A 144,179-nucleotide genomic window follows, 5' to 3' on the forward strand; every position below is an offset into this window, starting at 1 on the left:
TCCTCACTCTCCTTCTCCTCCCCCTCTCCCTCCTTCTCACTCTCTCTCCTTCCCCCCTCTCTCTCCTCCCTCTCTCTCCTTTTCCTCCCTTCTCATCTCCTCCCTCTCTCTCTCCTTCTCCCCCCTATCTCTCTCCCCCTCTCTCCCTATCCCCTCTCTCTCCTTCTCCCTCTCCCCCCCTCTCCTCCTCCCCCTCTCTCTCTCCTCTCCCTTTCTCTCTCCCTTCTCCCCCCCCTCTCTTTCTCCCCTTCTCCCCCTCTCTCCTCTCTCCTTCTCAACCTCTCTCTCCTTCTCCCCCCTCTCTCTTTCATCCTCCCTCTCTCTCTCCTTCTCTCCCTCTCCTTCTCCCCCCTCTCTTTCTCTCCTTCTGCCCCATATCCCCCCTCCTTCCCCCCTGTCTCTCTCTCCTTCTCCTCCCTTCTCTCCTCCTCCCTCTCTCTCTCCTTCTCCCCCTCTCTCTCTCCTCCCCCTCTCTCTCTCTTCTTAATTCAATTCAATTAAAATTCAAATCAAATAAGCTTTATTGGCAGGACCACATACATCTCTCTCCTTTTCCTCCCTATCTCTCTCCTCCACCTCTCCCTCCTCCCCCTCTCTCACTCTCCTTCTCCCTCTCTCACTCTCCTTCTCCCCCCTCTCTCTCTCCCCCGACCTCCTCCCCATATCTCTCTCTACCCCCCTCTCCCTTCTCCTCCCTTCTCTCCTTCTCCCCCTCTCTCACTCTCTCTCTCACCTCCACCCTCACTCACCACCCCCTCACTCTCTTTCACCCCCACACTCTCTCATTCTCCCCGTCTCTTCTTCTCCCCCTCTCCTCCCATATCTCCCCCCTCTTTCTCTTCTTCTCCTTCTCTCTCTCCTTCTCCCCCTCTCTCTCTCCCTCTCTCTCTATTTCTCCCCCTCTCTCCCTTTCCTTCTCCCCCTCTCTCTCTCCCTTCTCCCCCCTCACACCTTCACCTCCCTCTCTCTCATCTCCCCCCCTCTCTCTCCCTCTCTCTCTCTCCTTCTCCTCCCTCTATCTCTCCTTCTCCCCCCTCTCTCTCCCTCTCCTCTCTCCTTCTCCCCCTCTCTCCCTTTCCTTCTCCCCCTCTCTCTCTCCTTCTCCTCATTCTATCTCTCCTTCTCCTCCCCTCGCTCTCCTTCTTCTCCCATCTCTCACTCTCCTTCTCCTCCCTATCTCTCTCCTTCTCCCTCTATCTCACTCTCCTCTCTCTCTCCTTCTCCCCCTCTCTCTCTTTCCTTCTCACTCTCCTTCTCCTCCCCCTCTCTCTCCTTCTCCACCCCCTCTCTCTCCTCCCGCCCCTCTCTCTCCTTCTCCTCCCTCTCTCCCCCCCTGTCTCCTCTCACTCTCCTCTCCGCTCTCTCTCTCCTCTCCCCTCTCTCTCCTCTCACACTCCTTCTTCCCCTCTCTCACCCCTCACCTCCAACTCCCTCACACTCTCCTCTCCCACTCTCTCCTTCTCCTCCTTCTCCCTCTCCCCCCTCACTCACACTCCTCCCCCTCTCTCTCTCCTTCTCCCCCTCTCTCTCCATCTCCCTCTCTCTCTCCTTCACCCTCTCTCTCCTCCCTCTCCCCCCACACTCCCCCCCTCTCTCTCCTCACTCTCCTTCTCCTCCCCCTCTTTCTCCTTCTCACTCTCTCTCCTTCTCCCCCTCTCTCTCCTCCCTCTCTCTCCTTTTCCTCCCTTCTCATCTCCTCCCTCTCTCTCCTTCTCCCCCCTATCTCTCTCCCCCTCTCCCCTCTCTCTCCTTCTCCCTCTCCCCCCCTCTCCTCCTCCCCTCTCTCTCTCCTCTCCCTCTCTCCTCTCCTTCTCCCCTCTCTCTTTCTCCCCTTCTCCCCCTCTCTCTCTCTCCTTCTCAACCTCTCTCTCCTTCTCCCCCCTCTCTCTTTCCTCCTCCCTCTCTCTCTCCTTCTCTTCCTCTCTCTCTCCTTCTCCCCCCCTCTCTTTCTCTCCTTCTCCCCCCTCTCTCTCCTTCTGCCCCATATCCCCCCTCCCCCCCTGTCTCTCTCTCCTTCTCCCTCTCTCTTCTTCTCCTCCCTTCTCTCCTCCTCCCTCTCTCTCTCCTTCTCCCCCTCTCTCTCTCCTCCCCCTCTCTCTCTCCTTCTCAATTCAATTCAATTAAAATTCAAATCAAATAAGCTTTATTGGCAGGACCACATACATCTCTCTCCTTTTCCTCCCTATCTCTCTCCTCCACCTCTCTCTCCTCCCCCTCTCTCACTCTCCTTCTCCCTCTCACTCACCTCCATCTCCCCCTCTCTTCTCTCCCCCCACCTCTCCTCCCCATATCTCTCTCTACCCCCTCTCTCCTTCTCCTCCCTTCTCTCCTCCCCCTCTCTCACTCTCTCTCCTCCACCCTCACCTCTCCTCTCCCTCTCCTCTCTTCTCTCCCCCCCTCTCTCTCCTTCTCCCTCTCTCATTCTCCCCGTCTCTTCTTCTCCCCCCTCTCCTCCCATATCTCCCCCCCTCTTTCTCCCTTCTCCTCCCTTCTCTTCTTCTCCTTCTCTCTCTCCTTCTCCCCCCCTCTCTCTCTCCCTCTCTCTCTATTTCTCCCCCCTCTCTCCCTTTCTTCTCCCCCTCTCTCTCTCCTTCTCCCCCCTCTCTCCTTCTCCTCCCTCTCTCTCTCCTTCTCCCCCCTCTCTCTCCCCCTCTCTCTCTCCTCCCCCTCTCTCACTTTTCTTCTCCCCTCACTCCCTCTCCTCCCTCTATCTCTCCTTCTCCCCCCTCTCTCTCTCCCTCTCTCTCTCCATCTCCTCCCTCTATCTCTCCTTCTCCTCCCCTCGCTCTCCTTCTTCTCCCTATCTCTCACTCTCCTTCTCCTCCCTATCTCTCTCCTTCTCCCTCTATCTCACTCTCCTTCTCCTCTCATCTCCCTTCTCCCCTCTCTCTCCTTCCTTCTCACTCTCCTTCTCCTCCCCCTCTCTCTCCTTCTCCACCCTCTCTCTCCTTCTCCACCCCTCTCTCTCCTCCCACCCCTCTCTCTCCTTCTCCCCCCTCTCTCTTCTTCTCCCCTTCTCTCTATCCTCCTCCCACTATCTCTCTTCTCCCCCTCTCTCTTTCTCCTTCTCTCTCCTTCTCCCTCTCTCTCCTCTCTCCCTCTCTCTCTCTCTCTCTCTCCTTCTCCTCCCTCTCCGCTCCTTCTCCCCCCCTCACCTCCTCCCTCTATCTCCTCCTCCTCCCTTTCTCTCTCCTTCACCCCCTCTCCCCCCCTCTCTCTCCTTCCTCTCTCCTTCTCTCCCCTCTCCCCATCTCCCCATCTCTACTCTCTTCTTCCCCTCCCTCTCTCTCTTCCTTCTCCTCTATCACCTTCCCCCCTCTCTCCTTCTCCTCCTCTCTCTCTCCTTCTCCCTCTCACTCTCCTTCTCCCCCTTCTCCCTCTCTCTCCTTCTCCTCCTTCTCTCTCTCCCCCCTCTCTCACTCTCCTCCCCCCTCTCTCTTTCCTTCTCCCCCTTTCTCTCCTTCTCCCTCTCTCTCCACCCTCCCCCCCACACTTTCCTCCCCTCTCTCTCTCCTCACTCTCCTTCTCCTCCCCCACTCCCTCCTTCTCCCTCTCCTTTCTCTCTCCTTCTCCCCCTCTCTCCTTCCCCCCCTCTCTCTCCTCCCTCTCTCTCCTTTTCCTCCCTTCTCATCTCCTCCCTCTCTCTCTCCTTCTCCCCCCTATCTCTCTCCCCCTCTCTCCCTCTCCCCTCTCTCTCCTTCTCCCTCTCCCCCCTCTCCTCCTCCCTCTCTCTCCCCTCTGCCTCTCTCTCTTCTTCTCCCCCCTCTCTCTCCTTCTCCCTCTCTCTCTCCTTCTCCCTCTCTCTTTCCTTCTTCCCCCTCTCTCTTTCCTCTCCCTCTCTCTCTTCTTCTCTCCCTCTCTCTCTCCTTCTCTCCCTCTCTCTCTCCTTCTCCCTCTCTCTCTCCTTCTCCCCCCTCTCTTTCTCTCCTTCTCCCCCCTCTCTCTCCTTCTGCCCCATATCCCCCCTCCTTCTCCCCCTGTCTCTCTTTCCTTCTCCCTCTCTCTCCTTCTCCTCCCTTCTCTCCTCCTCCCTCTCTCTCCTTCTCCCCCTCTCTCTCCCCCTCTCTCTCCCCCTCTCTCTCTCCCCTCTCTCTCTCCTCCCCCTCTCTCCCTTTCCTTCTCCCCCTCTCTCTCTCCTTCTCCTCCCTCTCTCTCTCCTTCTCCTCCCTCTATCTCTCCTTCTCCCCCCCTCGCTCTCCTTCTTCTCCCTATCTCTCACTCTCCTTCTCCTCCCTATCTCCCTCCTTCTCCCTCTATCTCACTTTCCTTCTCCTCTCTCTCTCCTTCTCCCCCCCTCTCTCACTCTTCTTCTCCCCCTCTCTCTCCTTCTCCACCCTCTCTCTCTCCTTCTCACTCTCCTTCTCCCCCTCTCTCTCCTTCTCCCGCCCCTCTCTCTCCTTCTCCCCCTCTCTCTTTTTCTCCCCTTCTCTCTCTCCTCCTCCCTCTATCTCTCTTCTCCCCCTCTTTCTTTCTCCTTCTCTCTCCTTCTCCCTCTCTCCTTCTCCCTCTCTCTCCTCTCTCTCTCTCTCTCTCTCCTTCTCCTCCCTCTCTCTCTCCTTCTGCCTCTCTCTCCTTCTCCCCTCTCTCTCTCTCTCCTTCTCCCTCTCTCTCCTCTCTCTCTCTCTCTCTCTCTCTCTCTCTCTCTCTCTCCTTCTCCTCTCTCTCCTTCTCCCCCCTCTCCTCCTCCCTCTATCTCTCTCCTCCTCCCTTTCTCTCTCCTTCACCCCCTCTCCCCCCCCTCTCTCTCCTTCCTCTCTCCTTCTCCCCCTCTCCCCTTCTCCCCTATCTCTCTCTCCTTCTTCCCCTCCCTCTCTCTCTTTCCTTCTCCTTCTATCTCCTTCCCCCCTCTCTCTCTCAAATTAAAATTAAAATAATCTTTATTGGCAGGACCAAATACATATTAGCATTGCCAAAGCAGTTGAGTTTCTATAAGAAAAAGGATGGGGGTAATGGGTAATATACAGGGGGATGGGCATAAGTCTGTGTAAAGTATTTTTAAGTCCCCAGTCTTTCATGTCCCTCTCAGTCGGTGACACGCTGTCACATATTGGGCAGATATTTTTACCATTGGCTCCTCTTCTCCCAGTAGAAATTGGAGTTTCCTCTTCTCTTCTATAGAATTGAAGTCCGGGATGAGAGTGGAGAGTCTCTGGAAGTGAGTGTCCCTCACTGATGAGTACTTTGGGCAATGTAGCAGGAAGTGGTCCTCATCCTCCAGGACCCCCTGGTCACATAGCTGGCACAGTCTACTCTCCCTGGGCTTGTAGGTCTGTCTGTGCCATCTTAGTTCGATTTCCAGGCTGTGGGCACTCAGTCTGTACAGGCTCAGGGTCTGTCTGTGGGTCTCTCTCCTTCTCCCCCTCTCTCTCTCTCCTCCTCACCCCTCTCTCTCTCCTCCTCCCCCTCTCCCCGTTTCTCACTTCTCTCTCCCTTTCTCACACTCCCCTCCCTCATTCTCCCCCCTCTCTCTTTCCCTCTCTCTCTGTCTCCTTCTGTCTCTTTCTCACCATCTCTCTCTCTCCCCCCCTCTCCCCCATCTCTCTCTCTCCCCCTTCTCTCTTTCCCTCTTTTTCTCCACCCTCTCTGTCTCTCTCCCCCCTGTCTCTCCCTTTGTCTCTCCCCCTCTTTCTCTTCCCCCCTCTCTCTCCCCCTCTGTGTGTCTCTCTCCCCCTCTCTGTCTCTCCTCTCTCTCTCCCCCCTCTGTCTCTGTCCCTGTGTGTGTCTCTCTCTCCCCCTCTCTGTCCCTCTCCCCCTCTCTCTTTCTCCCTCCTCTCTCATTCTCCCCCTCTGTCTCTCTCTCCCTCCCTTTCTTTCTCCCCTCTGTCTGTCCTTCCCCTTCTTTCTCCCCCCCCTCCCCCCTCTGTCTCTCTCCCCCCTGTCGCTTCTCTTTCTCTCCCCCTCTCTCTCACCCCCCTTCTGTTTGTCTCTCTCCCCCTCTCCTCTCTCTCTCCCTGTCTCTCTGCCTCTCTCCCCCCTCTGTCTCTCACTCCCCTGTCTCTCCTCTCTCTCTCTCCTTCTGTCTTTCTCTCCCCCCCCTCTCTCTATCCCTCCCCCTCTCTGTCTCTCTCTCCCCCTGTCTCTCCTCTCTCTCTCCCTGTCTCCCCCCCTCTTTCATTCTCCCCCCTCTCTCCCCTTTGTCTCTCTCTCCCCCCTCTACCCCTCCCATCTCTCTCTCCTCCTCTGTCTCTCTCTCTATTTTTCTCTCTGTCTCTTTGTGTGTCTCTCTTTCTTTCTCCCCTTCTCTTTCCCCCTCTCTCTTCCGCTTTCTCTCCCCCTCTGTCTCTCCCTCCCTCCCCTCTCTCCCCCCTTCACTTCCTCCCTCCCCCTCTCTCTCTTCCCCTCTGTCTCCCCCCTCTCTCTCTCTCTATTTCTCTCCCTCTCCCTCTCCCTCTCCCTCTCTCTCTCTCTCTCTCTCTCTGTCTCTCTCTCTCTCTCCCCCTCCCTCTCTCTCTCTCTCTCCACCTCTGTCTCTCTCCGTCCCCCGTCCCCCTCTATCTCTCCCCCCCCTCACTCCCTCCCTCTCTCTTTTTCTCCCTCTCATCCTGACCGCTGCACTTTATATGCTGTGTTTTACATTACCTAAACTGGTACTGCTCAACAGAATTTGTAGGTCGGCTTATTAACTGCAAGGTTGTGCCACATCCTAAAATTAAACATTCAAGCAAGAAGGAAATTCCCCTAATAGTGGACTTTAAAGGCACGTATGAAAAAACATAAGAAAAATTGTATAGTATATAAACAATAATTTATTCATTTCGAAAACATCATAAAAGCATCAATAGCAGTATAACATACAATGAAAGGAATGCAATTCATGCATTTGTACATATATGGGATATTGATGGGTATTGATACTTGTACATTGGTATCAATATCCCATATATGTACAAATGCATGAATTGCATTCCTTTCATTGTATGTTATACTGCTATTGATGCTTTTATGATGTTTTCGAAATGAATAAATTATTGTTTATATACTATACAATTTTTCTTATGTTTTTCCATACGTGCCTTTAAAGTCCACTATTAGGGGAATTTCCTTCTTGCTTGAATGCTCAACAGAAGTTGGTCTAACGATCAACGAGAATGTTGGAAAAAAAATTAGCAGTCATCATCTGCAGCTACTGATCAGTGTATTCTGATAGTGGAGGAGTCCCAGCTGTCAGAATACAAGGGCACAGCAGGGGGGATTCCTCCATCCACCTCATTCCGGTCCAGTGGGTTTTAGAAAAAAAGATTACTCTGTGGGCATCATTACTGTTGACCACTGCACTATATAAATATATGTATATATTGTCCGTGACATAGTCCTGACCAAGCTGTTCATTATATCAACATTTGCTGGTTTTAACTAAGTTCTTTAAAGTGGCTGTAAACACTTTACAACCACTTTTGCCTACAAGTAAGACTATAATGAGGCTTACCTGTAGCTACCTGTAGCTTGCATAGTTTAGGAGATATTCACTGTATACGCATTTGCTGACATCATCAGTACCTGCACACTGAAGAGACGGCTCGTATGTGCTATTTCTTCAGCTGGTGTACCAGGAGTGACGTCTACGTGGCTCCGGCCAGTCACAGCGCCGGAGCCCACGAAACCTGGAAGTAACTCCAAAAGACATGTCGCCGGCCAAAGCGGTATGCTGGGACTGCTGCGGGGGCTTCGATCTAAGGTAAATATATGATAATAAGCTAGTATGCTATGCATACTAGCTCATTATGCCCTTGTCTTGCAGGTTGTTGTTTTTTTTTCTCCCCGTGGGTTTACAACCACTTTAAGGTAGACTCAGTGAAGCAAATTATATCTTTTTGTATGCAGAAAAGCAAATGTGAATGAAAGTTTATTTTTTTAAATAATCTATTGTCCTGAGGTTTATGTGTGTCTGTGGCATAGAAATTAGAAGTATTTTGTGGGTACAAGGTCTGTGGCATATGCTAATCTACTGCGGGTCCCCGCATCGCACCTGACTCGCAAGGCAGTTCACGCTGCCATATACGAATTGCTGGGAGTGTCAATACAATGTTAATGACACCCCCATTTCAGCTCGCATATCGCACTGCGAACTGACAGTTCAGATATGAATCGGATCGCATGGGTGTTCAAACCCATGCGATCCGATTCTGGTGCGGACCAATAAAAAGGAGTGCCGTGCGAGTTTGGCCTGAATGCGATGCGAATTCAGCCATACAATCTGTATGGCTGAAATCGCACGGACATTGCATGTGATTTGCAGTGCGGTGCGAATCACATGCGATCTGTGAGTGTGAACTGAGCCTAAGAAAGGACACCGGAGGATGGACGTGACAGCACTTGGATGGCAAACTGGGACTAGTCAGGCTACTTATCCAGTCTGGAGACCACAAAAAAAATCCCAGCATGCCCTATAAACTGAGTGTCATGGATGCACCATTTACATTTTTTTAAATAAAGTTTTTATACAAATGAAAACAAATACATGGATCAGATGAAAACTTTTTAAAAATGTTTTTATTATAAAACCATAAACCATTGTACTTTCTTTTAAATCACGAAAGCACCCCTGGGGATATGGTGGGGGGATCTTTGGGCTCATCCAACTCAAATATGTACCAATTTTTTTTTTTTTTTAAAAAGCAGTAGCTACACACAGACTTCCAGTCTGGCAATCAACTTTTTTGATACAACACCATCTACAAAAATTCTGGAAGGGTTCCCAGTGTCACTCACTGTGATAACTTCCAGTTTCAAAAATTAGAGGAAAACGAATGATAGATAGATAGATAGATAGATAGATAGATAGATAGATAGATAGATAGATAGATAGATAGATAGATAGATAGATAGATAGATAGATAGATAGATAGATAGATAGATAGATAGATAAAAACGTTCTTGTCCTAATGACTGATCAATAGCAGTAGCAATAGCAGTGACTCCTGTAGTTGTATAATTATTGCAACCAATCACAGTGATCTGCGAGGGAGGAAAAATCCAATTAAAAACCATACTAAACCCAAAACCAAAAAATGTAATATATTGCAGCTTAAAAATATTTTAGGTTCCCCCCTCCGTTTTCACCTCTTGATCTGGCCGGTAACACAACTCTTTTATCCGAGCGCCTCCACTCTGGATGAAGGAGCAATAAAGACCTCAGTAGGGTGGGTGTCACCTGGTACGGTAAAACATTTTTTTTCCCTATATAATACTGCATATAATGGCAATAGCAGTGCCGTTAACAACTATCAAGCAGCTAGCAAATTTGAATAACAATATCATATAAAAAAAAAATATAGAACTCAAATCTAAAATAAACATCGTTCTTTAAAAGTTTAAACGTTAAACTTTACTGAAATAATAAATAATTAAATAACACAAAACTAAAGAGGAACAAATACATAAGCATTTAGTTAAAATCTCCACTAAATCCTGGAACTGTAAGATGGCCTGAAACTTTAGGGTCACCTGGACCTGTGGGGGGTCATCTGAACCAGTGGGAACACTTGGGACTATGGGGCCACCTGGAACTGTGGATCACCTGGTTCATCGGAATTTGTGGGATCGCATGGGACTAAAGGACCACCTGCAAACTGCACGATCTCCTGAGACTGAGGAGTCATTTGGGGCTATGGGACCACCTGTAATTGTGCATCACTTTGGACTATGACATTATCTGAAACTTCGGGATCACCTGAGGCTAGAGAGCCACATTTAACTGTGGGATGCCCTGGATCTATGGGGTCTCCTGAAACTGTGGGGCCACCTTGGGCTATGGGTCCACCTAGAACAGTGGATCACTTGAGACAATGGGATCATCTGAAACTGTGAGATCTCGGGGTTGGTTGGGAATCACCAGGAACTATAGGACCACCTGGGACTGTGGCATCTCCAGGTACTAAAAAGTCTTCTAGGACTACAGGGTCACCTGGGACTGTGGGGCCACCTAGGTCTATGGGGGTCTGCAGGGACTGGGGAAAAGCAGCGACTGGACACGAGAAGTTGCTCCCCACCCCTGATCCTTCCTGGCAAGAGGAAGCTGGCCCGGTGCTTCTCTAATTTAAAGAGCCGTGGTCACATGTCACTTCCAATCTACTTAATGGTGTCACCACTCTGGCTGGTGTCTCCCAGGTGCAGTCTGCACCCTCCGCACCTCCATATTGACGTCACTGACTAACAAATTGAAGCCAAGCTCAAGCTCACACTTTATAATCAATTACAGCAAACAGTTGCGTAAGCACAACTGTCAGTGGTAAATGGTTTGTCTCAAGAGAGCTTGTTCTTTTGAAAAGAAACAGACTTACTAGCCAGATCACCAGATTAAAGTAGAAGAAATAAAGTCCAAAAAAGAAAACAAATTAATCTAAGAATTGGTAAGCTGCAAAATATTAAATTTTTGCTTTTGGGATTAATACCGCTTTTAGGTGTCCCCAATAATTTATCTTTCCCCGTTTCTCTGTGATGTCACCAGTCTCTGGGCGGAGTCCTCACATCTTTGGATTACCCCCACAGACCTTTAGAAAATCTTCCCATACACCTAACCCAACATGGAGGGGCTCAGTGAAGGTGGTGGTGAAGGTGTGGAGATGTTGGATCGGGTCACACAGATCATAAAAGGAGATCTGCCCGGCCTCATAATCCAGATATATCCTGACTCTGTAATTGGGGACATTGGCAGGTAAAAGGACCCCTTTATTGTCATTCATCGCCAAATACTGATTACCATTCCTGTACAAACCCCAGGACTTGTTACTATGTCCAAACTTTGCCATCTCTCCTCTCCTCTCTATACTGGGGTAAGACATCCCAACTACCCATCCATCTGATCCCCCAAAATCCACTTCCCAGTAATGTCTCCCTGAGGAGAAACTCTGACTACTCAACACCTGGGGACAACGATGAAATCTCTCTGGTGTTTCTGGACGTTCCTGGTCTATAGATGATATGGATATAGTTTTTTTGTCATCTGACAACTTTAGAGAATTATCAGTTGTGTTCACATCTAGTAATATGCCTGTAGGTTCCTTTATATAGAAGTATACATTTACGTCTCTTATTATATCCATTAAACTTGAGTGTAAGAGGTCAGCCACATCCAGACAACCTCCATCATGGAGGAATCTCTCATGTCTCTCTCTGTCCTGATTATCTCTATCCTTAGTATCATACAAGTCACCTGTGTCTGATTCCTGTAGGACAGTCAGTGGATCCGTCATTTTACACAGCTCCTCAATGTGACATATCTTCCTGTACAAATCGTCCTTTTTTATTTGCAGATCCCAGATGCAGAGAGAGGCATACTCTGCCTGCCTGGAGATCTTCCTCAGGATTCCCCTCTCCAGGTTATCCAGACGTTTCCTGAGATCTCTAAACAGGGCAGTGACACTCTCGGTGTCATCAGTTACTTTTTCTTCTACTTTGCTCCTGTATTCCTGCAGACTCTTCACTCTTTCCTCCGTCTCCACTTTCTTTGTCTGAAGTTTCTGCAGAACATTCCTCAGTTTCTCCTTCTTCTTCTTTGAAGCCTCATCCAACCTCTCCACCTGGTGTCCTCGATGTTCTTCAGTCAAAGTACAGGACACACAGATACAGGTCTCATCCTCAGTGCAGTAATACTCCAGGATCTTCTTATGGACAGAGCATTTCCTGCTCTCCATGGACAAGGTGGGCTCACATAAGACGTGTCCTGGGGACTTTTTGTGGACTCTCAGGTGTTTATCACACAGAGAAACCTCACAGAGCAGACAGGATCTAACAGCAGGTACAGAAGAGTCCACACAGTAAGTACAGAAGACCCCGGACTCCTCCTGATTTGATTGAGCAGACAGGAAATTCTGCACCATGTTACGTAGTTTCTTGTTCCTGTGCAGTGCAGGACGCCTCTTAAATATCTCTCCACATTCGGGACAGGAATATCCTCCAGTGCCCTCATGTGTATTCAGCACACAATCAATACAGACCCGGCAGAAGTTGTGTCCACATCTCAGGTTTACGGGATCTGTATAAATCTTCAGACAGATGGGACATTCCAGCTCGGTTCTCAGAGCAGCAGACGCCATGGCTGACAGCAGAGAAGAATGCAGTTGGGAGGGGTTACTTCCTCCTACACAGGGTGAAGCTGGGCTGTGGCTTTTACTGTAGTCATGTGATTAGTTATATGAAGAGACAAGGATAATACAAAGATATAATAAGGAACAATGTACCTATTTTAGAAAAATATTTGTTCTATATTGCATACCTGCTGTGTCCATAGCCAGGAGCATAACTAGAGTCAGGCACACAAGACACCTGGCTCGTATCTAGTACTGGGTGTTTCAGATCCCAGTAATGCCCCTGACTGCCCACCATTTCTTCCATTCTGCCTGCAGGCAGGTTGCCTACTGTGTGTAGTTAGCACCCGGCTGCCCAGGTCAGGGGGAAGGGGTTAATGTTTTGCCGCTTGCTTCCTCGGTGTGTGTGTGGGCTTTCGCTGGGGTCCAGCCTCCCTTCCGTGTTCCATAAAAGGAAGAGGTCCAGATCCTAAGGGGCTCCAGGGAACACTTGGGAAAATGCATGGGAGACCTACGCTAAATACTTGCTGGGTTCTATGGTCCATTCTGGAATGCCGATTCGCGGGAAGAACCCTGGAACATGGACATCTCTGCTAGAGCACTACCGAGCATGGACTTATCTCCAAGAGACTCTACCTGTGCAGGTAACCTGAGGGCAGCCACAGTTAGGTTCAGTTAAAAACAGAATGTTATTGCATATTATATCTGTTTGTCAAGTTACAGTAAACATTGATTCAACTGCTCAGAGCCTGGTCTAAAGTTATTCAAGGGATGCATGTGAGGATCTGGTATATCATCAAACAACTTGGTCCTTAACCATAGTATGAGGTACACGTAACATCACTACGGTAGAGGTTCATGAGTAGATGCAAAACAGCCACCAGTTATTGGCATGGTACCTGCTAGGCTCTGAGGAAGAGGGTTCTCTCTCAAAACGCGTAAGCCGGTTTGTGATGCCGTCTGGTCCTCCGTAACATCCGGTCCAGGTTGAAGATTTTAGAGACATGGTTCTACTTGCTGTTGCACTGACAAGCTTTTTCATAACGTCTGTATGTGAGTATGATCTTTGCTGTTGCCCTTAATAAATTTTATCTTTGGTAATGCACAAGGTCGGTGCGCCCTCCTTTCTTTTCTATAGGTACCTGATAGGTGACAGGTTCTCCAGTAGTGCGGGGGTCAGTGCCCTGAAGCCCTCCCTAGCTGTCCATCTTCATCAGTCACCAGGAGTGGACTAGCGTTACGGAGATCTATGGCCTGGTCACTTGGTACAAAAAGAGAAGAGTTAAGGTCCGAGCTATGTGCTCGGCAGGACTCCATTCTGTTACTGGTAGTGAGGTAACAGAGGTACGCTTACTGGTGGAGTGGGCAGTGGCTGAGCCTGTCCCTCTGAATGCAATACAAATATCAGTATAAGTATATAGGACACGGGACAAGGGAGCTTGAGGAGGAACTCAGTACCTTGCGTACTGCACACATTTGGTATGAGTTAGGAGACCACCTTAATGTTTGACTTTTCACATGATGACAGCGGCTCCTGCCTGTTCCCCGGGCATTGGTAAGTACATCTTTGGACAAAGTATATCCCCACGCACAAGGGTTAGTGACCCCCTTTAATGCCTGGCATAGTCCAAAAATCCACCCTGTGTGTGGAACCTCTTATGTGGCCTAATGAGAAAGGGAAACATGGAGGAAGTGACAGACAATCTGTCTACGCCCTCTTACATGCCCCCTGTCAGACCTTCATTATAGAGCCAATGAGACTGCACTGAAACCCCTCCTCAGCTTTGTGCTGCAGGTCTGACAGGCAGGTGGAGAAAGGAGCTGGCATCTGAGTGCTTCCACCCACACTCCACCCCCCCCCCCCCGGTGAGATCTTGCACAGCTGCACTCTGAGCCTGTGGAGGGGGTTGTGAGGGTGGCAGATTTAAAATGGCTGCTTGCTGACGGACTCTGGAGGGGAAATGTGGGCTATGGGCACCAGCAACGTTTTTTTTTTAAAAAGGCAGCCTGCAGTTGTCTAAGTCAAGCGTGTACATTATCTGACCATGGTGAAGACCAAGCTTGGTGACTGGGCCTGAGCCCCGGGTTGAGTGAGCTGTAAACACATTCTGTACTCTGATATCCTTTATTTTTCTCCTTCTCCCCTCCCTCTCTCACCCTTCTTCTCTCTTTCTCCCGCTTCTCCTTTTCTCTCTCTCTCTCCACTCAAATTCAAACAAGCTTTATTGGCAGGACCAAATACATTTTAGCAGTGCCAAAGCAGTTGAGTTTGTATGGGAAGGGGGGTTGGTAATGGGTAATATAAAGGGAGATGGGGGGTTCCATGTAACAGATTTTTAAGCCCATCGTTTTTCATGCCCCTCTCAGTCTGTGACACGCTGTCAAATGTTGTGCAGGTATTTTCGCCATTGGAGGAAAACAAGTGTATAGGTGCTGCAACCTTCCCACATAAAAGCTCCGCCCGGTGCTCAGACCTTGACGCTGCTGACACCTCCAACGTACCAGAATAAGGAAAGGGATGGTCGGCACTCAGGATGACATCCAAAATAGTATTCCTTTATTAAATACATGTACAGAGCTGTAAAACAGCCTACGCGTTTTGGACGTTAGTCCTTAGTCAGGGTGGTGATTAGGGTGCAGTGCTCTGCACCTCGAGCCCACCCTGTTTTGAAGCCTATTAAAGCCTCTGGCTCTAATCACATGCTTCAAAAAAATACACCCCCCGCCATTGTAATCCATAGCTCGGCGCCCTGCATGTATGTATGTAGATCAGGGGGCCGGACGCATGGATGAGGGGACAGCTGCCAGTGGTGATGACACTATCAAGGATTCTAAGCCAAACTGGTGATTTTAGGTGGTACATCTGTCTCCTGATGGCATAGAAGGCTCTGCATGCCTTGTCTTTTAGTGCCTATAAGGCTGGCTTGAAACTTCCTGATTGAAACTTCCTGATTGGTTCATTTCTAGGCCGAGGTCTGTATAGCTGTTAATTTCTTCAAGAGTGCAGTTGTTTTATGTAAAGAAAGGACTCTTTGTTTTGTGTTCTTCCTTTGGAAGACCATGATTTATGTTTTCTCTGAGATAGGTAGAGCCCAGGTGGCACTTTATTTCTCCAGCACTTCCAGGCTGTTTTGCAGGTCTTTCTTGGTTGGTGACAGTAGTAGGAGATCATCCACATACAGCAGGAACTTCACCTCGGTGTCATGTAGAGTCAGTCCCGGTGCTGGGGAGGATTCTAGAGCCACAGCCATTTCACTCTCTCCCCCATCTCTCTCGCTCTCCATTCCCACTCGCTCACTCCCCCTTCCCCTACTTAGTCTTGGCCAAAGTGTTTGTTGTCTCAAGAACCCTCCCACTTTTAGTGTAATTTGGCCACACTCACCATTAAACGCAGCATTTCGTTACTCTCCTAATGGTTTCCAAGGGTGCCCCCGGCCTTTCGCAACCCTGGTTATGTCCCTATCCATAGTGGTCATGAAATTCAATGTGTGACAGCACTAGATCTGCATTTTATTTTCTCTTTCTCCTATTTTCACCACAGCAGAGAATGCTGTATGGGTCCAAGAATGGAATACTGCCCCCCCCCCAAAAAAAATCACGTGTGAAAGGGGCCTTAGGCTGCTTTCACAATGATGCATTGCAGTTTACCTGCACCTCAACTGACCTCAATCCTCGCTTCTTCCTCAGGATTCCTGCTGCTGTCCCCCAGGTGGGTATGACTGGTAGCTGCTGCTGGCTGTCCTTCAGGGCTGGTACTGCTGGTGGGTACTAATGGCTGGTACTGCTGGTGGGTACTGCTGGTGGGTACTAATGGCTGGTACTGCTGGCTGGTACTGCTGGTGGGTACTGATAGCTGGTATTGCTGGTGGGTACTAATGGCTGGTACTGCTTGTGGGTCCTGCTGGCTGGTACTGCTGGTGGGTACTAATGGCTGGTACTGCTGGTGGGTACTAATGGCTGGTATTGCTGACGGGTACAGCTGGCTGGTACTTCTGGTGGGTACTGCTTGTTGGTACTGCTGGCTGGTACCTCTGGCGGCTACTGCTGGCTGGTACTGCAGTTTATCTGCACCTCAACTGACCTCAATCCTCGCTTCTTCCTCAGGATTCCTGCTGCTGGTGGGTCCTGCTGGCTGGTACTGATGGCGGGTACTGCTGGTGGTCACTGTTGGCTGGTACTGCTGGTGGGTACTGCTGGCGGGTACAGCTCGCTGGTACTTCTGGTGGGTACTGCTGGCTGGTAATGCTGGTGGGTACTAATGGCTGGTACTGCTGGTGGGTACTGCTGGCTGGTACTGCTGGTGGGTACTGCTAGCTGGTATTGCTGGTAGGTACTAATGGCTGGTACTGCTGGCTGGTACTGCTGGTGGGTACTAATGGCTGGTACTGCTGGCTGGTACTGCAGGTGGGTACTAATGGCTGGTACTGCTGGTGGGTACTGCTGGCTGGTACTGCTGGTGGGTACTGCTAGTTGGTATTGCTGGTGGGTACTAATGGCTGGTACTGCTGGCTGGTACTGCTGGTGGGTACTAATGGCTGGTACTGCTGGCTGGTACTGCTGGTGGGTACTAATGGCTGGTACTGCTGGCTGGTACTGCGGGTGGGTACTAATGGCTGGTACTGCTGGTGGGTCCTGCTGGCTGGTACTGATGGTGGGTACTGCTGGTGGGTACTGCTAGCTGGTATTGCTGGCGGGTACAGCTGGCTGGTACTTCTGGTGGGTACTGCTGGTGGGTACTGCTTGTTGGTACTGCTGGCTGGTACCGCTGGCGGATACTGCTGGCTGGTACTGTTGGTGGGTACTGTTAGTGGGTATTGCTTGCTGGCTCCTGACCCACTATCCTCGAGCATTAGTGGGACAGGAGCCGGCACTAGAAGAAGCATGTGGCTGCAGTAGAGAGCAGAGCCGATGCTTCCTGTTTCGCTCCTGTCACAGGCAGAGTACACTTGTTATCACTCCGTCTGTGACAGGAGCCAGGGCTATACAGGAAGCATCGGCTCAGCTTCCTCTGGTGCCGGCTCTGTCCTTCGCATTGTTGTTCGGGGATGGCGGGTCCGGAAGCCGTGATCTGGGCTTGCCGACCCGCCATCCCAGAGCAGGAGGTGGCGGGCCACATCAGAGAGTACCACGGGCCACATGTGGCCTACTGGCCAATGGTTGGGCACCCCTTCTTTATTACCTTGAGTGCTATTATTAATTTTTTCTTGTACTTAACAGTTTGCCAAGAGTTAATTCAACCGAGTTTAGGGCTGCCTTTCCCAGGATTCAGCTGACTGACGCTCACATACGCTCTCCTCGTTGAGTAAATAAAACAGTGAAGGTTGAATTCAGTTTGAAACTTTGTCTCTGTGCCATTCATTGTGGCTTTCCACTAACATTATCGCCAGGTGTCCCACGGGGGTTGAGACGGTTCTCGGGGGTTGAGGCGGAGCAGAGTACCGGACCAAACAAACTCAATCGGCTCCTACGGGGGTAGTGCTACATTTGTATTTTTTATATAAAAAAAAAAAAAGAAGAAAAAAAAGCCGGTGGCTTATTGCCACCACAGCACCAACAGCTGTAAGCCGAAGAGAGCAGAGTTCTGAATTCAATAAATAGGTGCTATGAAACGCTTCTTCGCGGCGCCTATTCAATCAGGGACAATATCAGGCCAGCATAGCCCAGGAATTTGTGTCAGCGGCAAGCCGGCGTGACGTCACGAGGCGCGAGAGTGCGTGCGTCAGCGCTGTGTGTGCAGTGCTCCAGCCTAGCACAGTGGACAGCAGAGGAGTGGAGCAGGGCCAGAGCACAGGACAGGAGGAGCGGGGCATCCCTTTTAGAGGTGACTTGAGTAGTGAGTTTTCATACCCCTGCAAAGGACAAGGTGGACTGACATCATTTTACAGCTGGACATAGCAAACTTACTGACATGTATGTGGTTTAATAAAGTTTTTTTTTGTAGGGGATTTTTAATTATTACGTACATTTCATCTATAGACTTAAATTAGCATTATGAAGGGCCAAAACCTTCTTGGTAGTTTCTCATGGAAGTAGAGCTAAATCAGCTCTTCTTACAGGACATGCTAGCTCATTAGAGTTGGCCGTTTATAATGCAAACTTACGTCAAAGGGACTCTCCAGCTTCCTTCTCGAAAATACCCCTAGGGACTTTTCAGCATCTTGCTAAAAAGTCCCTAGTCAAACTGAAACATTGACACTCAGGTGTATTGTATATTGCACAAATAAAACAAAGTTGAATTTGTAACAAGACCTCTGGAGTGCATTCCATTCTTGAAACATACACTATATTGTCAAAGGTATTGGGACACCTGCCTTTACACGCACATGAACTTTAATGGCGTCTTAGTCCGTAGGGTTCCATATTGGGTTGGCCCACCCTTTGCAGCTATAACAGCTTCAACTCTTCTGGGAAGGCCGTCCACAAGGTTTAGGAGTGTGTCTATGGGAATTTTTGACCATTCCTACAGAAGCACATTTGTGAGGTCAGGGCAGTGATGTTGGACGAGAAGGCCTGGCTTACAGTCTCTGCTCTAATTCATCCCAAAGGTGTTCTATCGGGTTGAGCTCAGGACTCTGTGCAGGCCAGTCAAGTTCCTGCACCCCCAAACTCGCTCATCCATGTCTTTATGGACCTTGCTTTGTGCACTGGTCCAAATCATTTGATGGAGGGGGGGATTATGATGTGGGGTTGTCTTTTGGAGTTGGGCTTGGCCCCTTAGTTCCAGTGAAGGGAACTCCTAAGGTGTTAGTATACCAAGACATTTTGGACAATTTCATGTTCCCAACATTGTGGGAAAAGTTTGGAGATGGCCCCTTCCTGTTCCAACATGACTGCGCACCAGTGCACAAAGCAAGGTCCATAAAGACATGGATGAGCGAGTTTGGGGTGGAGGAACTTGACTGGCCTGCACAGACTCCTGACCTCAACCTGATAGAACACTTTTGGGATAAATTAGAGTGGAGACTGCAAGCCAGGCCATCTTGTCCACATCAGTGCCTGACCTCACAAATGCTCTTCTGGAAGAATGGTCAAACATTCCCATAGACACACTCCTAAACCTTGCGAAGGAAAGGGGCACACAGGGGGGGACCCGGAGAGCAGATGGAAGAAGCGCATGTGCTAGTACCAATCCCCTTGCAGTTCAGCCAGAGGGAGGGAGAGGAGGAGAAGCTGGCATCACTGCAGTGGGAGACAGAAGTGGATCGGTGTCTGCAATCTATGTATATAAATGGTATTGATAGTCCCAGTATATGAGAAATGCACCTCTTCATAATTTTAACTCTTCCTAGAAGAGTTGAAGCTTTTATAGCTGCAAAGGGCGGGCCAACTCAATATTGAACCCTACGGACTAAGACTGGGGTGCCAATAAAGTTCATGTGCGTGTAAAGGCAGACGCCCCAATGCTTTTCGGAATATAAAGTATCATCGAGTGTTATAAACAATATTGGTAATTTTTGTGTAGTGTTTATGTCATCTACTAATCAAACTATTTATGGTGAATATTTGACTCATGAAATAAATATTGATTTATTTCAATAGTCAGTCTGTAGTCACTACGACCGTTGTGTTATTTCAAAGAAATTCCACATTGGTTTAAAATTACTCAAAATAATTAATCGTTCAAGGAATTCCTGACACAAACACATAACAGGATGAAGTGGGGGACGGACTGACGGTAGTACCCAACGACGCCCAGGAATGCTTGGATCTGTTTCTTTGTGATTATTATTATTTTTATATAGGATTTATATAGCAGCAACAGTTTACGCAGAGCTTTACAATATAAAAAGGAGACAAAACAGTTACAATACAATAAAATACAATAGGATTAAGAGGGCCCTGCTCAGAAGAGCTTACAATCTAATAGGGTGGGGCAGGTGGTACAAAGGGTTGTAACTGTGGGGAATGAGCTGATGGAAGTGGTAGAAGATTAGTTGGAGACGTGATATGGTTTCCTGAAGAGATGAGTTTTCAGGGATCGCTTGAAGGTAGTAAGAGTAGGGGATAGCCGGACCGGTGGAGGTAGCGAGTTCCAGAGATTGGAAGAGGCTCTGGAGAAATCCTGGAAACGAGCATGGGAGGAGGAGATGAGAGAGCTTGAAAGTAGGGAGGTCCTCGAGAAGAGTGGAGAGGACAATTTGGGTGATGGAGCAGAACCAATCCCGAACAGTCTCTACCTTGTACATCTGAGGTTTCACCAGACCCCCACTCACAATGTACCCCAGGTACTTGGTCTCCTCCATCGCAATGGCACATTTGTCTGGATTAATGTCAAACCGCTCCTTCTTTACAGAGTCTAATGCAGCCTGAACCCGAGGAAGATGTCCCGGTCTGTGTTAAAGATAACAAATGTCCAAATAGTACAGTTAATTAACCAGATTAAGAAATCCATGTTTTCTTTCTTCCTATTTGTAAGTTTTAATTTTGCTTCTTAGCAAAGCACATAGTATATTTAACAAGGAAATAATCTCCAAGACAACAATATAAAAAAAAACATACAAGTCTCATGGCGTTGGAATCCAGGAAAAAGTAAGTCACGAATAACAATATTGTCTGAACAAACTCACAAAGCTCACAAATTCCAACCACAGACAAGGCTACAGTTTGAACACCCTCATAAGTTCTAGAGTTGCCACCTCATCCCTTTAAACCCGAATAATAATTACACAGGTTCTGAGGCTAATTTAATGCAGATAAAGTAACAAGTGAGTTTAGATACCACCTTAATCAGCCACAGAACCTGTGTAATTAATTTGTGTTCGGTTTTAAAGAGATGAGGTGGCAACCTTACTCATAAACAGGCTACCTGAACACTCGCAACTTGAAGGTGGCCGAGGTAATGCCTAAGCCAAAAGAGCTTGTTTTCAAAGTTTTGTTTTTTAAGAAAACCAAGTTAATTCAAAACTACCAATCTGAATACTTGTTCTGGGTCAATTACCTAGAGAGTACAGAAGCCATTGGGTCAGCATGACAGCCAGGGAACTAGTATTCTTTAGAAGTAGTTATTAATGGCGGCCACCATACTTCCTCCATACAGATTCCTAGAATACAATTGTGTAGGATGCAGACAGGTTAGTGTGTGATGATATATTAGCAGTATGTGTCTCCTATGTCCTGTACATCCTGGGGAAGGTGAGAGCTCTATGCTGCTCGTTACACACACACTGGGTTATACCGCTCCTCTTCCTCTGCCCCTCCCCCAACCTGCTCTATTGTCACCCTTCACCCCTCCCCCAATCTCCATGAGTCCTCCCAGAACAGACGGAACTCATCACCCCCCACCATCTACCAGACCTCACTTTTGTCCTTCCCAGTGCCCTCCCCCCACATGGGGTCACGTGACCTCTCCTAGATGTACAGCTACAGTAGGTGACCGCGAGATTGTGTCAATCTCACTGCATTTCTCGGCAACAAGACAGCAGCAGCAGACCAGGCCCCTCGCTAGCAATAGAGCTGGAAGAAGATAGCGGCGGGGCCCAGAGAAGAGGCCGAACACTGGGAGAAGTCGGAAGGAGACCCCCCGAAGTTGGAAGAAGACCCCGGAGCTGACTAATAAATTACTCTTAAAACCTGTGTACTGTGTACTGTGTTTTTTTTATATTGACACTTTTCCCTAGGTGAATGGGTAGGGGTACCATGTACCCCAAACTCATTCACACAGGGTGGGGGGCCAGGATCTGGGGGCCCCCTTATTAAAGGGGGCTCCCGGATTCCGATAAGCCCGCAGACCCCGACAACCAACGGCCAGGGTTGTCGGGAAGAGGCCCTTGTCCTCATCAACATGAGGACAAGGTGCTTTGGGGTGGGGGGGCCCTGCAGGGCGCCCCCCTCCCCCAAGGCACCCACCCCCCATGTTGAAGGCATGCGGCCTGGTACGGCTCAGGAGGGGGGGGGCGCTCGCTCGTCCCCTCCCCCTTTCCTGGCCGGCCGGGCTGCGTGCTCGGATAAGGGTCTGGTATGGATTTTGGGGGGACCCCAACGCCAATTTTTCGGCGTAGGGGGTTCCCCTTGCAATCCATGCCAGACCTAAGGGCCTGGCATGCCCCTAGGAGGGGAACCCACGCCGTTTTTTTCATTTAAAATTTGGCGCGGTGTTCCCGCCTCAGGGTTCATACCAGACAGCTGTCAGCACTGCCTGTCACTCATCGGGGAAGGAAAACAAAGTTTTCCTTTCCCGATGAGTGAGCCAGCGCGACATGCACAGTACCCTGTCGTCGAGAACCAGCGCGATGCTATCGCGCTGGAAACACAATCTCGCGGTCAGGTACTGTAGGGTTTCCACCTTTTCTTCAAATCAAACCCAAACACTTTAGCAGAGCACAGCAATTTTTCTTTTTCTTACAGTATAAACTATACATATATTTTGCATTTACATAACATTTCTAATCATAAGACGTTAATAACAAGAGTCCCCCTTTACATCTGAACCAACAGAGTTCCTTTCACTGTAAGGGGGAAATGTAAATATCCAAATGTCTCAAAAAATCTAGGAGGTTTTCATTTTTCCCTTACAGCTTTCAGAGTTTGTAAAAGACCCCCCACCCAAACCAAATATTTTCTGAAAGCACATGACCTGTAGAATAAAAAGAAAGTGCTAATAATTTTAACTCCCTGCGAATATATTCGCTAAAATCATTTTTAGCAGATATAAACACAGCAAATTTTACAAAATGCCTGCTAAATTGCTACTAAATATAAAAGCTTAACCTGTATTGAGTTAATAAATAACAAGTATTTGTAAATTATAAATTGCACCGTTTTGTGGAATGGTGAAGATTGAATGTGCACAAAACTATAAATAACCAAAATTACGCAAAAAAATCAGGGTTTTCATTTGTCACTTTCAGCTTTCAGAGTTTGCAAAAGACTCCCCACCGAAACCATATATTTTCTGAAAACACATGGCCAGTAGAATAAAAAGAAGGTGCTACTGATTTTTAAGGCACTGTGATATTTGCGCAAATGTTTATCAAAACAGTATTTTCGCTAAAAATACACTAAAAGCATTATTAGCGGATAGAAGCATAGCAAATTTACAAAATTCCTGCTAAGTTCCTTCTGAATATAAAAGCTTAACCTGTATTGAGTTAATAAATAACACATATTTGTAAATTTTTAATTACACTTTTTTGAGAAATAGTGAAAATCGGACCTGCGCAAAAATGTCTCTAAAAATCTGGAGGTTTTCCTTTTTCCACTTACAGTTTTCAGAGTTTGTAAAAGACCCCCCAAACCATATATTTTCTGAAAGCACATGGCCAGTAGAATAAAATAAAGGTGCTACTGATTGTTAAGACACCGCAATATTTGCGCAAATGTTTATCAAAACAATATTTTTGCTAAAAAATACACTAAATTCATTAATAGTGGATTCAAACATGGCAAAATGTACAAAATTCCTGCTAAATTCCTAGTAAATATCAAAGTTAAATCTGTATTGAGTTAAAGCGGAGTTCTGCCGAAAAAAAAAAAAAAATTAAAAGTCAGCAGCTACAAATATTGCAGCTGCGGACTTTTAAAATAAGGACACTTACCTGTCCAGGGCGCGATGTCCTCACCCGAAGCCGACCCGTCCCTCGGCTCCCGGGTTGAGGCACTGGCATCTTCAGTAAAGGAATCAGGAAGTGAAGCCTTGCGGCTTCACAGCCTGGTTCCCTACTGCGCATACGCGAGTCGCACTGTGCGTTCTGAGTGTTTCCTGCTGTCTTCTAGGACCTGTGTGTCTCCCAGAAGACAGCGGAGGGGGGGGGAACCGGACATGGCGTAGATCGCTGCGGAGCCTGTGGCGATCTATGCCCAGAAGTGGGAGCAAATACCTGGATTACACAGGTATCTACTCCCCCCCCTCCCCCCTGAAAAGTGCCAAATGTGACACTGGAGGGGGGGGGGAATCCGGACAACGGAAGTTCAATTTTTGGGTGGAACTCCGCTTTAATAAATAACAAATATTTGTACATTTTAAATTGCACCTTTTTGTGAAATAGTGAAAACTGAAGGTACGCAAATCTGTAAATAAAAACAATTTACTCTAAAAATCCAGAGGTTTTCACTTACAGGTTTCAGAATTTGAAAAGATCCCCAGAATTTGAAAAGATTTTTGGGCCCTGCAATAATTGCGCAAATGTTCATCATATTACTATTTTCACAAAAAATACACAATAATCATTAGTGCACATAAACACAACATAACTTACAAAATTCCTGCTAAATTGCTACTAAAGCATCGTTCACATGTTGCATACTAAAGTGTACGCCCATGGGGGGCCATGTTTACCCGCACAGGGATGCACAGGTGTTCTGTGCATCCCCATACAGGCAGTCCCTGTCAATTGGGATGCAACGGCTGCACAGGCATAGCTGCTGTTCCCAATCTGACATCAGTGTGGGTGTGGGTACATGACTCCGAACGCAGACAGTCTGAGCCCAGGGACATGCACCCGGACCTACATGGATGTAAAATTGGGAGCAATGGCTCTGTTTGTGCAGGTCCTACATCCCAAATGACCATCCGGTGGCTTTTATTAGCCATAAGCTTTTACCTCGGTTGTCTACGCCACGGTAGAAAAAGATAGTTTGGCTTTAGTATGGGCTTTACGGAAGTTTCAACCCTACCTCCAAGGCAGATCCTTTACCATCCTTACGGATCACAATCTGTTGGTTTAGCTAAACCGAGTATCAGGAGATAATGGCCGGCTGCTGCGGTGGAGCTTGGCACTGCAGCTGTTCAGGTTTACAGTTCAATATCATCCAGAAAAACAGAATATCAATGCAGGTGGCTTGTCTCGGCAAATGGAGACAGAACCCTGAACATACCTATGTGGACATCCCCAAGCGGATCCATTAGGATCACCCAGGGTCTGCCTACTGTGGGACATGGGGGAGCATTGTGACAGTACCAGTCCCATTTAGCATCTGTCCCAACTCCCTTTTCTTCACTGGGATAACAGCCCCTGAACCAGCCAGGTTGTCAATGTTTAGAACACTGACATTGGACATAACATCGCTGTCACTGGTCTATGGGGTTAATGCTGGTCACTAACGCTACCCCACCCTCTTTACAGTTTGTATTACGCATGTTTCAAGCATGGAAACCAGAGGTAGAGTACAAAAAGAGGAACCTTCCCTCAAGTGTCCTTCCCACTGACAAAGTTGGCTGTGTGCCCAGTTTTTGTTTATAAGATTTGTTGAAATGATTTGAATGCTTCTTTGCCCCATGTTATTGGATGTACAGTTTACCCCGCCCTGTGCCTCTATGCAAACAAGGAAGGGGGAATGTCCCCAGGGGTATATATACTTGTGTCTGTTCTTTAATAAAAGTCTTATGCTTTTATCCACCCTACATTGAGTTCTGACTAGTGACTGGGTGGGCTGCGGGATCGGGTTTTGTCCTGGCACCGGGCAAGGGAGCTCATACAGCAGACATACTCAGGAGTACGGGGGTCCATCACAACGAGCACCTGAAGAACTCAATATTGGCCTTGAAAAACCAGAAAAGCTTTGTTCCATTGCTTTGGAGATCGAGAAGTGCTGCGTCCTGGAGGGTTTGCAAGCAAGTAGCTGCTGGGGCACAGTGTGCCGAACGCTGGACATTTCTTTAATGAGGCACAGGAGCTTGTGGGCATTCCTTGTTATCCTAAAGAGTTTAAGGCTGATCCAGTATCCACACGACTGGACAGTCTGGAGGGCATTACACTGCAGCTATTAGAGGTGTCTGCCTCTAAATTCTCCTGGTCCCGACTGGGAAATATTAGTTGAGGTGCATGCTGATCCCCCCAAGTTGCAGGGTGTCAAGTCGGTGCATAGGAATCCCTTGGAGAGAATGCCTTGCTGGAGCCCCCTGAGCATCCCAAGATCAACCTCACTGAGCTGAGACCCACACCCATTTCAGTTCCAGTACACATTGGAACTGGAGTTCGCATGGAGGGAGATGTTGTGGCTTTTTCTGCCATCATTAGCTTGATGCAGGTGCCATCAACCTGGGGTGTGGGACTGGATCCTCTACTTGTTTTGTCCATTTCACCACTACTGCTGTTTACACCAGGGGAGTGGGGGAAACAACTGACAACCATGACGTGTAGTGATGAGGCACTGGAGTTGCTGGAGGACTCCCCACAGAAAGTACCTTGTAGTAAGTTGGGGGACTATTGGGACCAGAACAGAGACTTGAAATTTGGGATTGCATCCTCTCATGACTGGCACGTATTTCCAATTATGGCAGAATGGAAAAGTTGTGCAGAGCCTCTTATCTGCCCCTGGGAGGAGTTTGTGACAAGAATTTAACCCTCTTGGTTGGTCAAGAATTGGTACAGAGTACATTATCCCGTATGTGCCGAAATCCCTTTTGTGGCACCTGAGATGGAATGGTTGGACTTCTACAACGAGCTATGTGAGAGTACCTGGCTGTCCTGCAGTCTTTCAGGACACTCTGGGACACTACTACCACCAGAGACTTTTGGAGGGTATACCACATTTATGTGGAACGCATAGAGCTGGTGCACCCCAAAGCGAGTCCCATCATTCTTCAGGTTGGGGGAAAGCTTCCTGATACTGGGGGGTGGGTTAATCTTCCCGATCCAGCATATTACACTTAATGTATTTAGTATCTTTTATAATCATTGCCTGTTTACAGTTGTCTTGTGCGATTGATGCTAGGTCGCCATACACCAACTACTAGATGTGGGCCTACACGGAGATCCATTTATACACACGGTGTCCCTGTGTTATGCTCACACAGGTACTCATTGAGGAACAAAACCAAAGAAAATTCCCAGCTCAACTCACCAACCAGTCTGCCTACCAACTGAATTAAACTCACTAACAGTCTGCGTTAAAAAACAGAGCTTTAGTTCGCACACATTTGCAGACCCATGCATAAGCTGCAGGTTCCCTTTACGGCACCCTGTATTACCAGCAGTCCCAATCCTTGTATATTTATGAGAGTCTACAATAGCGGAAGCACATTCATTCTAATAGATAGATAGGGGGCGTGTGGGCCTGGAGGTAGCCCAATCCTCCTTAAAGGCACAGGGGGCGCACTGGACACCCAGCACACAGCACAATGGCAGCAAAGGTGCCCGGTGCCTCCCCTCACCAATATTACTTCAGTAACAAATGACAGGGCCATTTGTTTGTTATGCCGCTTACATGCGGTCGGAATTTCGGCCCGCAAAAGACCGATTAGATTTTTTCGTCGGAAAATGCGAACGTGTGTATGCTCCATCGGTCTTTTGCTGGCGGAATTCCAGCCAGCAATAGATTGAGAGCATGCTCTCAATTTTTTGGTCGGGAAAAGTTCCTACCAGAAAATGCGATCGTCTGTGGCAATTCCGATGCGCAAAATCCCTACGCATGTTCGGAAACAATTCGACGCATGCTCGGAAGCATTGAACTTCATTTTCTCGGCTCGTCGTAGTGTTGTACTTCACCGCCTTCTTGACAGTCATAATTTCAGCGAACTTTTGCGTGACTGTGTGTATGCAAGGCAAACTTGAGCGGAATCCCGTCGGAAAAGCCGTCATATCTTTTTCCGATGAGAAAACGGATCGTGTGTACATGGCATTACTGTTGAGCTGGGAATTTTCTTTGGTTTTGTCTTTCATGTGTTGCCCTTCCATGTGCTCCTTGCTTTGAAGACCAGTTATAGATGGGGGAGGGGCCATTTGTTACTCATTGATGGACCTTTGCTCTATGTCTCCATGTACAGCCATGGCAGCATTGTTGTGTTACACTATGTGATTTATTACCATTTCTCTGTGTCAATAACTTGGTTATCATTGCTCTGTGTCTTTAATAAGGTGGACCTTTAGTTAGTTTTTCATCTTCCCATCTATTAAATCTTCTGCCCTTGTTGTTGTTTTAACTTAAATCCCTTATACAGCCCACTTCCTGTTTCCTGTCTGGTCATTAGCCTAGGCTTATGACATCATGCACAGCTCATACTTGCCAATAGTCCCGAATTTCCCGGGACATGCACGAATTCGGGAGCCTCGTCCCGATTTTTTTTATTTCCCGGGATTTGTCCCGAATTTCCTTGCTTGTCCCGGAGGATCGTAAATTTTTTGGGGCAATAAAAGGGTTAATTAGCATCGCCGCAGCCTCGGTATCCTCCCCCCTGCCTCATTTTGTCCTCCTTGTCCTCTATTGGACAAGGAGGACACCTGCTCCTTCTGCCTGCCTTGATTTGCCAAGTATGGCAAGCAGGGGCGTGGCTACTTCGCAGTCGGAGCACATGGATGGATGGGGGAGGAGGTGCGCACCGCTGCTGACTGCTGCTGTGTCAGTGCCAGGACTCTCACTCGGAGGAGGAAGAAGTTTGCCTCCTCCTGTTTACACAGCACCAAGGAGGAGAACGTGAAAGTCCGGGGGAGCCCGAAGGCCGGGACCACCAGGGAACAGTCGGCGCCACGTGGGGGGAGCTAGTGTGTCACTCGGTAAGTCAAAGTGTTCCCAGCTTCTGTTTGAGGGGGGAAAAAAAAATTCTCCCTCCCCTCCGCTGCAATGTCTGATGTAAGGGGGGACTCCGCTGCAATGTCTGATGTAAGGGGGGACTCTGCTGCAATGTCTGATGTAAGGGGGGACTCCTCTGCAATGTCTGATGTAAGGGGGGACTCCGCTGCAATGTCTGATGTAAGGGGGGACTCTGCTGCAATGTCTGATGTAAGGGGGGACTCTGCTGCAATGTCTGATGTAAGGGGGGACTCCGCTGCAATGTGTGATGTAAGGGGGCTTTGCTGGCAATGTCTGATGTAAGGGGGGGACTCCGCTGCAATGTCTGATGTAAGGGGGGACTCCGCTGCAATGTCTGATGTAAGGGGGGACTCTGCTGCAATGTCTGATGTAAGGGGGGACTCTGCTGCAATGTCTGATGTAAGGGGGGACTCCGCTGCAATGTCTGATGTAAGGGGGGACTCCGCTGGCAATGTCTGATGTAAGGGGGGACTCTGCTGCAATGTCTGATGTAAGGGGGGACTCCGCTGGCAATGTCTGATGTAAGGGGGGACTCCGCTGGCAATGTCTGATGTAAGGGGGGACTCCGCTGGCAATGTCTGATGTAAGGGGGGACTCCGCTGGCAATGTATGATGTAAGGGGGGACTCCGCTGGCAATGTCTGATGTAAGGGGGGACTCCGCTGGCAATGTCTGATGTAAGGGGGGACTCCGCTGGCAATGTCTGATGTAAGGGGGGACTCTGCTGGCAATGCCTGATGTAAGGGGGGACTCTGCTGGCAATGCCTGATGTAAGGGAGGACTCCCCTGGGGACACCATGATGGCATCTGGTGGCAGGTGACACGCTCAGGGTTCCCACTGATTTCTGCATTATGGTGAGTTAAATAATTTCATTTTATATTACAATGTAATAATAGAAATAATGCGCTTCAATCATCCTGACACCATAACAACCATGGTGCCGGGATGATTGAAGTGCTAACACCAGGTGTTTGGAGTATCTTTATCTGTTGATTGTTAAACTTTCTAGAATACACATATTTTTATTGTGAAGGATCTGGGGCTGCTGTCCCGTCATTCCCCTCTCCCCCTCTCCCTCTCCATCCCTCATTCATCTCAGACTCTAACCACACCCTCTTGAGCCACGTCCATTTAAGCCACACCCACCATTGCGCGTAAACCACGCCCGTTTTTGCCGTGGCGCGCTTCACGCGCCGCACTTGTGTTTTTTATTAAACCACGCCTACAAATGAATACCCCGCCCCCTAATTATTGTACGGCTCCGCCTACAGCCAAAAAAGTGTCCCACATTTTTTTTTTGCAATGTTGGCAACTATGACAGCTCTCTCTCTCTCTGGTGATAGTTTTCCAGGAAGGGAGGTGAAATGAGTCTTAAGAGGGCCAATGAGAGCTGCAGAGCTGGAGGTGTGCCTCGGTGTGTCTGTGTAAATCCAGGAAATGAACAGGCAGCAGCTGAAGCTGCCCACAGTTAAAATGGATGCAGCCAGACTCAGTGAAGGGAGATTTCTGCAGCAGATTTGGCAAAGTACAGAATCACAGTATAAATAAAATAATATGCAAAGTGGTTGGAGGGAAGCTTCAGGTAAAGATGTTTTTATTACAAATTATGTGAGCAGTTCCTCTGAAAGCGGTTCTCTCCTGTCTAAGTTTAACTTTTTCTCTCACGTACTTGTGTCTACTCCTCCTCCTTCCTGTCTCTCTCTGAGTCATTCTCCAGTATCCTGTCATGGTGTATACATCTTTTCATGTGGCTTACAACATTTTTTTGTTATGTTTTTCTACCTTACATGGTTACATAGTAGGTGAGGTTGAAAAAAGACACAAGTCCATCAAGTCCAACCCATCCTCCATTAAACTGAATATTCAAAAGGCTTTCTTCATTTGGCTTCCTCAACGTGTGAGTTTATTCATCGAGGTTAAACTGTCTGAATTGACGCAAGGGATAAATAGAACACCAGGTTGTATGTCACTGGAGATAAAGTTCGTGGTCTTGTAGTTGACTCAGAACAAGCACGGCCAAAGTCAAATTCCACCTGGTGGGCATGTTACAGATCAGGCAGTTTGCAGGGAGATGGATTTCAAGCTGAATTTCACCTAACCGAACACTGTCTGGATAGGACGGCATGAAATTGCTACAAGCTCTTCTGGGTCTGCCTCAGAAGATCTTGCAACCCAGGGGGTAGCACTGGGTGGCATCTTGAATACTTGCCGTGCAACGCATGGCCTCTCGAATACTTAAACGGGACTAGTGGTTCAGAGAATGGCTCAGTGGAAGAGGGCATTGAGGAAGAGCAGTAGAAGGAAAAGGAGGTGGAGGAGACAGCTCTGGCACAGTCACCACCAACTGTAAGGACACAGGGCAGCAGAACAACCTCCAGTGGTAGTAGTAAATAGGTGATATTGCGCTAAGTGCATATAGAGTAAATTAAATTATGTAAGTGACACGGATGAGCCGTGACCGACAGCGGCTCTCACAACAATATACACTTCATAACAAAAATTAAATTCAAAAACGTGTAGCGCTGTCAAACCATGACCTTAAAGTGGAGTTCCACCCACTTTTACAACTCTTCAGCATCCCTCACTAAACTGTGCACTGTAAACGAATTGGATATTTTTTTATTTTTTTTTTCTCAGCACCTACTGTATATCTGCTGTATTCATTTTTCCACTTCCTCCTCCCTGGCCGTGGCCCATCGCATCATTTCCTGTTTGCAATGCCTTCTGGGAAGGGGCGGCAACTTCCTCTGACACTGCCGTTGCTATGGAAACCTGACCTGAAACCTATTACACTGCTTGTGCTGCACTGAGCATGTGCGAGATCTGCGAGGATGAGATCCAGGAAGAAATACAGTCTGGCTTCAGATGCCCACACTTAAGATGGCCACGGCCTGCTGTAAGTTTATAAAATAACAAACTACTGCTATAAACTAACAAAACAGACCTTAGTTTACAGACTAACTTTACTAGAATACATTAAGCTTGTGTATTATAGAGGTATTTGTATTTAAAAAGTATCATTTCGGCCGGAACACCACTTTAATAATCAAAGTGCAAAAAAACATCTAATATAATGCAATAAAGATGAAAAAATGTGAAAAATGGAAAAAAAATATTACTAATAATAGTCCAAATGTCCCAATTCCACATCCATAAAGTGAACTCAAAATGTGTGCTGCTCCAATGTTCAATTGGTGGAGACACCCGGTGCTCCCCACAGAATAGACAGGGTAAGTATATCTGCTTACCAGATTTTTAGACCCTCCAGGGTCTATCTGCGCATTAGTGAGCTTTCACCCCTCACTATGGGCTCAACCACATCCACCACCCGGTCTGCTTAATTGGATTCCACAGCTATCATCAGTTAAGGAAACGCCAGAGTCTGGTCACACATTCAGCATATGAAAGAGGAAGATAAACTCATTGCGCAACATTCTTTTAAAAGCACACAGGAGTTTATTAAAAGTTTTACTTGCAGTAAAAAAACGATAAAATTAGGCTCAAAATGGAAACATTCGTTTGTCCAGCACCCTCCACGAGTGTTCGGACTAAGGCTAGGCACAGAGCAGCGGTGACGTCCGAACACTCGTGGAGGGTGCTGGACAAACGAGTGTTTCCATTTTGAGCCTAATTTTATAGTTTTTTTACTGCAAGTAAAACTTTTAATCAACTCCTGTGTGCTTTTAAAAGAATGTTGCGCAATGAGTTTATCTTCATCTTTCATATGCTGAATGTGTGACCAGACTCTGGCGTTTCCTTAACTGATGATAGCGGTGGAATCCAATTAAGCAGACCGGGTGGTGGATGTGGTTGAGCCCATAGTGAGGGGTGAAAGCTCACTAATGGGCAGATAGACCCTGGAGGGTCTAAAAATCTGGTAAGCAGATATACTTACCCTGTCTATCCTGTGGGGAGCACCGGGTGTCTCCACCAATTGAACATTGGAGCAGCACACATTTTGAGTTCACTTTATGGATGTGGAATTGGGACATTTTGGACTATTATTAATATTTTTTTTTTTGTTTCCATTTTTCATTTTTATTGCATTATTTTAGATGTTTTTTTGCACTTTGATTATTAAGGTCATGGTTTGACAGTGGTACACGTTTTTAAATTTAACCTCCAGTGGTAATTCTTGCCATGAATCCTGCCCAGCTGCCAGCAGAATCATCCAGTGGGCTGTTAATGGTATATAGCAAGGATATGCAATTAGCGAACCTCCAGCGGTTCCAAAACTACAAGTCCCATCATGCCTCTGCCTCTGGGTGTCATGCTTGTGGCTGTCAAAGTCTTGCTATGCCTCATGGGACTTGTAGTTCTGCAACAGCTGGAGGTCCGCTAATTGCATATCCCCGGTATATAGCATCCAAGCCTTTCCTGGACCATATGCCAGTGGTCATGTGGACTTTGCTGCTGACCACCTGGTCCAATGATGTTGAAACATTACCTTTCATGTGATGGAGAAGAGCAGGGATGGCCTTACGTTTTAAGAAATTATGGCCATTAGACTGTCACGTTCCACAATTTCCCACCAGCTGACAAGGCAGGAGTTATAAAGCCAGCGATTAGGCCAAGATGGCATATAGTCGCTGGGCATGGGGGTGGTTGGTGAGTATTTTCTTTTTCACTGCAGCAGCTTGGCCAGCAAAATCTGCATGGCCAGTGCTATAGCTGGTGGGGTGCTATTGTCAGAGTCAGAGCAAGGTTCCTGCCTATGCTTTCCCCTACTCTGTGTTGCCCCATGCAGACAATCTAAACCACTGGAAGAGCCATAGGGAAGCCCTCTGACACCCATTGCGATACTTTCCCTATTGCTGGAGGCTGCAGAAAGAACACTGTGATGGTGTATAGTGGCAGTAGAGGTGGAATGGGAGGAGCTAGGAGTAGGAAGAGTGAGGCCCTTTCCCTGGTGTGTAGCTTTTGGGTGCTGTTCCCAATGACCCGCGTGGTGGGTCAGATGTCTTTTCATGCATGTGGTATCCAAATGGCCGATGCTATTGCCATGTTTGATTCACTTGAGGCAGAGACTACAAATAAGAATGTTGTGGTCAGCTGCACACATGCTGAAAAAGGCCCACAAGGCAAAACCTTGGGGAGTGAAATGGAGTAAAACTGTGCCCTGCACCCATGGAGCTCTGCTATCTGGTGAAATGGGACAGCTGCTTCATCCACTATGCCCGCTACCCTGGATGAAATCCTGTCTCATTGGGATTGTGCCCTTTCCTCCTCTGCTCTATCAAGCACCCAGGTACAGTCAGAGACTTCATCATTACCTCCCTCCTTTGTGACGGACCGCCTGGCACCCAGCCTGGGTGCCTTCATCAAGACATGGCTTCCTGCACTCTGGAACCAGGAACCAGGTATTATAGCTGAGAAATGCACCCTAGAACTAGACTACACTAGCTTAGGTGCAAACCGGAACTCTTTATCGAAAACTCACCCAGAATTTATATCACATAAAATCAGGTAAGAGCTTGATCACATTATCCTAAACAGTGCAAACTTTAAACACTAATATCATCAGGACATCTTAACAATACATCTAATGCACAGCTAACATAAACATAAACACATAAACATCCCAGTTCGGTAACAAGGTGAAGTGGACACAATACTAATCACATCTCCAGAAGGATTAGCAGACAGACAGAAACAGTAGGTGACTCAATTAACAATAGAAATTCACACCTAGGAGGCACACAATGGGTAACTATACAATTGGCAAAAGACACCTTAATAAACAGGTTTACGAATAACAGCAGGAGACCTCAGCATCGGGTTGTTTTAAGCTGATTATAATCTTCTGCTTAGAGTATCTGAGTCTAGGAGGGGGTGAAGCAGTCATTGCTGGTATGGGCACAGAGGTCCCAAATCTGTATCCAGGTCCTAGGTTCCAAGAGTCTGTGTGTTTCGGGGAGACATGGACTTGAATCCAAAGTAAGCTTACTCCAAAAGTCCCCCAGGCACACACCTCCCAAAGAATAGGGCCCCCTCAACAGCCAAGGCCCATAGTCAGTAGGCAAGAGGCTACCCTGCAGTCCCATTCAAAAGCCCCTGTCCCAGTTGGGTCTGTCACACCCCTCTCTTTGTCACTGCAGTAACCGTGGCATTATGCTACAGCTGCGGGAACATCGGTGCTAATTGGGTGTCCTGCCTAGTATCCACTCTCTCTAGGTTCCTGTTACTCTCCTCCTCAACCTCAGAACCAACATCAGAGCCAATTAATTGCTGCACATTCTTTTGCAGAATGTGGCTGTTGCTATGCTCAAATAAAATCAGCCACCTCTCTGTTAGTTGGCGGGGGAATGGCCTGTGTAGCTCTGGATGAGGAGTGAGAATATGCTGCTTTGGCAGCTGTGGTGGACTGCAAGCTAGTCTGAGCCTGGGTGACGGAAGAATATATATATATATATATATATATATATAAAATATATATAAAACCTTAAGAAAAGTAAAAAAAAAAAACTGATAAAAAATAAAACCAAAACAAAAATAAAGCTAAATTCTACAAGAAAGCCAAATAAAAACACCACCCACCTGAAAACATTAAAACCCAACTACAACCCTTTCTTTTTGGCTTAATGAAAAAAAAAATGGAAACCAGAACAACCTGCCATTAACAAAAAGCTATAAAACACCCCCAAAAAACAGAACCTGCCACTGACACTAAAAAAAAGAAAAAAAAAAAGCATTCTAAAATGACTTGCATCTCTTTAAATTGCAGTAAATGCCTGTGCTCCTGTGTAAGACTGACTTCAGGTGTGATTTTAACCGCACTTTCTGTCTCCGTCTGGTTGTTATAGTTTCTGAGGAGAGGAGGAAGAAAAAAAATAAATAAAAAAAAACACATACACACCACCAACCCAACATACTTACAAAAACAATACACTCATGGGGATAGATCATAAAAAATAAAGACGCTGGGCTGCCGGCTGAATGGAACCCTGCCATAGCTGATCACAATCCAGTGAGAGCTCAGAGAAGCAAAGAGACTGCTCATCATGAAGGACCTTGCCTCAGAGACTGGGAACTTTCTCCCTGGAAGGGTGTGTGGTGTGATTTGGAAGCCTGGTGAGGTACGACTGCTGCTGGGATGCTAATGCGGGTTTTTGGATACAGCATTAGGGTGATGATGTCGGTGGTGGAAGTTGGCACAATTTACAGCAAGTTTTGTATGACCTAGTTTTGTAAAATATAAAGTGTTGAATATTTTACATATAGAAGGTGATGGATTATTGCAACCACTACTATTAAATACAATACCAGTGGAGCCAGTACACAGCACAGTGACAGGCTGGGGTTCAGTACACAGAATTGTCCTCTAGATGGAACCAGTGTACAGCGCAGAAACAGGCAGGATGTGCGGTACAAGGAGTCTCCTCTAGGTGGAGCCGCTGTACAGCACAGTGACAGGCAGGAGGTGCAGTACAGGAGTCTCCTCTAGTAGGAGCCGGTGTACAGCGCAGTGACTGGCAGGAGGTGCAGTACAAGGAGTCTCCTCTAGGTGGAGCCAGCGTACAGCGCAGTGACAGGCAGGAGGTGAAGTACACGGAGTCTCCTCTAGGTGGAGCCGGAGTACAGCGCAGTGACTGGCAGGAGGTGCAGTACAAGGAGTCTCCTCTAGGTGGAGCCGGTGTACAGCGCAGTGACTGGCAGGAGGTGGAGTACACGGAGTCTCCTCTAGGTGGAGCCGGTGTACAGCGCAGTGACAGGCTGGAGGTGTGGTACATGGAGTCTCCTCTAGGTGGAGTCGGTGTACAGCGCAGTGACAGGCAGGAGGTGCAGTACACGGTGTCTCCTCTAGGTGGAGCCGGTGTACAGCGCAGTGACAGGCAGGAGGTGCGGTACACGGAGTCTCCTCTAGGTGGAGTCGGTGTACAGCGCAGTAACAGGCAGGAGGTGCAGTACAAGGAGTCTCCTCTAGGTGGAGCCGGTGTACAGTGCAGTGACTGGCAGGAGATGAAGTACAGGGAGTCTCCTCTAGGTGGAGTCGGTGTACAGCGCAGTGACAGGCAGGAGGTGAAGTACACGGAGTCTCCTCTAGGTGGAGCCGGTGTACAGTGCAGTGACTGGCAGGAGGTGAAGTACACGGAGTCTCCTCTAGGTGGAGCCGGTGTACAGCGCAGTAACTGGCAGGAGGGGAAGTACACAGAGTCTCCTCTAGGTGGAGCCAGCTTATAGCGCGGTGACTGGCAGGAGGTGCAATACATGGAGTCCCCTCTAGGTGGAGTTGATGTACAGCGCAGTGACTGGCAGGAGGTGAAGTACACGGAGTTTCCTCTAGGTGGAGCCGGTGTACAGCGCAGTGACAGGCAGGAGGTGAAGTACACGGAGTCTCCTCTAGGTGGAGCCGGTGTACAGTGCAGTGACAGGCAGGAGGTGAAGTACACGGAGTCTCCTCTAGGTGGAGTCGGTGTACAGCGCAGTGACAGGCAGGAGGTGCGGTACACGGAGTCTCCTCTAGGTGGAGTCGGTGTAAAGCACAGTGACAGGCAGGAGGTGAAGTACACGGAGTCACCTCTAGGTGGAGTCGGTGTACAGCACAGTGACAGGCAGGAGGTGGAGTACACGGAGTCTCCTCTAGGTGGAGTCGGTGTACAGCGCAGTGACAGGCAGGAGGTGCTGTACACGGAGTCTCCTCTAGGTGGAGTCGGTGTACAGCGCAGTGACAGGCAGGAGGTGCGGTACACGGAGTCTCCTCTAGGTGGAGTCGGTGTACAGCGCAGTGACAGGCAGGAGGTGGAGTACACGGAGTCTCCTCTAGGTGGAGTCGGTGTACAGCGCAGTGACTGGCAGGAGGTGAAGTACATGGAGTCTCCTCTAGGTGGAGCCGGTGTACAGCGCAGTGACAGGCAGGAGGTGCGGTACACGGAGTCTCCTCTAGGTGGAGTCGGTGTACAGCGCAGTGACAGGCAGGAGGTGGAGTACATGGAGTCTCCTCTAGGTGGAGTCGGTGTACAGCGCAGTGACTGGCAGGAGGTGAAGTACACGGAGTCACCTCTAGGTGGAGTCAGTGTACAGCGTAGTGACAGGCAGGAGGTGGAGTACACGGAGTCTCCTCTAGGTGGAGTCGGTGTACAGCGTAGTGACAGGCAGGAGGTGAGGTACACGGAGTCTCCTCTAGGTGGAGTCGGTGTACAGCGCAGTGACTGGCAGGAGGTGAAGTACACGGAGTCACCTCTAGGTGGAGCCGGTGTACAGCACAGTGACAGGTAGGAGGTGCTGTACACGGAGTCTCCTCTAAGTGGAGTCGGTGTACAGCGCAGTGACAGGCGAGAGGTGCAGTACACGGAGTCTCCTCTAGGTGGAGCCGGTGTACAGCGCAGTGACTGGCAGGAGGTGGAGTACACGGAGTCTCCTCTAGGTGGAGCCGGTGTACAGCGCAGTGACAGGCAGGAGGTGCGGTACACGGAGTCTCCTCTAGGTGGAGCCGGTGTACAGCGCAGTGACAGGCGAGAGGTGCAGTACACGGAGTCTCCTCTAGGTGGAGTCAGTGTACAGCGCAGTGACTGGCAGGAGGTGGAGTACACGGAGTCTCCTCTAGGTGGAGCCGGTGTACAGCGCAGTGACAGGCAGGAGGTGCGGTACACGGAGTCTCCTCTAGGTGGAGTCGGTGTACAGCGCAGTGACAGGCAGGAGGTGCGGTACACGGAGTCACCTCTAGGTGGAGCCGGTGTACAGCGCAGTGACTGGCAGGAGGTGAGGTACACGGAGTCACCTCTAGGTGGAGTCGGTGTACAGCACAGTGACTGGCAGGAGGTGCAGTACACGGAGTCTCCTCTAGGTGGAGTCGGTGTACAGCGCAGTGACTGGCAGGAGGTGCAGTACACGGAGTCTCCTCTAGGTGGAGTCGGTGTACAGCACAGTGACTGGCAGGAGGTGGAGTACACGGAGTCTCCTCTAGGTGGAGCCGGTGTACAGCGCAGTGACTGGCAGGAGGTGGAGTACACGGAGTCTCCTCTAGGTGGAGCCGGTGTACAGCGCAGTGACAGGTAGGAGGTGGAGTACACGGAGTCTCCTCTAGGTGGAGTTGATGTACAGCGCAGTGACTGGCAGGAGGTGAAGTACACGGAGTCTCCTCTAGGTGGAGTCGGTGTACAGCGCAGTGACAGGTAGGAGGTGGAGTACACGGAGTCTCCTCTAGGTGGAGCCGGTGTACAGCGCAGTGACTGGCAGGAGGGGAAGTACACAGAGTCTCCTCTAGGTGGAGCCAGCTTATAGCGCGGGGACTGGCAGGAGGTGCAATACATGGAGTCCCCTCTAGGTGGAGCCGGTGTACAGCGCAGTGACAGGTAGGAGGTGGAGTACACGGAGTCTCCTCTAGGTGGAGTTGATGTACAGCGCAGTGACTGGCAGGAGGTGAAGTACACGGAGTCTCCTCTAGGTGGAGTCGGTGTACAGCGCAGTGACAGGTAGGAGGTGGAGTACACGGAGTCTCCTCTAGGTGGAGCCGGTGTACAGCGCAGTGACTGGCAGGAGGGGAAGTACACAGAGTCTCCTCTAGGTGGAGCCAGCTTATAGCGCGGGGACTGGCAGGAGGTGCAATACATGGAGTCCCCTCTAGGTGGAGTTGATGTAGAGCGCAGTGACAGGCAGGAGGTGAAGTACACGGAGTCTCCTCTAGGTGGAGTCGGTGTACAGCGCAGTGACAGGTAGGAGGTGGAGTACACGGAGTCTCCTCTAGGTGGAGCCGGTGTACAGCGCAGTGACTGGCAGGAGGGGAAGTACACAGAGTCTCCTCTAGGTGGAGCCAGCTTATAGCGCGGGGACTGGCAGGAGGTGCAATACATGGAGTCCCCTCTAGGTGGAGTTGATGTAGAGCGCAGTGACAGGCAGGAGGTGAAGTACACGGAGTCTCCTCTAGGTGGAGCCGGTGTACAGCGCAGTGACTGGCAGGAGGTGAAGTACACGGAGTCTCCTCTAGGTGGAGCCGGTGTACAGCGCAGTGACTGGCAGGAGGTGAAGTACACGGAGTCTCCTCTAGGTGGAGTCGGTGTACAGCGCAGTGACAGGCAGGAGGTGGAGTACACGGAGTCTCCTCTAGGTGGAGCCGGTGTACAGCGCAGTGACTGGCAGGAGGTGCGGTACACGGAGTCACCTCTAGGTGGAGCCGGTGTACAGCGCAGTGACTGGCAGGAGGTGAAGTACACGGAGTCTCCTCTAGGTGGAGCCGGTGTACAGCGCAGTGACTGGCAGGAGGTGAAGTACACGGAGTCTCCTCTAGGTGGAGCCGGTGTACAGCGCAGTGACTGGCAGGAGGTGAAGTACACGGAGTCTCCTCTAGGTGGAGTCGGTGTACAGCGCAGTGACAGGCAGGAGGTGGAGTACACGGAGTCTCCTCTAGGTGGAGCCGGTGTACAGCGCAGTGACTGGCAGGAGGTGAAGTACACGGAGTCTCCTCTAGGTGGAGCCGGTGTACAGCGCAGTGACTGGCAGGAGGTGCGGTACACGGAGTCACCTCTAGGTGGAGCCGGTGTACAGCGCAGTGACTGGCAGGAGGTGAAGTACACGGAGTCTCCTCTAGGTGGAGCCGGTGTACAGCGCAGTGACTGGCAGGAGGTGAAATACACGGAGTCTCCTCTAGGTGGCGCAGAGTGTTTCTATGATTAACCCTCCTTTACCCCATTAACAAAGACGGTGTTTCGTCAGATTAGGCAACCCGTCAGAATGTGTAACGGAAGTGACGTTACGTCGTCGCCACCTTGCTACACTCCGAACTCCTCAACAGTAAGGATACAGCGAGAAGGGGGCTAGCGGACATCTTGTTACACCCACCGAAGTTTTGCATTTCCCAGTTATTTTTAACAGTAAACAAAGCTTATAGGGTGAAATACAGTATATTGAAATCTGTCTGACTGGTTTGATGTTGAATTTTAAAAGAAGCGGCAAAACTGCTGATCTCACAGGTTTGCTAATCTGACAGTACACCTCTGATTTTATAATTTAACATGTAAACAGTCTGATGTATTTCTAAATACTGTATTTCACTATATAAGCTCAGATTACTGTTAAAAATAAGTGTGAAATTCAAAAAATCCGGTGGGTGTAACAAGATGTCCGCTTGCCCCCTCCTCACTGTATCCTTGCTGTGGAGGAGTGTGGGGTGTAGCAAGATGGCCACGACAAAACATCAGTTCTGTTACAAATTATGACGGTTCGCCTAATCTGATGAAACACCGTCAGAATTTGTAACAGAAGTGACGTTTTGTCGTGAACATCTTGCTACACCTCGCACTTCTCCACAGTAAGGATACAGTGAGAATTGGGCAAGCGGACATCTTGTTACACCCACCAGAGTTTTGCATTTCACACTTATTTTTACCACTAAACGGAGCTTATATGGTAACATTCAGCATACCTCCTACATTAAGGTGACCAGATTTTTAAAATTAAATCCGGGGACATATAAATATTTTTTTTTACTAGTAATGGCAGCAATAAGTGACTGATAGCGGGACTGCGATATTGCGGTGGACAAATCAGGACACTAAGTGACACTTTGTGGGAACCAGTGACACTAATACAGTGATCAGTGCTAAAATTATGCACTGTCACTGTAGTAATGACAATGGGAAGGGGATAATATCCAGGGCAATCAAAGGGTTAAATGTGTGCCTAACAAGTGTTTTCTCACTGTGGGGGAGGTGCTTTTACTAAGGGAAGGCATAGATCCCTGTACCTGCTTTGCAGGAACACAGGATCAATGTCTTCCATACTGACAGAACGGCGAACTGCCTTGTTTACATAGGCAGACCGCTGTTCTGCCTGTGTACATGATGACCACCACCGGTACCCACTGATCGTTGAGTCCGCTGTACCCACTGATTGGCTCCAATACCCAGAAATGCAGGATCACGTATATAAATGATCCTGCGCAGCGCCACCGCCCTGTAGCAGTAAATCTGCTATGGGGCATTTGGCAACTGGTTAAGGTCATCAGCATTATGATAACTCACAGGCAGCAGGCACTCTATCATGACTCTGTCACAGAGTGTCACATAGCATGGCTGCTGGGTGCTGATTTTGTTAATTCATGACCAAGAAGTGCCTGCTGCCTGTGAGTTCTGATACCATAAGGGCTTTTTTTCAGCAGGAACTAGGGGGGAACTCAGTTCCACCACCTCTGGCTCAGGTCTTCTGCTCCCTTCTCACCACTATCACTTGGTAACACTGAAGTCCAGCTTCTGCATTTACAAGTTATAGCTTATCTCCCAGTAGCTCCCACAGGTCAGATCTCCTACGCAGATCCCACTGAGTGCCGGACAGGGACCAGGGAGATACAGAACGGGTGCCCAGGGTTCAGTGCAGTCATAGGCAGGAGAGGGTGCGTGGTAGGCTGCACCCTCTGTGGTCTCCATTTTTCCCTGGTGACCAGTTGTTGATGCTCCCACTGCATGATCTCCCTTGCAAGTGACTGTAGTATAGTATAGTATGCTGGGAGGTACTACAAGATAGGTGCTTCAGCTTAATATTGCAACAAAGGTAAGAAATATGACAGATGGTGGAACTTTTAAGGAGGGGGGAGAAGATGAGGGCAATGGAGGGAGGGGGTTGTATGCACTATTTAATGCCATTTGTCAGGTATGTGTGTGTGGCGGGCATGGTTGAGTTCCTGCACCTATTCTCTGAGAAAAAAAGGCCCTGGATACCATCCATTATGCCAGAGAGACAGACAAAGTGCAATGTAGTCTATTCACAGACAACCCCAAAGTACAACTGTGGTGAAGTCCTGAAGGCACTGGCAGCCCCACAATTGGGTCCGCTTCCCCTCTGTTCCTGCTGCTGGACATCGTCAGCTGAGCTCAGCTGCCTCTCTCTGCCCATTGCCGCCGCCTGCTTCACAGCCTCTCAAGTCTCACTCTCTGGGCACTGGCTACTACTGGGTGGGGAGCGGAGGAAGATCTCTCTCCCGAGGGGGGGGGGCAAGGAAATAAGCAGGCAGGCGGCTGGCCGGGATTTGAGCCAAGGCAGAAAGAAGAACATGCACGCGGAGCTGAATGGGCATGCACCCGAAACTGAAAAAAAAAGTCCCTCTGCTCCGACCAGCACATCAGAAAGGGGCACAGATATTGGAAAAAAATACACCCCCCTAAGCTAGTAGGAGCGGCAGAGCGGGGGTGTGCAATTCAGATTTTTTTTTTTTTAATTCTGCACTGGCTGTCTTTGAAATTGCCCCAGCTCCTGTTGAAATCCAATACGGGGACAAAACCGGGGACAGACTTGGTCCGGGGACAGTATTCTCAATCCGGGGACTGTCCCCGGAAGCCGGGGACATCTGGTCACCCTAACCTACATTTTGAGATGGGAATGAGGGACACCTACTAACAAACATATGTAGGCATAGGACACACTCCCTACCACACTACCTTAAAGGAGAATTAACCCAGATATCTCAAGGTTTCCGCGAGTCGTGGGAGTCTCCTGAATTTGGTTGCAGGCTCCCGGGCAGGCATTGTTGCCCTCAGTAACAATGGCGGACCGGCACTGTGTTCTGTATGTGTGTGGAGGTGTTTGCCCTCAGTAACAATGGCGGACCGGCCCTGTGTTCTGTGTGTGTGTGTGTGTGTGTGTGTGTGTGTGTGTGTGTGTGTGTGTGTGTGTGTGTGGGGTGGGGGGGGGGGCGTGCCCTCAGTAACAATGGCGGATCGTTCCTGTGTTCTGTATGTTTGTGGAGGTGGTTGCCCTCAGTAACAATGGCGGACCGGCACTGTGTTCTGTATGTGTGTGGAGGACCAGCAGCCAGACTCCAGCACCAGCAGCCAGATTCCAGCACCAGCAGCCAGATTCCAGCACCAGCAGCCAGACTCCAGCACCAGCAGCCAGACTCCAGCACCAGCAGCCAGACTCCAGCACCAGCAGCCAGACTCCAGCACCAGCAGCCAGACTCCAACACCAGCAGCCAGACCCCACGACCAGCAACCAGACCCCACGACCAGCAGCCAGACCCCACGACCAGCAGCCAGACCCCACGACCAGAAAGAAAGAGGAATCCCTGCGCAATGGAATATATACTATGGAGATAAAAATTGTGTGTGTATTGGAACTGCAGCCTCTACCTATTACTTCCACTAGGTGGAGTATGACGTTTGAAAAAGAAAGAAGGAGTAGATATGGCGCCATTCCAGACCTGATTGAGTTCAGATGTGTGCTGTTCCCTGACTCAAACAAACAATAATATATAGTGAATGGGTGTCTTCTAGCCCAAAACAGATACAACTGTGAATCCAATATAAACTGAAGTGATGCAAGAATGTATGCTGACTCCGCCCTACGTGTTTCGTCACTCCAGATGATGTCAGAGTGACGGAAACGTGTAGGGCGGAGTCAGCATACGTTCTTGCATCACTTCCTGTCACAGAAGCTGTCAGCAATATATGCTTTTTTTTTATCCTAACCGAATGTGAGTACCCTTTTAGCGTTTTTCATCAAAAAAACAAGTTTTTATTCAGTATCACGCAATGTGGGCTCCCTCTTTCTCTTTTCATAATGAAACCTCCCCATAATCAACATTAAGGACAGAGGTATCCTGTATCGCTACACAGTGGCATATACTGTGGATGTATGAGACCCCAAAAGGGGGTGAAGGATCTGGTGAGTGCAGACACTTTAGGAGCACGGATAAGGCACACACTGAACGTTTATTCATTGAAAAGCCCACCAGAACGGATCTCTTCACTGGCACTACAGCACCTTATAACAGTCACATGTTCACCTGTTTATTCACATTAGCACTTTATATTTGTATATTGATTTAACTTTGTATATATGGGATTGCATATGCTTATTAATTACTAGATATATTGCACTTTATTCACAGATTTATTATAATACAAGTGGTATTGAGTCGGGTATATTGCCTGACACTCATCCACACTCAGAAGTTTATATATTAAGTTTATATTGGATTCACAGTTGTATCTGTTTTGGGCTAGAAGACACCCATTCACTATATATTATTGTTTGTTTGAGTCAGGGAACAGCACACACCTGAACTTAATCAGGTCTGGAACGGCGCCATATCTACTCCTTCTTTCTCAGACCCCACGACCAGCAACCAGACCCCAGCCCCAGCAGACAGACCCCACGACCAGCAAGACAGACCCCAGCACCAGCAAGACAGACACCAGCACCAGCAAGACAGACACCAGCAAGACAGACCCCAGCACCAGCAGGACAGACCCCAGCACCAGCAAGACAGACCCCAGCACCAGCAGACCAGACCCGACCCCAGCACCAGAAGACCAGACCCCAGGACCAGCAGACAGACACCAGCAGCCAGACCCCAGCACCAGCAAACAGAGCACAGCACAAGCAAGCCAGACCCCACGACCGGCAAGCCAGACCACAGCACAAGCAAACCAGACCCCAGCACCAGCTGCGAAGCGTCACCTTCCTGAAATGAGTTTTTGCAGGTTGGGATGTCTGTTAATAAAAAAAAAAGGTTAATTAAATCCACAAGTGTTTTTTTTACTATTATTCCTTTATATTGGCTTTTACAATTTACAAATGCAGCAATTTAGGATTTAGATAAAAGGTTTAGCATTGCTAAATACTTTTTGAAAGATAAAAAGTGCATTTTATATACAACTATATAGATCAGACCAAAATGAGGGACAAATGAGGAGGAATGAGGGACAGAGGGACATTGCTCCAAATCAGGGACAGTCCCTCGAAATCAGGGACAGTTGGGAGCTATGGATTTGGCGTTTGGAAATCTTTATGACTGTTCTGATGTTGAATAGATCAGCAAACCTGTGAGATCAAAAGGCTTGCTGCTGCCTTTACAATTCAACATCAAAACAGTCATAGGATTTAAAAATACTGTATGTCACTATATAAGCTCCGTTTAGTGGTTAAAATAAGTGTGAAATGCAAGACTTCGGGGTGTAACAAGATGTCCGCTTGCCACCTTCTCACTGTATCCTTACTGTGGAGGAGTGCGGGGTGTAGCAAGATGGCGGCGACAGAGTGTCGCTTCCATTACAAATTCTGACGGGTCGCCTAATCTGACGAAACACCTGAATGACACGTTATGTAGATATAAATGAAGCTGTTAACCCTGAGCAATATTAGGGAAAGAGGAGACTTGTGTTACGAGATGGAAACGTTGTACCCTCGGTACTAACAAGGGGACGAGACTGTTTTGTATTCAAGTGAGGTGTTTGCCCTCAGTAACAATGGCGGACCGGCACTGTGTTCTTTATGTGTGTGGAGGTGTTTGCCCTCAGTAACAATGGCGGACCGGCCGCGTGTGTGTGTGTGTGTGTGTGTGCCCTCAATAACAATGGCGGATCGTTCCTGTGTTCTGTATGTTTGTGGAGGTGATTGCCCTCAGTAACAATGGCGGACCGGCCCTGTGTTCTGTATGTGTGTGGAGGGGGGTGCCCTCAGTAACAATGGCGGATCGGTCCTGTGTTCTGTATGTATGTGGAGGTGGTTGCCCCCAGTAACAGAAGCAAATGTTATAAAGTGAAGCTCCTTCCCTCAGTCACAATGGCGCGGGGGGGGGGGGGGGGGGGGGTGACGTGTCCTATGTGTGTGTGTGAGTGAAGCTCTTTCTCCTCAGTAATAATGGCGGACTGGCCTCGTGTTCTGTATGTGGAGGCCGCTCTATGCCCTCACTAACAATGGCGGCAGTAGCGGCGCCCCTCAGTGACGTAGTTCCGGCCCCGGGGGATGATGGGAGAAATGGATCGCGCGGAGTTTGAGCGGCAGCGAGCGAGGTTGGCGGAGCGCATCCAGGGGGTGAGTCACGTGACCTGCGCCGAGACACTGGCGGGCCAATCGCAGGGCCGCTGAGTTTCCTCCTTATCCAATTGCTTAATGCACGCTGCTTCCTGATTGACTGAGGATGAGCCCCCTCCCCCTGTGCGATATGAACCATGCAGATTGTAATGCTGCCCCCCACACATATGGATAGGCAGTATTATCGGGGGTACTAGGGGGCGGAGCAGTGGGAGGTTCTCATTCTCTGATTGGTTGAAGCTGAAAATTAATCTGTTTATATCTCAGCCGGTGTTCAGATGTCATGCTGACTGCACTGCCTATATCCAGACAGTAGGGGGAGGCGGGACTGTAGATATATATTTTACTGGATGGGGGGGGTCACACAATGAATCATCTCACCGTACGGGAATTACGGGGAACACGGCACATCGCCCGCTGTGATCAGGACCTGGAAAGCGTTCTGATTGGTTCCTCCTGTATATTATCACCGTGTAACAGTATATGATGGATACCCGGGAGGATGATCCTTACCTGCACTGCATTCATTCATTGGACATGCCAGGCAGAGGGGTGGTGGGCGGGACTAGCAGCTGGAGGGACCTGTGACATCACACTGCAATGTTCAGCCACAGATCACTCCGCCCTTACTGGCTGCTGCTCTGGTGAAGTTTGGACCCCCCTGATCCCCCTCCTTATCTACTCCCCCTGGGAGGAGGCCTGAAATACATCCAGTGCAGTGTGTCATCAAACACAAGAGGGGCGTGTCAGACCAGAGAGGGGGGCGTGTCAGATCAGGAATGGGGTGTGTCAGGAAGGAGGCGTGTCAGACCAGAGAGGGGGTGTGCCAGGCCAGAAAGGGGCATGTCAGACAAAAGAGAGGGGGCATGTCAGACAAAAGGAGGTATGTCTGACCATAAAGTGGCGTGTCAGATCAGGAATGGGGTGTGTTAGGAAGGGGGCATGCCAGACCAAAGGGGGCGTGTCAGACCAGAGAGGGGGCGTGCCAGGCCAGAAAGGGGCGTGTCAGACAAAAAAAGAGGGGCGTGTCAGACCAGAAAGTGGTGTGTCAGCTCAGGAATGGGAGTGTTGGGAAGACCAGACCAGAGAGGAGGGATGTGTCAGACCAGGAATAGGGTGTGTTTGGAAAGGGGTGTGGCAGACCAGGGATGGGGTGTGTTAGGAAAGGGGTGTGGCAGACCAGGGATGGGGTGTGGCAGACCAGGAATGGGGTGTGTTAGGAAAGGGGTGTGGCAGACCAGGGATGGGGCGTGGCAGACCAGGGATGGGGTGTGTTAGGAAAGGGGTGTGGCAGACCAGGGATGGGGTGTGGCAGACCAGGAATGGGGTGTGTTAGGAAAGGGGTGTGGCAGACCAGGGATGGGGCGTGGCAGACCAGGGATGGGGTGTACCACACCAGAAAGGGGCGTGGCAGACCAGGGATGGGGTGTACCACACCAGAAAGAGGTGTGTCAGACCATAAAGGGCATATCTGAACAGAGGTGGGGGTGTGTCAGACCACTGCACTCCACACCTTTGTGGTGTAGATCTGAGAACCAGTGTTCTGGCTCATTAAAACCAGTTCCCAGACACACCCACAGGACTCAAAGTACATACCCCCTGCCCCAGTGAGGTAAGCTCTGGATCCTGGCTGCAGTGTATCAGATAGGAGGGTGTGGTGGGTGGTATCTATCCCTTCACAGCAGTAGGAGAGGAGTACAGAGGGTTCCTTCACTGAGTGATGCATACCCACTCCACCTGGAGGATCTATTACCCCCCACCAGACACACAACCTGAGACCCCCCCAACCCCGTCTAATGATTCCTCTGTCTTCTCCCAGGATCTGCAGGAGGCCACCCAACTACTCAGCCAACTTAACCACAACCTGGAGACCTGGGGAGAGAGGACCGGGGAGACCCAGCAACTAGAACAGGTGACACTCATAACACAAACCTGTCCTCTTCCTGTAGGGTGACACCGATCGGGAGGTTCTCAGTGACTTGATGGATGTTGTGTCTTGCAGGTTTGGTCGCACTTCCAGCAGCAGATTGTCTCCCTCTCCGACGCTCTGGGGGCCTCCGGTCATTGATCCGTCCTGCCTGCACCTCCATTGGATGAATCCCCCCGACTCTCTTTTGTACATATGTAACATGTGATATCTCTTTATAATAAACTGCTGGCCCCTCCTACACACCAGCTGATTGGTCAGATCAGGCTGACAGGTGGGGGGGGGGGGTCCAGCACAGCTCAGAGCACGGAGGTGTCTGTGTTTTTTGTTTTTCCTGTCAATCACAGAATCTCCGGTAATGTCGTTCGTGTGTGTGTGTGTGGGGGGGGGGGTAGTCACATGCTTCGGGCACGACGAGAGACACAGAATTATTGTCAGATCAGAAAAGAGAAGTCTCCTTGCATTCTAGTATAGGTGAGTGAAGGAAGAAAATGTTGTCTTCTGACTTGACATTCTAAGTTACATTAACCACTTGCTGACCCCGCCTTTTCTGGCACTTTTTGTTTATAGTAATAATCTGTATTTTTTTGCTAGAAAATTAGAACCGACCCCCCAAACATATATATATATATATATATATATATATATATATATATATATATATTTTTTTTTTTTTTTCCTAACAGAGGCCCTAGAGAATTAAATGGCGATTGTTGCAATTTTTTTATGTGATACGGTATTTGCGCAGAGGTTTTTCAAAAGCGATTTGTTTGGGAAAATAACTTTTAATGAATTTAAAAAAAAAACAAAACAATATTTACCCAAAATTTCTTATGTATAATATGAAAGATGATGTTATGCCGAGTAAATAGATACCTGACATGTCACGCTTTAAAATTGCGCACACTCGTGGATCGGAGACAGATTACAGTACTTAAAAATTTCCATAGGCGATGCTTTAAAAAAAACATTTTTTACAGGTTACTAGTACTAATAGGGGATTTTTTTTTGAAAATCACGGAGCTCTGCTTTTTAAAAAAAAAAACAAAAAACAACCCCTCCTGCTGCTCCCAAAAGCGATCCAGTGGCTAATCAGTCACTCGGATCACTTTTATGAGAAAGAGAATTGCCGGCTGACAGTTTCAAAGCCACGTGTATATATATATACACACACACACACACACGTATTGCAGTCTTGAAGTTATATAGCGGTCCTTAATAAAAACAACCAGTTCTAAGAAATTTCCCTGATGAAGGCCTGTTGGCCGTAGCGCGTAGGGGCGGAGCCAGCACTGGGGGGGGGGGGGGAGTTGTAGGATCTGGAGGTGTTCTTTTGATTTTGGCTCTCCAAATACATTTAGAACACTTTACACCAGGGATAGGCAACCTGGGGCCCTCCAGCTGTTGCAGAACTACAAGTCCCATCATGCCCCTGGGATTAATTGTAACTGCCAGCCTTGCAATACCTCATGGGAAATGTAGTTTCATAACAGCTGGAGGGGCTACTGGTTGCCTACCCCTGCTTTGCACCTATCGGTGCAATCTTTTTTTTTTCTGTGAATGCAAAGCATTCTCTGATTGGACAAGGTGGAAAGATGCATCACTGATGTCATAATCTCCACCCCATCCACTTCTATTCACAGCTTTAAATCTGCAACTTTCATTAAAAATTAAACCCTGGCGATCCTGCCAAGAAGGCCCATGTTCAGGCACTTCCTGTGAAGCGTGACTACCGCCTTTCAAAAGGTGCTCCTGCGTTGTCACCCTGTTGCATGCACCCCCCCACTGCAACTGCAGCTCACAGCTACAGGACGGCCCCCATTGATCTCAAGACCCCCTACCACAAAGCAATGCATCGCAGCATATGTACCACAGTGGCAGGCTGGAATGTTAATATTCAGGCGGCTGGGTGGTAGTAAAACTACGGCTCAACCACCAGTTTTTAGAAAGAAAAAAATAAAACACCTTTTGGCTGGAGCTCAATGAGCCGCTCTAGGATCCTTCTGTGACCGTTATAGAAGAACAACTCCAGCCAAAACAATAGGAGACTCCTATTGCTCATCCAGAAGAAACAATATATCTAATAACTGTTACCCAATAATAAAGTCACGCGTTTCGTCAAATGGAAAAAATGGGTGTTAACATGACGCACGGTCATACCCCCCCCCCCCCCCCTTCTTTTTTTTACCTGGATCACAGGCGCCATCTTGCTGTTGCTCATTCTTTTAAAAAAAAAAAAAATTCCTTGGGACGTCATTGCTCCGCCCCCACACCGTTGCGACATCCATTCATGGAGATCGCTCAGCAGAAAAATACTATCCACCTGATTTCTGATAATCACTGCCGCCTTCTCTCCTGGAAACCGGGGGGCGACCGGCCAAAGGCGTGCCCCCTTTTCTCCAATACCATGGCGGAAGATGATGAGTGCCAGTGATCCCCTCACTACTGGTAATCTAGCCACACCCCCTCCAACATAACTCTGTACAGGTAAACACTGATAGAGCCATTACATTGCACCTGGAAGGCACTACTCAGGCGTGCAGTGCAAATCAGTAGTAAATTCTCATTGGTCATGTGATCAATGTTGCTGCATTTACTATATATATAATATAACAGGGATTATTCCTTTAGGTGTTATGTACGTCTTTTAACTGTTGTTCTGGAGTGTATACAAGCAGGGGGGGGGGGTAATCCAGTCAGTATCCTCACTTTACTCCAAAGACCTCCTAAATTTAAAGTTTTACTAAACCCAGGAGCCTGCAGTCACTAGATCTGGTCCCCCACTGTCACCAATGATGGGGCACTATTCCTCCCACTGACACCAATGACGGGGCGATATTCCTCTCACTGATACCAATGATGGGGCACTATTCCTCCCATTGACACCAATGATGGGGCACCATTCCTCTCAGTGATACCAATGATGGGGCACTATTCCTCTCACTGATACCAATGATGGGACACTATTCCTCCCACTGATACCAATGATGGGACACTATTCCTCCCAATGATGGGACACTATTCCTCCCACTGACACCAATGATGGGGCACAATTCCTCCCACTGACACTAATAATGGGACACTATTCCTCCCACTGACACTAATAATGGGACACTATTCCTCCCACTGATACCAATGATGGGACACTATTCCTCCCACTGACACTAATAATGGGACACTATTCCTCCCACTGACACCAATGATGGGACACTATTCCTCCCACTGATACCAATGATGGGACACTATTCCTCCCACTGATACCAATGATGGGACACTATTCCTCCCACTGACACCAATGATGGGACACTATTCCTCCCACTGACACCAATGATGGGACACTATTCCTCCCACTGACACTAATAATGGGACACTATTCCTCCCACTGACACCAATGATGGGACACTATTCCTCCCACTGATACCAATGATGGGACACTATTCCTCCCACTGACACCAATGATGGGACACTATTCCTCCCACTGACACCAATGATGGGACACTATTCCTCCCACTGACACCAATGATGGGACACTATTCCTCCCACTGACACTAATAATGGGACACTATTCCTCCCACTGATACCAATGATGGGACACTATTCCTCCCACTGATACCAATGATGGGACACTATTCCTCCCACTGACACCAATGATGGGACACTATTCCTCCCACTGACACCAATGATGGGACACTATTCCTCCCACTGACACCAACAATGGGACACTATTCCTCCCACTGACACTAATAATGGGACACCATTCCTCCCACTGACACCAATAATGGGGGAACTATTCTTCTCCCTACTGATCACAGGCACTTTGCAATGTTTACTCCCACTGACCACCAAGCCTTTGGCAATTTGCACTCCCAGTGGGCCTTAGTCAGGCCCCCTTAACCTTTTGCTTACTGGGCACCTAAACCCCCCTCCTGCCCAGACCAATTTTCAGCTTTTAGCGCTGTCACTCTTTGAATGACAATTACGCGGTCATACAACACTGTACCCTAATGACATTTTTATCATTTTTTTTTCCCCACAAATAGGATTTCTTTTGGTGGTATTTGATCACCTCTGGGTTTATTTTATGTTAAAAAAAAAAAAAAAATGGATAAAAAAAAAAATTACAAAAGCGTTTTATATTTTGTTAATACATTTTTGGAAACAGGTCATTTGTACGCCGATGAGGCTGCATTGATGGGCACTAATAGGCGGCACCACTGGTGGGCATTGATTGCTGGCACATATGCACTAGGGCTGCAACTAACGATTATTTTCATAATCGATTCGTTGGCCGATTATTGTTTCGATTAATCGGCTAATAACCTTAAGGGTGGTGTATAATTTAGTTAATATGTAAAATTAAAAAAAAAAAAAAAAGGCAATTCTTAAATATCCCTATGCAGTGGTAAATATAAATAACCAACTATATGGTTAAAGAGCAAAATCTCTAAGGCCCCTTTCACACTGGGGCGGTGGGTGCGTTGGCAGTAAAGCGCCGCTATTCTTAGCGGCGCTTTACAGTGAATTTCGCAGCGTTATTCGGCCGCTTTTACCCCCCGCTAGTGGCCGAGAAAGGGTTAAAATCACCTGCTAAGCGCTGTAGCCGCGCTGCCCATTGATTTCAATGGGGAGGAGAGGTGTATACACACCGCTCCAAAGATGCTGCTTGCAGGACATTTTTTTAGGGTCCTGCCAGCACCCAGCTCCAGTGTGAAAGGGGTCTAATCAATTCCGAGAACAACAGACAGAAGAGGTTTATATCATTAGAAGAGATATATACTGTATATACCATTAGAAGAGAGCGATACTATTAGAAGAGATATATACTATATACACTATTAGAGGAGAGATACTGTATATACTATTAGAAGTTAAATCTGGTAAATATCACTCAGATTTTTTTTTTTAAAGAAAAAAAAAAATAAAAGTTAAATTTTCAAACAGAACTGTAATATTAGTAGTATGTAGTATACAAGTCATTTTAAGAATGTTCGTTCGATTTTCCAATCGTTAGTGGGGTCAAAACAACGTTCGTTTTCAACCACAGTGACGGGAAAATTTAAAAATAGAAAACTTCTCGGTGAAAGGAATTTTCAGACAGTCTATGTGGTTTTCGTTCAGAAATGACATTCATTTTAAAACAGAATGTTAAAAGCAAAGTGAACATTTCAAACAACATTCTTTCATTCAGCGAATGTGCAAAGATTTTTCATATGAATAATCTCGTCTGAAAATTGATCGGTGTGGCCAGCATAAGGCTCGGTACACACCTATGCAGCTTGCTTTAGATCTGTTTCTATACTGCTTTTTTGCTGTGCGTTAAGTACAGTATAGAGCCCCCCCCCCCAATAGCAAGGTAAAGAAAACTTCTGCCCTTAGAACCACATGTCCCATGAGGCATCGCTCCTCACACATTCACAAGTTCTCAGGCACTTTATTGACATGTATGGACGATGTACTGAGCTGTATGTGTGCTGCACTGTTTTTTCTGATAGGTTAACAAATAATGCATTCTGTATGCAGGCCAACTAATCGGCTGGCCGATTAAATCAATCATGAAAATAGTAATCAATTTCATAAATCGATTAGTTGTTTCAGCCCTAAGATGCACTGATTCATGGCACTGTGTGGGCACCGGCACTGAAAGGCGGTATTGGTGGGCACAGATGAGGCGGCTTCGCCTCTCTTCGGGACCGATGTCCCTTGCACAAAAGCCGGTGATCGGCTTTTTTTTTCCTCCTCACGCTGTCAGTGTGAGGAGAAAAAAAAAAAAAAAGCGATTACCGATCCTCTGTTTACATCACGTGATCGGCTGTCATTGGCTGACAGCTGATCACGTGGTAAGGGGCCGGGATCACGAGTCTCATTGACTCAATGATTACAGGGCGCGCGCAAAAGGGGACGACCTCTATTGACGGCCTCCCAGGCAAAGTAGATCTGCGCTGTAGCTAGGGCTGCAACTAACGATTATTTTCACAATCGATTAGTTGGCCGATTATTGTTTCGATTAATAACCTTAAAAAAAAAAAAAAAAAAAAATGTGTGGTGTATAATTTAGTTAATATGTAAAGTTTTAAAAAAAGGCAATTTATTCTTAAATATCTCTATGCAGTGATAAATAAAAATAGCCAACTATATGGTTAGGGAGCAAAATATCTAATCCACTCTGAGAACAGACAGAAGAGAGATACTGTATATACTATAAGAGGAGATATACTGTATAAACTGTTAGAGAAGAGATATACTGTATATACTATTAGAGAAGATATACTGTATATACTATTAGAGGAGATATACTGTATATACTATTAGAGGAGAGATAAGAACGTTCGTTCGATTTTCTAATTGTTAGTGGGGTCAAATCGACGTTCATTTTCAACCACAGCGACGGGAAAATGTGGAAATAAAAAACTTCTTGGTGAAAGGAATTAGACAGTCTATGTGGTTTTCGTTCAAATTACAATTATTTTAAAAACCGTGTTAAAAACAAGTGAAAATTTCAAACATTCTTTCATCGAATGTACAAAGATTTTTCGTCTGAATAATCTCATCTGAAAATTGATCGGTGTGGCCAGCATAAAGCTTGGTGCACACCTATGCAGTTTGCTTATAATCTGTTTCTGCAGTGCTCTTTTCTGTGTGTTTTGATTTTTGCGCACGTGATTTTGCTGTGATTTGCGTTTTTGCATGTTTTTTTTGCCAATTTGATGTTGGGCAGATTAAAAAACACAAATTGCTGCAAAAACGCATTACATGCTTTTCTGCAGCTTCTCCATTGAAGTATATTGAACCAAAAAAGCACTGTTTTGCGTTTAAAAAAGTGACTGACGCTTTCCAAATACGCAGCGGCTGAAAAAGCATAGATGTGAACGTGTCCCATAGGAAACCATGTAAATGAACTGTAGTCCGTTTCTGCAAAAAGCACCAAAAAACACACAGATGTGAACCAGGTGTAAGACGTTTAGTAACATAATGGGTTTAAAAAAAAAAAAAAAAAACGAATATTAGCCCTTTATAGTACAAAGAAAGCAGATAATCACTACTGTAAGGGGTTCATTTTTTTTACTGTAGAACTGTGAAAGAAACAGTTACAGTAGCGATTATTTGCTCTTTTTGTACTATAAAGGGCTCATTTTAGTTTTTTTTTTAACCACATTATGTTACTGGCCGATTAATCGATTATGAAAATAGTAATCGATTATTTTCATAATCGATTAGTTGTTTCAGCCCTAGCCGTCATTCGGCTATAGCGCGGATCTGAAGGAGTTAAAAGTCTGAAGGACGGTAAACTGGCCCTTTGTTTAGAAAGTTTGGAGACCCCTGAGCTAGAGGAATCCTACAGATTATGGTACATACAGTTACATTGTTCCAAGCTGAAACAAAAAATAAAATACCGATTCCTGGAATTCTTTAAATATTTGATAACACTTTAGTCTCATAACAGTTATTGGATACATTGTAATCTTTTCCAGGAAGCGCAGGAATTTGGTTTCTATTATGGTTGTTGCTACTTATTTGCAAACAGCAATACTTTGCTTTGAACTCCACCAGCTGCCACTAGAGGTCCTCACAGGCGATCTTTGAACTACAAACACACATAGAAAGCTTCCCCGGGGTGTCAGGACACAGTCCACCCCTCCACAACATCCCCCCCCATAACAGAAGACACGACACCGATGTGAAATACCAGATTATATTTTTGCAAATATTCCTAAAACAGGCAACTTTTTAAACCCCCCCCCCCCTTCTCTCCTCCCCAAGAAAAAATGCAAACTTTTCTTAAAAAATAAATTTTGTCCCCACCCACCAGAAAAAACAAAAAAAAACAAAACAAAACAAAAACAAAAAACCAGGAAGCTTATTACAAAAAGCAAAAAACGGAAAAAAAAAAAAAAAAATTGAATCCCGCCCGCTCCTAGGCCTGAACAGGAAGCGGCGCGCTGCGTGGTGAAGATGGCGGAGGAAGATCCTCTCGGGCACCCGATTTGTGGAAAGCATAGATTGGACGCTGGAACCCTGCAATGAGAGAGGAGGGTGGAGATACATTATTGAAGAGTCAGCAAAATATTCTCACAATCATCATAGTCCTGAAATCAGAGGATCAACAGGGTGACCAGGTACAACTGGGGGCTGGTAAAGGGCCAATCCGGCCAACCGGATACAACTCGGGGCAGGTAAAGGGCCAATCGGATACAACTGGGGGCAGGTAAAGGGACAATCCAGCCAACCGGATACAACTGGGGGCAGGTAAAGGGTCAATCTGGCCAACCGGATACAACTGGGGGCAGGTAAAGGGTCAATCTGGCCAACCGGATACAACTGGGGGCAGGTAAAGGGTCAATCTGGCCAACCGGATACAACTGGGGGCAGGTAAAGGGCCAACCGGATACAACTGGGGGCAGGTAAAGGGCCAATCCGGCCAACCGGATACAACTGGGGGCAGGTAAAGGGCCAACCGGATACAACTGGGGGCAGGTAAAGGAACAATCCGGCCAACCGGATACAACTGGGGGCAGGTAAAGGGTCAATCTGGCCAACCGGATACAACTGGGGGCAGGTAAAGGGTCAATCTGGCCAACCGGATACAACTGGGGGCAGGTAAAGGGTCAATCTGGCCAACCGGATACAACTGGGGGCAGGTAAAGGGTCAATCTGGCCAACCGGATACAACTGGGGGCAGGTAAAGGGCCAATCCGGCCAACCGGATACAACTGGGGGCAGGTAAAGGGCCAACCGGATACAACTGGGGGCAGGTAAAGGGACAATCCGGCCAACCGGATACAACTGGGGGCAGGTAAAGGGCCAATCCGGCCAACCGGATACAACTGGGGGCAGGTAAAGGGCCAACCGGATACAACTGGGGGCAGGTAAAGGGACAATCCGGCCAACCGGATACAACTGGGGGCAGGTAAAGGGTCAATCTGGCCAACCGGATACAATTGGGGGCAGGTAAAGGGTCAATCTGGCCAACCGGATACAACTGGGGGCAGGTAAAGGGCCAATCCGGCCAACGGGGTGTTTCTGCCAGTCTTGGGGGGTGTTCCCACTCCATTTAAAGGCCAAGTTCACTTTTTTTTTCTAAATCCCAGCTCCCCTATGTACCATTATACCATTAATGTACCTCAGGTTGCAGAAAAATTAAAGCTTTCTTTGATTTTTTTTTTTTTTAGAAGGCCTTACCTTAGCCCTTGCTGGTGTTCTAGAGAAAGTTCATGACTTCCTGGTATGTAGATTTGAGACAGAGAAACCAATGAACACAGGGAGCATTTCACCGGCTGACCTCATACACCCATCGACTAGGTTTGCAAGGCATCCCTCCAGACGTGCATTTGCCTGGCTTGTCAATGTAAGCTGCTATGGTTTGCAAAGCATCCCCAGTGTCCTGCCAGACAGGACCGGGCCATGGGTTGGACACCCCTGATGTAGTACAAGGGCCTGTCTGATTGGATAGATAGGTGGGCCCTCCTATTCCATAGTTTTGCCAAATCATTCTCTGTATCCAGTCAGGCAGACCCTTGCACTACATCAGGGGGTGTCATACCCACCAGCCCCAGAGAGTTTAGCATGCGGCCTGGGTCCACCTGGAGTGATGCTAGCAACTGTGACAGCTTACATTGACAAGCCAGGAAAATGCACACCTGGGAGGGGTGTGCGCTAATGCGGTCACCCGGTGAACGGCTTCCAGTTTCTTACTGGTTTTTACGTTCCAAATCTACATACCAGGAAGTCATGAAGTTTTCTATTAACACAGCAGGGACCAAGGTAAGGCCTTGTTCTAAAAAATCAAAGAAAGCTTTTATTTTTCTGCAACAGAGGTACATTAATGGTATATTGGTACATAGAGGAGCTGGGATCTAAATTAAAAAAAAAAAAAAGGACAAACTTATCATTTAATGTGGCGTTATGGAAAATTCAACAGGTGGAGAGGAAACACCCCCATGGTGGGCAGGACCTGTCACTAGGTGGCCAGGAACAGAGTGGAGGACAATGGCGGGGAGCACCTGGAGTCACTACTACAACTACGGACAGGTAAAAAAGGTTGCTTCGGCCAACAAGGTGTTCCTGTCATCCTTGGGATGTTCCCACTCATTAGGTGTGGTGTTGCAAAAAAATCCAACAGGAGGAGAAGAAACACCCCATGGTAGGCAGGACCTCTCAAAGTGGCCAGGAGCAGAGTGAAGGACAATGGTAGGGAACATCTGGAGTCCCAGCTACAACTATGGACAGGTAAAGGGTCACTTCGGCCAACAAAGAGTTCCTATCAATCTTGGGGTGTTCCCACTCGTTAGGTGTGATATTGCAGAAGCTCCAACAGAAGAGGAAACACCCTCATATGGTGGGCAGGACCTCTTCACAAGGTGGCAAAGAGCAGGGTGGAGGACAACGGCAGGAAGCATTTGGAGTCAAAGTTAAAACTATGGACAAGTAAAGAGTTGCTTCAGCCAACAAGGTGTTCCTATTGATCTTGGGGTGTTCCCACTCATTAGATGTGGTATTGCAGAAGATCCAACAGGAGGAGAAGAAACACCCCACGGTAGGCAGGACCTCTAACAAGGTGGCCAGGAGCAGAGTGGAGGACAACTGATGGGAGCATCTGGAATCCCAGCTACAACTATGGACATGTAGAGTCGCTTCAGCCAACAAGGTGTTCCTACTGATCTTGGGGTGTTCCCACGCAGATGTGAAACTGCAGAAGATCAAACAGGAGAAGAGGAAACACTCCATGGCGGGAAGGACCTTTCACAAGCTGGCCAGGAACAGGGTGGAGGACTACAGCAGGGAGCATCTGAAGTGAGGTCCAAGGAGTCCTCATGAAGTACATTGGGCATACTGACCCTTTAAATTTGAAGTCCAGCCAATTTTTGGTTTTAAAGAGACCCTGTCACCACCTTGCCCATTCAGGAGAACCTGACAGCGAGTGTAAAGTCCACCTCCCCCCACCCACTTTATACTCCTCTCTCCAGTGCTCCCTCATAAAGTACCTGGTGTTGGATCCTGCTAGGATCATCAAGTGAGCGTGCTTAGGCCTAGCGCAGTGGTTCTCAACTCCTGTCCTCAGGACCCAATAACAGGCCAGGTTTGCAAGATAACTGAAATACATCACAGGTGATATCATTTGCTGCTCAGTGATTGTAGTATTCTAGTCTACATCTCCCCCAAAAGGTAATACTTAAAATCTGGCCTGTTAGTGAGTCCTGAGGACAGGAGTTGAGAACCACTGGCCTAGCGAATGGCCACTAGGCCTGAGGAGTGCACAATGCCTGGTTTTCCATTGCATAGTTTGCTGGGAAGGGTGTATAGCAGTGTGCAGGCGCCCTAACCTCACCCCCACCCCACCATGCAAAGGTGTGGGGGCATCTTTGCTCGTTTCCAGTTTGGCACACCGAACAGAATATCGGATTACCTTTTGATGAAGCACACGGTGCAGCCAGCAGTTCATAACTGGAGAAGCCCACTTCGGAAGACAAGAGGTAGGAGGTGAACTGATCCGGCTTCAGGGAGATCCTACAGAAATTCTTATAGATGGATTCCTGAGGAGACAAAATACATTACATGACATACCGCTGGGAGGAGACCTACCCGGGAATACAGGGTGAAGCTGAACTCCAGGCATATGTGGTTGGATTTGGAATTCTGTTCGGCCGTTCTAGTGATCTAATACAGGCATGCCGGTGACCTTTTCTCTACTGTACCTATACAGCTCGGTCACCAACCCTCCCCTTATTGTGCTGCACCCTTCACTGTCCAATCACATGAGGTCATCTTTGGTCTTTCCTCCTGCTAACAGTTGGCTGACCACACTGTGCGAGGCTATAGACCAGTGTGGCTCCATATTGAATTAATGTGGCTGGCATTGAAGTCAACAGGACGCGTTTTTTTGCATTGCAGTCAATAGGGGGTGTTTTTTTTACATGGCAGTCAATAGGGGTTTTTTTTTGCATTGCAGTCAACGGGGACCCAGCATGCCATTATCTGCACTTTTTTTATATTGGCAAAACGCTGATAACCTTATCTTTAGGCGATAATTTTTAACGGAGCGATAGATCGGTGCATCCTTAAATTTTAACTGCAACACATCCAACTACAGGACCATCACACCATTGACTCCAGTATACCTAATGAACTGGGAAAACCTGTCCTCACTGGTGAGACTTCCAGTATCCCGCCTGAATCTACCAGAAGCTGTTAATAAACGGACACATCCTTCGCTTATATATTATTGGCTCAAATTGGAAGATTGTTCTCCCCCCCTCCCCCATTTCCCTTGAGGACACCAAGCAAAAAACGGAGCAGGATTGGTGTGGGAGGAGCTACAGCTTCAAGGGGGCTGGGCCTTCAGTATTCTATTTCCTTGAGGACACTGAGCAAAAACGGAGCAGGATTGGTGTGGGAGGAGCTACAGTCTGAAAAGGGCTGGCCATCAATATTCTATTTCCTCGAGGACACTAAGCAAAAACGGAGCAGGATTGGTATGGGAGGAGCTACAGCCTCAAGGGGGCTGGGCCTTCAGTATTCTATTTCCTTGAGGACACTGAGCAAAAACGGAGCAAGATTGGTGTGGGAGGAGCTACAGCCTCAAGGGGGCTGGCCATCAATATTCTATTTCCTCGAGGACACTAAGCAAAACGGAACAGGATTGGTGTGGGAGGAGCTACAGCCTCAAGGGGGCTGGGCCTTCAGTATTCTATTTCCTTCAGGACACTATGCAAAAACGGAGCAGGATTGGTGTGGGAGGAGCTACAGCCTCAAGGGGGCTGGCCATCAATATTCTATTTCCTCGAGGACACTAAGCAAAACGGAACAGGATTGGTGTGGGAGGAGCTACAGCCTCAAGGGGGCTGGGCCTTCAGTATTCTATTTCCTTCAGGACACTATGCAAAAACGGAGCAGGATTGGTGTGGGAGGAGCTACAGCCTCAAGGGGGCTGGGCCTTCAGCATACTATTCCCTTGAGGACACCAAGCAAAAACGGAGCAGGATTGGTGTGGGAGGAGCTACAGTCTGAAGAAGGCTGGCCTTCAATATTCTATTTCCTTGAGGACACTAAGCAAAACGGAACAGGATTGGTGTGGGAGGAGCTACAGCCTCAAGGGGGCTGGGCCTTCAGTTTTCTATGTTTATGTACTGAGTGTGCTCTCATTGCACACTCAAAGCACAGATAGATCTGGACTAAAGATCGGAAGAGTGGCGGAACTGGCTTCCGATCACGTGACAGTGGTCAAACGATTGCCTGATCCTTCCTTCCTGCCCCATGAGCATTTTACAGTGATGCCAGCGTGGGCGGGAAGGGGTTAATCTGCCTGGAATTCAGCTTTACCAATAGTGTTCAATGTCAAGCAGCCGCTGCAAAAGCACCTCATATCCTGGGATGTATATAGAAAGAAATAGGAACATAACACTATCACAGCACTGCCCCCCCTATGTAGAGAATTTTTTTATCACTGCAATCAGTACAAATTGGAGACCCGAGGGTTTCATATACACTCACCGGCCACTTCATTATTAGGTACACCTTGTTCAATAGCTTGGTAACACAAATTGCTCATCAGCCAATCACATGGCAGCAACTCAAAAGCATTTAGGCATCCAGACGTGGTGAAGACGACTTGCTGAAGTTGGGGAAGAAAGCGGAGGTCCGCCCACCGCTGCAAAAATTAAAAAGCTGCACATACTGCAGCTGCTGACTTTAAATAAATCGGACACTTACCTGTCCTGGAGTCCAGCGATGGCGGCACCGCAGCCGATGTTTCCATCAGCTGTCGGGTGCATGCCGCCGCCATTGCGAGTAAGGGAACCAGGCAGTGAAGCCTTACGGCTTCACGCCGGGAACCCAATTGCGCATGCGCGAGGCTATGCTCCTCTCCTACTGGCCCTGGTGGCCGAAGAGGGAATCCGCGCGGTGACGTCAATACCCGCGGCTGAGGTTCCCACAAGTTGGAACAGGATACCTGTGAAAGACAAGTATCCTGCACCCCCCGAAAGGTGCCAGAAGGGGGAGGAGTACGAGTGGAAGTTCCACTTTTGGGCGGAACTCCGCTTTCAGTGACTTTGAACGTGGCATGTTTGTTGGTGGCAGACGGGCCGGTCTGAGTATTTCTGGGATTTTCACACACAACCATCACTCGGGATTACAAAGAATGGTGGGAAAAAGAAAAAATATCCAGCGAGCGGCAGTTGTGTGGAGGAAAATGCCTTGTTGAGGTCAGAGGAGAATGGGCAGACTGGTTCCAGATGATAGAAAGGCAACAGTAATTCAAATAACCACTCGTTACAGCAAAGCTATGCAGAATTCCATCTCTGAACACACAACACATCCAACCTTGAAGCAGATGGGCTACAGCAGCAGAAAACCACACCAGGTGCCACTCCTGTCAGCTAAGAACAGGAAACTGAGGCTACAATTGGCACAGGATCACCAACATTGGACAATAGAAGATTGGAAACAACGTTGCCTGGTCTGATGAGTCTGGATTTCAGCTGCAACATTCAGCTGGTGGGGTCAGAATTTGGCGTATGGATCCATCCTGCCTTGTATCACCGGTTCAGGCTGGTGGTGGGGGTGTAATGGTGTGGGGGGTATTTTCTTGCCACACTTTGGGCCCCTTAGTACCAATTGAGCATCATTTAAGCACCACGGCCTACCTGAGTATTGTTGCTGACCATGTCCATCCCTTTATGACTACAGTGTCCCCATCTTCTGATGGCTCCTTCCAGCAGGATAATGCACCATGTCACAAAGCTCCAATCATCTCACCTCTGGACAATGAGGTCCCTGTACTCCAATGGTCTCCACACTCACCACATCTCATCCAATAGTAAGTAAAAAAAGGCACCAACCAAGATACCTCATTTAACAGTGCCTATGAATGCAGGGGCAGGATCCACACAGACATATATAAACCATATATATGGGTGGAAAGTGAGTCCATCAAGGCAGCCACCAAAAAAGGACCAAAAGCCAAGTCCAATGTACTAGAATAAAAAACAAGGAGAAGGGGCACCACTAAGTATATATATAAAAAAAAAAAAATGTATTAATAAAAAACAATATCCACTCACATGTAGGACTGAAGTGTAGAGTTCAGGTACATCTCCCACAGGAGAAAGAGCGGAGGACTACAGGTGACAGCAAGTCTGGATACACCAACATCACATCCAATAGGCTGAAGATGAGCTGCAGTAGGCCAACATGGTAGTCCAATGGCACACCAAATAAAAGATAGCTGGGGAGCCCTCAGAGATGGTTGTGGGTTCCAGGAGGAGGGAGATGGGGGGCATCAGAGCCGGTCTTCACCTGTGTAGCAGTATGCAGCAGAGCCTCGTCCGGCGTCCGTGATGGGAAATTGACACGGCCGTGTAAATCGGAGCTGAAGCGAGGCTTGGATCGCAAACACAGTGGCGCCGAGCTGTGACGTCACTCCCGTGCGACGCGTTTCCGAGTCAGCTCGCTACCGATGGAAGAGATAGCGGTGCTCCTTTGTCAAGCATAGGGGAGCGATGCTGGGTGGTAGCATTATATAATCAGTCAGGGGGTGGGGCCAGAGGAAAGACTATTAGACACACAGGTAAAAATATTAGCACTCAGATGAACAGGACGCTATAGAAACATAGGATAGAAAATTTCAAAGGAGCCAATCTAAATGCATTGGTTCTATAAATAGATTCTTGTTGTTTTTTTAGCTATCAATATAAAAAGGGAAAAAAATAATAAATTTACAATTGAATCAAAGCTAAAATGTGCATTAACCATAGATATAAATATACATAGGTTTCAGATAAACAATGTTGGATGAGAAGGCAAAAAGGCTCACATGGAATGTGTATATGTATGTAGTAGAATACTTAAGAAGTATGATGATATTGAACTGAAAGTGTCAATAACTTAGGAATGGATAAGTGAGAATAGAAAATAGTAAAACATAATAATGTGATATAATATAAAAACGAAAAACAAATATATGGCATATTATAATAAGGGGCAGTATATTGGGGATGGAAACTCAGGTCAAAACCCATGTAAGGATGGGAGAGTACGAACCACATGCGCAAAAAGCCACCAGAAAGAGCTCAGCACATGTGGGGGGAGGGGGAAATATAAAACCATCCGCACATACACACTTGAGGAACCTATGATAAAAACAATACTAAAATGATTACCAAGTTACTGGAGAGAGAGACAGAGAGAGAGACAGAGAGAGAGACAGAGAGAGAGACAGAGACAGAGACAGAGACAGAGAGAGAGACAGAGAGAGAGACAGAGAGAGAGACAGAGAGAGAGACAGAGAGAGAGACAGAGAGAGAGACAGAGACAGAGAGAGAGACAGAGAGAGAGACAGAGAGACAGAGAGACAGAGACAGAGACAGACAGAGACAGACAGAGACAGAGACAGAGACAGACAGAGACAGACAGAGACAGACAGAGACAGACAGAGACAGACAGAGACAGACAGAGACAGACAGAGACAGACAGACAGAGAGACAGAGAGAGAGAGAGAGAGAGAGAGAGAGAGAGAGAGAGAGAGAGAGAGACAGAGACAGAGACAGAGAGACAGAGACAGAGACAGACAGAGACAGAGACACAGAGAGAGAGACAGAGAGAGAGAGAGAGAGAGAGAGAGAGAGAGAGAGAGAGAGAGAGAGAGAGAGAGAGAGAGAGAGATCTATAATATGGAGGATTAGGGAAAAGCATCTGGTCCATAATAACATATAAGACAGTAGAAGTCTCTATACTCTCGTTGAGGCCTACAGGCGAAAGAGCATCGAGAGTATAGATCCAAAACGTCTCCCTAGCGCAAAGTGTTTTTGAAGCGTTCCGCTGCAGTAAAAGATTTGGGGAATTTGTTCAATAACCCAAACTCGGAGGCCCATGGTGGATTTTTTTTTTTTTATGGAATTCCACAAAATGTCACGAAACGCTGTGCATGTCCTTATAAGACCGCAGGGGCAGGCAAGGCCATACACCACAAAATCAGAGGAGCAATTGTAAAATTGGTCCAACTGATAAGTTTTACCCTTAGAATAGAAAGATTTTTGTCCATGTGTGATATAGGAACAGGTTTTACACAATGTCTTTTTGCATTGAAACATGCCAACTAGAGGTATAAGAGTGGTAGGGTGGTCTGTGGTATGACTGGATGATGTGGTAGATAATTTACTGGGGGCAATTTTGTTTTCAAGATTCGGAGCTTTGCGATAAGTGACTCTAGGTTTAGTAGGGAGGATGGTTTTGAGAAGAGGATCCTGTAGTAAGATATTCCAATGTTTACTCATTATATTTTCCATCTTTCTGTATTTGGAAATGGAAGGTAGTGATAAATCGAGTAGAATGGTCCATCTCACTCTTTTTAGTTCTCTACAGGTTTGCCTTTGGAATAAAGGGTACACGCTTGATCTACTAGATCTTTAGGATATTGTTTGTCTGCAAATTTCTTTTTCAATGGGATGCTAGACGCAGCATAATCAATATCCAGGGTACAGTTCTGTCTTAAGCAACAGAACTGCCCTTTGGGTATGTTTTTAATCCACTTAGGATAGTGGCAACTGTGAAAATGCAGATAGGAATTGCCAGCCGTCGGCTTGGTGTAACTGCGGGCAATATTATTTCCATCTGCATGACTTGGTTCTAAGTCTAGAAAAGTCAGGCTGGTGGAATCAAAAACATGAGTGAAGGCCAGTCCATATGGATTACAATTGCAGTGTTCTACAAATGAGGTGATCAGGTCGACAGGGCCATCCCAGATCACAATAATATCGTCGATGTACCGCCCAAAAAATACAATATTGGCTAAGTGGGGATTGTTATACCAGATGTCATATTTTTTTCCCCAATAACCCATGGCCAAATTTGCGTAAGAGGGAGCAAAATTAGCTCCCATGGCGGTTCCCTGTAATGCCCCGTACACACGGTCGGATTTTCCGACGGAAAATGTGTGATAGGACCTTGTTGTTGGAAATTCCGACCGTGTGTAGGCTCCATCACACATTTTCCATCGGATTTTCCGACACACAAAGTTTGAGAGCAGGCTATAAAATTTTCCGACAACAAAATCCGTTGTCGGAAATTCCGATCGTGTGTACTCAAATCCGACGGACAAAGTGCCACGCATGCTCAGAATAAATAAAGAGATGAAAGCTATTGGCCACTGCCCCGTTTATAGTCCCGACGTGCGTGTTTTACGTCACCGCGTTTAGAATGATCGGATTTTCCGACAACTTTGTGTGACCGTGTGTATGCAAGACAAGTTTGAGCCAACATCCGTTGGAAAAAATCCTAGGATTTTGTTGTCGGAATGTCCGAACAAAGTCCGACCGTGTGTACGGGGCATAACTGTAAAAAGAAGTCGCCATCGAAATCAAAATAATTGTGGCGCAAACAAAAAATCGGTGGCCTCCAAAATGAATGAAGCTTGTCTGGAATTTAACATCGGGTCCTGGGCGAGGAAGAACTCCAGAGCTTGTAGGCCAAAATTGGTGTGGGATGTTGGTCGAACGATCTGCCCTTTGAGACAGCGTTTTGGCCAACACCGCCAACTAATAGAGGGCGGGAAGGACATGCACAGCGTTCCGCGACATTTTGCGGAATTCCATAAAAAAATCCACCACGGGCCTCCGAGTTTGGGTTATTGAACAAATCCCCAAATCTTTTATTGCAGCGTAACGCTTCAAAAAAAAACTTTGCGCTAGGGAGACGTTTTGGATCTATACTCTTGATGTTCTTTCGCCTGGTGGCCTCAACGAGAGTATAGAGATTTCTACTGTCTTATAAGTTATTACGGACCAGATGCTTTTCCCTAATCCTCTCTCTATATCTATCTATCTTTTTTTTTCTCTACAATACTTAATCCTGACTACATCTCTGCAGTAACTTGGTAATCATTTTAGTATTGTTTTTATCATAGGTTCCTCACATATATGTGTGTATGTGCGGATAGTTTTATATTTCCCCTCCCTCACATGTGCTGAGCTCTTTCTGGTTGCTTTTTTTGCGCATGTGGTTCGTACTCTCCCATCCTTACATGGGTTTTGACCTGAGTTTCCATCCCCAATTTACTGCCCCTTATTATAATATGCCATATATTTGTTTTTCGTTTTATATTATATCACATTATTATGTTTTACTATTATTTTCTATTCTCACTTATCCATTCCTAAGTTATTGACACTTTCAGTTCAATATCATCATACTTCTTAAGTATTCTACTACATACATATACACACTCCATGTGAGCCTTTTTGCCTTCTCATCCAACATCGTTTATCTGAAACCTATGTATATTTATATCTATGGTTAATGCACATTTTAGCTTCGATTCAATTGTAAATTTATTATTTTTTTCCCCTTTATATTTAATGATAGATTCTTGTCGTTTTTAGCTATTTATTTATAGAACCAATGCATTTAGATTGGCTCCTTTGAATTTTCCATCCTATATTTCTATAGTGTTCTGTTCATCTGAGTGCTAATATTTTTACCTGTGTTTCTAATAATCTTTCCTCTGGCCCCACCCCCTGACTGATTATATAATGCTACCGCCCAGCATCACTCCCCCTATGCTTGACAAAGGAGCGCCGCCATCTCTTCCATCGGTAGCGAGCTGACTCGGAAACGCGTCGCACGGGAGTGACGTCACAGCTCGGCGCCACTGTGTTTGCGATCCAAGCCTCGCTTCAGCTCCGATTTACACGGCCGTGTCAATTTTCCATCACGGACGCCGGACGAGGCTCTGCTGCATACCGCTCCTATACCGCCCCCATCTCCCTCCTCCTGGAACCCACAACCATCTCTGACGGCTCCCCTGCTATCTTTTATTTGGTGTGCCATTGGACTACCATGTTGGCCTACTGCAGCTCATCTCCAGCCTATTGGATGTGATGTTAGTGTATCCGGACTTGCTGCCACCTGTAGTCCTCCGCTCTTTCTCCTGTGGGAGATGTACCTGAACTCTACACTTCAGTCCTACATGTGAGTGGATATTGTTTTTATTATTACATTTGATATATACACAGTGGCGCCCCTTCTCCTTGTTTTTACATCTCATCCAATAGAGCACCTTTAGTGGAACGGTAGATTGGCATCATGGATGTGCAGCCCACAAATCTGCAGCAACTGCATGATGCCATCATGTCACCGAGGACCAAAATCTGAGGAACACCTTGTTGTATCTATGCCACCAAGAATGAAGGCAAAAGGGGGGTCCAACCCGCTACTAGCAAGGTGTACCTAATAAAGTATCCGGCGAGTGTATAGGACCCTATAGAGCAGTGATGGCGAACCTTGGCACCTTAGAAGTATTTTGGAACTACATTTCCCATGATGCTCCTGCATTCTGCAGTGTAGTTGAGCATCATGGGAAACGTAGTTCCAAAACATCTGGGGTGCCAAGGTTCGCCCCAAAATTCCATCCTGACCCCACAAAGGAAGGTCAGTTCCCTGGCTCATAGCAGTGATGGTGCACCTTGGCACCCCAGATGTTTTGGAACTAGATTTCCCATGATGCTCCACTACACTGCAGAGTGCATGAGCATCATGGGAAATGTAGTTCCAAAATACTTCTAAGGTGCCAAGGTTCACCATCACTGCTATGAGCCAGAGAACTGACCTTCCTTTGTGGGGTCAGGATGGAATTTTGGTGCCCCGTGCGAGGCTAGGCAGTTGCTTGCGTCTCCTTTTTTCAGAACCCAGATTGCTCAGGCTTCCATAAGACTTCACCCCAACAAAACCATCCCCCCTCCCTCCCCCCCACCCTCTACTCACTGTCAGCTTCTTCCTCTTGCCGTAGGAGGACCAGGGTTGGGGTTCCAGGATGAGGATCCCCCCCGGGGACAGGTGCCTGTAGATTCTCCGAAACATGCGTTTCAGTCCCTCGTCTCCCCAGTTCAGGTGGACCCACTTGGTGATGCTGAGGCACAGGATGACGTCGTATTCTGGCTGCTGCACCTCCACCAGCTCGTCCCGCTCCACCACGTAATTACCCTGCCAGGGGGGAAAGAAAAACAAAAGGGGGGGGGGGGGTTAGTCATAGAAAACAAAAGTAGTTACAAGATTTCCCAGAAGTCACATTTCACCATTATCTGTGATCCGGGGAAGAGCAAAGAGACCTCCCTACCAAAGCTCTTGGCTTTACCTCCATCCAACCTGGGGTCCCCATGCTACAAAAAAAAAAAAAAAAAAAAAAAAAAAAAAAAAAAGGGGGGGGGGTGTGTCTCACTCCTCCTGCATCCCCCCCTCATTTTTATTTCTTTTTTAGCCATCGTATCAAGGTCCATAAAGACATGGATGAGCGAGTCTGGGGTGGAGGGACATGACTGGCCTGCACAGAGTCCTGACCTCAAGCCCAATAAAACACCTTTGGGATGAATTAGAGTGGAGACTGAGCCAGGCCTTCTCGTCCAACATCAGTACCTGATCTCACAAATGCTCTTCTGGAAGAATGGTCAAACATTCCCATAGACACACTCCTAAACCTTGTGTACGGCCTTCCCAGAAGATTTGAAGCGGTTATAGCTGCGAAGGGCGGGGCCAACTCAATATTGAACACACGCAGTAAAGATTTTTTTTAAAAAGCGTCGCCTATGGAGAATTTTGGATAACGTAATAGGTTACATAGTAGGGGAGGTTGAAAAAAAACAAAAAAAACAAAAAAAAAAAAAACAAAAAAATACACAAGTCCATCAAGTCTTGTAGTCATTTGCAATTTCACAGGGTGCCCAATTTTAAGGCTGGACGTGTTTGGTATCCATTTACTTGATGCCTTCTCTAGGGTCTCTTTTTTGCTCGAAATGACAATAAAATAAAGAAGAAAAGATCAAAATTGCCCCAGTAGGCAGGAAAAAAAAAAAAAACAGAGACCCTGGAGAATAAAATGGAGGCATTTGCAATTTTTATTTTGCAGGGAAAAAAAAAAATAAAAAAATAAAGACTTTCAGTGAAGCTACCTGGGTCTGTATTAGCCCCTGTAATCTGCTCAGACTTTGGAGGAGGAGGAGGAAGAACAGCGCTAGGAACCAATCAGGCTCTATCACACAGCACATGTTGCCAGAAGGAGAGAGCAGAGTGATGCCCCCAGTTCTATATGCTGCTGCTCCCTTAGGCTGGGGCTCACACAGACATCGCGTTCCTGTGCACATCACATGCGATGTTTGTGAAGAACCTCTTCCCCCCCTCTCCCGCACCTGAATCGCATCGCATGGGTGTGAACACCTATGCCATGCGATTCTAGCAACCGCACTGTGTTTTGCGATCTGTTTTAGGGCTGTCCTTAACCACTTCAGCCCCGGAAGGATTTACCCCCTTCCTGACCAGAGCACTTTTTACAATTTGGCACTGCGTCGCTTTAACTGCTAATTGCGCGGTCATGCAATGCTCTACCCAAACGAAATTTGCGTCCTTTTCTTCCCACAAATAGAGCTTTCTTTTGATGGTATTTGATCACCTCTGCCGTTTTTATTTTTTGCGCTATAAACGGAAAAAGACTGAAAATTTTGAAAAAAAATGATATTTTCTACTTTTTGTTATAAAAAAAATCCAATAAACTAAATTTTAGTCATACATTTAGGCCAAAATGTATTCGGCCACATGTCTTTGGTAAAAAAAATGTCAATAAGCGTATATTTATTGGTTTGCGCAAAAGTTATAGCGCCTACAAACTAGGGTACATTTTCTGGAATTTACACAGCTTTTAGTTTATGACTGCCTATGTCATTTCTTGAGGTACTAAAATGGCAGGGCAGTACAAAACCCCCACAAATGACCCCATTTTGGAAAGTAGACACCCCAAGGAAATTGCTGAGAGGCATGTTGAGCCCATTGAATATTTATTTTTTTTGTCCCAAGTGATTGAATAATGACAAAAAAAAAAAAAAAAAAAAAATTTACAAAAAGTTGTCACTAAATGATATATTGCTCACATAGGCCATGGGCATATGTGGAATTGCACCCCAAAATACATTCAGCTGCTTCTCCTGAGTATGGGGATACCACATGTGTGGCACTTTTTGGGAGCCTAGCCGCGTACGGGGCCCAGAAAACCCAGCACCACCTTCAGGATTTCTAAGGGCATACATTTTTGATTTCACTCCTCACTACCTATCACAGTTTTGAAGGCCATAAAATGCCAAGATGGCACAAACCCCCCCAAATGACCCCATTTTGGAAAGTAGACACCCCAAGCTATTTGCTGAGAGGCATGGTGAGTATTTTGCAGCTCTCATTTGTTTTTGAAAATGAAGAAAGACCAGAAAAAAAAATTTTTTTTTTTCTTTTTTCAATTTTCAAAACCTTGTGACAAAAAGTGAGGTCTGCAAAATACTCACTATACCTCTCATCAAATAGCTTGGGGTGTCTACTTTCCAAAATGGGGTCATTTGGGGGGGGTTTGTGCCACCTGGGCATTCCATGGCCTCCGAAACTGTGATAGGCAGTGAAGAGTGAAATCAAAAATTTACGGCCTTAGAAAGCCTGAAGGCGGTGATTGGTTTTCGGGGTCCCGTACGCGGCTAGGCTCCCAAAAAGTCCCACACATGTGGTATCCCCATACTCAGGAGAAGCAACAGAATTTATTTTGGGGTGTAATTTCACAAATCCCCATGGCATGTTTGAGCAATATAACATTTAGTGACAACTTTGTGCAAAAAAAAAAAAAAAAAAAAAAAAATTTGTCTTTCCCGCAACTTGTGTCACAATATAAAATATTCCATGGACTCGACATGCCTCTCAGCAAATAGCTTGGGGTGTCTACTTTCCAAAATGGGGTCATTTGGGGGGGTTTGAACTGTCCTGGCATTTTATGCACAACATTTAGAAGCTTATGTCACACATCACTCACTCTTCTAACCACTTGAAGACAAAGCCCTTTCTGACACTTTTTGATTACATAAAAAAAAATTTTTTTTTTGCAAGAAAATTACTTTGAACCCCCAAACATTATATATTTTTTTAAAGCAAATGCCCTACAGATTAAAATGGTGGGTGTTTCATTTTTTTTTTTCACACAGTAATTGCGCAGCGATTTTTCAAACGCATTTTTTGTGGAAAAAACACACTTTTTTAAATTTTAATGCACTAAAACACACTATATTGCCCAAATGTTTGATGAAATAAAAAAGATGATCTTAGGCCGAGTACATGGATACCAAACATGACATGCTTTACAATTGCGCACAAACGTGCAGTGGCAACAAAATTAATACATTTTTAAAAGCCTTTACAGGTTACCACTTTAGATTTACAGAGGAGGTCTACTGCTAAAATTACTGCCCTCGATCTGACCTTCGCGGTGATACCTCACATGCATGGTGCAATTGCTGTTTACATTTGACGCCAGACCGACGCTTGCGTTCGCCTTAGCGCGAGAGCAGGGGGGACAGGGGTGCTTTTTTTTTTTTTTTTTTTTTTTTTCTTTATTATTTTTTTGCTTTTTTATCTTATTTTTAAACTGTTCCTTTCATATTTTTTTTTAAATCATTTTTATTGTTATCTCAGGGAATGTAAATATCCCCTATGATAGCAATAGGTAGTGACAGGTACTCTTTTTTGAAAAAATTGGGGTCTATTAGACCCTAGATTTCTCCTCTGCCCTCAAAGCATCTGACCACACCAAGATCGGCGTGATAAAATGCTTTCCCAATTTCCCAATGGCGCTGTTTACATCCGGCGAAATCTAAGTCCTAAAATGCTCGTAGCTTCCGGTTTCTTAGGCCATAGAGATGTTTGGAGCCACTCTGGTCTCTGATCAGCTCTATGGTCAGCTGGCTGAATCACCGGCTGCATTCTCAGGTTCCCTGTTGAGACAGGAGAGCCAGAGAAAAACACGGAAGACGGTGGGGGGGGGGGCATTCCCTCCCACTGCTTGTAAAAGCAGTCTAGAGGCTAATTAGCCACTAGGATTGCTTTTACATGAAAGCCGACCACTGGCTGAAAAGAATGATACCAAGATGATACCTAAACCTGCAGGCATCATTCTGGTATAACCACTCAAAGTCGTGAATGGCGTACCTGAAGACAAAAAAATGGTTAACAATAAAGCACAGTAAACGGTAAAGTATAAAAAATTGCATACCTGAAAAGCAAACATGATAAAACATAACAATAAAACATTGCAGAATAGAATACAGTAAAAAAGAGCAGAACACCAGAGAGAGAATAGAGAGAGAGAGAACAATAAAACGACAACTATTTTTTTTTTATTTTTGTGTTTTTTTTTTTTTTTTTACACTTTTTTTTTTGTAACTGTAACTTTTATAACTGTAACCGGTTCCAGGTTCGGGTCTCTCAAAATGCGATGGCATCTTGGGAGACCCTGTGAAAGTGTGCCTAGTCTGTGCAATGCTGTACCCTACGCTAATACTCAACTAGTGAATGGTAGCGTTCAAAACATTCACCAATGCAAAGACCAGGATTGTCAGGACAGGAGGGACAATAATAGCGGGTGTCACGTCTATATACGCGCTTGCTGCAGACACAACATCTTTTTTGGGGGGGTTCGTTGGGTAGGGGTACTCGGGAGGACATATAAATGCCTCTCATGCAGCCGACTGCATTTGGTTGGGGATGTGAATGGGGGAAATACGGGCGCTGCAGAAGTGGTGGGTTCCCAATTAGGATTGGCGAATGCAGCAGGAAGGGCATTATGGGCACGACGGGCCTGTGTTTGTCTTCTTGGTGGCAGCGGGACACTACTTGTGCTTGCCACCTCACCAGCTTGAACTGCACTTATGGGACTCGCCACGTCACCAAGTGTTACTGCAGTGCTGGTATGACTACGACTGGGGTGTACTAGGCCGCTGGCGCTTGCCAGTTCACCAAAACGCTACAAAAAAAAGTGACAGTGATCGATCGATACTGCACTTGGGTGGGCTGGGCCGGGCGGAGGGGCAAAACACAGGTGCTAGCAGGTATCTGGGCTTATCCCACTAACACTGCGTTTTTGGGAACCCTAAACTGCTGGGGACGCTAGTATAGATCTGATCGGATCAGATATTGATCCGATCAGATACTATACCACTAAGGGAGGTGTACGGTGCGTGCGTGGGTGTTAGTGGTACTGGCGCTAATCTGACGCTGCCTGGGGCTGGTGCTTGCCAGTTCACCAAAATGCTACCAAAAAAACTGTTAGCGATCGCAGGGATCAGGCCTGACTCTGCGAACGCTGCAGTTATGCGTTTAGTGTTTTGTAAGTGACAGTGATCGATCGATACTGCACTTGGGTGGGCTGGGCGGAGGGGCAAAACGCAGGTGCTAGCAGGTATCTGGGCTGATCCCGCTAACACTGCGTTTTTGGGAACCCTAAACTGCTGGGGACGCTAGTATAGATCTGATCGGATCAGATATTGATGCGTTCAGATACTATACCACTAAGGGAGGTGTACGGTGCGTGCGTGGGTGTTCGCGGTACTGGCGCTAATCTGACGCTGCCTGGGGCGACGCATATCACCGCCGGGCGATCAGGGGGCTAAACCTTTATTCGGTAATAAACGGCGGGTGCCCTGACACTAAAAAAAATAAACGAACTAACCAGCGTCACCCGTAACAGTTATACGGTGATCAGTGGTGAAAGGGTTAACTAGGGGGCAATCAAGGGGTTAAAACATTTATTCGGTAGTATATGGGGGTCCCTGTCGCTATAAAACGCTGACAGCGAACCTAAATATTTACGTCCCTAACTAGCGTCACCAGCGACACTAATACAGCGATCAGAAAAATGATCGCTTAGTGACACTGGTGACAGGGGGTGATCAAGGGGTTAAAACTTTATTAGGGGGGGTTAGGGGGGTATCCTAGACCTAAAGGGGGCTAATACTAACTGTCCTACCACTGCTAACTGTCACAAACTGACACTATGCAGTAATCAGGAAAAAAACAAAACAAAACAAAAAAACCTGCTTGGTGTCAGTTTGTGACAGGGGGGGGGGTGATTGGGGGGGGATCGGGGGGCGATCGGGGGGGGATCGGGGGTGTTTAGTGTGCCTGGCATGTTCTACTGTGTTGTGTGCAGTGTTTTGTGCACTTACATGTCTTCTCTCCTCGGTGCTGGAACGGAAACTGGCCAGCCGAGGAGAGATGACATCACATCCTCTGCCTCTGTGTACTATACAGAGGCAGGGGATGTTTCTCATTGGCTGGGAGCGATCGCGAGGGGGGGGGCCACGATCGGATGGTCTCCCCCTCGTCTCTCAACTCTCCCAGCCAAACGCCGACCGCCGATGGCACCGGGGGGGGGTCCGATCGGACCCCCCGCCCGCGGGAAGGCAATCACGTACCAGGTACGTGATTTTGCCTGCCCGTGCCGCTCTGCTCACGTATATATGCGTGAGGCGGTCGGCAAGTGGTTAAGATAACCGGCAGCAGATCGCATGGAAGTCGTGCGATCTAAATTAGTAGTTGCAATGGAGGCCGAGGATCAGGTTGTGTTGTCTGGTAGATGTGGGGGGGAGGTGCTCCCTCCATGCTCCGTTTAGCTGCCACGAATAGGCAGTCCTAGAGGTGTAGCTAGCACAGGGCTAAAGACTTGAGTTACAGCTGATTGGCCCAGTCCTGTCACATGCCTCCCCCCCCCCCATACCTAGAAGTATTGGGCAATTCCATTATTCATTACAGCAGAGGGGGGGGGGGGGGGGGGGGGTATACAGGGCTCTAAATGGGCAAAGGTTTGCTTTAAATGTGGACAGGACATCGTATGTGGGGGAGTGCCGGACATGTCAGGACACGATCCATTCATCATCAGACAGCCCAATTCAAAACTATTAGAATTTTTTTTTTTTTTTTTTTCTCAAGCAAAGTCCCTTCTATTGCTCTCCAGATCCCTATTTTTTTTTTCTGCTGCAATTTCGTTTTCCTATTACAGGATTGCATTGCAATACATTCAGTGAAGCACAGAGGAGGAGACATGCTTCTATTAGGACCCCGAATATCTCATTTACCACCTAAGGACCAGGCCTATTTTTCACAATTGTTAAAAACAAGGTTTTTTTTTTTTTTTTTGCTTTAAAATTACTTAGAACCCCCAAACTTTATAATTTTTTTTTAACCATTTAAGGACCGAGCCTCTTTCTGAGATTTGTTGTTTTACAAGTTAAAAACTGTTTTGTTTTTTGCTAGAAAATTACTTAGAACCCCCCCAAACATAAAAAAATAAAAAAAAAAATTTCCAACACCCTAACAGGGGTCTCAAACCGGCGGCCCTCCAGCTGTTGTGGAACTACAAGTCCCATCATGCCTCTGGCCTGTGGTAGTCATGCTTGTAACTGTCAGCCTTGCAATGCCTCATGGGACTTGTAGTTTTGCAACAGCTGGAGGGCCGCCAGTTTGAGACCTTCCCCCCTGACCTAGAGCAGGGATCTCCAAACTACGGCCCTCCAGCTGTTGCGGAACTACATTTCCCATGAGGTATTGTAAAACTCTGACATTCACAGACATGATGGGAATTGTAGTTCCTGAATAACTGGAGGGCCGTAGTTTGGAGACCCCTGTCCTAGAGAATAAAATGGCGGTTGTTGCAATAGTTTATGTCACACTGTATTTGCGCGGCGGTCTTACAAGCAAATTTGTTTTGGAGAGAGAAAAAAAAATTTATTTTTTTTTATTAAAAAAAGTGTAAGACAACAGTAAAGTTAGCCCAATTTTTTTCTATATTGTTAAAGATAATGTTACGCCGAGTAAATTGATACCTGACATGTCACTCTTCAAAAAAAAAAAAAAAAAATTGCGCCCACTCGTGGAATGGCGACAAACTTAAAAAATCTCCATAGGCGACGTTTTAAAAAATTCTACAGGTTGCATGTTTAAAGTTACAGAGGAGGTCTAGGGCTAGAATTATTGATCTCACTCGAACGATCGCGGCGATACCTCACATGTGTGGTTTGAACACCGTTTTCATATGGGGGCGCTACTCATGTATGCGTTCGCTTCTGCACATGAGCTCGTCGGGACGGGGGGTCTCAAACTGGTGGCCCTCCAGCTGTTGTGAAACTACAAGTCCCATCATGCCTCTGGCCTGTGGGAGTCACGCTTGTAACTGTCAGCCTTGCAATGCCTCTCATGGGACTTGTAGTTTCACAACAGCTGGAGGGCCACCAGTTTGAGTCCCCCTGCTGTAGGGCACGTGTGTCAAACACAAGGCCCACTGGGCCCCTTTCATGTGGCCCTTCCACATCTCTCCTGCAGCTGCAGGACCCCCCCCCCCCCCCCTCCTCGCTTCTGCTCCACCTTGTCTCAGAAGTTGGCAGCAAAGGAGGACAACACTCATATAGATCCTACGTTCTGTCAGATTAGGCAACCCGTCAGAATGTGTAACGGAAGCGGCATTCCATCACCGCCATCTTGCTACACCCCGCAGTCCTCCACAGTAAGGATACAGTGAGGAGGGGGCAAGCGGACATCTTGTTACACCCACCGGGGTTTTGCATTTCACAGTTATTTTTAACAGTAAACGCAGCGTATATGGTGAAATACAGGATTTGGAAATCCATCAGACTGTTTACATGTTGAATTATAGAATCAGGAGGTGTTCTGTCAGATTAGCAAACCTGTGAGATCAGCAGGCTTGCCGCTTCTAAAATTCAACATCTAAAACAGTCCATCGGATTTCTAAATCCTGTATTTCAACGTATGAGCTCCACTTTCTTCTAAAAATAAATGTGAAATGCAAAACTCCGGTGGGTGTAACAAGATGTCCGCTTGCCCCCTTCTCACTGTATCCTCACTGTGGAGGAGTGCGGCGGGGTGTAGCAAGATGGCAACGACGGAACGTCACTTCCGTTACCAATTCTGACGGGTCGCCAAATCTGATGGAACACCGGCACCCCTCTGTGCAGCCTCAGCTCGTCTCCTCCCCCCCGGGTTTCAGCATTCAGCAGACCCTCTTGCAGCTGACTCCAGCCCTCCTTTGGTCCTCCTCCAGACTCTGCACTTTCTGCTTCCCAGCTCCGCCCCCCCAGATTCTGCACAAGGTAAGGGGGGGGGGGTGTACTGTGATGTAAAGGGAGGGTGGGAGACTGTTGACCTCTCATGGTGGCGGGGCTCTTGACATTTGAGGGGGTAGGGTGAGGATCTGGACATCTATTACAGATAAAACCGGCAACCATAATGCGGCCTGCAATGAAGTTGTTTGATACCCCTGCTTTAGGGTGTCTGCTTTCAGCCAAGCGAATCCAGGATTGGCTGTTCGGAACCGTGAAACTGGAAGTGATGACATCACTTCAGGTTTACTTTGCTCCATAAAAAAAAAAAAAAAAAACCACGGATCTTGGTGTTTCGAATACTTATAAAAAAGGGCAGAAGAGGGATTTGGGGGTCTTATAGACCCTCGATCCCTCCATAAAGAGGACCGGTCGCAGGGATGCTTCCTTGTGACAGCAATGAAAGGGATTAAAAAAAAATTATTAAAGCAACAGTGTAAAAAAAAAAAAAAAAAAAAAAAAAAAAAATTAAACCACTTGCCACCCAAACCAATTCTGGCATTTCTCTCCATGTAAAAAAATTTTTTTTTTGCTAGAAAATTACTCAGGGCCCCCAAACATTATGTATAATTTGAGCAGAGACCCGAAAGAATAAAATGGCGGTCGTTGCAATTTTTTTTAATGTCACGTGGTGTTTGCACAGAAACTTTTCCATTTTTGGGGAGAAAAAAAAAAAAAAAAAAAAACACCACTTTCACGTTATAACATATAAAACAAACAAAAAACACAATATTTACCCCAATTTTTTGTTGCATGTGAAAGATGTTACGCCGAGTAAATGGATACCCAACATGTCACGATTAAAAACTCGCACTGCGCACTCGTGGAATGGCGCCAAACTACAGTAGGTAAAAATCTCCATAGGTGACGCTTTAAAAAAAAGTTTTACAGGTTATCAGTTTAGAGAGTTACAGAGGAGGTCTAGCGCTACAATTATTGCTCTCGCTCTAAACGATCGCAGCGATACCTCCTGTGTGTGGTTTTTGAACGCAGTTGCATACGCAGGTTGTGACCTACGTATGCACGCGAGCACGAGAGGATGGGGACGCTTTACATTTTTTTTTTTTTAATTATTTTCCTTTTTGTTTACACTTTCCCTCGATTTTTTTTACATTTGGATCACTTTTATACCTATTACAAGAAATGTAATTGAAATAAGGCACGACAGGTCCTCTTTATGGAGAGATTTGGTGGTCTATAATTCCCCACATCTCTCCTCTATGCTGGAAAGTGAGATAAAAAAAAAAAAAAAAAAAAAAAAATTAAATTAAAAATAAAACCCGCTTTTAGGCGTTTCAGCTAAAAAAAAAAAAAAAAAAAAAAAAAAAAAAAAAAAAAAAAACTGCCGGCGCCGGAAGTGACGTCATGGCGTCACTTCTGGCCTCCGAGGGTCATGGGGATAGCCAGAGACAATCTGGTTCCCGGTCAGCTCTATGGTAAAACCGCCGCAGCCGGCGGATTCATTCTCCGGCTCCCTGATTGCACAGGGGAGCCCGGAGAAGCACTGGAGAGCACTGGGAGGGGGCCTTCTGGTGGGCCCGTAAAGACAATCAAGCGGCTAACAGCCGTTATGATGGCTTTTACTTTGCAGGGAATTGCCAGCAATATATTACACATACACACACACACACACACACACACACACACATATACACCATATGACATCTACCTGGGGGAAGTGGTAAAATAAAAAAGTATTTTTTTTTTTTATTTATACACCGTCGATTCTTTGTAATTTTTATTTTTTGGGTCCCTGTCCTTCTGTGCAAGGTGCACACGTCGGTCCCGCAGGCACACAGACAGCGATCGTCCCACACATGAGGTATCACCGCGAACGTAGGATCATGGGTGGGCAGTAATTCTAGCACCAGACCTCCTGTGTAAATCTAAAGTGGTAACCAGTAAAGCCTTTTAAAGCGTCGCCTACATGTCGTAACATATACATTGCTTGTCGTCGTTGCGCGAGTGTGCGCAATTTTAAAGCGTAACAAGTTTGGTATCCATTTACTCAGAGTAATTTCATCTTTTATATATTTTTCCAAAAAAAAAAAAAAATTGGGTTATGTATTGTGTTTTTTTGCATTAAAATTACAAAAAAAAAAAAAGTGTATTTTTTTCACAAAAAAAAAAAATGCGTTTTAAACAACCGCTGCGCAAGTACCATGTGACATAAAAAAAAATAAAAACACACTACCAATTTATTCTCTATGGCCTCTGCTTAAAAAAAATAAAAATAAAATTATATATATATATATATATATATATATATATTTTTTTTTTTTTAAATGTTTGGGGGTTCCAAGAAATTTTCTAGAAAAAAAATATACTGATTGTATTCAAAGTGCCAGGAAAGGCCTGGGGTGGAAGTGGTTAAAAACTGAAACGAAAACTAAAGTAAAAAACCCGCAATGGTTACAGCTTCCCTTTGTAGAGTAAATATGCAAAATGCATACGCCGGGCTATGACTGGTTCTCTTTAATCCTTTTGCTGCAACTGACGTAAGGCATACGATGGCAGTAGTGAGGGAGTTTCCACACAATCCCGGCTGCTACATTATTATTACAACAACTGAACAATTACAGACTCCTGTCAGGTGCAGGAACCTCAGCTGGGACTGGCCTGAATGTGGAGGACTTGGTGTGCTCCTCCTGCTAGGAATTCATTCCTGGGCTAGGCCCGGCCTGAACATGGAGCGCTCCTCCTGCTTAGGAGTTAATTCCTGGCCTAGGCCCAACCTGAACATGGAGGACTTGGTGTGCTCCTCCTGCTAAGAGTTCATTCCTGGCCTAGGCCCAACCTGAACATGGAGGACTTGGTGTGCTCCTCCTGCTAGGAGTTCATTCCTGGGCTAGGCCCAATCTGAACATGGAGGACTTGGTGTGCTCCTCCTGCTAGGAGTTCATTCCTGGGCTAGGCCCAACCTGAACATGGAGGACTTGGTGTGCTCCTCCTGCTAGGAGTTTATTCCTGGATCCACGCTCCACCACAAGGGACATCTGCAGCTTCAGCTGTGGGCTACAAGGACCCAGCTCAAGTCCCAGGGTCTATGGGGTACAAGGTACCTCCAGGCTTCTCTAGAGGCCCACTTTCCATAGCTGCTGCTCAGACTCTAATAGGCCCCATGCACACAGCTCTTCTAAACGCATTTCTCCTGGCAAGATAATAAGTGTCAAAAACGCACCTAAGCCGCGTTTTTTTTTTTGCGTATCAAGTGTCAAGCGCTTGGGCATTCATTCACCCCCGACTTAAAAACAGGATCAAAGTGCGGACATTATAGTAACGCCAACATCTGGTCTTGATTCTGTCTCACCCCCTCCTTTAAAGAAGGGCAGATGACCACGATTGATGGGCAGCTTCACTTACCAATATTGAGGTGCAGGAAGCAGCATGCATGATCTATGGAGGACATATATTGGCTATAAGGACCTAGATCAGGTTTCAGGGGTCCTGACTGTCAAAGACTGCAGATGGCTTAGCTTTCAGGGGACCCGGGGCCCTCTACAAGGTACTTCAAAGACTGGAGCTGGCCCGGGTTTTAGGGGCCCTTACAAGGTACTTTAAAGACTGGAACTAGCTTTGCCCCTCTAAGTACCCACTTTCCATAGCTGCTGTTCTGGCTCTTTTAGGGCGACTACAGGGTCAAAAGGTCAGATATGGTGAAACCTACATCTGGTGATCATTTTTAGCCCCCCCAACCACAGAAAGGCAGATAATTGTCCCATAACTATGATGGACGACTTCATTGGCTGTTTCATGAGGTGCAGGAGGCAGCAAGACTGATTTTTTCAAAGACTGGAACTGGCTCAGATTTCAGGGGCCCCTCTACAAGGTACCTCAAAGACTGGAGATGGCTCGGGTTTCAGGGCCTGCTACATACAAAGTACCTCAAAGACTGGAGCTGGCTCAGGTTTTAGTGGCCCTTTATAAGGTACCTCAAAGACTGGAGTTGGCTCGTGTTTCAGGGGTGCCAGGGCCTGCTACAAGGTACCTCAGACTGGAGCTGATTCAGGTTTTAGGGGTCAATTACAAGGTAAGCAAAGACTGGAGCAGGTTTTAGGGGTCCCAGGGCCCTCTACAAAAAAGGTATCTCAGAGTGGAGCTGGCTCAGGTTCTAGTGGTCCTTGACAAGGTACTTCAAAGACTGGAGATGGCTTGGGTTTCAGGGGTCCCTCTACAAGGTACCTTAAAGATTGGAGATGGCTAGGATTTTAAGGACCCTTTACAAAAAGGTACCTCAGACTGGAGCTGGCTCAAGTTTTAGGGGTCCCAAGGCCTTCTTCAATCTACCTCAAAGAATGGAGCTGGCTTAGGTTTCAGGGATCCCAAGGCCCTCTACAAAAGTACCTCCAGACTCTGCTAGGGGCCTTCTTTCCATAGCTGTTGTTACAGCTGTTTTAGGGTGACCACCGGGTCCAAAGTGTGGACATTATGGCAAAATCTACATCTGGTGTTCCCAATGCTCAGCCAGTGGTGGTGGGACAATTTCCCCAAGCTGAGGACCAACTAAAGCAGTGGTTCTCAACCCCTCTAGTGCCGTGACCCCTTGATAAAATTTCCCAAGTTGTGGAGACCCCTAACAGTAAAATTATTTTCATAGCATGGGTTGTCAGTACCCAAGGCAAGACAAGTAATTTGCACCCCTAACCCATGGACATTTAGTGCTCCCCGAGTCCCTTCCACTCGAACAGTATTAAAACCACTTCTGGTACATTTTAGGATGTACCACTCTTTGTTCTCCTTTCTTTCCCTTTTATCTCTCTATCCTAATTTCTTGTTTTTTTCCCCCATCCCTCTTTCTAGCCGTCTTGTTCTTTCTCTCCCTTTTTCTTTGTCCCCCCCCCTTTCCTCTCCCTTCCATGTATTCTCTATTTTTATTCCTTCTCTTACTCCTTGGTGGGGCGGTGGGGGGACTGTAGTGGGAACTTTTAATGGCAACTATAATCACAGGTAGTGTTACTCACTGTGTCTCCGACTTTGTGGTGTCTTGTAGCAGTGACACCTATGCCGAAATCAGGACATGGGGTCTCCTCCAGACAGCGGGCAGCTGCGGGCTCCAGGGACAGCCCTGCTGGGCTGCCACAAAAAGGCTGGGAGGTTTCAGAAACAGCCAAGGATTTGGTGACCCCCTGGCAAATAATCATTTGACCCCCAGGTTGAGAACCACTGAACTAAAGCAACACACGCTTTCCATTTTTTGGACTGCCCGTGACCACATCTGTCTGTAACCCCCACCCCCTGTAATGTGGTCATTGTATTACCACAGGCTTTTCTCCAGAACTGACCTTCTGAATCTGGCAGACTTGGTTGTGCGCTACCATCATCAAGGTTTTAAAGCAGCTGCCCTGGCCCTAGGTGGCCATCCCAACAGAATTCCACCACCTTTGCACAGACCCCCAAATGCAGTTCTATTCGGTGAATGCCAAAGACAGGGAAGACTAGAGAGACTGAATATACAACACATGTGCAGGAGGGGTCAGATACAAGCAGAGCATATAATAATCACACATCAAGGGGGTTAATTACAGAGCAATGTCAAGCATGGGGGGGGGGGGGGGGGGGTCTTGCTGGGAAGGGAGGGGGAGGGGGGGGGGGGGGAGCATATGCATTGGGTTTGAATACACATTACTGGGCTAGCATAGGCTGCTCATCCTAATGATGCAACCAGCCACCATATGGTTCATCCTAGACACCATCTTGGAGAAGGGAGGGGGGGGGTGGAAAAAGTGATTATTAAAAAAAAAAAAAATACTCCTTACTAAGTAAAAATTTTCAACGAACATTCATCTCCAACCAGCTAAGCCAACGCTTCTATTTTATTTTTATGATTTTGCAATCTCAGGATGGAAGTAAATCTGTAACTTCCTGTATTTATCTTTTGATAGAACTTATAGGAAGGAGTGATGGTTTGGGGGGGGGGGTGTTAGAACCCCAGTTAGACGTTTGTTGCTGTCTGGGCCTACAGCTGAGGAGAGCTTCATCCTCAACATTTGTCCCATCAGGAAAACCCCCCCAAAATGTCAGTGTTGTCACCAGAACACAGAGAAGAAATTCTCCCAGTGGGGACACCAACAACTAAGAGGACCTTCCTGTTGTATCTGAGGGACAGGAAATGAAGGGACAGAGATAGCAAACATACAGAGTTCTCCAGTTTTCTGCTAAATATACCCACAAAGCCACCCCCCCCCCCCCCCCAAGAATTAAAAAGCTTAACCTATTCCTCGCTCCTGTAGGCCCTCCCTCCTCCTCCTCTTCATATGACCAGTTCCCCAATGCTGCCCTGCTGGTCATGGCTCTCTGATATCACCAGGATGGATGGCTTTGGTCAGGGTCCCGTCCACATCCCGGGAGTGTTAAGGGCTTGTTCACACTTGCAACCGGGGGGGGTGGGGGCAGCAAAACCATGGGGTTAAGTTGCAGTTTTACCCCCCCAAAGTCCATTCACCTTAACACTAGGACATGCAACCACTCACAGCTCTACACACGGCCAAAGCATCATGCTTTTTTCAGTGGTTGGGAGGGGCCACTGCCAAACACCTAATGCAGTTAAATAGGGCCACACTGCAACCCCTCCCCACTGATTGCAATTATTGTTTTAAATCCGGAGGGGAGAAGGCGGCACCTTGCCTCCGGATCGCTTTTCAGAGCGTGCATGAACAAGAGCCCCCCCCCCATCTGCTGGGGGAGTGAGGAGTAGGAGACGCGTACTTATCCACCCACCTGAGCCAAATAAGGGATGGGGGGCACCTACGGGACAGGTAAGTGATATCCTATTCCTTTGCCCCCCCAAGCTGTGCTTTACCTGTACATAACTATAATATGTAGGCTCGGGAAGACCTTCCTAACATTTAGGATCCAGTTGGTAGTTTGCAACAATGGGGCTTCAACTTATCTGGCATAGTAAAAAGGAACATGCAATAATATATATATATATATATATATATATATATATATATATATATATATATATATATATATATATATATATATATATATATATATATATATATATATATATATATATATATATATACATATACATACATACACACACACACCAGCACTATATACAGTCCCCTCCGCCCCCATCCTGGCTCTAGCAGACATCCCAGGTGGAATAGCGTTTGAGGATTACAACCATGCCAGGGCACAGTGCCAATAAAAAGGTCCCCCCCCCCCCCCCCAATTCGGCCATGCACGATTTAGGCCCAGCTTCCCTTGTTGTGCTCAGTGCCATGTGACAGGGAAGTCACATGACAAAGTGAAGAGAAGTTAGGTTCCCCACTTCCTGTCTGTGCAGCAGGCCACCCATCTAAAGAGGTTTGGAGGGGGAGAGAAGGGTCAAGTGGGCTTTAAAGTGGTTGTAAAAGTTTTGTTTTTTTTTTTTTTTTTTTTTTAAACATGCATGTTATACTTGCCTCCTCTGTGCAAGAGTTTTGCACAGAGGGGCCCCGATCTTTTTCTGGGGTCCCCCAGCGGCGCTCCTGGCTCCTCCTCTTCTCGAGTGCCCCCACGGAAAGCCGTTTTCCGTGCGGGCGCACTCCCGAGTCCTGCTGCTGCATCCATTGACACAGACAGCAGGACTCGGCCGCCCCCCAACTCCCATGTCACTGGCTTTGATTGACAGCAGCGGGAGCCACAGCAGCGGGAGCCAATGGCTTCTACTGCTATCAATCCAGCCAACGAGGACCCGAGACAGCGGCTGGAGCTGCTCTGCTGCACTACAAAAGGTTTTACACCTGAATGCATTCAGGTGAAAAACCTTGAGGATTTACAACCCCTTTAAGATGTCCAGACGCCTAAACCTTTCCTAGGAGAGACACAGGAGCAGCCATTATTGACTTCTCATTTTTCTAATACTAGTTGCCTGGCTGTCACGTTGGCTTTGGAGCTTTGAGTCATAGACCTCGATTGGTTCCACCTTTCCTGAGGAACATTCCTGTTCCAAGTTGGTAAACCCAGAAACTATTGAAGCCAGTAGGCCACCATAGCAGCTGGATGAGGAACATTTTAGGAGGTGGTCATGGAGGAGGTCAATGTCACCATCCACTTAGGTCAGCGTTACCACACATGGGAGGTCAATGTCGCCATCCATGGGAGGTCGTGTTGCCATCTACGGAGGTCAACTTCGCCATCCAGAGGTCAGTGTTACCATCCACGGAAGTAAACTTCGCCATCCATGGAAGTCGGTGTTACCACACATGGAGGTCAGCATCGTCATCCATGGAGGTCAGCAGTGCTCCTCTAAGAAAACGTTTACTGTAAGCAACGTCTAAACATTTGGGTGCAGGTGGAGGCAGTGAGTGGAATCATACCCTGGATTCTTAAAGTGGACAACAGGTCCACTTTAAAGTTTTGATGGACTCGGATTCTGAGATTCCACCAAGGGTCACAACTCAAGCCGTTGAGACACATTGCTCTCATGCCATCAAATAGTGTCAGGAGTAAGACCTCATTGTGTTAGCGGAACTAGCAAGGACCTGTCCCTGTAGCCCAGTGGTTCCCAACTTTAACTTAGATTTAAAAAAAAAAAAAAAAAAAAAAAGCCCTCAAAGATACCAGGGCATTGATCAGGTGAGGGAAATCCTGAAAACATGACGTGTTGGACATACTTGAGGACTGAGGTTGGGAACCATTACCGTAGCCAGTGGGTGATAAACTGGCCACCATCCATCCAACCCCAGTTTTGGTTGACCACTACACTTCAAACAGTCATGGAACTACATAAAAATAAAACTTACCACCCTCCCCCGCTCACCTTGATGAACGCCACATTGTGCGGGAAGACACGGATCTCTTTGCTTTCCTTTCCAACCTCCTCCCCTGGAACAACCGGAGCTGCGATGGGGCCCCGCATGGCGGCCAGTGCAACAGGGAAGCCGCCACCACCGCCGCCTTTCGTGTACTCTGAGAGATAATGTCTTATGTTTTGCCGGGCGGCTCGTATCAACGAACTGTCAATGTCCAGCCCCACTATGAGCAAGGGCCCCAGGGTCTGTGCCACAGCCAGGGTCAGGTGGCCCACGTTGCAGCCAATGTCCAACACAGCCTTGCCCCGGAACCACTCTGGCCTCAGCACCCGAAGGCGGGGATCATCTGACCGGAACGGGTTTCGGTATCCATAGTATCGGCAGTAATTCCCGTACTGGAAGCGGCTCTTCTCTTTACCCTGGGGCCCCAAACATGGCGGCTTGGCCGTACCACCTTGAGGTTTGGCAGGGATGACCACACTGGCCAAAGTCTTGCCTTTCTCGGGGCTCCCCTGCCTCCCTTCAGATTTGCTGGAGGTCCTCCTCCTCTTGCGGTGCCGAGAACCCGACGAACACGAGCCAGTGGCTGCTGCCGCTGGCCCATCTAGTCCTTCGTTTTCCAGGGCAGGTAGTGCGACGACATCATCGCGGCAATTAATGGCAGTGTTGAGTTCATATGGCCGTAGCTCCTCAGGGATGGGCTCGGGCTCCTGGCCCAGCCCGGTTGGCCCCTTGGGGGTCACGTCCGTTGACGGGTGGTGCCGATGGCGGTGCCTTTTCCTGCCGCTCTTGAGGGGGGAGAGGAGGAGCTCCCCCTCGCTGGCACCGGTGTTAAGGCTCAGAGGGTCAGTAATGTCCCTTGGGATCAAGATCTCAACGGGGTCCCGGTTGCGGGAAGGGAGGGGTGAGGACTTGGGGGTCTCGGCGTTGAGCGTCCGGCTGACCTCCTCATCCATCAGGCTGTTGAGGTTGAGCGGGTCGAAGATGTTGCCCCCGAGGAGGAAGTTGGACGGAAGGACGGGGTCGCAGTCCGAGTTGACCCGCCTCCGCCGCTTGAACGCCACCGGGTGCTTGAAGCCTACATTGAAGCTGTTCCTCCTCTTCCCCTGGAAGCCGTTCCTCGGCACGCGAGGCGGCAACTGCTCCCCCTTGGCTGGCTTGCCATCCGGCAGCGGCGGAGGGGCCGGGGGCGGAGCCATGAACGTCTTTTCACCATCCTTGATAGGCTGCGGCGGCTGCTGCAGGGTCTCTGGAGAAGAAGCCATCTCTAGGAGTACCTCCATGGGGGCGTCAATGGAAGGCGTGGGGCAAACCGTGGCTACGTATCCCACATCCTGGGCCCCGGGCCCCTCCAGAACCCGACCCCCGAGCTGCTGGATCTCTGAGGCGGGGTTTTCACAAGCCACTCCCACTTCTTGAAGGGCACTTCCTCTCAAGCCACTCCCACTTCTTAAAAGGGCACTCCTACTTCTTAAGACACTCCCACTTCTTGATAGGTCACTCCAACTTCTTCAGGGACACTTTTACTTCTTGAGGGACACGCCCACTCATTGAAAGGCCACTCCCACTTCCTACAGGACACTCCCACTCCTTAAAGAGCACTTCCTTTCTTCAGAGCAGCTGTCAGTCACTCAGTGTGGGCGGGACCTGTGAAGAGAAATGATGTATTATTCATGAGGAAGGTGGTTAGAAAAGTTGCACTCCCGCCCCCTACAACCTCCTCCCCCCCCACCCCCCGCGCTGTCGCTGACGCTGACAGAAATGGCGGGGTGAGCCGACAGTTTATCCCGCCGGCTCCGCCCCCGCCTCACACACACTCTACCACACACCAATAGGCGCTCTACCTTCCCTCGCAGGCTGGGCGCATGCGCGCTGCCGACCACGCCCACCTCTAAGCAACCACCTCCAACACAGCGGAGAGCGAGCGAGTCTGTGTGCGGCTTGACGGCGCGCACGCCTTTATATAGGCATCCCGAGCCCCGCCCATGACACCGCCCCCTACCCCGCCTCCAAACCTCCTGGCCTGGCGAGCTCCCGTCACGTGACGCCGATGGACGCGCGGCGCAGGCCAATGAGAAGGCGGGAGAGGGGAGAGCCGCCCCCTTCCGCTCGTCCAATCACAGGTGTCAATGTGAATATAGGCGGCCGGGGAATTGCCTGAAAACTGAGGAACGGTGATTGCGGCTGGTGGGGAAGGGAAAGCTGCGCTCCATGCTGTAGAGGAGGCGGACTGACGCTGACTGGTGAGAGAGATCGGGCAGCGGCGAGCAGAATCGCCTCAGAACGAGAGAAAGTCCGGAGACAGGCGGACAGGACACCTATTATGAGGGCGAAGGGGGCCTGCGCGAGCCGCGGGGCATGCCGGGGGATGTAGTCACAGGCCCCGCCCTCCGTGCAGACGTTCTGGTGGCGTTGCTGAGTTCTGTGTAAAATGGCGGCGGGAGAGCCCGGGACCCCGGGACCCCGGGAGACCCCCAGAGGGCTGTGTGTGGGGGAGGGGACCGAGCCCGGGACTCCTCCTACAGAGGCCTACCGAGACCACCGACCGCCCCGAGTGTGTGTGTGTGTGCTTTACCCACCGCTCACACCCGGATCTGTGTACACCTACCGGGGACTGACACCTACCTCACCCTCCACCGGGGAATAACACCTACCTCACCCTACACCGGGGACTGACACCTACCGTCCTCTACAGTACAATATATACACCCTGTACAGTGCAATATATACACCCCATATACACCCTGTACAGTGCAATATATACACCCCATATACACCCTGTACAGTGCAATATATACACCCTGTACAGTGCAATATATACACCCCATATACACCCTGTGCAATATATACACCCTGTACAGTGCAATATATACACCACGTACAGTGCAATATTTACACCCCATATACACCCTGTACAGTGCAATATATACACCCTGTACAGTACAATATATACACCCTGTACAGTGCAATATATACATCCCATATACTCCCTGTACAGTGCAGTATATACATCCCATATACACCCTGTACAGTGCAATATATACACCCTGTACAGTACAATATATACATCCCATATACACCCTGTACAGTGCAATATATACATCCCATATACACCCTGTACAGTGCAATATATACACCCTGTACAGTGCAATATATACATCCCATATACACCCTGTACAGTGCAGTATATACATCCCATATACACCCTGCACAGTGCAATATATACACCCTGTACAGTGCAATATATACATCCCATATACACCCTGTACAGTGCAGTATATACATCCCATATACACCCTGTACAGTGCAATATATACACCCTGTACAGTGCAATATATACATCCCATATACACCCTGTACAGTGCAGTATATACATCCCATATACACCCTGTACAGTGCAATATATATATACCCTGTACAGAGCGATATATACACCCTGTACAGTGCAATATATACACCCTGTACAGTGCAATATATACACCCTGTACAGTGCAATATATACACCCTGTACAGTGCAATATATACACCCTGTACAGTGCAATATATACACCCCATATACACCCTGTACAGTGCAATATATACACCCTGTACAGTGCAATATATACATTCCATATACACCCTGTACAGTGCAATATATACATTAGGGGTGCGCATCTTCCCTGGCCTCACAATTCGATTACGATTATCCTGTCCACGATTCGATTCCGCGATGCATCACAATTACTGCACACTGTTTTCATCCAAAAAATTCAAGCAGTCAGAAGAACTCCCTTTTTTTATATTACCTGTTCTAAAAAAAAAAAAAAACTATGCATGTAGCAAAGTGTAAACACAGCAGACAACTTAAAGAGGAGCTCCAGACTGACCCCAAAATACTACAAGAGAGGATCAGAGACTGCAGATATGATACAGAAGATGGTCAGACACTGCAGACATGATATCAGAGAGGGTCAGAGACTGCAGACATGATACTAGAGAGGGTCAGAGACTGCAGACATGATACAAGAGAGGATCAGAGACTGCAGACATGATACAAGAGAGGGTCAGAGACTGCAGACATGATATCAGAGAGGGTCAGAGACTGCAGACATGATACTAGAGAGGATCAGAGACTGCAGACATGATACAAGAGAGGATCAGAGACTGCAGACATGATACAAGAGAGGATCAGGGACTGCGGACATGATACTAGAGAGTAGGGATGAGCTTCGTGTTCGAATCGAACCCATGTTTGACTCGAACATTGCCTGTTCGGTCGTTCGCCGAATTCCGAACGATATGGGCTGTTCGCGCCAAATTCGAGTGGCGCGTCACGGCCCCTAATTCACTGCGGCAGCGCAGTGCATTGCTGGCATGACCCGCATGCTTGGCCAATCACAGCGCCGTCTTTACAGAGAGCCGTAATTGGCCAAAGCCAGGGTGGCTTTGACCAATTATGGCTCAGGGGGTTTAGTACACGCCCCACACTATATAAGGCTGCCTGCACGGCGGCCCTGTGTAGTGTGTTCCGGGGTTGAGAGACAGATAAAGTCATTTGATTTAAGTTAGATAGAGTAGGCAGGCGAGTCAGTTAGCTGCACTTACAGTGTATTGTGTGCATATATATATGTATATATATATATATACACTGTATTCAGTTTAGCTAGATCCGTTACTGTTATTCTCTTCCTACTACTGACAGGCAGGCAGGTGTTTCTACAGTATTTACAGCTACCTGATGAAAATTGCTGGTGTTCTTCTGATCCTATTAGTCCTATTAGCTACAGTATTTACAGTTAGTGTAGTGCGTCCTCTGCACTGTGTGCACCTAAAGCTACCTGAAGAAAATTGGTGGTGTTCTTCTGATCCTATTAGTACCGCAGGCAGCTGCAGTATTTACAGTTAGTGTAGTGCGTCCTCTGCACAGAGTGCACCTAAAGCTACCTGAAGAAAATTAGTGTTCTGATCCTATTAGTACAGTACCTCAGGCAGCTACAGTATTTACAAGTTAGTGTAGTGCGTCCTCTGCACGGTGTGCACCTAAAGCTACCTGAAGAAAATTAGTGGTGTTCTTCTGATCCTATTACTACAGTACCACAGGCAGCTGTAGTATTTACAAGTTAGTGTAGTGCGTCCTCTGCACAGTGTGCACCTAAAGCTACCTGAAGAAAATTAGTGGTGTTCTTCTGATCCTATTAATACCACAGGCAGACAGCTACAGTATTTACAGTAAGTGTAGTGCGTCCTCTGCACAGTGTGCACCTAAAGCTACCTGGAGACAATTGCTGGTGTTCTGTTCCTATTAATGCCACAGGCAGACAGCTACAGTATTTACAGTTAGTGTAGTGCGTCCTCTGCACAGTGTGCACCTAAAGCTACCTGGAGACAATTGCTGTTGTTCTGCTCCTGTTAATACCGCAGGCAGTTACAGTATTTACAGTTAGTGTAGTGCGTCCTCTGCACAGTGTGCACCTAAAGCTACCTGAAGACAATTGCTGGTGTTCTCATACTAATAATACTACACGCAGGCAGTTGATTCTGCTAGCTGCAGTATCAGTATATATATACATCCCAGCTTTGTGCAGCTACATCTCACTGCAGCCCATTAGTATGTCTGGAAGGCCAACAAGGAGAGGCAAAAAAGTCACAAGCCAATAAAAGAGGGCAAGCAGGCTCTGTGTCTAGAGGCAACAGTGCTGGTCATGGAGACGGTGCATCCTCATCAGCACGTGGCCGTGGGACACGCTTGTCCTTTTTTTTGGCAGCTGGCCATGTTTAGCCGCAACATGCGGAAGACTTGGTAGAGTGGATGACCAAGCCGTCCTCATCCTCCTCATCCTCTCTCACCCAGGCTCAGGGTACTTTGTCTGGCAAAGCAGCTGCCAACGCGGCCTCTTCCCTCGGCTAAATGGCATCAGTCACTCCTTCCCTAGCCCCACCATGTCCTCCTGAGGAGTCCCCCCCCGAACTGTTTGACCACAGTCTTGGGTACATGCTCCAGGAGGATGCCCAGCATTTTGAAGGCTCCGATGATATCCAGCTAGAGGAAGGCAGTAACGTGTGCCCAGAGAGAGGGGGTACCCAAGAAGGACAGCAATCTGGCAGTCATGTTCCCCCAGCTGCAGCATACTGCCAGCTTTGCTCCAGTGATGAGGAGGGAGGGGATGATGAGGTCACTGACTCCACGTGGGTGCCTGAGAGGAGGAGGCACATCACCAACGAGGCAGGATGCCCTCCAGGGGCCAGCTTAAGGGCAGCACACCGACTGCATCACACCGCAGAGCTCCGCATGTGCAGGGCGCTGCTGTCTCTGCGCGTTATTCCAAAAGTTCTTTGGTGTGGGCCTTTTCTGAGATGAGTGCATCAGATCCCACCGCTGCTATTTGCAACATATGTGTCAAGCGTATCTCTCGTGGCCAAAACATCTCCCGCTTGGGGACCACATGCTTTACCAGACATATGTTGACCTGCCATGCAGTTCGTTGGCAAGCGTACCTAAAAGACCCACACCAAAGAACAAAGAGGACCTCTCCTTGCTCCTCATCAGCTGGGATCTCCAACCCCACTATACCTTCAGTCCTCTCTGAGACCTGCACTGAGAGGAATGAAGGTGTAGAATTAGGTGTGTCACAGTCAAGTACTTGGGGGCAATCTGCTATCGGTACACCGATGACAGATTGTACCAGGCAAATTTCCCTGCCCCAGCTGCTGCGCCGCCGAAAGAAGTTCGCTCCCAGCCATTCACATGCCCAGCGAATGAATGCTAGCTTGGCTAAATTGCTAGCACTTCAACTGCTGCCTTTTCAGTTGGTAGACTCTGCCCCCTTCCGTGAGTTTGTGGAATGTGCGGTTCCTCAGTGGCAGGTTCCCAAACGCCACTTTTTCTCACGAAAGGCGATTCCGGCTCTCTACCGGCATGTGGAAGGCAATGTCTTGGCCTCGCTGGATAGGACAGTCAGCGGTAAGGTGCATATTACCGCTGACTCATGGTCCAGAAGGCATGGACAGGGACATTTACCTTTCTTTTACCGCGCACTGGGTGACTCTTCTGGCAGCTTGGAAGGATGCAGGACAGGGTGCAGTAGTGTTGGAGGTTGTTCTGCCACCATGCCTCCAAAATACTACTAGTGGTGATTCTGCCACACCTCTCTCCTCCACCCCCTCCTCTTCTTCTTCCTCCATGGCCTCTTCCTGTGCTGATTTGACTTCAGAAAGAGCGGTGCTCCTTAGGTGTTCAAGGGGCTATGCAAGCATGCAGGCCAAAAAATGCCATGCGGTGCTTGAGCTGGTGTGCTTTTGGGACAGGAGCCACACTGGGGCAGAGATTCTGTCAGCTCTGCAGGGGCAGGTTCAGAGGTGGTTGATGCCATGCCAGCTTAAGGCAGGTATGGTGGTTTGCGACAATGGCAGCAACCTCCTCTCCGCCCTCCGATAGGGACAACTGACCCATGTGCCCTGTTTGGCTCACGTCTTTAACTTGGTGGTGCAGTGGTTCTTGGGCAGGTACCCGGGCTTACAGGATGTCCTGAGGCAGGCTAGGAAAGTCTGTGTGCATTTACGCAGGTCATATAATGCCAGTGCTCGGTTGGCTGACCTCCAAAAGGAATTTAACCTGCCCAAGAACCGCCTAATCTGTGACATGCCCACCAGGTGGAACTCAAGTTTGCCATGCTGCAGCGGCTGCACACGCAGCAGAGGGCCATCATTGAGTACCTGTGCGACTATGGCACCAGGACAGGGTCAGGGGAGCTTGTTTTTTTTCCCCACGCCAGTGGCCCATGATCAGGGATGCATGCACTGTCCTGTCACCATTTGAGGAGGCCACGAGGATGGTGAGCAGTGACAGTGCATGCATCAGTGACACTGTCCTCCTTGTCCACCTGTTGGAGCACACGCTGTGTGGAATAATGGACAGGGCACTTGAGGCAGGAAGAGGAGGACTTCCATAGCTCTCAAGGCCTCCTTTATCCAGACAGTGTTCCTGCGTGCCCGCCGATCACACAGGAAGCGGTGGAGTCTGGCACTCAGCATCAGCAGCAGTCTTTAAGGGATCATTTACAGTCCCAAGAAACCCATGGACTTGTACGTGGCTGCGGATCATGTCGTCCTTAGTGACCCAGAGGACTCCGGATCGAATGCCTCAGCAAACCTACGCTGCATGGCCTCCCTGATTCTGCAAAGCCTGCAGAAGGATCCTTGTATTCGTGGTATCAAGGAGAGGGATCAAAACTGGCTGGCAACCCTCCTTGATCCACGTTACAAGAGTAAGGTTGCGGACCTTTTATTGCCATTGCAGAGGGTGAAACATCTTCGGGAGGCCTTGCAGAAAGGTCTGTGCAACGCGTTCCCAGAGACTGGGAGGTTACAAACTCCTGTTCCTGGACAACATGTTGCTGAGGCTTTGGTCAGTCAAAGAAGGAGCGGTGGAGAAGGTGGCCGTCTGACCGATGCGTTCAGACAATTTTTTAGTCCGCAGCCCCAAGGTATGACCAGTTCCAGCAACCATCGCCAGCATCTGTTTTACATGGTGCAGTAATACCTAGGGGCAAGATCTGACTTGGACACCTTTCCCACCGAAAATCCTCTGGGTTACTGGGTCTTGAGGATGGATCACGGGCCACAGCTTGCACAGTATGCAATTGAGCTACTGGCCTGTCCTGCATCCAGCGTTCTTTCGGAACGCACATTCAGTGCTGCTGGAGGTTTTGTAACCGATCACAGGGTGCGCCTGTCCACCGACTCGGTCGATCGACTGACCTTCATAAAAATGAATCAGTCTTGGATCACCACCAGCTACCAAGCACCTGATGTAACCGAATAATTTTTTTTTAAATGTCAGATCCCTTCAAGACTGCTTATGCTGAAGCTGAGTGACTATCCTGTTATGCTGAGTGACTATCCTCTTCCTCCTCAATGATCACGCTGATAGCTTGTAAGAATATTTTTGGTTCTGGGCGCTGCCACCAGTGGCTAAGGTTTAATTTTTCAGCCCCAGTTTAACAGGGGCGTGAAATTACAATTTTTGATGCAATATTTTGCAAGGAGGGTTTGTTGCTGCACGCAACTAGAGTATTTGTGAGGGGTTGCAGTGTTGTAGCACCAGTGCTTAAGGCCCAATTTTTAAGCCTCTGTTTAACAGGGGCATGCAATTACAATTTTCGATGCAATACTTTGCAGCAGTGCTAGTTCCTGCGCTCCAACTAGAGTATCTGTGAGGGGTTGCAGTGTTGTGGCACCAGCACCAGTGCCTAAAGCCCAATTTTTCAGCCCCTGTTTAGCAGGGGCGTGTAATTACAATTTTTGATGCAATATTTTACAGGAGGGCTCATTCCTGCTCTCCAACTAGAGTATCTGTGAGGGGTTGCAGTGTTGTGGCACCAGCACCAGTGCCTAAGGCCCAATTTTTCTGCCCCTGTTCAACAGGGACATGTAATTACAATTCTTGATCTAATATCTCATAGCAGAGCCCGTTCCTGCGCCTACCAAAAGTAACTGTGAGGGCTTACAGTGTTGTGGCAACACCAACACCTAAGGCCCCAATTTCTGCAGAGTATATAGGGCAGGACCCTAATTTCAAACATCTAACTTACAAACGACTCCTACTTGCAAACGGAAGGAGACAACAGGAAGTGAGATGAAATCTACCCCTAGGAAGGGAAATTCTCTCCTGTAATAGTTAATATGGGAAAAACGTGTCTCCTCTCCACTGATGTTTATCACCAATCCTTGTTTCACTAAAAACCCCAAATTGTCAAAAAACATTTGTCATTGGGACAGAAAGTGAGGTGAAATCTTCTGAAGAGGAGCACAGACAGCAAAACAAATGTCACAGGGGTGATAATCCTTCCCTATGTTTTCCAAAAAGCTTAAAAATAGATTTTTTGGCTGGAGCTACACTTTAAAAATGTACCAGTTCAAAATTACAAACAGATTCTACTTAACAACAAACCTACAGTCCCTGTCTTGTTTGCACCGCCTGTATACTGCTGTTTAGAGGGCCTGGGGCCCCACACCTTTCCTTTTTTTCATTTGGGTGTGGGGTTCCCCTTAATATCCATAGAAGACCCAAAGGGCCTGGTAATGGACTGGGGGGGTACCCATGCCATTTGTCTCACTGATTTTCATCCATATTACCAGGACCCGACATTACATTAAAGCCGTAAGCAGTTTTAAATGACTTTTATTCCTTTAAAAATGACATTTGGTGCAGGGACTGTTCTAAGCACGGGAAACACACGCCACTTTACAGGCATACTATAGACACCCCCCAGGTACGATATTTAAAGGAATATTTCACTTCTTTTTTTCATTTTAAGCATCATTAAAATCACTGCTCCCGAAAAAATGGCTGCTTTTAAAACTTTTTTTGCATTGATACATGTCCTCTGGGGCAGGACCCGGGTCCCCAAACCCTGTTTAGGACAATACCATGCAAATGAGCACTTTTGATTTCGAACGTTCGAGTCCCACAGACTTCAATGGGGTTCTAACGTTCGTGCGAATTTTCGGTCCGTTCGCAGGTTCTGGTGCGAACCGAACCGGGGGGGGGGTGTTTTGGCTCATCCCTACTAGAGAGGATCAGAGACTGCGGACATGATACAAGAGAGGATCAGAGACTGCGGACAATGTCCCCCCAAAGACAATAAGACATACATAAACCATAATTAATGTTGAAATGGTATGGTCATGCTCATTGGTCACTTTAAGGTTTTCATAATTTGGCAAATTTGCAGTCCACATAATGGTGCATCAGATATATGATATATAATATGTTATATTATTACTAGTAGTCAGTGGCGGCTGGTGCTCAAAAAAAAATTATTTTTTTTTGGGGGGGGGGGGCAAGCAAACTGAAAAAAAAAAACATAAAACGCAGCAACTATGCCCATCAAACGCAGCCACTGTGCCCATCAAATGCAGCCACTGTGCCAATTTAAATGCAGCCACTGTGCCATCAATTGCCGCCACTGTGCCCATCAAGCGCAGCCACTGTGCCATCAATTGTCGCCACTGTGCCATCAAACGCAGTCACTGTCCCATCAATTGATCAATTGCAGCCACTGTGCCATCAAATGCCTCCACTGTGACATCAAATTCCGCCACTGTGCCCATCAAATGCTGCCACTGTGCCCATCAAACGCAGCCACTGTACCCATAAATTGCCACCACTGTGCCATCAAAGCAGCTACTGTACCCATCAATTGCTGCCACTGTGCCCATCAATTGCTGCCAGTGTGCTCATCAATTGCCGCTAGTGTGCCCATCAATTGCTGACACTGTGCCCATCAATTGCCGCTACTGTGCCCCATCAAATGCTGCCAGTGTACATCCCCCAAGTAAGTACCTGATGATGATGATGATGATGATGATGACGACTCTCGAGCAGCCTGTGAGGGGGACTGGAGGACGGAGGACAACCGCAGCCGTCTGGTGTCTCGGGTCTCCCACAGCAGCCTGTTGGATGGTGGCAGCATGTGTGTGCACACAGTGTGAGGTGAGCCAAGGAGGAAGGCTCTGGGGAGTCGGGACTGGGTCATGACTTATTGGGAGTTGGGGACACTCGCTCCACGTGTCTCGCACGTTGACGCCGGGCGGCTGGGGATGCCGTCAGCGGGGGGGGTAGGGCGGGAAAAGAGGCGCAGCTAACGCCCACGGCTCCTTCGGCTGCTTTCGGTTCATCGGCAGGGCATATAGCGGTGCGCGGGTGACGTCATCATATAATCGATTTATGCAAGTCGTAGCATCGATGCCGCATCGTGGGTGGTCGAATCGCGATACATTGATGCTATGATTAATTTCAACACCCCTAATATACACCCTGTACAGTGCAATGTATACACCCCATATACACCCTGTACAGTGCAATATATACACCCTCTACAGAGCGATATATACACCCTGTACAGTGCAATATATACACCCTGTACAGTGCAATATGTACATCCCATATACACCCTGTACAGTGCAGTATATACACCCTGTACAGTGCAATATATACATCCCATATACACCCTGTACAGTGCAACATATACACACTGTACAGTGGAATATATACATCCAATATACACACTGTACAGTGCAACATATACATCCCATATACACCCTATACAGTGCAATATATACATCCCATATACACCCTGTACAGTGCAATATATACACCCTGTTCAGTGCAATATATACACCCCTTATACACCCTGTATTGTGCAATATATACACCCTGTACAGTGCAATTTATACACCCTGTACAGTGCAATATATACATCCTATATACACCCCATACAGTGCAATATATAGACCGTGTACAGTGCAATATATACACCGTGTACAGTGCAATATGTACACCCTGTACAGTGCAATATATACACCCTGTACAGTGCAATATATACATCCGATATACACCCTGTACAGTGCAATATATACACCCCATATACACCCTGTACAGTGCAATATATACATCCCATATACACCCTGTACAGTGCAATATATACACCCTGTTCAGTGCAATATATACACCCCTTATACACCCTGTATCGTGCAATATTTACACCCTGTACAGTGCAATTTATACACCCTGTACAGTGCAATATATACATCCTATATACACCCCATACAGTGCAATATATACACCCTGTACAGTGCAATATATACATCCTATATACACCCTGTACAGTGCAATATATACACCCTGTACAGTGCAATATATACATCCCATATACACTCTGTACAGTGCAAAATATACACCCTGTACAGTGCAATATATACATCCAATACACCCTGCACAGTGCAATATATACACCCTGTACAGTACAATGTATACACCCTGTACAGTGCAATATATACACCCTGTACAGTGCAATATATACATCCCATATACACTCTGTACAGTGCAAAATATACACCCTGTACAGTGCAATATATACACCCTGTACAGTGCAATATATACATCCTATACACCCTGTACAGTGCAATATATACACCCCTTATACACCCTGTACAGTGCAATATATACACCCCTTATACACCCTGTACAGTGCAATATATACATATACATACTTCCTATGATTGGATACAGTACCTGTTGTCACCCATGTAGTGATACCATTGTCCATACTTCCTGTGATTGGATACAGTACCCGTTGTCACCCATGTAGTGATACCATTGGGTCCATACTTCTTATGATTGGATACAGTACCCATTGTCGCCCATGTAGTGATACTATTGGGTCCATACTTTCTATGATTGGATACAGTATCCTTGTCACTCATGTAGTGATACTATTGGGTCTATACTTCCTATGATTGGATACAGTACCCTTATCACCCATGTAGTAATACCATTGGGTCCATACTTCCTATGATTGGATACAGTACTCGTTGTCATCCATGTAGTGATACCATTGGTTCCATACTTCCTATGATTGGATACAGTACCCTTATCACCCATGTAGTAATACCATTTTGTCCATACTTCCTATGATTGGATACAGTACTCGTTGTCATCCATGTAGTGATACCATTGGTTCCATACTTCCTATGATTGGATACAGTACCCTTATCACCCATGTAGTAATACCATTGGGTCCATACTTCCTATGATTGGATACAGTACTCATTGTCATCCATGTAGTGATACCATTGGTTCCATACTTCCTATGATTGGATACAGTACCCTTGTCACCCATGTAGTGATATCATTGGTTCCATACTTCCTATGATTGGATACAGTACCCTTGTCACCCATGTAGTGATACCATTGGGTTCATACTTCCTATGATTGGATACACAGTACCCATTGTCACCCATGTAGTAATACCATTGGGTTTTTACTTCCTATGATTGGATACAGTACCCTTGTCACCCATGTAGTGATACCGTTGGGTCCATACTTCCTATGATTGGATACACCCATGTAGTGATACCATTGGGTCCATATTTCCTATGAATGGATACAGTACTCGTTGTCACCCATGTAGTGATACTATTGGGTCCATACTTTCTAATTTTGGATACAGTACCTGTTGTCACCCATGTAGTGATACCATTGGGTTCATACTTCCTATCATTGGATACAGTACGCGTTGTCACCCATGTAGTGATACTATTGGGTCCATACTTTCTAATTTTGGATACAGTACCTGTTGTCACCCATGTAGTGATACCATTGGGTCCATACTTCCTATGATTGGATACAGTATCCTTGTTACCCATGTACTGATACCATTGGGTTCATACTTCCTATGATTGGATATAGTACCCCTGTCACCCATGTAGTGATACCATTGGGTTCATACTTCCTGTGATTGGATACAGTACTCATTGTCACCCATGTAGTGATACTATTGGGTCCAAACTTCCTATTATTGGATACAGTACTCGTTGTCACCCATGTAGTGATACCATTGGGTCCATACTTCCTATGATTGGATACAGTATCCTTGTTACCCATGTAGTGATACCATTGGGTTCATACTTCCTATGATTGGATATAGTACCCCTGTCACCCATGTAGTGATACCATTGGGTTCATACTTCCTGTGATTGGATACAGTACTCATTGTAACCCATGTAGTGATACTATTGGGTCCAAACTTCCTATTATTGGATACAGTACTCGTTGTCACCCATGTAGTGATACCATTGGGTTCATACTTCCTATGATTGGATATAGTACCCGTTGTCACCCATGTAGTGATGCCATTGGGTCCATACTTCCTATTATTGGATACAGTACTCATCACCCATGTAGTGGTACTATTGGGTCTATACTTCCTAATATTGGATACAGTACCCATTGTCACCCATGTAGTGATACCATTGGGTCCATACTTCCTATGATTGGATACAGTACCCTTGTCACCCATGTAGTGATACCATTGGGTTCATACTTCCTATGATTGGATACAGTACCCGTTGTCACTCATGTAGGGATACTATTGGATCCATACTTCCTATGATTGGATACAGTACCCTTGTCACCCATGTAATGATAATATTGCGTTCGTACTTCCTATGATTGGATACAGTACCCGTTGTCTCCCATGTAGTGATACCATTGGGTTCATACTTCCTATGATTGGATACAGTAAAAGTTGTCACCCATGTAGTGATACCATTGGGTTCATACTTCCTATGATTGGATACAGTACCCTTGTCACCCATGTAGTGATACCATTGGGTCCATACTGCCTATGATTGGATATAGTACCCGTTGTCATCCATGTAGTGATACTATTGGGTCTCTATACTTCCTATTATTGGATACAGTACCTGTTGTCACCCATGTAATGATACTATTGGGTCCATACATCCTATGATTGGATTCAGTACCTGTTGTCACCCATTTAGTGATACCATTGGGTCCATACTTCGCTATGATTGGATACAGTACCCATTGTCACCCATGTAGTGATACCATTGGGTCCATACTTCCTATGATTGGATACAGTACCCTTATCACCCATGTAGTAATACCATTGGGTCCATACTTCCTATGATTGGATACAGTACTCGTTGTCATCCATGTAGTGATACCATTGGTTCCATACTTCCTATGATTGGATACAGTACCCTTATCACCCATGTAGTAATACCATTGGTTCCATACTTCCTATGATTGGATACAGTACCCTTGTCACCCATGTAGTGATACCATTGGGTTCATACTTCCCATGATTGGATACACAGTACCCATTGTCACCCATGTAGTAATACCATTGGGTTTTTACTTCCTATGATTGGATACAGTACCCTTGTCACCCATGTAGTGATACCATTGGGTCCATACTTCCTATGACTGGATACACCCATGTAGTGATACCATTGGGTCCATACTTCCTATGAATGGATACAGTACCCATTGTCACCCATGTAGGGATACCATTGGATCCACACTTCCTATGATTGGATACAGTACCCTTGTCACCCATGTAATGATAATATTGCGTCCATACTTCCTATGATTGGATACAGTACTCGTTGTCTCCCATGTATTGATACCATTGGGTTCATACTTCCTATGATTGGATACAGTACCTGTTGGCCCCCATGCAGTGACACCATTGCATCCATACTTCCGTTGATTGGATACAGTACCCGTTGTCTCCCATGTAGTGATACCATTGGGTTCATACTTCCTATGATTGGATACAGTACCCGTTGTCACCCATGTAGTGATACCATTGGGTTCATACTTCCTATGATTGGATATAGTACCCCTGTCCCCCATGTAGTGATACCATTGGGTTCATACCTCCTATGATTGGATACAGTACCCTTGTCACCCATGTAGTGATACCATTGGGTCCATACTTCCTGTGATTGGATACAGTACTCGTTGTCACCCATGTAGTGATACCATTGGGTTCATACTTCCTATGATTGGATATAGTACTCGTTGTCACCCATGTAGTGATACTATTGGGTCCATACTTCCTATTATTTGATACAGTACTCATCACCCATGTAGTGGTACTATTGGGTCTATACTTCCTAATATTGGATACAGTACCCGTTGTCACTCATGTAGTTATACCATTGGGCCCATACTTCCTATAATTGGATACAGTACCCGTTGTCACCCATGTAGGGATACCATAGGATCCATACTTCCTATGATTGGATACAGTACCCTTGTCACCCATGTAATGATAATATTGCGTTCGTACTTCCTATGATTGGATACAGTACCCCTTGTCTCCCATGTAGTGATACCATTGGGTTCATACTTCCTATGATTGGATACAGTAAAAGTTGTCACTCATGTAGTGATACCATTGGGTTCATACTTCCTATGATTGGATACAGTACCCTTATCACCCATGTAGTAATACCATTGGGTCCATACTTCCTATGATTGGATATAGTACCCGTTGTCACCCATGTAGTGATACCATTGGGTTCATACTTCCTATGATTGGATACAGTACCCTTGTCACCCATGTAGTGATACCATTATGTCCATACTGCCTGTGATTGGATACAGTACTTGTTATCACCCATGTAGTGATACCATTGGGTCCATACTCCCTATGATTGGATACAGTACCCGTTGTCACTCATGTAGTGATACTATTGGGTCTCTATACTTCCTATTATTGAACACAGTACCCGTTGTCACCCATGTAGTTATACTTTTGGGTCCATACTTCCTATGATTGGATTCAGTACCTGTTGTCACCCATGTAGTGATACCATTGGGTCCATACTTCGCTATGATTGGATACAGTACCCATTGTCACCCACGTAATAATACCATTGGGTCCATACTGCCTGTGATTGGATACAGTACTCGTTGTCACCCATGTAGTGATACCGTTGGGTCCATACTTCCTATGATTGGATATAGTACTCGTTGTCACCCATGTAGTGATACTATTGGGTCCATACTTCCTGTTATTGGATACAGTACTCATCACCCATGTAGTGGTACTATTGGGTCTATACTTCCTAATATTGGATACAGTACCTGTTGTCACCCATGTAGTGATACCATTGGGTCCATACTTCCTATAATTGGATACAGTACCCATTGTCACCCATGTAGGGATACCATTGGATCCACACTTCCTATGATTGGATACAGTACCCTTGTCACCCATGTAATGATAATATTGCGTCCATACTTCCTATGATTGGATACAGTACCCGTTGTCTCCCATGTATTGATACCATTGGGTTCATACTTCCTATGATTGGATACAGTACCCGTTGGCCCCCATGCAGTGACACCATTGCATCCATACTTCCGTTGATTGGATACAGTACCCGTTGTCTCCCATGTAGTGATACCATTGGGTTCATACTTCCTACGATTGGATACAGTACCCGTTGTCACCCATGTAGTGATACCATTGGGTTCATACTTCCTATGATTGGATATAGTACCCCTGTCCCCCATGTAGTGATACCATTGGGTTCATACTTCCTATGATTGGATACAGTACCCGTTGTCACCCATGTAGTGATACCATTCGGTCCATACTTCCTATTATTGGATACAGTACCCTTGTCACCCATGTAGTGATACCATTGGGTTCATACTTCCTATGATTGGATACAGTACTCATTGTCACCCATGTAGCGATACTATTGGGTCCAAACTTCCTATTATTGGATACAGTACTCGTTGTCACCCATGTAGTGATACCATTGGGTTCATACTTCCTATGATTGGATATAGTACTCGTTGTCACCCATGTAGGGATACTATTGGGTCCATACTTCCTATTATTGGATACACTACTCATCACCCATGTAGTGGTACTATTGGGTCTATACTTCCTAATATTGGATACAGTACCCGTTGTCACTCATGTAGTTATACCATTGGGCCCATACTTCCTATAATTGGATACAGTACCCGTTGTCACCCATGTATGGATACCATAGGATCCATACTTCCTATGATTGGATACAGTACCCTTGTCACCCATGTAATGATAATATTGCGTTCGTACTTCCTATGATTGGATACAGTACCCCTTGTCTCCCATGTAGTGATACCATTGGGTTCATACTTCCTATGATTGGATACAGTAAAAGTTGTCACTCATGTAGTGATACCATTGGGTTCATACTTCCTATGATTGGATACAGTACCCTTATCACCCATGTAGTAATACCATTGGGTCCATACTTCCTATGATTGGATACAGTACCCGTTGTCACCCATGTAGTGATACCATTGGGTTCATAATTCCTATGATTGGATACAGTACCCGTTGTCACCCATGTAGTGATACCATTGGGTTCATACTTCCTATGATTGGATACAGTACCCTTGTCACCCATGTAGTGATACCATTGGGTTCATACTTCCTATGATTAGATACAGTACCCTTGTTACCCATGTAGTGATACCATTGGGTCCATACTGCCTGTGATTGGATACAGTACTTGTTATCACCCATGTAGTGATACCATTGGGTCCATACTCCCTATGATTGGATACAGTACCCGTTGTCACTCATGTAGTGATACTATTGGGTCTCTATACTTCCTATTATTGAACACAGTACCCGTTGTCACCCATGTAGTTATACTTTTGGGTCCATACTTCCTATGATTGGATTCAGTACCTGTTGTCACCCATGTAGTGATACCAATGGGTCCGTACTTCGCTATGATTGGATACAGTACCCATTGTCACCCACGTAATAATACCATTGGGTCCATACTGCCTGTGATTGGATACAGTACTCGTTGTCACCCATGTAGTGATACCGTTGGGTCCATACTTCCTATGATTGGATATAGTACTCGTTGTCACCCATGTAGTGATACTATTGGGTCCATACTTCCTGTTATTGGATACAGTACCCCTGGTCACCCATGTAGTGATACCATTGGGTCCATACTTCCTATGATTGGATACAGTACTCATCACCCATGTTGTGGTACTATTGGGTCTATATTTCCTATGATTGGATACAATACCCGTTGTCACCCATGTAATGATAATATTGCGTCTAAACGTCCTATGATTGGATACAGTACCCATTGTCTCCCATGTAGTGATACCATTGGGTTCATACTTCCTATGATTGGATACAGTACCCTTGTCACCCATGTAGTGATACCATTGGGTCCATACTTCCTATGATTGGATACAGTACCCTTGTCACCCATGTAGTGATACCATTGGATTCATACTTCCTATGATTGGATACAGTACCCGTTGTCACCCATGTAGTGATACCATTGGGTTTATACTTCCTATGATTGGATACAGTACCCTTGTCACCCATGTGGTGATACCATTGGGTTCATACGTCCTATGATTGGATACAGTACCCGTTGTCACCCATGTAGTGATACCATTGGGTCCATATTTCCTATGATTGGATACAGTACCTGTTGTCACCCATGTAGTGAAACCATTGGACACGGTGTGGCACAGGTGCCTGTTGTAACTCCTGGCCAGCCAGAGGTCAGGTCCTGGAGGAATAAAGATCAGGAGTAGTCAGAAGCAGGTCCACTGATATTAACACAGTACAGCTGGCTCTCCTGTACCATCCCCAGCCCCATCAGTTCAAAAGGGGGGCCCAGGCACCTGGTGATTTTTCTTTCTTGTGAAAGGCTGATTAGCTGCTGGATTTTTTTTAGAAGCAGCGGGAAGGGATGTCCCCCCCCACACACACACACACAACGTCATGACATAATTTCCAGTCTAGGGAGGAAATTTTTTTAAAGAATAATCGTCTATGGAAATTTTATAATGATCGTAGCTTGTCACTATTCCATAAGCGTGTGCAATTTTTAAGTATCAATTTTCTTGGCGTAACGTCATCTTTTATAATGTACCAAAAAAATTGGGTTATCTAACTGTATTTTTTTCCCAAAAAATTGCATTTGAAAAACCGCTGTGCAAATACTGTGCAACATACAAAACTGCAAGGATCGCCATTTTATTCTCTAGGATCTTTGCTAAAACTTAAAAATAAAATAAATAAATAAATAAAAATATACAGTGCATTGAAAAAGTATTCATACCCCTTGAATTTTTCCACATTTTGTCATGTTGCAACCAAAATCGTAAATGTATTTTATTGGGTTTTTATGTGATAGACCAACACAAAGTGGCACATAATTGTGAAGTGGAAGGAAAATGATAAATGATTTTCAACAGCTGCAAGTTATTTTGGGGATGTCTCTACCAGCTTTGCACATCTAGAGCGTGACATTTTTGTCCATTCTTCTTTGCAAAATATCTCAAGCTCTGTCAGATTGGATGGAGAGCGTCTGTGAACAGCAATTTTCAAGTCTTGCCACAGATTCTCAATTGGATTTAGGTCTGGACTGTGACTGGGCCATTCTAACACATGAATATGCTTTGATCTAAACCATCCCATTGTAGCTCTGGCTGTATGTTTAAGGTCGTTGTCCTGCTGGAAGGTGAACCTCCTCCCCAGTCTCAAGTCTTTTGCAGACTCTAACAGGTTTTCTTCTAAGATTGTCCTGTATTTGGCTCCATCCATCTTCCCATCAACTCTGACCAGCTTCCCTGTCCTTGCTGAAGGAAAGCATCCCCACAACATGATGCTGCCACCACCATGTTTCACAGTGGGGATGGTGTGTTCAGGGTGATGTGTAGTGTTAGTTTTCCGCCACACATAGCGTTTTGCTTTTAGGCCAAAAAGATCAATTTTGGTCTCATCTGCCCAGATCACCTTCTTCCGCGTGTTTGCTGTGTCCCCCACATGGCTTCTCGCAAACTTCTTATGACTTTCAATAATGTCTTTCTTCTTGCCACTCTTCCATAAAGGGCAGATTTGTGGAGAGCACGACTAATAGTTGTCCTGTGGACAGATTCTCTCACCTGAGCTGTGGATCTCTGCAGCTCCTCCAGAGTTACCATGGACCTCTTGGCTGATTCTGATTAATGCTCTCCTTGCCCGGCCTGTCAGTTTAGGTGGACGGCCATGTCTTGGTAGGTTTGCAGTTGTGCCATACTCTTTCCATTTTCGAATGATGGATTGAACAGTGCGCTGTGAGATGTTGAAAGCTTTAGATATTTTTTTTATAACCTAACCCTGCTTTAAACTTCTCCACAACTTTATCCCTGACCTGTCTGGTGTGTTCCTTGTCCTTCATGAGGCTGTTTGTTCACTAAAGTTCTGTAACAGACCTCTGAGGGCTTCAAAGAACAGCTGTATTTATACTGAGATTAAATTACACACAGGTGGACTCTATTTACTAATTAGGTGACTTCTGAAGGCAATTGGTTCCACTAGATTTTAGTTAGGGGTATCAGAGAAAAGGGGGCTGAATACAAATGCACCCCACACTTTTCACATATTAATTTGTAAAAAAAATTGTAAAACCATTTACCATTTTCCTTCCACTTCACAATTATGTGCCACTTTGTGTTGGTCTATCACATAAAATCCCAATAAAATACATCTACATTTTTGGTTGTAACATGACAAAATGTGGAAAATGTCAAGGGGTATGAATACTTTTTCAAGGCACTGTGTATAAATATAAATAAATAAATATATATATATATATATATATATATATATATATATATAATGATTGGGGTTTCTAAGTAATTTTCTAGCAAAAAATACATACAGAGCTTTTGGGGCGGGGGGGGGGGGGGAGCAGGTACTTGAATTTGACATGCTCCCACTTCCATTCGCGGAAGTTCTTCCTCAAGTCTTCTGGGACACATGACGATCCTAGAAGACCAGTCACCGAGCACCCCATGCCGCTCGCACATGTGCAGTGGGCACCCGGCTGTGAAGCCACAAGCTGTCACAGCTGGGTTCCCATAGTAGAGGTGGCGGCACCAAGAGAGAGGACACCCAAACATTATACAGTGGATATAAAAAGTCTTCACACCCCTGTTAAAATGTCAGGTTTCTGTGACGTAAAAAAAAAATGCGACAAAAATAAATAATTTCAGAACTTTTTCCACCTTTACTGTGACCTATAAGCTGTACAACTCAATTGAACAACAAACTAAAATCTTTTAGGGGGGAAGTAAAACTAAAAAAAAAAGCAAAATAATGTGGTTGCATAAGTGTGCCCACCCTCTTATAACTGGGGATGTAGCTGTGTTCAGAATTAAGCAATCACATTCAAACTCATGTTAAATAGGAGTCAGTACACACCTGCCATCATTTAAAGTGCCTCTGTGACCCTAAATAAAAGTTCGGCTGTGCTAGTAGGTCTTTCCTGACGTTTTCTTAGTCGCATCCTACAGCAATAGCCATGGTCCGCAGAGAGCTTTCAAAGCATCAGAGGGATCTCATTGTTAAAAGGTATCAGTCAGGAGAAGGGTACGAGGCATTAGATCTATCATGGAACACAGTGAAGACAGTCATCATCAAGTGGAGAAAATATGGCACAACAGTGACATTACCAAGAACTGGACGTCCCTCCAAAATTGATGAAAAGACGAGAAGAAAACTGGTCAGGGAGGCTGCCAAGAGGCCTACAGCAACATTAAAGGGGCTGCAGGAATATCTGACAAGTACTGGCTGTGTGGTGACAACAATATCCCGTATTCTTCATATGTCTGGGCTATAGGGGAGAGTGGCGAGGCGGAAGCCTTTTCGTACGAAGAAAAACATCCAAACCAGGCTAAATTTTGCAAAAACACATCTGAAGTCTCCCAAAAGCATGTGGGAAAATGTGTTATGGTCTGATGAAACCAAGGTTGGACTTTTTGGACATGGTTCCAAAAGATCTTTGGTGCAAAATCAACACTGCACATCTCCAGAAGAACACCATACCCACCGTTAAGCATGGTGGTGGCAGCATCATGCTTTGGGGATGTTTTTCTTCTGCTGGAACAGGGACCTTCAAGGTAGAGGGAGTCAAGGTAGAGGGAATTATGAACAGCTCCAAATACCAGTCAATACTGGCACAAAACCTTCAGGCTTCTGTTAGAAAGCTGAACATGAAGTGGAACTTCATCCTTCAACATGACAACGACCCAAAGCCTACATCCAAATCAACAAAGGAATGGCTTCGCCAGAAGAAGATTAAAGTTTTGGAACGGCCCAGCCAGAGCCCAGACCTGAATCCCATTGGAAATCTGTGGGGTGATCTGAAGAGGGCTGTGCACAGGAGATGTCCTCGCAATCTGACAGATTTGGAGTGTTTCTGCAAAGCAGAGTGGGCAAATATTGCCAAGATGTGCCATGTTGATAGACTCAAAAACCCAAAAAGACTGAGTGCTGTAATAAAATCAAAAGGTGCTTCAGCAAAGTATTAGTTTAAGGGTGTGCACACTAATGCAACCAGATTATTTTTACTTCCCTCCACCTAAAAGATGTTGTTCAACTGAGTTGCACAGTTTATAGGTCACATTAAAAAGGTGGAAAAAGTTCTAAAATGATTTATCTTTGTCTCATTTTTTTTACATCACAGAAACCTGAAATTTTACCAGGGGTGTGTAGACTTTATATATATATATATATATATATATATATATATATATACACTATATTACCAAAAGTATTGGGACACCTGCCTTTACATGTACATGAACTTTTAACAGCATCTCAGTCTTAGTCCGTAGGGTTCAATATTGCGTTGGCCCACCCTTTGCAGCTATAACAGCTTCAACTCTTCTGGGAAGGCCGTCCACAAGGTTTAGGAGTGTGTCTATGGGAATGTTTGACCATTCCTCCAGAAGCACATTTGCGAGGTCAGGCACGTTGAGGTCAGGACAGTCAAGTTCCTCCACCCCAAACCATCCATGTCTTTATGGACCTTGCTTTCTGCACTGGATCTCAGTCATGTTGGAACAGGAAGGGGCCATCCCCAAACTGTTCCTACAAAGTTGGGAGCATGAAATTGTCCAAAATGTCTTGGTATGCTGACACCTTAAGAGTTCCCTTCACTGGAACTAAGGGGCCAAGCCCAACCCCTGAAAAACAACCCCCACACAATAATCCCCCCTCCACCAAATGATTTGGAGCTCTGCAAAGCACTGTGGACCCTATTGCACTGTGAAGCACGCATTGTGACGCAACGCTCTCGTGCGTCATGGCGCATTGTATTAAGCAGCTCATTCACACTATTGGATTACCGTAACATGCGTATGTTTTTAAGGTGCGGTGCCATGCATTGCGTTTTGCTGCCCATTCATCCTATGCAAGCTGCCAGAGTCCTGCAAAGCACCATGAACCCATTCGCACTGTGACGCAGCGCTTTGTGACGCCGCACTCTCGCGCATCAAGGCACATTATATTAACCACTTGCCGACCGCCGCACGCCGATATAGGTTGGCACAATGGCAGCGGTGAGCAAATGGGTGTACTTGTTCGTTCCCTTTAATTGGCGGGGCTAGTGGGCGCGCGCGCCCGCTGCGTACAGCGTGACTGTGCCCACGGGTCCCGCGGACTCGGTGTCCGGCGATCGTGTCACAGAACAGGGAGATGCCTATGTAAACAAGGCATTTCCCTGTTCTGCCTTGTGACATGACAGGGATCTACTGCTCCCTGTCATCGGGAGCGGTAATCGCTGTCATATCAGTGGTAGCCCATCCCCCCCCACAGTTAGAATCACTCCCTAGGACACACCTAACCCCTTGATCGCCCCCTAGTATTTAACCCCTTCCCTGCCAGTGTCATTTACACAGTAATCATCGCATTTTTATAGCCCTGATCGCTGTATAAATGACAATGGTCCCAAAATAGTGTCAAAAGTGTCCGATGTGCCCGCCGCAATGTCGCAGTCATGATAAAAATTGCTACGAATGTTGCACTGCAGTGCACATCTACAGTGCAGGACCGTGTATCCTGCGTGGACGGCGCTCGGTGTGTGGAGGTTCACAGATCTTCATTGCACACAGTGTGGAATGCAGCGAGATGGGACTTGTCTGGGACGGGCCCCGGGGGGGGCTGAGATCCCGGTATCCCTCCTTGGATGCACGTTCCTGTGCCCCTGCCAGCTGCTCCCTGGGGCTCTCCGCATATGGCACCATCATCTGCGTGGGAGGAACTCTGGGCTAACAGCTAAAATTGAGCTTCCTATATGGGGGGGGGGGGGGGGCGCTGTATTACCTTTCAATACATTTGTATTTCTGTCCATCCAGTCCTGAGATTGACACAGCTCTGCACAGTGCAGGTTGACCTGACCTGAGCTTTCTTAGTTTAACAAAGCTAGGTAAATGCCTGTGATTTGACAGTGAAGGAGCAGCAGCAGCAGACCGATGAGCTCCCCCTCCTGGCCACTTTGCTCTCTACTATCAGGAGGTTCCTTGTCAGCTTATCCACATACAGCACACCTGATATGGGTAGAGCAAATCCAGGATCTGTGACTTCCACCTTCACAGAGACCTCCATGTTAAGTGCACCATGGCTGCCATTCCCAGCCACCTTCTGAAAATGCTAGTTACCTGGCTACGCCTGTCTTCATAATTCCTAAATTACCCCCCGAGAACAAGCATGCAGCCAGTGAATGTGGGGATTCCTTATGCGTAGTTCGTTCTGGATGACAGATTTGGCATTGAAGCCGACGTATCGGCGAGCCTAGCCAGGAAACACGCATTTTTCAGATAAGGAAGGTCTGCAAAGCCAAATCTTTTTTTTTTCGTTAGGAATGTCGATTTTGACGATTTCTCACGTGACAGGTTCCCTTTTATCTGTAATATTGTGTTTGTTTGTGTTTTTTTTTTTTTTTTTTATTTCAGTCCAGGGCGGGGAAAATGCGGAGCACACGTCGGCTCTGCGTTCTGCAATCCGTCTCAAAGAAGTGACGTCACAACAATCCGCCATAACCGAGGTAGCCACAAGAGGGCGATGCGGTGCAACTCGTCGGGAAATTCTTCCAGTGAATCTCAAGGCTTCCATAAAAGTTTTCTGCCTTCGGCTTCATTTACACCTGAGCGTCGCGCTTTTGAGCTTTTTTTTAAGTATTTGTGTACGGTGTTTTTAACCACTTGCTTACCGGGCACTTAAACCCCCCTCCTGCCCAGACCAATTTTCAGCTTTCAGCGCTGACGCACTTTGAATGACAATTGCGCGGTCATACAGCGCTGTACTCATATGAAATTTTTATAATTTTTTTCACACAAATAGAGCTTTCTTTTGGTGGTATTTAATCATCGCTGGGGTTTTTATTTTTTGCTAAACAAACAAAAGATGGAAAGTTTTGAAAAAAAAAGTAATGTTTCATAGTTTGTTATAAAATTTTGCAAGCAGGTAATTTTTCTTCTTCATTGATATGCGCTGATGAGGTGGCACTGGTGGGCACTGATAGGCTGCACTGATAGGCACAGATAGGGCGGCACTGATGGGTGGCACTGATGGACACTGAAGGGCACCGAAGGACACCGATAGGTGTTACTGATAGGCACTGATAGGTGACACTGATGGGCAGCACTGTTGATGAGGCACTGATGGGTGGCACTGATGGGTGGCACTTTGGGCACTGATGGGTGGCACTGTGGGCACTGGTAGGCGGCACTGTTGTGCAATGGTAGGTGGCACTGGTAGGTGGCACAGGTGGAACAGATGAGCAGGCTGCTGCTCTCCTTGATCGGGACCGATGTCCCTCTGACAGCCGCCGGTGATCGACTTTTTTTTTTTCTCCTCACGCTGTCAGCGCGAGGAGGAAAAATAGCCCATTACCGGCTCTGTTTACATCACATGATCAGCTGTCATTGGCTGAGAGCTGATCACGTGGTTAGGGGTCGGGATCGACCCCTTACTCCGATCTGTGATCAGCCAAGTCTCATAGACCCGCTGATCACAGAGCGTGCCGCGCACCGTGCACGTCCTGCAGGGGGTGCCCAGGCTGCTCGAGCACGGGAGGACGTCTATTGATGTACTCCCGGCAAAGTAGGTTCGCACTACAGCCGTCATTTGGCTATAGTGCAGATCTGAAAGAGTTAAAGGAACAAGAAAAAATACCCCCTAAATGGGATTTTAACAGACCTCCAACTCTATGATAAAAAGTATCTTTTTATTGATATAGAATAAAAAGACGTGTGCTGTCTACACAGAAAATATAGATACATCAAACAAAAAGCAGAACAAAAAAATATACAATCACAGAACAACATACAGTGGGGACGGAAAGTATTCAGACCCCCTTAAATTTTTCACTCTTTGTTATATTGCAGCCATTTGCTAAAATCATTTAAGTTCATTTTTTTTCCTCATTAATGTACACACAGCACCCCATATTGACAGAAAAACACAGAATTGTTGACATTTTTGCAGATTTATTAAAAAAGAAAAACTGAAATATCACATGGTCCTAAGTATTCAGACCCTTTGATATCTTGGAGTGATGTAGAAGGTACTGTGCTGGAGAAAACGCCAGTAGAAGCGAAGAAACCCGCCAATGTCGTATCATGAACCTTACGCCAATAAGATTGGATTATTGGGCACTCCCACCGAATGTGGAGGAGAGTGCCTGTCTCTTTGCCACATCTCCAACAACAATCAGGTACAGAGGGGGGCAAATTTATGAATCAGATGCGGGGTTCTATACCACCGCGTCTTCAGTTTATACCCATTTTCTTGGGTTGAGACATTCAAGGATCCTTTGTGGATATATAAATGGATGCGCTCCCAGCTAGCCTAATTTTACTCGATTCCCAGTGCAGTGTGTGGTCAGTGCGGAAAAAAACAGATGGATTCTCCAAAACATTGCAGCATAAAGCATTGAAATCACATGATTTTGGGGGGAAGATCGGGAGCAGATTGACTCAAACACTGAGGGTGATTTGATGAAGCCTGTTCTACGGGATGAACAATCCATGTAATGTTGGAGTTGAATATATGACCAGAAGGGAAAGGCCTTTGTGTTGGACAGCTCAGCAAGCGCCTTGAGTCTCATAAATCGGCCTCTACAGAAAAAATGTTTAGCCAGCATCTCCGCATACGGCCATCCTGCCGCTAAAAAGGTCCCAGCTAGGCCTGGAGGCAATTTTGGGTTGTTTCGCACTGGAGTGATCGGGCAAACTTTAGCGGATACTGCATGCTTGGCACATGCTCTATCAAAGGCATGAAGGGCAGCTCCTATCAGGGGGTGAGAATAAAGCTGTGCCAAGGCATGGTCTTTAGGGAGCCAAGGAGCCTCCCGTAAAGCAGCGTTCAAAGCCAGATGCTCCAGGTTCACCCAGCTTTTACATTAACCCCTCCAATTGACCACTCGGGCACGCAGATTTGTTGCGACATAAGAAGGCTCTACACATGGATTTGTACAACGCAAAAAAGGCAAGAGGTAAGCAAATTGATATAGTCTGTAACTTATAAAGCAAGCATGAAAGGACCGTCATCTTTATGATGGACGCACGCCCAAACCATGAGAAAGTTTTTTTGTAGAGCACGAAACAAGGCTTGCAATTCCGCTAAAAAGTTTCTGCTATAGAGTTCTCAGAGGTCTGCTGGAAGCTGTATACCTAAATAGGTGATAGTATGTGGTTTACATTAAAAGGGGAAGTTAGTCTGGTTTTGCTTGGCTAGTTGCTTTGGGCAGGAGATATTTAGTGCAAAAGACTTGGAATAGTTGATTTTTAGATTGGACAATAGCTTAAAGTGATCAAGGACATTCATGAGTTTAGGGAGAGATGTGAACGGAGAAGAAAGAAAGAGCAAAACATCGTCTGCAAAAGCTGCAATCTTGTAATCCGGAGAGCGTACACGTTTGCCCTTAATATCGGGTGGGCTTGAATGCAGCAGAGAAGGGGTTCCAATGTTGGGATGTAAAGCTGGGGGGAAAGAGGGCATCCTTGTCTGGTCCCATTATGGATAGAGAAGGTGCCCGACAGGTGCCCATTAACCCTAACTCTAGCTCTGGGGTTGGCATACAAGAAGAGGATGAAGGTTCTCATACGCATCCTGATCCCCAAAGCACCTAGAACCGCCTCCATAAAGTCCCAGGCCACTCTGTCAAGCGCCTTCTCAGCGTCTATTGCAAGAAAGAAACCCTCTTGTTGGCTAGATGTAAGCCAATGATGTAAATTCAGGGCTTTAATAGTGTTGTTCCTGGCTTCTCTGCCCGGGACAAACCCCACTTGATCCAAACCCACCCAGGCCAGAACATGGTAAGACAAACCTGTTACCAAGATCTTGGAGAACAACTTGACGTCCACATTAAGAAAAGAAATTGGATGGTAATTGGCGACATTGGTGGGTTCTTTCCCTTCTTTAGGGATAACCGAAATGAATGCCTCAAGAAGGCTCTCCGACATACAGGGCCCAGTAGACAGAGAGAATTGAAGACCTTAAGAAAGCCCGAGACCAAAGAGTCGGGGAACGCCTTATAGTATTGTGCCATCTGGGCCTGGGCATTTACCTGGTTTCATAGACTTTAGAGCTCATTTCCATTCTTCCTTCAGCAGGGGCTTCCAAGGCCTTGGAGTCTTCTGCTGACAAAGCAGGGGGACCATATTGTTGCAAAAATGCTCGTATCAGTTCAGCACGATTACTCAATAATGCCGGACTAAATTCACTGGTCTTTAGGTTATACAGCTTACCGTAGAAGTTTTGAAACTGTTGGGCAATGTCCTCATTTTTATAATGAGTCATACCTGATGTATCCATAATATGGTGAATTGTGGAAGCAAGCGTGCGTTGCTGAGTAGCTCTAGCCAAAAGCCTACCTGGTTTGTTTCTGTGTTTATAGAACAATTTCTGGGTTAGGGTATTCCGACGACGCACCCTTTTAAAGAGTTCTAATCGGAGTGAGCATGTTTCCTCCAGTTCCTGTGCCGTCCTAAGTGCCTGTAAATGTTTGTGTTTGGGCTTCCAGCTTGCGAGTCTTATCGGAAAGTTCAACTATAATGCCCTGTACACACGGTCGGACATTGATCGGACATTCCGACAACAAAATCCATGGATTTTTTCCAACAGATGTTGGCTCAAACTTGTCTTGCATACACACGGTCGCACAAAGTTGTCGGAAAATCCGATCGTTCTGAACGTGGTGACGTATAACACGTATGTCGGGACTATAAATGGGGCAGTAGCCAATAGCTTTCCTCTCTTAATTTATTCTGAGCATGCGTGGCACTTTGTGCGTCGGATTTGTGTACACACGATCGGAATTTCCGACAACGGATTTTGTTGTCGGAAAATTTTATAGCCTGCTCTCAAACTTTGTGTGTCAGAAAATCCGATGGAAAATGTGTGATGGAGCCTACACACGGTCGGAATTTCCGACAACAAGGTCCTATCACACATTTTCCGTCGGAAAATCCTATCGTGTGTACAGGGCATTAGAGTTTGACTTTCTTTTTTCTTCCAAGCCGCTATAGAAAGCAAGTGACCTCTTATCCCACTGCGTCGTATAAGAAACATACGGGTGTCATTTCGATGAAAAAAGTCACCAATCTCCTGTCTAGTAGATTCTAGATCGCTGAGATCCGAGAGGAGGGTTGCATTCATTCTCCAGGTTTTAGTAGAGGTGACTCTCTCTGGGAACCGCAAACTCATGGTTACCGGGTGATGATCCGACAGTACCATGGTTTCTATAGTGGCACTATGGAGGTAGGAAAGATCAGCTTGCGGAATGAATAGATAGTCCAATCTCGAATAACGATTGTGCGGGGAAGAGAAGAAAGTATAATCACTATTCCTCGGGTAAAGGGCCTGCCAAGTATCATGCAATGCAAGAGAAGCCAATTGGAGTTTGATCTGCCGAAGAGCAGAAAAGGGGAGAGCAGATACACCATTGGAGGTAAAATGAATATCTCCTAAACCTGTACGGTTTAAGAGATATTCACTTTGCATGCAGCCGCTGACGGTGAATGCCTGGCTGAAGGTCCTTGCCGGGAAGAAGACTGCATGCCGGAGCTGCGAATCCAGAAGACACACCGAGAGCAAAACGTCAGCCCCCTCGGCAAGGACCTGTATTAGATACCGACACCTCGTTCTAAGGTAAGTATTTCATAATGAGCTAGTATGCGGCCCATACTAGCTCATTATGCCTTTACCTTACAGGTTTTTCTTTTTTTTTTTTTTTTTTTTTTTTTTTTTACAATACTTTATTTCTGCGGGTATACAACCGCTTTAAAGTCACCCTCAAGAATTAAGAGGCCAGTCTGGAAGAGCGTAAATTTTCTAATGACATCTCGCAGAAAAGTTACCTGTTTGGAATTAGGGCAATACACATTTGCCAGTGTCACTAGTCTGTTCATCCAGGTCCCTTTTAAAAATAGAAACCTACCATTCGGATCCAGTAATTGATCTGTCAGATGGAATGGCATTGATTTGGAGAGCAGAATAGAGACTCCCTTTGTCTTGGAGTCCTCGCAGGTAGCATGATACGCTATGGGAAATCTTTTATTAGAAAGGCGTGAAATAGAGTTCGACTTGAAGTGCGTTTCTTGCAAAAAATACGACTTGTGCCCTATGGCGATGTGCTTCTGCAAGAAGGCTGCTAGGCTTCTCGGGGACATTAAGGCCTTTAATATTGAGGGAGTATACTTTGGCACAGAGGAGCTGAGCAATTTGGGTTACGAGGCATGTTCAGAAACTTAGGCACCTGAGTAAAGCTGTTCACGACGACTATTCACCAACCGATCTGGATGAAGAGGACAGTTGCAAAGAACAAGAGGAGATGAGGGAAGAGAGAAAGAGGAGAGGGATATAAAAAAAAAAAAAAAAAAAAAAAGGGGGGGGGGGGTGGAGGCTATAGCCTGGGATTAAAAGGGAAATGAGATGGATCCCCGACAAAAGTTGATACTCTTTACCGTGTAGCTCGGTTAGGGTGAGAGGGGTGTGTAAAGTTCGAAAAGAAGGGCCAAATACTCACTAAACACTTAAATCAAATACCGGAGGTGGATACAGACCTGCTAGTCCACCTAAATGGAAAACAGGGGGGGGGGGGGGGGGGTGAAGGGAAGGGAAAGGTATGCCGGAGAAGTTCAGAGGGGAACCTGCCTCTCTGAGATGGGAAACGGGTCTAACACAGACGTGAACCAACACTATCGACAACCTAGAGCAGTGATGGCGAACCTTGGCACTCCAGATGTTTTGGAACTACATTTCCCATGATGCTCATGCACTCTGCAGTGTAGTTGAGCATCATGGGAAATGTAGTTCCAAAACATCTGGAGTGCCAAGGTTCGCCATCAGTGACCTAGAGTTTCCAAATAAAGGATAGGCAATCATAGTAGGGAGATCTTTAGCCAGGTGGGAGTAGGAGAGTGCCGACCGATCAGCCCCTAAACTAGGTGAGACATTCGTCAGCTCTCTCCTGGACCCAGATCCAGGGTAATAAGGCAGTTCACTGTGCAGGCCCTGGAGTAGTAAAGAAACCTGAGCTGCATCAGCGACCAGCCATTCTACTGCCGGGGCAAGGTCTTCCACTGCAGGGTGTGCACCAAAGTGTGCCAGTCTGCAGATCAGAATTCCTCCACCTTTCTAACAGGCACAACAGCACATAACAGCCATATCATAACTTATAACAAGCTAAACACCTGTGATAACAGCAATTATAATTATGAGTCTGATTAAAACTATAACTTGAACCAGGAGCACCCATAAAAGTATTAGCTGGGTAACACCAAACAAAAGACAGGACTTCCAGATCTCGTTCTACATCTCTATGTGTTCAAGCGCCCACTCATCTCAGGTACCCACCACCCATGGAATTACCAACGTAAAGATGCTGTGGTGAGGCCCAGAGTGAGTGAACGCTTTGGCTAGCATACATTCAGTAGTCAAAGAAGCGTCAGATTGCCACGCCAGAGATCGCAATAGCTATAGAGATGTTAAGAGTTACAGGGGAACTGGACATCCCCGTTTTCATCTGCTTTTATTCATTATTTATTTATTTTTTCACTTTTTTTGTAAGGGGTTAAGGGTAGGGTTTAAAAATGAGGGTTATTTATTTATTTATTTAGTTATGTTAAGGGTTAATTTATTTATTTATTATTTGTTTTGTTAGGTTGGGGCTAAGGTTAGGGGTTTGGGTTAATTTATTTATTATTATTTCTTTTGTTAGGTTAGGGGTTAATTTATTTATTATTATTATTTATTTCTTTTGTTAGGTTAGGGGTTAATTTATTTATTATTTATTTCTTTTGTTAAGTTAGGGGTTAATTTGTTTATTATTCTTTATTTATTATTCTTTATTTTGTTAGTTTGGGGTTAAGGTTAGGTGTTTATTTATTGTTATTTATTTATTATTATTTATTTTGTTAGTTTGGCATTAGGCCGGGTTCACACTGGTGCGACACGACAGCCGTCCTACTTTGGATCCGACTTTGCCCTGCGACTTGAAGCCGACATACATCCGACTTTCAATGAACGGGGATCCGACTTGGATCCCCACAATACCAGGCACTGTGTTTGGTATGAATCTTGAGGGGGAAACGCCACGCCAAATTTTAAGTAAAAAAACGGCATGGGTTCCCCCTCCAAGAGCATACCAGGCCCTTGGGTCTGGTATGGATTTTAAGGGGAACCCCTACGCTGAAAAAAAACGGCGTGGGGGGTCCCCCCCAAATCCATACCAGACCCTTATCCGAGCATGCAGCCCGGCCGGTCAGGAAAAGGGGTGGGGACGAGCGAGCAGCCCCCCCCTCGAACCGTACCAGGCTGCATGCCCTCAACATGGGGGGGGGTGCTTTGGGGCAGGGGGGCTTATCGGAATCCGGGAGCCCCCCACCCTATGTGAATGAGTATAGGGTACATCGTACCCCTACCCATTCACCTGGGGAAAAAAGTGTCAATAAATAAACACACTAGACAGGTTTTTAAAGTAATTTATTAGGCAGCTCCGGGGGTCTTCCGATTTCAGGGGTCTCTTCCGACTCCTCCGCGCTCTCCGGCCTCTTCTCCGTGCTCTCCGGCCTCTTCTCCCGAACTCCGGTTGTTCTGCCGGGCTCCTCCGATATCTTCTGCTCTTTTACTGCTCTTTTGCTAGCGGTGGCCCGGTCTTCTCCGTCGTCTTCTTCCCTCTGGTCTTCTTCCGATGTTGACACAACGCTCTCTCCCACTGTAACTACTTATAGGTATGGGGCGTGGTCACCGGGTGATGTCATTCGGTGTCTCCGCCCATTATGACATCACTGTCCCATCATGCCCCAGGTGGTGACATCATAATGGGCGGAGTCACTGGATGACATCACCCGGTGACCATGCCCCATACCTATATAAGTCGTTGCGCACCTCGCACACGGCATTACAGCGGGAGAGAGCGTCGTGTCAATATCGAAGAAGACCGGAGGGAAGAAGACAACGGAGAAGACCGGGCCACCGCTAGCAAAAGAGTGGCAAAAGAGCAGAAGATAGCGGAGGAGCCCGGCAGAAAACCTGGAGAGCAGGAGAAGAACCAGAGACTGGGAGAAGAGGCCAGAGAGCACGGAGAAGAGGCCTGAGAGCACAGAGAAGAAGGAAGAGACCCCTGAAGTCGGAAGAAGACCCCCGGAGCTGCCTAATTAATTACTTTAAAAACCTGTCTAGTGTGTTTTTTTCCCCAGGTGAATGGGTAGGGGTACAATGTACCCCATACTCATTCACATAGGGCGGGGGGCCGTGATCTGGGGGCCCCCTTATTAAAGTGGGCTCCCGGATTCCGATAAGCCCCCCGCCCACAGACCCCGACAACCAATGGCCAGGGTTGTTGGGAAGAGGCCCTTGTCCTCATCAACATGGGGACAAGGTGCTTTGGGGTGGGGGGCCGCAGGGCGCCCCCTTGCCCCAAAGCACCCACCCTCCCATGTTGAGGGCATGCGGCCTGGTACGGTTCAGGAGGAGGGGACACTCGCTTGTCCCAACCCCTTTTCCTGACAAGCCGGGCTGCGTGCTCGGATAAGGGACTGGTATGGATTTGGGGGGGCCCCCCCATGCAATTTTTTCAGCGTAGGGGGTTCCCCTTAAAATCCATACCAGACCCAAGGGCCTGGTATGCTCTTGGAGGGGGAACCCATGCCGTTTTTTTATTTAAAATTTGGCGTGGAGTTCAAGATCATCTGAGCACAAGTCGCATGCCAAAGTCGGATCATGCAAGACGGCGATCCGACTTTGATCTGACTTCAATGCTAGTCAATGGGCTGAAGTAGGATCAAAGTCGGACCAAAGTAGTATAGGGAGTATTTTCAAAGTCGGGCAGACTTGTGTCGGACCAGTTAGGACGGCTCCCATAGGGAAACATTGATTTTCACACGTCATGCGACTATGAGCTCCCAATGTCGGAGCGTTTGTCGCACTAGTGTGAACCCGGCCTGAAGGTTAGGTGTTTATTTATTTAATATTATTTATTTTGTTAGTTTGGGGTGGTGGGTGTCCACAGAACTTTTTTTTAGGAGGGCATAATTTTAAGGTCACCCATGCTCCGCCCCTTTTAGACAATGTCATGAAGGGGAGGGGCTTAGTCATCATAAAGTGCAGGCATGCAAAGGTTTGAGAAACCTGATGCAAAAGCTTGATAGAAGGATCTAGCTGCCATTGTCTGATCAGCAATTTCTAATCTGTTTTTAAGCCCTACTCTGCCCTGCCCCTAAACACGCCCTTGTAAAATATCTCATGAGATTACACTGTTAAATGCTTTATGCAGAATTAAGTTCCAAAAATAAATATTAACAACTTTAACAATATTAGCATAAAGCATATCAGTGCCCATCAGTGCAGCCTCATCAGTGCCCATCAGTGCTGCCTCATCAGTGCCCATCAGTGCAGTCCCATCAGTGCCGCCTCATCAGTGCAGTCCCATTAGTGCCGCCTCATCCGTGCCCATCAGTGCAGCCTCATCAGTTCCGCCTCATCAATGCTCATCAGTGCAGTCCCATCAGTGCAGCCTCATCAATGCTGCCTCCTCAGTGCCCATCAGTGCAGCCTCATCAGTGCCTATCAGTGCAGTTCCATCAGTGCAGCCTCATCAATGCAGTCCCATCAGTGCCGACTCATCAGTGCAGTCCCATTAGTGCAGCCTTATCCGTGCCCATCGGGGCCACCTCATCAGTGCAGTCCCATCAGTGCAGTCTCAGCCATGCTGATGGGTGCCACCTATCAGTGCCCATCAGTGCCACCTCGTCAGTGCTGCCTCATCAATGCAGCCTATCAGTGGCCATCTGTGCAGCCTACCATTGCCCTTCAGTGCAGGCTATCATTGCCCATCATTACAGCCTATCATTGCCCATCAGTACAGCCTATTATTGCCCATCAGTGCAGCGTATCATTGCCCATCAGTGCAGCGTATCATTGCCCATCAGTGCAGTGTATCAGTATCCATCAATGCAGCCTATGATTGCCTAAACGTGCAGCCTCATCAGTGCCCAGCAATGCATCAGGGAGGAATCAGGAGGATCTGCCGGCCGGATGACAGAGTGGGGATCTCCCACTTTGACACGGCTTATATATGAATAGGTGCCACTGTCAAACAAAGTCCCGCCCCCCTGACCTGCTACTCTAATGGACAGCACACTGGTCGAATGTCGGTCCAGGAGGCGGGACTTTGACAGCGGCCGGCTGCCCATATACAAGTCGCTTCTCAGTAGGAGATCCCTGCTCTGTGTCATCCGGCAGCATGATTGTTCTGACAATTTACTGGCTGATCGCATCTGGTAGAAGTGATACGGAGGTGTGCGGGCACTTGCCCCCCAATGCGGACACCCATGATGTGAACTAGAACAATGGATGATAACTAACAGTACGAAATTGGTTGTATGGGAACAGTGCAGAGCTCTAGAGGGAAGATGAAGGAAGAGAGATGACCCCAGAACATAATGGTACTCATTGGTTGTATGGGAACAGTGCAGAGCTCTATAGGGAGAATTAAGGAAGAGATTACCTCAGAACAATGGATGAGATGTCATGATACTCATTGGTTGTATGGGGACAGTGCAGGGCTCTATAGGGAGAATGAAGGAAGAGATGACCCCAGAACAATGGATGATAACTAACAGTACTCATTGGTTGTATGGGGACAGTGCAGGGCTATATAGGGAAGTTGAAGGAAGAGATCACCCCAGAACAATAGATGAGACATAATGGTACTCATTGGTTGTATTGGAACAGTGCAGAGCTCTATAGGGAATATGAAGGAAGAACAATAGATGAGACATAAAGGTACTCATTGGTTGTATGGGGACAGTGCAGGGCTCTATAGGGAAGATAAAGGGAGAGAAATTACCCCAGAACAATAGATGAGACGTAATGGTACTCATTGGTTGTATGGGGGCAGGGCAGAGCTCTATAGGGATAATGAAGGAAGAGAGATGACCCAAGAACAATGGATGAGATGTAAAGGTACTCATTGGTTGTATGGGAACAGTGCAGAGCTCTATAGGGACGATGAAGGAAGAGAGATGACCCCAGAACAATGGATGAGATGTAATGGTACTCGTTGGTTGTATCGGGACAGTACAAAGCTCTATAGGGAGGATGAAGGAAGATATGACCCTAGAACAATGGATGAGAAGTCATGGTACTAATTGGTTGTATGGGGACAGTACAGGGCACTATAGGGAAGATGAAGGAAGAGAGATGACCCCAGAACAATGGATGAGATGTAAAAGATACTCATTGGTTGTATGGGGACAGTGCAGGGCTCTATAGCGAAGATGAAGGAAGAGAGATGACCCCAGAACAATGGATGAGACGTAAAGGTACTCATTGGATGTATGGGAACAGTGCAGGGCTCTATAGGGAAGATGAAGGAAGAGATGACCCCAGAACAATAGATGAGATGTCATGGTACTCATTGGTTGTATGGGGACGGGGCAGAGCTCTATAGGGAAGATGAAGAGATGACCCCAGGACAATGTATCAATCATCTAGAGGACAGCATAGTGTACTGCATTCCCCCCCCACCGATCACTGTGCTGTGCACCAATCCCTCCTTGAGGAAGGCATTGCGTACTGCACTCTCCTTCTTTCCCTTTGGCGTTTACTAGTTCCACCTAGAGAACATGACAGTTTATTATTATTATTATACAGAATTTATATAGCGCCAACAGTTTACGCAGCGCTTTACAATATAAAAGGGAGACAATACAGTTATAATACAATAAAATACAAGAGGATTAAGAGGGCCCTGCTCAGAAGAGCTTACAATCTAATATGGTGGGGCAGGTGATACAAGAGGTTGTAACTGTGGTGAATGAGCTGATGGAAGTGGTAAAAGATTAGGTGGAGACGTGATAGGCTTTCCTGAAGAGATGAGTTTTCAGGGATCGACTGAAGGTAGCATGAGTAGGGGATAGCCGGACAGGTGGAGGTAGCGAGTTCCAGAGGATGGGAGAGGCTCTGGAGAAATCCTGGAGACGAGCATGGGAGGAGGAGACGAGAGAACTTGAGAGTAGGAGATCTTGAGAAGAGCGGAGAGGACGATTTGGGTGATATTTGGAGACAAGATTGGTGATGTAGCTCGGGGCAGAGTTGTGAATGGCTTTGTATGTTGTGGTTAGTATTTTGAATTTAATTCGCTGGGCGATTGGGAGCCAGTGTAGGGATTGAAGTAGAGGGTTGGCAGACACTGAGTGGTTGGTAAGGTATATAAGTCTGGCAGCAGCATTCATGATAGACTGAAGAGGGGATAGCCTATGGAGAGGTAAGCCAATGAGAAGGGAGTTGCAATAGTCAAGGCGAGAGATAATGAGGGAGTGAATGAGGAGCTTGGTGGTTTCATTTGTTAAAAAGGGGCGAATTTTAGAGATGTTACGGAGGTGAATTCTACAAACTTTTGACAACGATTGGACTTGAGGCTGAAATGACAAGTCAGAGTCTAGGATTACACAGAGTACCCTGGCGTGAGGGGAGGGACTGATAGTTGCATTGTTGATTTTGATGGAAAAGTCATGGAGGGGGGCACGGGCGGGGGGGGAATATTAATAGCTCAGTTTTAGAGAGATTTAGTTTAAGGAAGTGGTGCGACATCCATGCTGATATGTCATTTAGTAATGCAAGAGGAGACTGAAGGAGTGAGGTGAGGAGTAGACAGATAGATTTGGGTGTCATCTGTGTATAAGTGGTATTGGAAGCCATGGGCAGTTATCACGTGACCAAGGGAGGAGGTGTAGATAGAGAAGAGAAGGGGTCCAAGAACAGAGCCTTGGGGGACCCCCACAGAAAGGGGTAATAGAGGGGAGGAGACAGAGTTGTAGGTGACACTGAAAGAGCGCTGTGATAGATAGGCAGAGAACCAGGATCGAGCAGAATCTCGGAGGCCAAGGGAATGTAGTTTATTGAGAAGGAGCAGGTGGTCAACAGTATCGAAGGCCGCAGAGAGATCAAGTAGTAGGAGTATGGGTTTGTAACCAAAAAATCTACCAAACCTCAATGAATATAACCCCACACCTCATCCCAGTAATCAAGGAAAATTGGAAAAGAAAATGCCCCAAGGGATTGTCCGTACGAGAGTATTAGAAAAATAGTACATTTTTAAATTTTTATTCAAAATACAAAAAGATCATGGTTAAAAACAAGTTAAAACAATTAATGCAATTGATACAGTGAATCTTTTGATAGAAAGGGCTCTATAGTGGAAGAGCACAATCGAACATGACAATCAGCATACCCAACATGTTTCGGAATTTTGTTTATACTGTTCCTTCTTCAGGGGTTTTTTGGGAATGTACTGTATTAATCTATCATAAAAATACATACCGTATATACTCGAGTATAAGTCGAGTTTTTCAGCACATTTTTTTGTGCTGAAAGTGCCCCCCCTCGACTTTTACTCCAGTCAAGCACTTTTCTGCAGCAAAAAAATTTCATTTTCCGAACCGAATTTGGGGCCCCGTATCTCAGGGCCACTTGGTGTTAAGAACCCCAAATTGCAAACCCAGTGGCACTGGTACCACAACATATCCAAAGCTGGAGTTCCTAGCACCAAGTGGCCCCAAGATACGGGGCACCAAAATCGGTTCGGAAAATGTCATTCTCTGCTGCAGAAAAGTGCTTGACATTTTCTGAATCGACTTTGGGGCCCCCTATCTCAGGGCCACTTGGTGCTAGGAACCCCAAATATGGTGTGCAAACCCAGTGGAACTGGTACCATAACATATCCAAAGCTGGGGTTCCTAGCTCTAAGTAGCCCCGAGATATGGGGCCCCAAATTTGGTCAACTGTGTCCATCTGCAGCAATGTCATTTCGGGACCCTTTGGGTTCAGAGACCCCAAATTTTGGCTGCAGCTAGGGGGCATCTAGGAACCCTTAACTACCGAGTTTGAAGTTTGGGGGTCCTATGGCTGTAAATGGGCACAGTGAGTCATGCAAATGGGCACAGTGAGGCTGCAAATGGGCATTGTTGACCCTCTTTTCCACCTACAGTAGCTGTGCATTTCTCACCCTCGTCTTATACTCGGGTCAATACGTTTTTCCCATTTTTTTGTGGTAAATTAGGGCCTCGACTTATACTCGGAATGACTTATACTCGAGTATATACGGTAGATAGAAGTTGATCAAAATAATGTGTATTACAAACGGATGCAAAACATGGGGACAACAACAGGGAACATGGCGAAACAATATGGCAAGACAGCAATACTAAAAAGCAAACAGGCAAAGAGTAAAGCATATATTTAAAACAACTTATTATTGAAGAATGTTCATATGCATTACAGGTGTGTCACACATGAATAAAGGCCCATTAGTTTGACAGGTATCACTCCACACTTCAAGTCTCCAAGCGGAAATAGTGAGAAAATTTCTGTTTGAGGATCCGCCAACCCAGTTATATGTAGATGGTGACTAAACTTTAGAGGGTCCAAGGGACCTCCTAGTTGTGGCTGACAAGCCATTGCATGAAGAGGAGAAATGATGGGCGGAATAGGCCAGAAGGGTCCACAAGGAGCAGCAAAAAGAGGGGAATCCGGACCCTAAACATAAATAATATATATGGTGTAAATATAATGAATAGTACCTGGTAATTGTATGTATATACATATATGTATATACATACATATGGGGATCGCTAAATTAATGTGTTGCAAAGACAGGGTAGTAGGTTGGTTGAAAAAATATATATGTATATATACCGCTGGCATATGCCATGTCAGCAAAAAATAAATTGACAATTGTATCAATAAAAGTGCCTGATCAATTCTATACATAAAGAGTTCATCATGTGCCTAATATGATCTATTGATCAGGCACTTTTATTGATACAATTGTCAATTTATTTTTTTGCTGACATGGCATATGCCAGTGGTATATATGTACATATTCATTTTTTCTTGTACAAAGGGTTTTATTGAAAATAAACATCAATAAATGAATACAAAAACTGTAGTGGACACGTCATCTAAACGTTCTTGCATACATTTCAGTTATCAAAAAGCCGTTTGTTGGGGACCTAGAGAATTATACCAATTCCTGAAAGTTCAAGGGCTATCACATAAGCCCGGAGGACCCCGAGATCATAATAACACGTTTAACTACAATATGTTTTAGCTTACTGAGTCCCATGTAACATATGTGAGACCAGATAAGATGTTCCTGTATGCAATAATAAGAGAAAATGGAAAAGAAAAGGGATTTTCTCAGCTAGCGTCCATTCCCGACAGAGATTAACCTGTGGGTCGGGAAATCAAGAAAAAAAGAGGATGTAGAAAAGGGAGGAGTGTGGAATCAGAGTGGGTAGAAAGGAAAACAGAATGGATATGGAAAGTCAAGAAGAAAGAAGGATAGTACAGAGGGGTAAAGAGGTGTAAGGAAAAGAAGGGGAGGGCCCCGGGGTGGGGGATTGGAGGCATATTAAAGCGAGAGCAGTGCTGGATCGAATTGAGATGGGTGGACATGCGTCACCCAGGGTTGCCATGTCCGGAGGAATTTGTCATGAGTATCCGATAACACGGCTGTCAGCTTCACATTAACCATATCATTTACACAATTTTTAACTGCTTCGAAGCTGAGGGCCGGGGTTTTCCAGGATTTTGCTATGGTCAACTAGGGTTGCAGTAAAAATATGTGACGCCAGTTGGCGTTCTGGTCGTAGGAGTTCCGTGATTGGCTTCCCCAGTAATGCCTCAAATGGGTCCCTTCTTATGGTTGCACTAAAGAGGTTACGAAGAAGTGCATACATTCTGATCCACAATCTGCTCACCTTGGGGCATGTCCACCAAATATGTGCCATTATACCTTCCTGAGCACACCCACGGAAACAAAAGAGGGAATATGACGGAATAAAGCTCGCCAGTCTGGCCGGGGTATAGTACCATCTATAGAGCACTTTGTAGGCGTTCTCCAAAAAGAGTACATTCTTGGAGCATTTAGACAATGCGATGGTCATGACCTGCCAATCCTCTGGGTCCAGTTGTTTTCCTAATTCTGCCTCCCACTGGAGTTGATATGACCTCAAAGGTGGTTTTTTAGAGCCTATTATGGCAGCATATACTAAGGAGATTAAACCCGAGGATTGGGGCTGTGATCTACAAAGGCTCTCAAAGGGGGTTAACGTGTAGGGGGTTGGTCGTGACTTGGTAAGTTGCTGAAGGAAATGTCGGATTTGGATATAACTATAGTGTTCCCTAAGGGGGATGTCATGTGATGATCGTAGGGATGCGTATGGGATAATCTTAGTGGGAGCGAACATCCACAAAGCCGCTCTCAGTCCACCACATACATTGCCGCGGATTATCGCATCCTGGTGGGAATAGTGGACACTGAAGAAGGTGGAGTGGGGGGAGGTGGGGAGAGATCAGGCCCGCCGCATATATTTAACGGAGTCCCACAACCGGAGTGAGTGGGCCAGACATGGGCCAATATTATTTGGACAATGGGCTCAAGGGAGCCAGGGGAGCGAGGCCAATGGTATCGTGTAGGAGTCCACTAGATCAATGGTGGCCCATAACGGCATTTGCTGTTTCTCATGGAGATGAGACAATGGAGTGATAGCCGCTGCTGCATAGTAAGCATGTAAGTTGGGGACCGAGAGGCCACCATTGATCCTGCGAGCATAAAGAACCTGTTTTTTGTTCCTGGGTCTCATAGAACCCCAGATAAACTTCATGATTTTATGCTGTTGTATACAGATAATGTGGGGAGGGACGTGAACTGGTAAGACCCGAAAAAATAAAGCAGCTTTGGGAGGCAAACAGGGACAACTTGTGGGAAGTACCTGCTATTTCCACCCCCGATATATCCGGGTAGGATCGAATTGCCTCCGCCAGGGGTTCAAGTGCCAGGAGGAAAAGGAGCGGGGAAAGTGGGCAGCCCTGGTGGGTTCCCCTTTTAATGGGGAAGGTAGACGACTCAAAGCCATGATATTTTACTTTGGCCTGGGGGGCATCATAAATCGCTGAGGCCCAGCTCATAAAGGGTGTGCCAAATCCATAATGAGTTAACACCTGCATCAGGTAAGGCCATGACAAAGTGTCAAAGGCCTTATTTATATCCAGTGACAAGAACATTGTTTCTAAGGACCTATGATGAACAATGTGCTGTATTTGGAGGAGACGTCGGATGGCGTCACTAGCTTGCCTCCTTGGGACAAAGCCATACATATATATTTTTTCAACCAACCTACTACCCTGTCTTTGCAACGCATTTATTTAGCGATCCCCATATGTATGTAAATGTATATACATATATGTATATACATACAGTTACCAGGTACTATTCATTATATTTACACCATATATATTATTTATGTTTAGGGTCCAGATTCCCCTCTTTTTGCCGCTCCTTGTGGACCTTTCTGGCCTATTCTGCCCATCATTTCTCCTCTTCATGCAATGGCTTGTCAGCCACTACTATGAGGTCCCTTGGACCCTCTAAAGTTTAGTCACCATCTACAGTTGCAATAAAAATTATGTGAACCCCTTTGGAATGATATGGATTTCTGCACAAATTGGTCATAAAATGTGATCTGATCTTCATCTAAGTCACAACAATAGACAATCACAGTCTGCTTAAACTAATAACACACAAAGAATTAAATGTTACCATGTTTTTATTGAACACACTATGTAAACATTCACAGTGCAGGTGGAAAAAGTATGTGAATCCCTAGACTAATGAGATCTCCAAGAGCTAATTGGAGTGAGGTGTCAGCCAACTGGAGTCCAATCAATGAGATGAGATTGGAGATGTTGGTTACAGCTGCCCTGCCCTATAAAAAACACACACCAGTTCTGGGTTTGCTTTTTACAAGAAGCATTGCCTGATGTGAATGATGCCTCGCACAAAAGAGCTCTCACAAGACCTACGATTAAGAATTGTTGACTTGCATAAAGCTGGAAAGGGTTAAAAAAATATCTCCAAAAGCCTTGCTGTTCATCAGTCCACAGTAAGACAAATTGTCTATAAATGGAGAAAGTTCAGTACTGCTGCTACTCTCCCTAGGAGTGGGCGTCCTGTAAAGATGACTGCAAGAGCACAGCGCAGACTGCTCAATGAGGTGAAGAAGAATCCTAGAGTGTCAGCTAAAGACTTACAAAAGTCTCTGGCATATGCTAACATCCCTGTTAGCGAATCTACGATACGTAAACACTAAACAAGAATGGATTTCATGGGAGGATACCACAGAGGAAGCCACTGCTGTCCAAAAAAACATTGCTGCACGTTTACAGTTTGCAAAAGAGCACCTGGATGTTCCACAGCAGTACTGGCAAAATATTCTGTGGACAGATGAAACCAAAGTTGAGTTGTTTGGAAGAAACACACAACACTGTGTGGAGAAAAAGAGGCACAGCACACCAACATCAAAACCTCATCCCAACTGCGATGTATGGTGGTGGGGGCATCATGGTGTTGGGCTGCTTTGCTGCGTCGGGGCCTGGACGGATTGCTATCATCGAAGGAAAAATGAATTCCCAAGTTTATCAAGACATTTTGCAGGAGAAATTAAGGCCATCTGTCCACCAGCTGAAGCTCAACAGAAGATGGGTGTTGCAACAGGTCAACAACCCAAAGCATAGAAGTAAATCAACATATCATTCCAAAATGGTAACATTTAATTCTTTGTGTGTTATTAGTTTAAGCAGACTGTGATTGTCTATTGTTGTCACTTAGATGAAGATCAGATCACATTTTATGACCAATTTGTGCAGAGATCCATATCATTCCAAAAGGGTTCACATACTTTTTATTGCAACTGTACATATAACTGGGTTGGCGGATCCTCAAACAGAAATTTTCTCACTATTTCCTCTTGGAGACTTGAAGTGTGGAGTGATACCTGTCAAACTAATGGGCCTTTATTCGTGTGTGACACACCTGTAATGCAAATGAACATTCTTCAATAGTAAGTTGTTTTAAATATATGCTTTACTCTTTGCCTCTTTGCTTCTTAGTATTGCTGTCTTGCCATATTGTTTCCCCATGTTCCCTGTTGTTGTCCCCATGTTTTGCATCCGTTTGTAATACACTTTTTTTGATCAACTTCTATCTATATAATTTTATGATAGATTAATACAGTACATCCCCAAAAAAACCCTGAAGAAGGAACGGTACAAACAAAATTCCGAAACATGTTGGGTATGCCGATTGTCATGTTCGATTGTGCTCTTCCACTATAGAGTCCTTTCTATCATGCTTCAAAAGATTGACTGTATCAATTGTATTAATTGTTCTAACTTATTTTTAACCATGATCTTTTTGTATTTTGAATAAAAATTAAAAATTTACTATTTTTCTAATACTCTCCTACTCAGCCTACATTTAATAACCCTCACCCGGACAATCCCTTGGGGCACTTTCTTTTCCAAGTAGTAGGAGTACTGGCTGTTGGTTTTAGCAGTTAGTAAATCGTTAGTGAGTTTTAGTAAGGCAGTTTCCGTGGAGTGCTGCGAGCGAAAGCAAGACTGTAAGGGGTCAAGAAGGTTATTTTCACCGAGGTAGGAGCTAAGACGGTTGTAGACTAAGCGTTCTAGAAGGTTTAGAGGTGAATGGGAGCAATGAGATGGGTCTTAAGTTGTTCAGGTTGGTGGGGTCCAGTGAGGGCGTATGGGAGTGATCTGCGCATGTTTTAGAGGGGAAGGTGCCACTAGAGAGGGAGAGATTGAAGATGTGGGTGAGGGAGCATAGGATAGAAGAGGGTGACCGTAGTAGTTGTGAGGGAACAGGATCCAAGGGACAATTGGTTAGGTGGGCATCCGAGAAAAGTTTTGTAACCTCTTCAGTAGTAGCCAATTCAAAAGAGGAGAGTGTTGAATGTGCTGCTAGGCAAGGTATGTTGGGTGGGGAAGACGTACGCACAGTGGAGGTGTCCTTCCGAATTGCATTAATCTTGTCTTTGAAGTGATTGGCAATCTCTTGGGCAGTGAGTTAGTGGGTAGAGGGGGTGGGAGACGAAGCAGAGAGTTAAAGGTTGAGAAGAGCCGACGGGGACTGGATGACAAGGAATTAATAAGAGATACAAAGTAGGCTTGTTTGACAGCATGGAGGCATGAATTGTATTTTAGAAGGGCAGATTTATATAGGGTGAAGTCTTGCAGGCCTTTGGTTTTACGCCACAGTCGTTCAAGAGCACGGCAATGTCTCTTGAGATTTCTAGTGTTGTCAGTTTGCCAGGGTTGTAAGAGTCGGGGCCTCAATCTGCTTGTGGTTAGAGGAGCAAGTGCATCCAGTGATGATGAGAGTGAACTGTTGTAGACAGAGGTGGCCAGGTCAGGACAGGACAGGGGAGAGATTATGTCATATAGGTGGTTAGTAGCAGAATAGAGAAGAGAAGGGTTAAAGTGGCGAAGGTTTCTATAATGCACAAGAGCGGACTTTACGGCATACTTGGTCCTCCGGACCGGAGTCCGTCGGACAATTCGATCATGTGTGGGCTCCAGGGGACTTTTGTTCCTCAAAAGTTCGACGGACCTAGAAATGAAACATGTTTCAAATCTTTTCGGCGGACTCGAGTCCAGACGAAAAGTCTGCTCGTCTGTATGCTAGTCCGACGGACAAAAACCGACACTAGGGCAGCTATTGGCTACTGGCTATGAACTTCCTTGTTTTAGTCCGGTCGTACGTCATCACGTACGAATCCGTCAGACTTTGGTTGATCGTGTGTAAGTCCGTTCATTCGGAAAGTCCGCCGGACAAAGTCTGCCGTAAAGTCCGCTTGTGTGTACGCGGCATAAGTAATCGTTTGCTGCTTGGAGGGATGGGTGGTTGGAGGCAAGGATACAGTGAAACTAATGAGGTTGTGATCAGAGAGAGGAAAGGGGGCGTTGGTGAGGTTGCCAGGGTTGCAGAGATTGGAGAATACAAGGTCAAGGGTATTACCATTGGAGTGAGTGGAAGTATGTGTCCATTGGGCTAGGTCAAAAGATGAGGTTAAGTCGAGAAGTTTAGCTGTAGTTGGGCTGTTAACATTGACAGGAATGTTGAAGTCACCAACAACGATAGTGGGTATTTCAGAGGAGAGAAAGTAGGGTAGCCAGGCAGCAAAGTCATCAAGAAAGCGCAATACCGGTCCAGGAGGCCAATAAATTGCTGCAATCCTCAGAGAAGTGGGAGAAAACAGGCGAATACAGTACATCTCGAAAGAAGAGAGGGATAGAGAGAGAGAGGGACAGGAAGGACTTGGAAGGTGCTTTGTGGGGATAGAAGGAAGCCAACTCCACCTCCTTTCTGTCCGTTGGGTCTGGGGGAGTGAGCCCAATGGAGTCCACCATGGGAGAGGGCAGCAGGAGAAGCTGAGTCCAAATTGTGAAGCCAGGTTTCGGTTATGGTGAGTATGTTAAAGCCATGAGAGATGAAGAGGTCATGCACTAGTGTTAGCTTGTTACAGATGGAGCGGGCAGTTTACACCAGAAACACATTCAAGTTTTTTTTTTTTTAAACTCAGACATCTAATGCAGGAGCAGCGTTGGGACAGATTCTGTTGCCTTTTTTTTTTAGCTTTCCTCCATGGAAAACGAATTCTGGTGCCTGCGCAGTCCTTGGCTGTGTCTGACCCAAATCAGCCCCTGTTGCATCCTTTTGATGTTGCAGTCTGATCACGGGGGGGGGGGGGGGGGGGACTGAGGAAATGCTTCCTCCTACCTGCAGCAGACTGATTCCATCCTCTCAGCCTAGGCAAAGTCACTTGACTAGAAGTAGAGGATGATAGAAGGTGGAGCTTTTCTGAACAATGATACCGTTGCTCACTGATTTTCAATTTTTTTAGCAAAACACCTTTTCCCATTTTTTTCCCCCCTCCCTTAAACCTTTATTGCCAGCTCTCATTGGACCCAAAACGCCAGAGGTGTTTATGATTGGCTGTCACAGCGATCAGGGCTTGGCCAACTGTGTGACCAGGAGCTGTTGGCGACAGCGTGGTCACAGCGCTGGGAATGTGCCATTGGGAGAGCTCCCAGCACAGAACAGAGAGGTAGGTGTGTGTGTGTGTGTGTGTGTGTGTGTGTGTGTGTGTCAGCACAGAATACGGCCCACCTCCGTTCCACCACATCTACATACAATTTATTATTTTTCCCTTAGCCCCTGTTCACACCGGTGCGACTTGTCATGCCCTTTGACAGTTCCATATCGCATGACAAGTCGCACCCCACTGCCGGCAATGGAACCGTTCATGTCGCAGAGATTGTGATAAAGGTTCCTGCGCTACTTTTTTTTTACCGATTTCATTGCGACTTGCCTAGACTTCTATTAAATGAAGAAGTCGCAGGCCGCAAATGAAATCGGCAGTGCAAATCACAGTGATGTGCGGCTTTGAAAATCCTGCTGAAGTAGAGCACCGGTGTGAACCAGGGCTTAGTCACACGATTTCCAGCATGACTTTGATCCGGGTTTACACCCTCTGACACTATGTTGCATCAAAGTAGCGGCGACACCTTTTTCAAATTCACTCCAATCTGAACGAGTGCCATTGAAAATAATGGGCTGCGACCTGTCACGCGACTATGTGTCCAAAGTTGCACAAGCGTGAATAGGGGCCTTAAGCACCTGGTTCACACTGATATGATGCGGGAAAACGCAGCAAATCCTGTGCGTGCTCAGCGTCCACGCGATCTGCTGCTGGGGTGCCAATGTTAGGTCAACGACACCCCCGAAACAGCTCGCAAAACGCAGTGCGATTGCCAGAATTCAGGCGTTGAGCCAAAGAATAAAGGATCCTGCACCATTTTGGTGCAGATACGATTTGAGCCATACAAAAACGTATGGCTCAAATTGTACCGCGCAGACATTGCATGTGTGGAATGAGGTGCGATTCCTGTGCGAAGCGCATGTGGTGTCCAGCAATGCACGACCCCAGGCTAAAAGGTGAACGTAGCCCTTGAAGAGAGTTGAAGTATTACCAAAAACAGGAACAGAAAACTCACAAAAAATATAATATTAATAAATATATATAAAATAAAAAGCTTTTGGCCGCCAATAATCTGGCCGCTCTCTTCCAGAAGCGGGAACCTCTTCCTATGACCTTCCAGGAATGACAGGACACAAATCTCACCGCAGTTCCTCTTTAATATTTAAAAAAAAAGATAAATAACTTTATTAATAAAAATAGTCAATACAAAACTGTACAAAGCGGTCCCCGTGGATGGTGGTCGGTGCTAGGACGCCCACTCCCCCAGCTTGTGGAACATGCTGAACGCCGTATGGGGAGGTCGGGTGTGGGACTTCAAGGTTAAGGGCGGCAGTCCTTCCACGCTCATGTACGGGGTCTCCGTGAATCGATCGGCGGCGGCGGAAAAGGCGAAGATGTCCGGGCCATCCGCTGCGGGGACTTGTGGCTGACGGGAGAGAAAAAAAGGACACATATGGATCAGGACATGTGACTGGAAGGGCATGAGAGTTTTGCCAGCCAACAATTGAAAAAGCTTCTTCAAAAAACAGGAAATAGGAGAGCAGCTGTGTGCATCAGAGACAACAGGAAGTGAGAGGACATTTCCTCCTATTATCATAAAACCCTCTTCTATGCATTTATTGTAGCAAACAGATGTTGACTGATTGGTTATAGTGCCACCTACAGGAGCACGACGCTAAATACAATCTGTTATGCTTGTCCCTAGCGCAGGTGGTCATACACTATAGCAGCCCCCTTTCCGATAAGGCAAGCAGGCCTACCAGTACTCAATTGCCCCCAGGTCTTATACACAATGCATCCGGAAAGTATTAACAGCGCTTTACTTTTTTGTTACGTTACAGCCTTATTCCAAAATGGATTAAATTCCTCAAAATTCTACAAACAATACCCCATAATGACAATATAAAAGAAGTTTGTTTAAAATCTTTGCAAATTTATTAAAAACGAAAAAGAAAAAAAATCCCCTGTATGGAAGTATCACGGCCTTTGCCATGACACTCAAAATTGAGCTCAGGTGCATCCTACTGCCACTGATCATCCTTGAGATGTTTCTACAACTTGATTGGAGTCCACCTGTGGTAAATTCAGTTGATTGGACGTGATTTGGAAAGTCACACACCTGTCTATATAAGGTCCCACAGTTACCAGTGTATGTCAGAGCACAAACCAAGCCATGAAGTCCAAGAAATTGTCTGTAGACCTCCGAGACAGGATTGTATGGAGGCACAGATCTGGGGAAGGGTACAGAAAAATGTCTGCAGTATTGAAGGTCCAAATGAGCACAGTGGCCTCCATCATCAATAAATGGAAGAAGTTTGGAACCACCAGGTCTCTTCCTAGAGTGGGCCGCCCAGCCGAACTGAGCGATCAGGGGAGAAGGGCCTTAGTCAGGGAGGTGACCAAGAACCCGATAGTCATTCTGACAGAGCTCCAGCGTTTCTCTGTGGAGAGAGGAGAAAGTTCCAGATGAACAACCATCTCTGCAGCACTCCACCAATCAGGCCTGTATGGTAGAGTGGCCAGACGGAATCCACTCCTCAGTAACAGCCCACCTGGAGTTTGCCAAAAGGCACCTGAAGGACTCTCAGACCATGAGAAATAAAATTCTCTGGTCTGATGAAACAAAGATTGAATTCTTTGGCCTGAATGCAAGCGTCCTGTCTGGAGGAAACCAGGCACCGCCCATCACCTGGCCAATACCATCCCTACAGTGAAGCATGGTGGTGGCAGTACCATGATGTGGGGATGTTTTTCAGCGGCAGGAACTGGGAGACTAGTCAGGATTGAGGGAAAGATGAATGCAGCAATGTACAGAGACATTCTTGATGAAAACCTGCTCCAGAGCGCTCTTGACCTCAGACTGGGGCGGAAGTTGATCTTCCAACAGGACAACAACTCCAAGCACACAGCCAAGATAACAAAGAAGTGGCTACGGGACAACTTTGTGAATGTCCTTGAGTGGCCCAGACTTGAACCCGATTGAACATCTCTGGAGAGATCTGAAAATGGCTGTGCACTGACGCTCTCCATCCAACCTGATGGAGCTTGAGAGGTCCTGCAAAGAAGAATGAGAGAAACTGCCCAAAAATAGATGTGCCAAACTTGTAGCCCTCATACTCAAAAAGACTTGAGGCTGTAATTGGTGCCAAAAGGTGCTTCACTAAAGTATTGAGCAAAGGCTGTGATACTTATGTACATGGGATATTTTTCATTTTTAATAAATTTGCAAAGATTTCAAACAAACTTCTTTCACATTGTCATTATAGGGGATTGTTTGTAGAATTTTAAGGAAAATTATAAATTTAATCCATATGGCTGTAACATAACAAAATGTGGAAAAAGTGCTGTGAATACTTTCCGGATGCACTGTATAGTCTCTGGCCACCACGCGAGGGCACACGCAAACTCAGCAAAGCAAGCAGGTACTTGTGGATGGAAGACAGGCAGAGTGGTTTTATGACAGTCCAGGTAAAAAGGCAGGCAGAGTTCAGAATTGTCAGGGTCCAATCCATAGTCAAAAGGCAGGCATAGTTCAGGGAATAGTCCGATATCTGATCCAAGGTCATAAACAGGGGAATCCAAAGTAGCAGGACAGATAAACAGAGAGCTTGGAGGACATGCAGGTATTACACACGGTATCACAAGCATGAGACTGAAGGTTTGGTGGGCTTATATCAGGTTTGGTCTCTACCCAGAGTCTTGCCACAACAATCACCTTGCAGGTAAACAAGCAGACAGGGAGAATGGATCACAGCCAAAACCAGGATGCTGGAACCAGCAGCTATGAAGGAGCAGGAGCACTACATGCTCACATCAACTCGTAGAGCCAGTTGTCCAAGATGTGCGACAACTAAGGACCCGCCAGTTCCAGAAGACGCCCCCCAACCCTGAGAGATCAGGTGGCAAGAAATCGTCAGGCTTCATGGTGGACTTGGCAGATTGGAGTTGCTAGGGGCACTTCGATCCCAAGAAGACAGAAGGCTTGGAAGACTTGATGGCTTTGTTGGAAGAGACTTGGGGGAAAAAAAAAAGAAGGGGAAAAGGAAGGACCCGATTTGGTTGCTTGGACTTTTTAGTCTTCAATAGAAAAAAGCTGAGTTAGACTTACCGGTAACGCCTTTTCTGAGAGTCTTCCAGGACAGCCCATGAGACCTTGGGCTCCTCCTACCAGGACAGGAAACACGTCACCCCCACCAGATAAAAGGGCGGTCCTCCAGGCCCATGTCAGTATTCTCAAGAACCGTAGGACCCTGCAAAACATATGCATAATACACATAACTTCAGACAATACCGGGTGGGAATCCGGCTGTCCTGGAAGACTCTCAGAAAAGGAGTTACCGGTAAGTCTAACTCAGCTTTTCTCCAAGCGTCTTCCAGGACAGCCCATGAGACGATGAGCCAGAACTTACCAGTCTAGGGAGGGACAACTGCCTGAAGGACCTTACGACCAAACGCCTGCTCCTGAGCTGATAGGAGATCCAGGCGATAATGTTTAATGAAGGTCGAGTAACTGGACCAAGTGGCAGCCCTGCAAATTTGTTCCAGTGAGGCACCAGCCCTCTCAGCCCAAGACGTAGACAAGGCTCTAGTTGAGTGCGCAGTAACAAAAGGTGTAGGGACCTCCCTAATTTTGTAAGCTTCCAAGATGGCTTGCTTTATCCATCTAGCCAATGTGGCTTTAGATGCACTATTCCCCTTGTGAACTCCAGAAAAGAGGACAAACAAGGCATCAGTTTTCCTAAAGGTCTTCGTGACCTCAAGATAGACCAAGAGAATCCTTCTTACATCTAGAAAACTAAATTTTCTTTCTAAGTCGCCCTGTGGCGAACTACAAAAGGTTGGCAATACAATGTTCTGAGATCGGTGGAATGTACTTGCCACCTTGGGCAAAAAACCTGGATCGGTTCGTAACACAACTCGATCCTCAAAAATCGTGAGGAAGGGCTCCCTAACTGATAGGGCCTGCAACTCACTTACCCTACGAGCTGAGGTAACAGCTATAAGGAACACAGTTTTTAATGTAAGTAACTTAACTGACATACTTTCCAGAGGTTCAAACGGAAATTCTACCAGAGTTTGAAGTACTAGGGACAGATCCCACGTTGGACAACTTCTCACTACTACTGGTCTGGCCCTAGAGATAGATTTGAAAAATCTGGCTATAGTGGGATTTTCCAGGAGAGAAAACTGGAGGAACACACTATTAGCTGCCGCCTGTACCTTTAAGGTACTAACAGAAAGACCTTTGTCGACACCCTCTTGGAAAAATTCCAAAATAGACGGAATATCATGAGTTAATCTATCATTTTCAGATAACCATGAGTTAAACCTTTTCCAAACTTTGGAATATATGGCTCTAGTAACTGGCTTCCTGCAATTAACGAGAGTCCTGACTACTTTGTCAGAGAACCCTTGGGCGCTCAGTATCTTTTCTTCAGATACCAGGCCGTCAAGTTTAAGGAAACCACCTGAGGGTGTGATACTGGACCCTGCAATAATAGGTCTTCCCTTTTCGGAAGACTCCACGGAGGCTCTGAAACCAGAGACTGTAGCATGGAAAACCATGGCCTCTTGGGCCAAAACGGGGCAATTAGAATCAGATCTGTCTCTTCCAGCCGAAACTTCCGGAGGACTTCTGGAATCAGCCTGATTGGCGGAAAGGCATAACATAGGCCTGGAGGCCACCCCTTCAGGTGTACAGCAGAAATGGAGGCTAGATTCCCCTCTGCCCATGAAAGGATCTCCTGGGCAATGGACTGAAGCCTCCGGCTTCTCGTGCCTCCCTGCTTGTTGATATACGCGACTGTCGCTATACTGTCTGACAGGATTTGGAGGTTGTGACCCCTGATCTCCATCTGAAAAGACTGGAGGGCTCTCTGGACTGCAAGCAGCTCTCTTTGATTGGATGAGGCCCTTGCCTCCTCTGGGGACCACTCTCCTTGTGCTACTGCATTGCTGAGGTGGGCCCCCCATCCCCAGGAACTCGCATCCGTGGTAATCCTTCGGGAAATGGGAAAGGACCATGGGAGACCTCCTGCTAGGTGCTGACCAGCTCTCCACCACCACAGGCTTCTTTTTATCCTGTCGGGAAGCCAGATCCTTGACTCCAGGGACCTTACGTCCCCGTCCCAGTTTCTTAAAAGAAACCTCTGTAACGGACACTGACGGAGTCTCGCCCATGGTACTGCGGGAAGACATGAGGTCATAAGACCCACTGCCCTCGACACCTGTCTCAGAGAGACCGACTGGTTGGTCTGCAATGTTGACATAGTCTGGAACACTTTGGTAACCTTCTCCTGAGGAAGAAAAACTCTTTGGTTCACGGAGCAAAAATCGTAACCCAGATAAGTTACTTTCTGGGCCGGAATCAAGGACGATTTTTCTTTGTTTATTAGCCAGCCTAGGGACTGTAAGAAGTCCTATACAGCCTGGAGATCTTCCAACAGCCTTTGGTATGATTTTGCCACTATCAGGAGGTCGTCTAAGTAAGGGATAACCGTTATTGCCTTTAATCTTAGAGGAGCCAGCACTTCCCCCAACACCTTCGTAAAGATGCGTGGGGCTGAGGAAAGACCGAAGGGGAGGGCCTGAAATTGAAAATGTCGGGTCCCCATACCCATCTTCACTGCCAATCTCAAAAACTTTTGGAAGGCTGGATGGATAGGGATGTGAAGATAAGCATCCCTTAAGTCCAACGTGGCCATAAAGCAGTTTGGGTATAGTAGGTTTTTGATTGTAAAAACCGTCTCCATACGGAAATGCTTGTATCTGATGGACTTGTTTAAGGTCTGGAGATTCAGGATAAGTCTAAACTTTCCTGCCGGCTTTCTGACCACAAATACATGGGAATAGAATCCCTTGCCCCGCTCCGATCGAGGAACAGGAATCAGGACTTTTTGATCTAATAAGTCTCCGATCTGGAGACCCAGAGCCCTCGCTTTCTCCCGATCTTGTGGAGGAAATGTGACCAACAAACGTTCTGGTGGTTGGTGAACAAACTCCAGCCTGTACCCGTTGGTCACTAGGTCCAGGACGAAGGGGCTCAGAGTGACTGCTGCCCACTGTGGGATGAAGGCCCTCAATCTCCCTCCCACCGGGGAACACAAGTCACTGCGGCTTGGCGGGCTGTTGAGGAGGGTTAAATAGCACTCCCCCTTTGCCTCTGCCTTTGTGCCCAGTCCAATGCTTTTTCGGCCTGCTGTCCTTTTCTCTAGGACTCTGTTGCCGGTTTTGGCCACGAAAAATTTTTCTGGCTGTCTGAACTCTCTTTTTCTCTGGAAACGCCTTTTTCTTATCAGCCGTGCATTCCAGTGCCTCTTGTAGACCTGGGCCAAATAAATGATCGCCAGTTAAAGGAAGGCCACAAAGGCGCAACTTGGAGGCCGAGTCCCCTGACCAGGTCTTAAGCCAAAGGTTTCTCCTGGCCGAGTTCACTAGAGCCGAAGTCCTGGCTGACATTCTTACCGACTCAGCGGAAGAATCTGCCAAAAAAAAACACTGCCTGAAATAGGAGAGGAAAAGACTTTAAAATTTGCTCTCTGGAGGTACCTGCTGACAGATGTGACTGAATCTGAGTCAACCAAACCTCCAGATTTCTGGCCACACAAGTGGAAGCCAAAGCTGGTTTCATGTTTCCAACTGCTGAGTCCCAGGCTCTGTGGAGAAGGATATTCCCCCTCTTGTCCATCGGATCCTTAAGAGTACCCATATCATCAAACGCCAGGTCCGAGTTTTTTGAAGCTTTTGAAAGAGGTGCGTCTAACTTGGGATTCTTATTCCACGGCTGCGCAGTGTCCTCATCAAAAGGAAACCTCCTTTTTAGGTTACTAGAGAAGAATGGTTTTCTCTCAGGATTATCCCATTCCAGTTTAATAGTATCAACCAAAGAACTATGAACTGGAAACACTCTTGATTTTCTCTTATGTAAACCTTTATACATAAGATCATGTTTGGATAACTGAACCTCTTCCTCTTTTAATTCAAGGGTAGTATAGATAGCCTTTAATAAGTCATCTACATCCTCAACAGATAACTTAAATCTTGAGCCTCGAGTGGATTCTCTATCTCTGGGCTCTGTATCTGACCCTGATTCTTCCAGAGAAGAACGGGTAGATCTGACCTCAGCCTCAGAGTCTTCACTCTCTGCCTGCTGCGGAGTGCTTACTGACGCCTTCAGTGAAGACGGACTCTCTGCTGGAGTCTGGAGCTTGTCAATAAGCGTTCTAAAGGAACTGAAGGTGGACGCAAGCTCATCCCTAACAGAAGTAAGCATCTTCTGGCAAGAGGCAACCGGGTCATCCTTTACTAGGCCTTCTATACAGGTGCGACAAACTGCTTTGCTCCATGAGGAGCTCAATTTGTTTGCGCAAACCGCACATTTCCTTTTAAGTGGCTGCGCTTGGGCCTTGTCCTGAGTCTTGGTCTGCAAGACAAAATAAATGACCCACAATGTAATTAAAGCCACACAATCACTGCGTAACACCACGTGCAGGAGGGAGGAAATGTGTCCCCTTACACCCACTACTACAGAGGGGGGAGGGGGAGGGAACACTCACAGGGATAGTAAGGTGGTGACAGAACACCCCAGGCTTACCTGTGAGGTGCTGGTGTTGGGAACTGCATCCGCTGCCTGTGCAGGTACTGCCGGAGGATCCATTCTGCCCCTCTTGGTCATCCACAGCCTGGCTGCTTAACACCAAGAAACACCAGCAGCCAGCGTTCTCTGTTTGCGTC

At 46.9% G+C, this 144,179-nt stretch overlaps 2 protein-coding genes and 1 long non-coding RNA gene across 5 annotated transcripts; all 3 read right to left on the reverse strand.

Moving 5' to 3' along the window:
- Positions 1–8,472: 8,472 nt before the first annotated feature.
- Positions 8,473–12,090, reverse strand: LOC141133651 (E3 ubiquitin-protein ligase TRIM39-like). Its single transcript, XM_073623146.1, has one exon. The coding sequence runs from the start codon at positions 12,033–12,035 to the stop codon at positions 10,464–10,466; it is 1,572 nt and encodes a 523-aa protein (XP_073479247.1). The 5' UTR covers positions 12,036–12,090; the 3' UTR covers positions 8,473–10,463.
- A 7,647-nt stretch (positions 12,091–19,737) lies between these two features.
- LOC141134902 (uncharacterized) lies at positions 19,738–31,890 on the reverse strand. Its single transcript, XR_012243276.1, has 2 exons — positions 31,742–31,890; positions 19,738–20,357 (listed from the first exon to the last, which is right to left on the reverse strand). It is a non-coding gene; the product is annotated as an uncharacterized lncRNA (long non-coding RNA).
- Positions 31,891–55,917: 24,027 nt separating this feature from the next.
- MEPCE (methylphosphate capping enzyme) lies at positions 55,918–112,493 on the reverse strand. 3 transcript variants are annotated; one of them, XM_073623149.1, is made up of 6 exons: positions 112,363–112,493; positions 106,694–106,777; positions 86,872–88,510; positions 68,917–69,135; positions 59,567–59,693; positions 55,918–56,178 (listed from the first exon to the last, which is right to left on the reverse strand). In XM_073623149.1, the coding sequence occupies exons 3-6, from the start codon at positions 88,144–88,146 to the stop codon at positions 56,078–56,080; spliced, it is 1,722 nt and encodes a 573-aa protein (XP_073479250.1). In that variant the 5' UTR covers positions 88,147–88,510; positions 106,694–106,777; positions 112,363–112,493; the 3' UTR covers positions 55,918–56,077. The 3 variants fall into 3 exon arrangements, with proteins under 3 accessions (XP_073479250.1, XP_073479248.1, XP_073479249.1); XM_073623147.1 differs by lacking the exons at positions 106,694–106,777; positions 112,363–112,493 and adding an exon at positions 88,708–88,860; XM_073623148.1 differs by lacking the exons at positions 106,694–106,777; positions 112,363–112,493 and adding an exon at positions 88,693–88,821.
- Positions 112,494–144,179: the final 31,686 nt, after the last annotated feature.

Source organism: Aquarana catesbeiana, linkage group LG03, assembly GCF_042186555.1.
Source record: "Aquarana catesbeiana isolate 2022-GZ linkage group LG03, ASM4218655v1, whole genome shotgun sequence".
NCBI classification, from domain to species: domain Eukaryota; kingdom Metazoa; phylum Chordata; class Amphibia; order Anura; family Ranidae; genus Aquarana; species Aquarana catesbeiana.

Coding starts and splice junctions, on each gene's coding strand:
- MEPCE (XM_073623149.1), bottom strand. CDS start 88,146: ATGGAGGTACTCCTAGAGATGGCTTCTTCTCCAGAGACCCTGCAGCAG. Junction 69,136..86,871: donor ACAATGTGGCGTTCATCAAG/GTGAGCGGGGGA, acceptor CCCCCCTGGCAG/GGTAATTACGTGGTGGAGCG. Junction 59,694..68,916: donor GCAAGAGGAAGAAGCTGACA/GTGAGTAGAGGG, acceptor TTGTCTCCTCAG/GAATCCATCTATAAGAATTT.
- LOC141133651 (XM_073623146.1), bottom strand. CDS start 12,035: ATGGCGTCTGCTGCTCTGAGAACCGAGCTGGAATGTCCCATCTGTCTG.